The sequence below is a fragment of the Tauraco erythrolophus genome, chromosome Z (genome assembly GCF_009769465.1).
Source record: "Tauraco erythrolophus isolate bTauEry1 chromosome Z, bTauEry1.pri, whole genome shotgun sequence".
NCBI classification, from domain to species: Eukaryota; Metazoa; Chordata; class Aves; order Musophagiformes; family Musophagidae; genus Tauraco; species Tauraco erythrolophus.
Genome location: NC_141496.1, coordinates 77074844 through 77201760, shown reverse-complemented (window position 1 = coordinate 77201760; position 126917 = coordinate 77074844). Strand labels below are relative to the sequence as shown.

The 126917-nt window shown below is 42.5% G+C and overlaps 1 protein-coding gene across 1 annotated transcript; it reads right to left on the bottom strand.

Annotated features, from left to right (window-relative positions):
• Window positions 1-45502: 45502 nt before the first annotated feature.
• PTCH1 (patched 1) lies at window positions 45503-111133 on the bottom strand. The gene is made up of 24 exons (XM_086628999.1): window positions 110933-111133; window positions 109114-109306; window positions 88161-88350; window positions 86817-86886; window positions 86612-86703; window positions 84944-85142; window positions 84194-84315; window positions 82764-82911; window positions 81836-81967; window positions 81376-81531; window positions 80647-80745; window positions 79204-79329; window positions 71577-71695; window positions 69304-69703; window positions 68490-68799; window positions 63104-63246; window positions 60868-61051; window positions 59085-59365; window positions 57419-57556; window positions 53852-53994; window positions 50778-50877; window positions 49138-49392; window positions 47554-48082; window positions 45503-45876 (listed from the first exon to the last, which is right to left on the bottom strand). Exons 1-23 carry the CDS (start codon window positions 111131-111133, stop codon window positions 47555-47557), a joined length of 4329 nt encoding a protein of 1442 aa, XP_086485125.1. The 3' UTR covers window positions 45503-45876; window position 47554.
• Window positions 111134-126917: the final 15784 nt, after the last annotated feature.

The following is a 126917-nucleotide window of genomic DNA, read 5'->3' as shown; positions in this document are numbered from 1 at the left end:
CATTAGTTTTAAGTGCAAAAAGAGTATTCTCCTTAAAGGAAACTAATAAATTTAGTATTTCAGCTTTGGTTTTGTTATTATACAAAGGAGAGGGAAGAAATATGACCACATGCAGCTTTACATATAACTCAGTTCTGAACAAAAGCTATACCATATATAATGTATATCCAATGGCACACTTTGCTGTAAAAAGTGGGTGTTTGAGAGATGAGCATTATTGCCAAGCAAGAATGTTAAAATCCAACCAAATTTCCCCAGTAAAAGACACTAAAAAAAAAAAAAAAACAACAACTCACATTTTTTTCTGCTCTGCTATTATACTTTTCGTTGGCAGAAGGACAGAGAATAGCACAGCAGGCACTACACCAACCTTTAAATCTCTCTGACAGAAACACCTCATAGGCTGAAAGAGCAAACGAACTCTTGCAGCCATTCAGTCATTGTTCTTTCTGTCAAGACTGTAAAGACAACTGTCAATTAACACAAATGTGGTGGCAGTTTTCAGAAATGAACTGTCGTCCACTTGCAGACAAATTCAGACACTCACAGAAGCAACAGAAATCAGTGAACCTTTCTAAGCTACAGACATGGAGCTACAGACCAAAAAAATAAACCTCACTCTGAGCAGCAGCCCTGCAAATCAAACTTGTTTTCTACAGCTAACCCTCACGATCACAACACTTACACAGCACGCTAATCTGAACCAGACAAAAATCTGAAGAACATTAATAAACTTGCTTAATTTCTACAAGTAATAAATAAATAAATACCCCATAGTGAATCACAACTATTATTAGACTTTGGATCCTGTCCACTTAAAAAAAGTAAGGTAAAAGCTGTTGGCTTGCCAGAGTTCAATGCCTATTTGCCCTAAACATGTTCAAAGCAATGTAAGCAAAGCCAATGCTCTTGTGTTCTTTACGACACTCTCGTTTCTACCTGCAACTGTTGCTGTCAGCAGAACTCTCAACAGACCTGTGCAGTGCTGAGATCTTGGTGATCTTCTATGAGTATCAAAAACAGGCTATGAGACTTCATCGCCGTAGCTCTCTGAAGTGACATAGGCCAAACACCCAGCAGCAATTAGCCACCAAACACTCTTATCATCACAGGGACATAATAAAGACTTTAAGAAGAAATTAAAGCCAGGAACTGAATTTACACATTTAAGTAAATTAATAAGCCTGTTTGGTGTTCTCAGGTAAGATTAACCCTCCTGAATAACTGAAAAGTAGGTCCCCTAACAAAAAGACTCCTAAAACTTTAAGAAAAACAAAACAATTAAAAAAAAAAAAGCGAAAGAAGAAACAAGAAAAACAAAAACAAAACAAAAAACCACAGATGCTCCAGCATTTTGGGGCCAGTCATGTGAGTTGACTACATAACGACAGAGCATCCAAGGTAAGAAAACCAAGCAGGCTTATCTTCTACACCACGTATCTGTAACTACTATTTCAGTATGCAGAACAGTACAGCCGTCACAGGGTGAGAGGATGGTCTTTCTCCAGAAGTCTGAAATCTCAGCTCCACAATAAGAAAGGTGTTTTATCTCCTTTCTTTAATACAGCTAAATAAACTGGACTGCTGGTCCAGACAGGCGCCTTTGCAACTTCTTGGCTGGTCCAGAGTCATTGCCTTATTGAAAAAAACTGTACATTCTTTTTTTTTTAAAAAAAATAAAAAATCAGAAGGGAGAACGTCAGCACAAATCACAAGAGAAAGGAAATTTTAAAAGTATAGCTATTCTATACACTGCTAACTGCAAGTGTGCATTTTCCACAGTTTCTGATAGTTAACTCCCTTAGAGTACCTGTCCTGAGTATCTTGGCTATGGGAAAAGTACTGTCCCATCAACAGAATTGTACTAGTCATAAACCTGTCTTTCCCTCACCAAGAAAACAAAGTAGTTCTGTGTTCAGTGCCATTCAAAATACTCACCTGAAATGCAGCATATTTTCCACAGTTGTCTTGTTGTATGAAAACATAAGCAAAGGACTTGCATAAAAAAAAACTTACTATACATTCTAGAGTTCAGAGCCTATCTGCAGAGGGTCAATCCTGAACTTGCTCCTTTCACAACATTTTCTCATGAAACAGAAGCAGATTTCTGTTTCTAAAACAGAGTTCAGAAATTTTAGCTGCAATCTAATGCTCATTCATGGACCAGTTTATGGGCAAAAATGGAAGAGTCAGTTTTTGGTCCCATTTCTGAAGTGTGGATTAAGGGACAAATAAATGTATTTTTCTATGCAACTAATTTTCTGAAACTGCTCAAAATACTATAACATCAGAAATAAGGAGCAAGTGTCATACTGTTAAGCATATTCCTGAAGTCTTTTGCAGATTCATCTCCACTCACTTCAGTTAGTAGGGACTCCTTTCAATTCCGCTGCCAAAAATCAAAATCTGCTTCTTATTTATGACTATTTACTCCACAATTCAGAAATCCAGAAGTTGGATTTACTGTGAATAGCCTTAAAATAGCCTTTGCTTCTAGAAAGAAGGAGAAGAAATACCCTTTAGTCCTCCTCTCGCAGAACTCCCAGTCAAACCCTCCTGGTCTTGTACTTTCAAGCACGGGGAACCCTGCGGAGCTCAGGCATGAGAGTACTTGTTATATCTTTCACAAGCTGAAGGCAGCATTTCTAACAAGGAATGGATTAGCTTTATTCTGTCAAGTGAGCTATCTGGATTAGTGTCTGAAATGTAACACTTTAGTCGGTAACTTTTGTTACCAGATCTTGAGGCAAAGCCCTACAGTATAGGGGAGCACTCCATTTAACAGCAGAGTTACTGTTGCATCCTCCGGAACACACACATTCAAACACCACACCCTCAGCCTTCCACGTTAAGACATGCACAGGAACACTATCCACCTGTGACAGACTATTTGGGAACTATTTGCCAGGGTAGAAAAGACACCAATAAAGTTTTCACAAAACTTCTCACAACTATCTCCTTATCTATAGGCTGAAAACGAAATATTTGTGCATTCAGCATGTAAGGTAGTAAAAGAATGAAGATTTTTTTTTTCTCTAGAACTGTAGAAATAAAACATTTCTAAGTAAAACCATAGAAAGTGAAAGCAAACTAGCTTCTTAACTATTACAAATTCTGAAACTTGGGACTCAGCTATGATAAAAAGGGAGAGTGTGGTTGCTGAAATATTACAGCTCCTTCAGAAAGAATTTCTGCCAATCATAGAAAATGCAGTAACAAACTTTCATAGCTTTCAATGTCCCCAAATCTGGCTTTAATAGATTCCCCAGAATTACTACTAAACTTTCACTTCTTAGTTTGTCTTTAATCTTGTAAATTCAGCTGTTGTTTTTAAATAAATAAAAGCATTTCAAGTAGAGGGATCTTTTGAGATATCATTAAGGCACAATATTGCCTTACGTCACGCCATTCCAAACAAGTGTGACAGAATCTTGTGTTCAGGGTATAAAGCTCTCATGTGTGTGCTTTTCCTTGAACCTGTGGTAAGCAGCCCTACACTCCAAACGAACACTTCACTTTCCATTGCTCCATCTCTCTCTCAAATCTTGCCCATCAGCAACCACAGCTTGTGAGGAAAAAACAAAAGAAGAAAACAGTTAAAATACTTATATGATGTCAAGGTCCAAAGGCCTCAGGCAGAACAGGTCACCCTTGAGCTAAAGGAACACATAAACGTACATTCCAAATTCTAAATTATTATTACGATTGTTAACACAAAAGCAGTAGAATAGTCCTTTTGTGCATGTTTATTACTCTAATAGATACCAGGAGACTAATACTGGGAATTAAGAGACTAGATATGAGGTAAGCACTCTAGTATATTGCATAATCAAAAGATACCACGATTTTGGCTCCTTAACCTTCCAATTATGATACAGTGCAGCTGACACACTAACAGAGCAGAAGACTGTTAACTTACTGCTTCCATGTTTCAAAGACGATGATTATCATGTCACAAACTTATTGTCTAATGGATGATATTTTGAGGTTATGGCCAAAAGAAAAAAAAGTAGCAGTTATCCAGAACATAGATATTATTTTCTCATTTATTACTTCTCTACGTAAAATGTCTATTAGGTTCTTTCACCCTGTTCCCAGAGTATATTTTTCATCTTCACCTTGACAAGTCTCCTTTTACTTGCCAAACCAAAACGGAATACATCGATAGCATCGATAGTAAGATCAAACATGATTTATTTCCTACTTCAAAGGAAACTTATTAATAGCCCCGCAAAAATAAATTCAGAAAAAGTTTATTAGGAAAAAATGTGAATAATTTTTTAGAAACTTCAGAAAGGCCCAAGACTATTAAAAATATATATTTGTTCCTGTCATTTTTCACAGTGTCCCTTATTGAGAAACTAGGTTCATAGGCTGGTTTATAGGCTGGTATTAAATCTAATCTACATCCACTGGCAGTCCAGCAGTCAAAAACAATCTAGAGAACAATTTCCATCTTGATTCTGGACAGTGTGCTTACATCCAGCGTTGATCAGTGTTGATTTTTCATTTAATAACTTTTCAGATAAGAGCAGGTTTGCCTATTCCCCTTTGTGCCTACATCCACTGACACTTTACAGCAAGAACAAACTACTATTATAGAAAACTGCCCATCTATATGCAGGCTTTAATTAATTTAATTAAAACAAATTGCATGCAAATATATCTTCTTCTGGAAATAAAATCAAAGAACAGTGTTTTGCCAAAAGAAAGGAACCAACATTGGCTAACCAGTGTGCAAAATCTGGTAAAATAAATAGCTGTCAAGCAGATGAGTGGCATTATCATTCAACATTGAGAGTAACAATTCTAGAGAAAGTAATTAACTCCTCTATTTTGCTCCTCTGTATTTGTTTCCTCTATTTACTCTGATAATTAATATTTTAATAGTCCTCAGACCTGCCTTCTGAATTACATTATCAGGTCTCACTGGAAGTAAGGGACTGTGGCCACTAACTGGGCTACTTTCATGGACAGCATACATATCAAACCTCTTGCACAACTTCAACCTGAGTAACATCGCAAACAGCAAAGTGATGTTTCCAGTTGCATTCGGCTGTCCTGCAGGGACTGGAGAAGGCTCAATGCCTTGCAGCAGCATGCATTGCTGGGAGTCATAAAAGATCTCCCTTTCAAGAACACTCTTTTCAGATTGTTGCATTACATCTCCCTCTCCCCTCAAAAGGACTATATGATCATTACAAAGCCTTCTCCTTCCCATTCATCAGGCTATGAGCTTCACGATCAAAAAAAAATATTATTTATTAGCCTTCCCTGATAACAATAACTTCACACAAAAATTAATTTTAAAACTTTCTGGTTCTAATGGCAGGCTTGTCTTGCAGCAGCAGATGTTCCTTCTGACCTGCCCCACTTGAAGAGGCTAATAATAAAACCTTCTTTAATGGGAAAGGCAGAAATAATATCTCAGCACATCCATCTAACTCTTATCAAGGGAACAGTGAAAGATGTGAAAGACATTTAGAAGTGATACGGCTGAATTTTACAGATGTTATTTGTTACCTTTCCATAATGAATCTTAACAGGACAACAAGGCAATTAATTATCACTTCCATACACAAAAGATGCAATTACCAGCCCACAGAATGAATTACTATCTTTTTAGGCACAAACTGAATACAAAGTCTGATCGCAAACCACTGGAAGTCACTCCTGCAAGAACCGCACCAAGTTATTAAGACTCCAACACCACAAGTATTTTTTTTTTAAAAAAAAAAGTTAAATTTAAGAGGAGAAAACAGACAATGAGGTAAAATACCTTTACATCTCTGGCAGAAGGCTCTACACAACTCAGCAAAGTACCAAACCAGATGATGTCCTAATTTAAAAGAATTTCAATGGACTAGCCAGATCAAAATCCAGCAAGGCCCACATAAAGCTGTCCATACCACTAGGCAGGGAATCAGAGGCACATACAAAATGGAAATTTGTTTCAAGGCAATAACGCAAATCCCGGATTTGACCGGTGCACACTGATGTTAAGCAGATCACTCAGCCCAGTTCAGTTTCAGCTGACTTGCTGACTTCTGTGACAACAGCTGCAATAAAGGCCACAAAAACAAAAATGCAGCTAAGAAGACAATGCAAACAAATAATAAATGCAACTCTGGAAAGAGGCATTAGGTCTGATTCAGCCTCTGAACTACAGGAGGCAGAACTGCTTCTGAAGAATATCTGGTAACATAGAAATAAAAGTAACATATTTTCACTTTGCAAAAAGTCCAGTCACTGCTAACACCAGTTGAGCTTCATTATGGCTAGTGACATCACACATCAATTGTGCATGGAGCTCCAATATCAGCAGTCTAAACACCACATAAAGTAGATCTTCATTTGCAGGTTACATGAAACGGAACAAAATTCTGATCCTGTTTACATCAGCAGCAAAATTCTTGTTAGTCTCAATGGAGCCTAAATTTCACATGGCACATTCAAGACACTGTGAAACTTACACACGTAAGAGCTCACCAAATCACTACACCGGAAAAGTTAGACCCATTAGCAACAATGGCAAACTCTTGTTAGATGTAATTTATTGTTTGTACCCCTTCTCCTATACCCGATCTGACAGCTAATGCATCATCCAGCATCTTGTGGGTTGTCTGACATGAACTTTGACTATAAAGCTTTCGTTCCCCTCTTCTGGCAAATATTTTGCTCTCACATAGTTTCATGTGAGCCAAAGCAAAGATATGAATGAATTATAATCACCTAGAAACAGAGTCATTTTTGTACCAAATACAAATTGTACTTTCTCAGTTAAACTTCGTCTGTGTAGCAGGATGCTCTGCCTGAAAAGGGGAGTGAGAGAGCAACTTCACCCTCCTCAAATAAAACTGGAAATTCATTCTGCCTTACATACAACCGCCAGATGTGGTAGAAGGTAATGCTGACTTCAGTGTTGGAAAACACTACTGATTCAGCATCCACAACCACAAGAATAAACAACCAGTGTTGCAGGGGAGGAAGTGAATCCAGATGTTTCCAAAGAGGAATCGAAGACAAGGTAAGAGTTTGCTGAGCCAAACAGCTTACTTTAGCAACAAATGACTGACAGTCAATCACTTGATACTATAAAAACCCAGTCCCATCTTTAGAGGACAGAGATCCTAATACACCTCTCCAAGAAGTGTGTCTGGGATTTCTCCTTTGAGTGGGAGATCTATCCACCATTGCTGTTGTGAAACATCAAACTCTGTAACATTATTACTTCTTAAGCTAGCTTTGTACTATTATTCAACATATTGAATATCGATTTAGTAGCGAGCACTTTGAGTATTTGAATATTGATTTAATGCTATAGCTGTTGTAGTAAATATTCTAGTTAATGTCTTTTAGCCTGAAATATGTTGCTATCAATTATAACAAACTTTTCACTTTACATGTATATTAATTATCAATTACAATAAACATTTGCACAATATACAAATATATATATATAATATATATATATAAAATCTAGTCTGCCATCCTCAACTCTGTGGGACAATTACCACTAAAATCTCCATATCTAATCCCTAGTCATGAACCATTGACCAAGTCTGGGACTAAGTCTGGATCTAGCCACATCTACACTCCTCTCTGAGAAGTTTACACAGCAAGGTGGTCCATTCTGAACCTTGTGACTCAACAGAAGGGTCTTCCTCATCTTTTCTCTAATCCCTGTGCAAATCATTCCAGCACTGTTGCTAGCTTTTTTAACAGCAACTCTCTAAGTACCTAAATCACTTCGAGTCGCCACGACAGTCTGGTTATCACTGTCTCCTCCAGCTAAATTCACTATTAGACATTTTTACTGTAACTTCACATGCCTAAAGGCTTTCTTCAACCTCTTCTCTACAGAGCAGCACTTTTTCAGAAGAAAAATGATCTGGGAGTGCTGGCTGACAGCAGGCTGAGTGTGAGTCAGCAGTGTGCCCTGGCAGCCAAGGCGGCAAACCCCATCCTGGGATACAGCGTAACCAGCCAGTCAAAAGGGGTGATTATCCCGCTGTAGTCAGCATTGGTGCAGCCTCATCCTAAGCACTGTGTGCAGTTCTGGGTCCCACAATTTAAGAAGGATGTTCAGGTCCTCAAATGCGTCCAGAGGAGAGGAACAAACTGGTGAAAGGGCTGGAAGGCATAGAATCATAGAATGGTTTGGGTTGGAAGGGACCTTAAAGATCATCTAGTTCCAACCCCCCTGCCATGAGCAGGGAAACCCTCCACTACACCAGGTTGCTCATCCAACCTGGCCTTGAACGCTTCCAGGGATGGGGCATCCACAACTTCTCTGGGCAATCTGTTCCAGTACACCCTCTGAGTGAAAAATTTCTTCCTTATCTCTAATATAAATCTCCCGTCTTTCAGTTTAAATCCATTGCCCCTTGTCCTATCACTACACGCCCTTGTAACAAAAGTCCCTCTCCAGCTTTCTTGTAGGCCCCCTTTAAGTCCTGTGAGGATGGGCTAAGGACTCTCGATTTGTCTGGTTTGGAGAGAAGGAGGCTGAGGGGCGACCTCATTGCTTTCTACAGCTTCCTGAGGAGGGAAATTGGAAAGCGAGGTGCTGATCTTTTCTCCCAGGGATACAGCAGCAGAATGTGTGGCAATGATTCAAAGCTGCACCAGGGGATATTAGGAAGCATTTCTTTACCAAGAGGGTGGTCAAATGCTGGAACAGGCTTCCTAGAGAGGTGGTCGATGCCTCTCAGTGTCGGTGGACAATGCCATGCTTTAATTTGGTCACCCCTGAATTGGTCAGACAGTTGGACTAGATGATCGTTGTAGGTCCATTGCAACAGAAATTGTCTGGTCTATTCTATTCTGATCCAAAGATAAACAAAACCAATCATCCAAGCCTCTCTCATCATTGAACCTCCTCTCTGTAAATAAAAATGCTGCTTAAGTGCAATATAGAGATATTTATTTCCTTAAAACTCAGTTCCTCTGAAAAAAAACCAAAACTTTAACTAGAGATCAATTCAAAGTAACTTAATTTCTCTCTCAATTTCTCTCTTTCCAGAGTTACAACAATTCAAGCAACCAGTGAGTGGGAGCTGCATATACATCAATCTTTGGCACTTTTTTTTTTGCTTTTTAGATGTTTCACTTTGAGTTCTGCAATTAACAAACATGCAGTAATTCCCTAGTTTCCAAATATAAGAACATAGATTAACTGTACACAGCAAGTTAGAACCTTTAGTCCTCTCTTCAGAGGAGTCATATACAACCTCTAATATAAAAGAAAAAAATTTATTGCTCTGTATTAGTATATCAAGGAACAGCATTCGCTTCTACCTGTACATACTAAAATTACAAGGAAGCGGGGAGAAAGATTAAAAAAGTTCCTGCCAGAACATCATCATGCTCCAACCAAGCTGTGGAGAAGATTCTGCAAATGGGTAGCCTGGTCCAAAAATATTCACCTGTGTTTCACCATTAAAAAAAAAAAAAAAAAGTAAAAAAGGAAGAGAAGGGGACAGGGCAGGGAGAGGGATACAATCAGCTTAGACGTAGAGAAGAATGACTAGCCTTTTTCTCTTCAATTAAATTGTAAGTTAACACTGAAGGCCTTCATATTTCCAACAACTACACTTCTTTAACAGCCATGCAACTTTGCTGAATTCAAGCTTTACACCTGACTTACATAGATATAAGATGATATACATGGTCCAAACTCTTTATGGCAAGTATTTGAAATTCAGTTAAAATCCTGCCTAAGGTATTGATATCCAGAGCTATTCATAGTGTATAGTCTTGCTTATACTAAGTGAATTCCTTTTCTCCAAAAATCTCTGGAACTGTTTTTGGTTTTTTTAAAGAATCTGTAATATGCACTATAGCAAGACAGACATACCTTGTATTTTCATTCTTCAGCTCTACAGAGTTAAAGCCTCTTCTACATAAGCACAGGGAAACAGAGGCACAAATTGAAAATGACTTGTCCAAAGTCAATGAGGAAACAAATGACAGAAAGAGATAAAAGACACAAATCTTGTATGTTCTAGCTCGTTAGACAATACTGCTTCTCAAGGATTTCCTCAAAGATAATCTATTTATTACTCAGCCTAAGCTCCTCAAGCATGACATGATGGTTGGTGCAATGGTGAAGGGCAATACTCGACCGAAAAGAAAATGACCACACAACAACCATGGGAAACTATTTTCTTTCCAAATTTTATTACACATACTTACTTTTGTATGAACTCTAGTGACAGCATAATAAGTGTAAGTAAAAATGACACATATTTATTCTAACACCAGTTGAGGCTACTGCAATTCTGTAAAAAGCATTCACATAGTCCACATACAACACAAGCAAGTTTGCAAATGAAAGAAGGCATTTCTCCTCCCTGACTACAGCATAAAATCTTCTGAATAAAGATGTATTTATGGCATTAAGTACACCTGACAGAAAAAGAAAAATGTATTCTTCAGAAGAATAACTTAATGACATCCACATCAACATTTACACCTTTTTGTTGTACATTATTTTAGCACGCTCCCACAGACACTTGTCCCTGGAGTCCATTGACAAGGTTTCATGCTGTTCAGAGGCATTAAATCAGGCTATTCATCCTTTGCAAACAAGAGGAAATAAGTTTCCTCCGAAACATCTACAGCAAAGGCTTTCAGTGACTCACTCAAACTCGTACTACAGCAACGATCAGCTACGTGGGCATTTAGACTGGAGACAGGCACTGACATTCAAAGCGATGAGGCATTGATTTGGGGAATTCTCATCAGACGATTGCTCCTGTATATTCTACGCACATGTACTTTTTAATGTGCTGACAGTGAATCCTGTGATTTGCCAGTAAGATTTTTGTCGCCTCTGTTCATGAAAAGCCCACAATTTAGCAATGCCACCCTTGGCATGAAATTAAAGCTATACAGGTCTGGAATTCCACGGGAAGGGAGTTCCTTACGAATTTGGGTCAGTTGATGATAGATGAAAACTCTTCATGTAAAACATAGGAAAACAGTATTAGCTAGTGGTATGTCTCTTGGCCTCCTCTCCTTGGACACTCATATATGTCAATGTAGTTGTATATCAAGATACTTTATTACAGTCACTGTTTGGAATATTTCAATACTGTCACATAGTTAATCAAGATTTTTAAAATAAACATGTCCAGTGAATCTACTAGTAGGGAGGAAGGACAGCCTTGCAGTTTGGCTCCAGGAGTCAGCAGTCTAAGAGTCTGATTCTCACTTCTGATAGATCTCACACATGACACTGAAGAAGTCATTTAAGTTTCCAAAGCCTGTTCTACTTCATCTCTACAGCAGTCTGCTTAGTATGGCTCTAATAGTACAGACTACTTTTTTTACTTTTTTTTTTTTAATTGAACTAAAAATACACGTCTGGTAACATCGCATTTGCTCCATCTGCAAGTAAAAAGAATTTACAAAGTTCCTTGTGCTATAGTAGCCTGGTGGACTTTATCTCCCCAGAGTACCACAACTGATGTTGTGCAGATTACATCTGAGCAAGTTATCTGTCTTTAGATTGTGTCCAATAATATCTGTATCATTCACAACTATTAAGCAATGCCACGAGTTATATTTCCATAAACTTACCTACAGAATTTCCATGCAAAGTTAAAAACGCATGCAAAAGTTGTACGCTAGAACCCTGCAACCACATGCAAGGCTGACAGTTAAAAAAAATAACAGAAAACTCTTGCAAATAGCGTAAGTCTGACAGGAATTCAACCTCTACCGTTACATAATCAAAGCTTTCTTGAACAGATGTTAAAGAAGCTGTAACTAAAAATTCCCAAATTCAGAAGATTTAAATTATAATTGTCAAATCGAAATAGATTCTCTTTGTGATTTATTTAGGATTAATTTATATTTACGTTTAATTAGTTTACAATCAATTTCACGTTAATAAAGAGGTTTTTTGTATTAGAGATATTCAACACCAAATCATGACACACCATTTGTCGTAGCCATCTAAAATCAGTATTATTTCTACAGTAAAATGCACAGCTAAGTCTTACTAATTTTTAAATACTTTTGCAATACCCATAAAGTTATTGGCCCTCACCGAGAAAATATTTAACATATTCTACACTCCTATAACTTCCAAAGTAGACTAACCATGTGGTCCTAAAATGGATTCAGAAGTTGGTGGGCTGTGCCACCAAGTTTCAAGACACAAAGGATTTTCTGTATCGAAAGCTACATCAAAGAAAATACAAATTTTTAATTAGCATTACCATTGTCTTCATTTTAGCAACATTAATAATAATGACAGTCATTTATGATAACATTAACTGGAAAATTCAGCCTGGGAATAACCTTCTCGGTGAAAGCTAAATTGTTTAATTCAAGATTTGACTTGATTTTTGACAGCTGTTCTACTGTTTATACACGTAATAAGATCTTTACAACCTGGCATACTTTTGCGCATTTTTTTAGGTCAAGTTGGCACAAAACGTTGTATTCATAAAAAAAAAAACAAAACAAAACAAAACTAAAATCATCTGATAAGTCAAAGACTGAAGATTTTTATTTGGTATTAATCTCATGCAATATACACATCTTCCTGCAACTGCGAAAAACTATTCCATGTATATCAAAGGACTCTTAACATTTTCTGAATTACTGTTTCAGGAAAAAAATGTTTCACCCATCCTTCACCCTTTACAAGATCTTTTACCCATTTTTTGAGAGACATCTTTGCCAAAAACAGCACCTTCACAACTGTAGGTCAGTAGACTGAAAGATACAGCTCAGGGACAAAGAAAAAAAGAAATTATGGTTTCAACCAACACCAAGTGCACAAGGATGGTCCATTAACAGAGTAACTGTGTCTAGTACCTTCAAGTGAGTACTCCTTGCTACCTTAACTCGCTGTAACATCACCCTCAAACACCTCAACTGGTGTCCCTTATGACACTTTCACCCATGAGATTCTATGGTTAATTTCATGTGCATACCGTCCAGCTGGCCCTTATGCATGTGCTGACTAGATGGAGGACTACTGCCAAACAAAACGTGGAACAACAGTCTCTCTCTTTGACCCTGCCTTCCAATTTTTAGAAAACATATAGGAGTAAAATTGTTTTCAAACCTTTAGCCTGTTTTCAAACTTGGTTAAAATTGACTAACCTGTTCAGTTCTTAGTGGACAACGACACGAAGATGTGGAACCACGCAGATCTCATTTCCCAAGGAAACCAAGATAAAAAGCACAGAAATTACTACCAAAACTTGATCTGTGCCTGTACGTGAAAAGGTAACCTTCAGGATCTATTCCCGACTCACACTTTCCCACTGCCGTGTTCTCTAGAGACAAGTCTCCACTGAAGGACAAGTATACCAGGTTTACATTCTCCTGACAAACCAACCACTAAGAGGACAACCACCATGAATGCTCAGCAGCCCTGCTGCTAGTCAAGAGATGGCAGCAGTGAACAAAGAGCCACAGAGACTAGAGGAAGAGAGACTGCAACAGGGTGCAAAAAACGATAAATAAGAGGGCTTTCCAGCAATGCCAAAATTCAAGGGACAGAAGATTTTCATAGACCTGTCAGTAGCTCACAACATACTTTGATAAATATCTCAATTTCTGCTTCAAATGTCAATGATGATGAATTCTTATGGCACAGTTTTTGAACCTTGAGCGAAGAGGGGAAGATGAACATAAAAACAAGTAACACAGTAAAAAAATCCATCTAACAGAAAATAAATTGAATGTTACTTGGTTTAACGGCTGCAGACAAGAAAGCTTTTCTTTTACAAAAAAGATTCATGGAGTTTGCACTGGGGAGGAGGGAAAAAAAACAAAACAGAAGAGCCTCAGATCCTTGTAATTACATATTGGAAAAAAATCCCCAATTCTTAAGGTTCTCCTGGTTTTCAAAGGCTCATCACCAGAATGTTATGTCCCACAAATTTTAACTAAACGATTCTTCACTGTGATATAGCGCATTAACCATTACCCCAATTTAGTTATTCTTCCACATTGAAAATGGCTATTTGGAAACTTTTTGAGAGGAGTGGAAGGCAGTGGATTAATTATGTGCATTCGTGAACCAAAACCAAAAATAAAAATGGCACCTTCTCCCAGCACTTAGGAGTTGTTGGTCTTCCCTATTCCTTAGTTTTAGTAAGAGGCCAACGACACTACCTGACAACAGTACACTGTAAAAACATACTGTCCTGGAGCTCCTCCACTAGAGCAGAGGTCGGCAAGTGTCGGATCACGCAGCACAACAGCTGGCACGCCTGCTAAATCAGGAACAAACCTGTATGCTCCCTACTCCCTCTCTCTGAAAACCATATCTACGTGTTACAGCTGCACCGATCTCGTACAGGTATCGCAAAACAGCATTCTATCGCTCCATTTCCCCAGTGTCTGGAACGAAGGAGAAAAGCGAACTGCAGGCAGCACGGATGTGGAAGTCTCTCTCTCTTCAAACGTTCTCAGTGCCAGACGACATCGACCAACTACCAGCGGTCAGCCGGGACAAGCGTGCGGCCCCACCTATTTCTCTCCTTCGCCACACGCCATTCCCGCCTCCGACAGCCCACAGCCTAGCCGGCCTTCCCCCTGAGAAGCTCAGCCCTTGCCTGAGGAGGCGTTAACGCAATGACCTGCCCGCTCCCTGCCTTAAGGCAAGAACGAGGCACGACATACCCAACCACGGCCCCACGAGTGAGGCGGCAGCAGCCGCGGAGAGCCGCGGGCCGAGACGCTCGGTACGCAGCTGACGGGACGTGCAGCACCGGCCTCAGCGCCACAGCCACCTCCCTCTGCCAGAGCAGAAAGCTCCGGGGAGGGCCGGGGCCATTCGCCTCGACCCCTCGGTGCCGATGTCGGGCCCCCCCGGCCGGTTCCTCGCCGCCGGCTCCCGCACCGCGGGCGCGAAGCCCGGCGGAGGGCCCGCACGACCGCGCGCTCCCCTCCCCACAGCCCCCGACCCGCGCTGGCGCAACGGCGCATGCGCTGACTCTCCTCTCCCCTCCGCGGGGTGCCCGCGACCACCGCGGCCAGGCCGGCGGGGGCGGGGCGGAAAACGCCGCTCCCCTGTCGGTCAGTGGGACGGCCCCCGCCGCCACGACGAGGCCGGCGGCCGCCCCCTAGCCCGTCGCTGCGAGCAGAGGGGTGGGGGGAGCCGCACCCCCTCCCCCGCCGCCGCACCGGCTCGGCGCGCGCGGCCCCCGCCCCTCGGCCCCGGCCCCGGCCCCGCCCCCTCCCGAGCGGCTTACCGCGCGCGCGGCCCGGCTCGCGCCGCCGGTTTGGAATTTTCGCGCGCTCTGCCTCCACGGCGGCCGGCAGCGCGCGTGCGCGGGGGGCGGAGCTGGCGGCTGGGCGGCCGCGCCGGGGGCGGCCCCGGGCCGGCGGGGAGCGGACGGGGTGGTGTCTCCGCGGGGAGCTGCTAGCCGGCGGTTCTCCGCTTCGGTCCGCCCGGCGCGGCGGCTCGTCCCTCCCCACGCGCTGATGGCTTCCCCTTCCCAACACGGGACCCCAGCGCGAGCTGGAGCAAACGCCTCATCGGTCTTCCAGGTCCGGTGGGCTCAAAGGGCTCCCAGTGACTGGAAACCGGGATGCTTGTGTTACCTGCCTATCCAGAAGTTTACCCCTGAGACAGCGAGATGCGAAAAGCCTGGTGTGATCCTGTGGGTGCCGCTAAGGTAACGACTCCGCGGAGAAATTAAAATTACCCTTGGTCAGGGTCGTGGTGAGTCTGCCAGGGACCCTCCAGTGGTGATGTCCAAGCGGAGGCACCTGCCTGTGACACGGTGCCCTGATCTCTGACCATGAATTAGGAAAATCCTTCGGTTTTTGCCCTTCTGGTGTGACGAAGCACAAAACCCGTTCGAACTTCTGCTTGTGTTCAGTTCTGTCCACATCAACAGGCCTTTCCACCCGTGTGAGAAAATGCCAACGACACGAGTACGCACATACAGCAGACAAGGAACTTTGCTTTGAATAAACTTGTGGGTTTAAAAAATACCTGATTTCCTTATCGAGGCCGTATTTATTCTGTCACTTAGGCACCGCTGAGTTATGCTGGTCCTCGAGAAAATCCTGCTGGAAATACTGACACTACACAATCTGGCTACTTCCTGCAGTTTTTGCTCATTGCTTCCTAGCTCACTTACATGCTCATACTTTATTCACCTTCCTGCCATTCTTCCTCTTTCGCTCATCTGCTCAACTCCTCCTATTCACCCTGGTAGTTTTTCCACTCCTCACTAGTTTTATCTCCACACTTGCAATCAAGAGCTGGTGGGAAATTGCTTCAATACTTCCACCTGTCTTTTTGAGAAGCCATCAGCATTTAAAATTTCTTTCCTGGCATCTTTCTCCTCCCAAATGCTTATGCTTACACTACTCTGTCTTTACTTCCTCCTTGAACAGACTGTGGATAATGAAGCACTCATTGCAATCCCACCTAAAAAAAAAAAACCCAAAACAAAACAAAGCAAATTATTTGAAAGAAAAAAGTAACTTAAGGAAAATGCTTTCTCTCTTGAACCTAGGTTGGATGCCGTCCTTTGAGATAGGTTTTAAATTAAATTCCACTGACATCATCAGTCTGAATTAACAGGCTACTTTTTATTAGATTTGTATTCAAGATCTGTACTTTCCATAAAAGTAGGACCGCCACTGCTGCTGAAGCTGAAGTTGCTGGTTTTGTCTTCACAATTTAGCTAGTTCAGCTGATGTCCAAACTCCTTATTCTCATTCAGTTTTCATATTCCTCTGTTCAGATCTTGTGCAGTGTGTCATCTTTTTTGATGACCAGTGCTTTCAGTTTCCTGTAAAACGAGACAAAATCCCCTTCAGTACAAAGGCAAATTCAACCTACCCTGTATAGTGAAATCCTCATGCGTGAATACTTAAATTAGTTTTGTTCATTTCATCCTATCAAATCAGCAACACCTGATAAATTAAAGGCTTGTCTGTGGAAGTTGCAAAGTACTTTCTTGGGAAACAGCAATTGCTCACCAGGCAACCCACCAAGACAAACTGGCAGGGATGTTTCCCACACATCCATCACATCTGCAGAGCACAGCTCAGAGCTTTGGGTGTAATGCCCGTATTCGCACTGTGAGTCCAGTTCATAACTCATTCAAGTCTTTAATCATTCTACTCCTTCTCTTTCTTGTCAAATGAAAACACAGGAGAATTTATATTTGTTTTCTACTGTCAGTTGTGTTAACACTTCCTTAGATGTCAGAATTATTAATTATTTCATTTCTGAAGTGTGTAACTGTTCTGGTATGGTGCAGTAAGCTTGAGTGCAAGAAGTTTGATAACATCATTTTTCATGTTTCTGATTTAACATATTGCATTGTTGTCCAATGTCTGTTTCTATCGCGTAGTCACAGAGTAGCAAAAAGCTGCCTTTGTTAGTCAGCTTGATGTTTATACCATCAGCAGAGCCAGTTTTCTTTTCTTTTGCTATGCAAGAAGCCATATCTCTGTTCTCATGCACACCCAGACATATGGCCAAAGATCACTGTAATATACCAGAAGCTGCAAAAAATAAACCCAGGAATTAGGAAAAAAAAAACCCAAACATTCAAGAAAGTCATGGGAAAGGGTACAGTACGCAGATGTATAAAAATAGGAATAAATATAACAGCAAAGATGAAAGCAAATGACTAATATGCATAAATTCCAGTGGGTGGAAAGAACACTCGGTAGTATTACCTTCAAATGACCCTCATTTTATATAGTCACAAAATAAGTGGCAATGATATGAATAATGAATTAGGTAGTACAAATCAACTGAACGCCAATACAAATGTTATGTTGCTTCAGACATTGTGTACACAGTTTGCCACTCTCCTACATTTTAATAAACACAAAACATCTGAGTGTTAAAAAAATGTTATTGGGACTATTTTTTGTAGCCTTGATCTTTAATAGCAGGTACTACTACACATAGAGCTAATCCAGCTGCCTAGTCTCAAACAGAGAATTACCAATAGTAAACCTTTGAAGCTTCAAAAAAATATTTGAAGCTGTTAAAAGTCACCAGAAATAGTGCTGCTATATATAAGAATGCCATGACTTCAAATCCTGAATATTTACAAATGGATCTTCCAAATACTGGAGGTGCTGTCTGCTCCCTGAGAGCCCTAGCAATCTCCTCTTCCCCAAGGTATGTTGCAAAAGCCCCTTGTTCAACTTTGCACTTTGACAAGATAGATACAGCAGATACTACTACACTTTGGTTCAGGGCAAAATATCACCATTTTGTCTTTTGGCCAGTATTAATTTGGTAAGAAAAAATCCCCTATTGGCGAAAAGGAAGGAAATATACCTTTAACAGGTTTGGGGGAAAAAAATAAAATAAAATAAATTTTTTAAAAAGTCCCAGCTGTTTGAAGCTGCTCAGAGGTTTGGAATGTTAGAATAAATAGTGGAGGAGATAGATTGATGGGACGAACTGCAGGTGAGGCACACAAAGGTGCATGGTAAATGTAATTTATCAGTGCACATGGCCACCACATATGTAATATATTTTATGCACATTATAGTGATTAGCTAGAGACCAAGAGCTTCTACTTAAACAAACAAATGCACAGTACCAAGCAAAATGCCCTCGGACCCCTTAGCTGAAGCGAACGTGATACCTACCTTCATATGGGTCTGTGACCAGTTCAAAATGGTTACTGCCAGACAACACAGAGCTTATGCAGCCACAGTGTACGTATTGTTGTCCTTTATGGATGGAACTGGAACTGCCCGAGTATTAGAGTGGCAAGCAAAGCATCAGTAACATTTGAGAGGTTTCTGGTCCTTCCAGAGAAGACCACAGTATGTAACAATTCACCAACATGTTTCAGTTTACTGCTGTTTGCTTGCCTCATGGGGGGTTGTCCAAATAGGCAGATGTGTCATTTCTAGCTGCTGGTTATGTCATTGAAAATCTCCCTGCTAAAATACTATATTTTGGGTGGCTATTAGTATAATAGCTGGGCATACGAACATCCTTGAGTTCCAGGTGTTCATTCTCTGTCGTATCTGCCATTATAATTTCACGGCTCAGTATTGCTTATGCTTTCTCCGCTGCTCTATGAAAGAAACAAAGAACCATCTTCAGTAAGGAGAATCTTGGAGGCACCAGGCTCTGGAAATCTGGTTGAGGGTCTTTGTGAGCGGTGCCTGTCACAGTCTTTACGTTGGCACTGGAATAATTTTTTCTCTTCTTTTGATTGCTGATTTTAACATCTTTATCAATGACCTGGATGAGGGGATTGAATGTACCCTCAGTAAGTTTGCGGACGACGCCAAGCTGGGAGGCTGTGTCGATCTGCTTGAGGGTAGGGAGGCCCTTCAGAGGGATTTGAACAGTCTGGATTGTTGGGCTGAGGCCAATGGCATGAGCTTTAATAAGGCCAAGTGCAGAGTCCTTCACTTGGGGTGTAAAAACCCCAAGCATCGCTATAGGCTCGGGGAAGAGTGGCTGGAGAGCTGCCTGGCGGAGAAGGACCTGGGGGTCTTGGTTGACTACCGGCTTGATATGAGCCAGCAGTGTGCCCAGGTGGCCAAGAAGGCCAATGGGATACTGACGTGTATCAAGAATAGTGTGACCAGCAGGAACAGGGAAGTGATCCTGCCCCTGTACTCAGCACTGGTGAGGCTGCACCTGGAATATTGTGTCCAGTGTTGGGCCCCTCGCTTTAAGAGAGACATTGAGCTCCTGGAGCGAGTCCAAAGAAGGGCGACTAAACTGATCAAGGGGCTGGAAAATAAAACTTATGAAGAGCAGCTGAGGGAACTGGGGCTCTTTAGCCTGGAGAAGAGGAGGCTGAGGGGAGACCTGATTACAGCCTACAAGTACTTGAGAAGGGATGGTGGGGAGGTGGGGGAAGGGCTCTTTACATTAGTGATGGGTGATAGGACAAGAGGAAATGGGTATAAGCCTAGTCAGGGGAGGTTCAGGTTGGATGTTAGAAAGAATTTCTTCTCTGAAAGGGTTGTCAGCCACTGGAATAGGCTGCCCAGGGAGGTGGTTGAGTCCCCATCCCTGGATGTGTTTAAGAAAAGGGTGGATGAACTGCTTAGGGACATGGTTTAATGGGGCATTAGGGACGGTTGGACTGGATCATCTCTAAGGTCTTTTCCAACTTAGAAATTCTATGATTCTATGATTTGCTCGTTGTTCGTTTTGATTTGACATCCTGGGGAGGTTTACTTGCTCCTAAGAAGGGCAGGAACATTTGCTGTGTTCTGTGTCTCCAGTGACAGATGACTGTGTTTGGTTTCTTCTTAATGCAAATACTATCAAGTCTTTAGCTGGGGAGCCTCTGTGAGGTTCTAAAGAATTGGGCCTGAACAGGTCAATGGTATTTAATGCTCCTTGAACCAGACATTAGGAGTTCCCCAAGTATCTATTGAAGCTGTGCCCTTGGTATTTCTCAGTCTTGTATAAAATGTATGTCCACAAGGATAAAATGAAGAAATTATACCATATGTCAATCAGTTAGCTAAACTTGACACAGTCAAGATTTTAATAATTTGTCTTGTTGCATATCTTTCCAATATGTGCATTGTTAGAGAGGCTGAAGTATTTAGCTTGGTTATTATGTTTTGATCTATAATTTATAAACTTCTTCATGGAAAATAATCCCGAAAATAATTTCCTTTCCCTGTACCTATATTCACTCTCAGCACATGCTGTGGAAAAACATGAGTGAAGTCAATCATTCCCAAGACATTGAGACAGCAAAGATAAAAAAATTTTCCATGATGTCCTGTTGCTGTTGTGAGATGTGGAACACTTCGTGAATACTGGAGAGCGATTCTGAAGCTTGGTCCGCATGAACTAAGGACAGTGTGTAGGAGCAGAGAGCTTACTCATTTCCCTGGTATTCCCTGTTGATACTCTGAAAGGTTCCTATGGCATATATGGAAGGAGCATAAAAGACTTGCTACGGAATGGAAAGTTAATGACTTTGCCTTGACCTATTCTCTTACTGACAGCTGTTAACAATATGAAATACTTTAGTGAGAATTCCAGTTTCATGTGTCTCACTGTATAACCTCTCCTTAACTGTAAGAGGTATTTACACATTCTAGAACCTGAAAAGTTTTAGCAAAATTTAAGATAATAAAAAGGGAAATGCTGATTTTACTGGCAGCAAGCAGGAGCCAAAATAACAAATCAACAAAATGTGATAAAGATCACGCTTGAAACAATTTACAGAGGTTTAGAGGTGTGGGAAACTGCCTGTAGAGAATCAGAATGCAGCTACAAAACTTTATTATTCTTTCATGACTTACATCATTATTCAAACTTGTGTCAAGTTATGATGCATTAAATCTTAGAAAATGAACTTAGCATCATAATTTAAAGTACATCAGTGAACTCAAAGGCACCACACACTGGATTTTTGCAACATGATTATTTTGCAACTTGATTATTACAAGCAAGATTTTCAAATTAAGACATTAAATCTCAATAAATTTCTTTTTCTTTGCAGTTTAAAACTATGAGAAAGCTGATCGCTAGTTGAAACTGAAATTTCAAACAACCCACAATACTGTAAAATATTGCAAGTAACCCAGTTTATAAGTTCTTACTCTATTAAATACAGAAATTTTGAAATAAAAGGCAAAATTCACACACACAAAGGTTACGCCTCATCTTTTCTTGGTGTGATACAAATCATAAACTGAGGTAAAAACAGAATGTTACCTTATAACATCCCACTGTAGTAAAAATCCAGCAAAACAGTCACTGTCCATGGAGATGACAAGTGGGAGAATACAAGGAGAAAATCTAAGCATGTAAGTGCATAAATTTCTCTTACAACTGGCTTTTATCATCTGCATTAAATGCTTTTATTAAGGATGGAAGCAGAGTTGCCAAACAGACAGTCTCGTTTGAAACACGAGACTGCCTTTTCGTCTATAAGGCTTCCCAAGCATATATATCAATAACACCAAACAACTCCAACATGTAAACAAATACTATCCATCAGATGAAAAATGAAGAAACGACCAATGTTTACTCAATGCACAAACTTCCACCCGTTAACAACAATAGTCCTAACGCTGACTTCTGTGGTGCATATAAAAAAAAAGTAAAAATAACATATTAAAAAGCCATAGAAGACAGGAAAAGATTGGATGGAGAGACAGTGAGAAGATACCTCTCCTTGGTTTTAACCCAATCTCATGCAGGCATCTTCAGCTAACTGGTTTGAGAAGTCGTCTCCATGATCTGCATTTTTCATGCTGGAGGGAAGGCATGCCATCCAGAGGGACCTTGACAGGCTGGAGAGGTTGGTCTGTGAGAACCTCATGAAGTTCAACAAGGCCAAGTGTAAGGTCCTGCACGTGGGTCGGGGCAATGCCAAGCACAAGTACAGGCTGGGCGGAGAATGGTTTGAGAGCAGCCCTGAGGAGAAGGACTTGGGAGTGCTGGTGGATGAGAAGCTCAACATGAGCCGGCAATGTGCACTGGCAGCCCAGAAAGCCAACCATATCCTGGGCTGTATCAAAAGGAGTGTGGGCAGCAGGTCGGGGGAAGTGATTCTGCCCCTCTGCTCTGTTCTCGTGAGACCCCACCTGGAATACTGCGTTCAGCTCTGGAGTCCCCAACACAAGAAGGACATGGAGCTACTGGAGCGAGTCCAGAGGAGGGCCACAAAGATGGTCTGAGAGCTGGAGCACCTCTGCTATGAAGACAGGCTGAGAGAGTTGGGGCTTTTCAGCCTGGAGAAGAGAAGGCTCCGGGGTGATCTTATAGCAGCTTTCCAGTACCTAAAGGGGGCCTACAGGAAAGCTGGGGAGGGACTTTTTACAAGGGCGTGTAGTGACAGGACAAGGGGCAATGGATTTAAACTGAAAGAGGGCAGATTTCGATTAGATATAAGGAAGAAATTTTTTACATTGAGGGTGGTGAGGCACTGGAACAAGTTGCCCAGAGAAGTTGTGGCTGCCCCATCCCTGGAAGCATTCAAGGCCAGGTTGGATGAGGCTTTGGGCAACCTGGTGTAGTGGATAATTTCTCTGCCCATGACAGGGGGGGTTGGAACTAGATGATCTTTAAGGTCCCTTCCAACCCTAACCATTCTATGATTCTATGATTCTATGATTTTCAACATTTGCTGAATGTTGTGTAAGATCCTTTGTTCGCAGTAAGACAGGCCAGTCTGCTAGTGTAACTTTCTTGCCGTTGCAAATTACGTATTTTTTCAGTGTTGCAGACCCCTCCCTCCCTCCCTAAGTAGGGATTCCCTTCAAAATGGAAAAGATCTCCACTGACTGAGTATTAATGCAGCTACCAAAATAGTATGTAGCAAGCCTGTAGAATTACAGTCCTTCCAGTGTTAGTCAAAACAAGGCTGAAACAATACAGCTCCAGGGCAGAAAACAGGAACTGCAATTCGTGGATTGCCAACTTTGCACCCACGTTCTTTACTGAAAACCTCCTGTTTCTCATTCCTTCCTTTAGTTTATTGGACACTACAATATGGTGCTTCTTTGACCTCCCAAAGGAAATATAACTCCAATATTCCAGTGCCTTCACTGCTTCTTTAAACAGTTTGTCATCCACACTCCTTTGCCTGCAATACTCATGGTTGCAAATCTGTGGAATGCACTCTCATAAATCTCCTCTTGGTTGTTTTAGCAATCATTCTTCCTTTATTGGTATTAACCTTTCTTTAACCTTGTCTATCTTCAGACTCAGTCCCTTCCTGGTGACATCCCAGACAAAATATCAATTTGTTTTCCATCATTCTCTCATTAAAACAGTGTTCCTTTGTTTCCTTAATTTCCTTGCTGCGTTAACTGAATATTTACATTGGATCACCTTTAAATGGTCTATAATTTAATATGGTGAATCCGATTCACAACTGATAATTATTTACACGCATATAATGCATACAGTTCAAATGTGCTTTATACAGCTTTGTACAGACCATGTAAAGCCTGGTTTAAAGGCACTGTTTCGGAAATCTCTATAAATGAAATACGTATATGCAAATGCATGACACATGATAAAATAGCAAAGACAAATATTGTGTTATGGTGCACATAAGGTTGAGAATGTCTGTCTCTAAATTACAAGAAATTTGTGTTGAATTAAAACCCAAATCTGAGCATCACAATGCCAAGATATTAAGGTCACATAAAAAAATAAATTTCAATGTATTAAGAAGCGTAAAGTAAGAGCCAAAAATCTCGTGAGGCTGTTTGTGTAATAATCATAAGTTTAAGATATAGAGTTTGTTGTCTCACACAATATTTTATTAATTTTGGAAATAATTGCCTGCCCCGTTTCTCTCGTACCCCTAATATCATACCCTTTATTTTCTCTCAGTGGTGTCCTTGGAATCTTGCTCGAGAGCTTTAGCTCAAACCTAGAATTTAACTGTGCTTTTTCTTACATTTATGTACTTTCATTTCATAGGACATAAAATAACTCAGGGGGCAGCTACTACGTCATGAGATTTTCTTTCGTATTTGATGCTACAGAACAGGTTTTGTCATGAAATAATATGATATCAAATAAGAATATGAAGCTGAGTCCCCTCCCTACTAAGTACTACCATGTGGAGGTCATAGTGACCTGAAAATAAGTGCAAGCAAGCAACCTTCTTGCCTATTAAACTCTTACCTGAAATTCACTCATCTGGACAAAACATCAAATACAGGAATTGTGCAGGGAGCCCCCCTATATTAAGTTCTGATGTGTCCATCACACCACCTTCTGCTGCTTCTCAGTTGTCTTGTGTCAGCCCCCAGCTGTGAGGGCAGGACTGTACGAGGGAGCCTTTTAGTTACTGATACCTGAGCTGGCATAAAACTGCAGAATCTGCTGTGGGCAATAAAACTAGTGTAAGCAATTCTGCAACCATGTGTAGCAGCTCAGACTTACATATCTATGGACTACTACTGCAGACAGATAAACTAGCTTTCTATGCCTGCGACCCAATCCACTACAGTGATTTCTTTGCTCCTAAACTGCAGTTCATACCAATGAGAACAAAGATTAATTAATAATTCCAATCTTAAAATTTAACCATTTAGAAACAATAGCTATTCTCGATTCCTTAAATATCAGGAGTTCTAAAAATTTCTCAGTAACTAGGCTCTTAGTTCAAACGAGCAAATTGTACAAATTGATGAAATGGCCAGTGACGTTTGGAAAAACTCAAGAAATAGGTAGTATTTGACTGTAAGAGAACCGAAGGTACACCCTGTTTCCCCAGGAACTCTACCTACGCCTGCATGTAAAATGTGTCCAGCCTGACATCACCAAAAAGCTAACGACCTGAGCATCCATTTCTATCCTATCTAGAAGTGTTACTCTTTGTCCTTGAAGTCCCAGTGCCTTGTGTACAAGCATCTCTTCGGCAATAAAATGATATTCAAAATGAACCTAGTAGGCAATGAATTTTGAGGAGAGTGCACTGGACAAACTATGAGTCTTCTGCATGACTGAAAGCATTTTATTTCCTTCCTCCAAGTGGCAATTTTTCCCCATCTGGTAGACGACCAGAATGATACTGGCATTGTAAAATGCTCTAGGAATGATGACTAATGAACATGACGCAAAAAGTAAGTCTAATATTTATTGTAGAAGAAAAAAGACATTCAAACATTCAAGAAACCTGGTTCCTCAGAGCCTTCATTCATTGGCTTTATGATTTCCAGGAAGTCATCAACCTTTGCCTTTTCTTTGTACTAACTAAAGACTATAAGTTAGTACTCATGGCAATCCCAGGCACAAATACAGACTGGGCGGAGAATGGATCGTGAGCAGCCCTGAGGAGAAGGACTTGGGAGTACTGGTGGACGAGAAGCTCAATATGAGCCGGCAATGTGCTCTTGCGGCCCAGAAGGCCAACCGCGTCCTGGGCTGCATCAAGAGGAGCGTGGCCAGCAGGTCAAGGGAGGTGATTCTCCCCCTCTACTCTGCCCTCGTGAGACCTCACTTGGAGTATTGCGTCCAGTTCTGGAGTCCCCAACATAAGAAGGACATGGACCAGTTGGAGAGGGTCCAGAGGAGGGCCACAAAGATGATAAGAGGGCTGGAGCACCTTTCCTATGAGGACAGGCTGAAAGAGTTGGGGCTGTTCAGCCTGGAGAAGAGGAGGCTCCGGGGTGACCTTATAGCGGTCTTCCAGTACCTCAAGGGGGCCTACAAGAAAGATGGGGAGAGGCTGTTCAGGAGGGCCTGTTGTGATAGGACAAGGGGTAATGGTTTTAAAATAGAGGGAGGTAGATTCAGGTTGGATATTAGGAAAAAATTTTTTACCATGAGAGTTGTAGAACACTGGAACAGGTTGCCCAGAGAGGTGGTGGATGCTCCATCCCTGGAGACGTTCAAGGCCAGGTTGGATGAGGCCCTGAGCAACCTGATCTAGTTGGAGATATCCCTGTTCCTTGCAGGGGGGTTGGACTAGATGACCTTTGAAGGTCCCTTCCAGCCCTAACGATTCTATGATTCTATGATTCTATGATTCTATAAGGCCATAATTAAAACTAAAAAAAAACCAAAAAAAACAAAAAAAAAACCATTAAACGTCAGTAGCTTTAGTAACTCCGTAGAAAAGTTAAAGTGTCACTGGGAAAGTATCTAGAATGCAGAAAGGCTTCTGAGTGGTTTCCCAGTGAGTATATTCACTGGGAACATATGGGATACAGCAGTGAAATGTTCTAAACACAATAATGATAAACATATGAAATGCTGCAAACAAGTAACCAAATTAGTTAGGGAGATATTATCTATCTTCAGTGGTTCCAACTTCCTCAATACTCAAAGCCTCTGTAGGGGCTGCAGCATTACTTATCACCTCCCAAACCCCTTCTCCATGCCATGGGGTGAGAGCCAAGCTGTTTATGGGAAGAGATGGCCAAAAGGACGAGGAGACAGGGAGCTTGAACCCCGTCTGGAATTTTTCTCAGGCTGTAACAAGGGCTGAGTAAAAACTCCACCAGCAAGACCTTGTGCCTCGGTTGTCAGAGCTGCCCTTGTGCTGCTGCTGCTGCTGTCTTGATGCTTCACGCTTGACAGGCACCCTGTTTAGTGATGGCTGCTCTGTAGTTCCAAGAGGAATCAAAAATGGAACACAATTAAATGCAGCTTCGAGTTCTGCCTGTGCATTAATGGGAATGGAAAAGACATGTGAAGACTGATCTGTAACTGAATAATGGTGTGATACTCATTTGTCATGGGATAAAGAAAGCGTAATTAAGAAACAGCAGGGAGAAGACACCAAGAGGTCTGTGAAGAAAGTCTGCAACCACTGAAAAAAAGGTTTTAAAATGTCATTTTGCTAGCTTCAGCAGCACTCTATTTCAAATTATAGTAAAACATATTAGAACTTGTTCAGAGAACTTGTAACCATGTTAGACCTAGAAGAGTCATAGTAGGCCAGTTACAAATGATGATATGATTAAAAAGATCACTGCTGTGAAATATTCTCTGTCAGAAAAACACTATTTTTTTCTGTCGGCTGTGGATTTGAGCTTGTGAAATCTCTGGTAGCTTTATGCTCATCTCCAGTTTTCATTCCTATCCATATGATAAAATTCCTTAACCAACATGTGTCAAAAGTAATCTATCATCTTATATTTAGCCCTGTTACAAATCTGTAGTATCAGTCTCCTGTCATTCACAATTCTAAAACAGGCAGTTTTAAAAGTGGCTTGTTACGAATCCATTTCAGGAAGCAGAAACTGTGTTTCTATAGTGCAGCTGTATGTCTTGCCGGACCACTTCACTGATAGTCCGTCAAAGCCCTTGGTCCTGTGCTTAAGGTTAGGCAGAACGTTGCGGCAGGGGACAGTGCACTCTGTTAAACACAAGCTCGCATGGTTTCTCAGCACCAGGGCTGACTTCCTCAGCACCTCACTAGTGCTCGTGGTTGAATGGAAAATAGTGGCCTGAACACACCCCTGTCGAGCACATTGGTGGCACAGAGTAAGCCAGAAAATCTGGCTTTCAGCTGCATGATTCCTCTCGTTTACCAGTCATGGGGTCTGTCTCTTCATCCTTCAGATTACTAACATCTCTGTGGATGTTCTTGAAGACACGGCAGAAATCAAGGCTTCTTTTGCCTGGCTTGTCCCTTTCAGTAATCAAATGTTCTCCTCCTAAGTTCCCTGCAGCATGCAGCCATTGGCTGTACTGCCTTAGATGTTGTTACCTATACAGTAAGACTTAACCACAAACTACCTATGTGAGCATAATTTTTTTTTTTTTTTTTTTTTGTATGTTGGAGCTCTGGTGGCAGACATTTGCAGACTTTTGACGTTTCCTCACAAGCTTGGTAAATGTCCGCAAAATTCTGATCCTTTTGGCCAACAACCAGGGCTAGAAGAGGGTAATGCTAATGGTTCTCTAGTCTATAGCCAGAAACACCAGCAGTGGGCAATGAGACAACCTGAAGGGTGCCTAATTTCTCAGAGACATACTGATAATATGCATCTTCTTAGCCCTGTCTGTTATTAAATAGGCTATTTTCCCAGCAACAATCATCTTTGCTTACTTTTTTGCAGAACCCTTGGCTTGTAAATATTTTGGAGTCTTTTCTGAAGGAAGGTACTATGTGCATTTAATAATAATAATATTTTCTCTGCTAACAGCTATTTACAGTTAGGTTGTCATGCCATTAAGCAGTAATAATCAAAGAACAGAGCATTTCCTAGGAATTAATGGCTGGCTGGGCAGAGTTTAAAGCCTGAGGTACAGCCAGAGGCTATTAACTCCAGCTGGTCATTAAAAATCCTTCGGAAATACCTTGCTCTAAGGTCAGTATTACTGTTAAAACAAATGTAGGCAGATGGATTTATTTCATGGGTTGCATTTTCAGTTGGTATGTACAGGGCTTTTCTGGAGAATTTACACCCTCTTAACATTAACCAGCCAATTACTTGAGTCACCTCTCAGGATTCCAGTCACACAGTTTTAATTATACTTATTATGAAAAATGGATGCAGAGCACTCTGACAACTTTTAGAACAGTTTATCTGATTATCATTTCAGATCTGCTGGCAGATAAGGGATGTTTTTTGTCCACAGAACAAAGAAACAAAACCCCTGAAATGTGCATATATTCACCCAGGAGTAAGTGCACCATCTTCTTCTCCTCATTATCTAGTATGTTTGCACAAAGACATGATCATTCAGGATAACAGCTGGCCAACAGGCCAAAATGAAAATTTAACACAGGCAGGATTTTATAGGCTTTAACAAGAGCCTATAAATAATAAATAATTCCATTTAAAACATCTTCTGCGGAGACAGTGCAGTAGCAAAAGAAGAATTCAAGAAAATACATTTTGAATCAATTTGCTGGAACGGAAAAGGAGCATTCGGTGGAAGTGTTCTTGCTCCAAAGTGGAGATGGGCACAGTTCTGAATGAAACAGGAATTGATTTAAGCTCTACAAACTACTGAATAAATCTTAAAACTTATGTGTCTAATAGGTCAGTTATCTTCCAGAACAGCCATCCACACATGGCTTTATATTTTTGTAATATTCTGATTTCAAAAAACAAAACCAAACCACAGTAAAAACATTGTCATTGAAATATTTCCATTGCTACTGCGGGAAAAAATAAGATTCTGGAAGTTTAGTAGAAAACATTATTTTTTACTGTTTTATGTGTTTATACTGTGATAACACAAATAAGCCCAGTTACGGATAAAGCTGAAGCCTCTCACTCTGCCAATTCTCTGAGTCTTATCTCACTATTGATTTTCAGACTAAAAGTCAGATGACTTACCTGAAGGTTCTGAGCTTGATTGGTGCATAAAACCAGTTCTGCTCGTGTCAAATGACAGATTTTTATTTCACTAGATTTTAACTCCCTGCATTATTACCTTTAGGGGGAGGTGGCAAGGCTTCGGCATTTGACTTCACCACTTTCAATAAGGTGAAGGTAAGTACAGTACCCTCTCAGCTACTGTTAGAATCACTGTCAGTAAATGGGGAAGTTTCTAGAGCCAGTTGTCCTACTGGGCAAACTATGTTTCAGCAGTGAAAGTAATTATTTTCTTAAAGTACTCATAACTGTAGAGCAAAAGATGATTCCAACAATCCTGCCAATGTCCTGTTTTGCTACGAAGTGTTGTATCACTTCTGCTGAAATACTTGTGTAGCTTTTTGCTTGCTTTCCATACACATACGCATACACTAATGTCTATTCCTTCCTACTTTAAGATTATTTCCACTGACACGTGAGTTTCTTCTATTTTCCTTTCAAAAATGTTTCAACTCCTCAACAACGTGCATACGTGTTACCTTAAGGCTTCTGAATATCCCAAAGCCAACTTCCATTGAGCTTTATACGATACAGAGCAAGTCCTAAGGCACAAATCCTGCAGTTACATGTCTGCTTAATTTTACAGACTTAAGAGTCCTCAGAGAGTTAAGCACTTTAGTAAACATTTGCAGGATTGAAGCTTAAGTATTTTTTATTGTAATATTTTATTAAGCATGTAGGAATATGCTTATATCCAAGGACTGTGCTATCTGTTCAAATGTAAATTTTTCCCCTGAGCCACCAAACTCTGATAGCATAGCTCCGAATGCAATCCATGAAGTCAGACTCCCAACTTGAATTCAAGGCACTCTAAGAAATGCAGGTTTCTCCAACAAAGAAACGGTGCTTTCCCAGTTTAGGCTGAAATAGTTGCAAATGCTGCCTGTGGCTAGGCATGAATTATGGACTTTTATACACTGTTTGAAAATCTGTGCTTTTAGTGTAAGAGACAGTGTGTATAAAACCAAATTTTCTCCTTCTAAATGTGCTTTCGAGATGAAACATCCACCCCTCCGACATTAACTGGATAAGTTGCAGCAGTTAGAGTGAAAGGATGCCAAGACTAAACTATTTATTTAAAAGATTCCAATTTGTCCAAGCACCAAATGGTTTAGTTCTCTCAACCAGACAATTAATATTAAAACCACCATTCCAGAATACAATTTAGCACCCCAGATATGTACCCGAGTTTAGTAGTATCTGACTATCCAACATGTTGCACATTGCTCTGAACAAAAATTTCTCACCAAATAGATAGCTTCAGTCCTGAAACCCGTATCAGATGTTCAAGAGGCAAAAGATTTAAATGCCTCTAGGTTTTAAACTGCAGCTTATCTTCCTGTGGACAAATACTGGAAAAAAAAACCCTTTGAAATTATTTTTGTTTTTACTGCGGTATTCCAAGAACCAACATTTCTTCATATTCATCAGGTTTTAGGCAAAATTCTTTCCTTGTGAGGATAGCTAAATGTCACTAGGCTAGGTAGAAACTGTATTTTTCCTGAACTGAACAGGCTGCATCAAAATAAAAGGAAACCTTCTTGCTGCACTACACCTTATCATTTATTATTTCTGCGTTACCTGACACCTATTTAGAGGGCCAAACTCAGATGTCTCAGTTTTTTATGTGGCCAGAAGAGGGAAGTCAGGGCAAACACAAGTAAAAATCCAAGTGAAAAACATAAGTGAACATATATAAGCAATATGGGGGTCCAAAACAGAATGCTGGAAATCAGTAGCAGACATAAATTTCTGTATTTTGATAAAAGAGAGAGAGCCACTGCAGAAACTTTCAGAAGTCACAAACCTTAATAAGCAACATCCACCGAATTCAGTTCACAATTCCAAAGTCAAGCCAATCAAAAAGGTAGATGGTCACATAATAATGTGGTTAGATTCCATGAAGGATTAAACTAGTCTATGCCCAAAGTTCCTAGGTTTTACTGCAATGCCAAAACCACTAACGATGATGCCCAGAATAACAATTTGGATGCACACCTACTAGAAAGATGAGTTATTGAAGGTAGTATACACATTTTGGAGTCACAGCATTTCATGGGGAAACCAATACATCCTCTATAATAGGTTTCCAGGTATACTGTTACTGATTCCTAGGGTCTTCCTCAGATCCATCTTTTTATTTGATGTCATGTTCCACAAAGATATTAGACAGAGGTGCTTTTGCGTAGACTCCTCGAATGTGTATAAATTGTTATATATGACAGCATACAAAGTTGTTTTGAATTTTATATGCTCTGGAGTGCTGTACGTCATTGTCCCCTAGTTACAACAGCTATGAAGCTATGGACTGCTTAGATGGGCATGTACCTAGAGATACCATTTTTATCAGAAGGCATGGGAAGGAGGACCAGAATTGTGTTTATCTTTATGCTGATTTAGTGAATGCCGTTTTTCAGCAACATGTTTTGCAACACATATGAAGCTCGGGACGTAAGTGCCTGACCAGTCTACATGATCTAAAGACTTTGCATAAGCATAAATCCTGCTAATCCAGAAAAGTCCTTCGTTAGTGCCTCCTCCTGAGCTACTAAAGAAATGGAAATTTCCTTCTATGGAAAAGCGCAGGAGAATTAAAACCCTGATAAAGATACAAAAGAGAGTTTAAATCAAGTTTAATTGTATGAAGCTGGGAGTCACTCATTTTTTTATTAGTCTAAAAGATTATGCTGCTGGTCCCTCTATCAATTTTCTCCTTACAGGACTGCTCGAAATCCGTTTGTATTCAACAAGCAATAGGCCATTCAGAAAAACGTGATGATAACGAGTTAATCTCTGAAACCACTGAGGTAACTAATCGAATACTGATAGTACAGTTTTTTGTTTAATATCCTGTAAGGGACAGATCACAAATCTATGTTTTCCATTAGAGTGGCAGAACAGATCTTAATAAAAAGGCCTCATTATGAAATATGCTTCAGCTCAAAACTCTCTGGAGAAAATGCTCTGACCCTATAGTGTCATTTAAGAAGATCATATTGGATCAAAGGCCCACTGGGATATGAAGTGTCTGTGGTGGATGAAAGGCTTAGCTTTTATCAGTTATTGTACTATATAATCATAAAAGAATGGGAAAGGATTCATGGCTCACAGTAAATAAGATGTGCAGCCACTTTTAATTTTAAAATGAAGATTAAAGAACTCTTCAATATCAGTTATTTTATGTAAATTACTAATATCTATTATGATTTTAATATGGTTTCAAGTAACAATACAGCTACCTCTGTTCTCCCGACAACACAGCACTGGGTGAGAGCCTGAAAACACAGAGCAGCAGTTAAACAGATGAACAAGTATCAAATTTAAGCCATGATTTACAACGGTATGATTTACAACGGTGAATGTTTCCAGAACCCGCTTCCTTTGGAACAAAGTGTAGCAAGAAAAAAAAAGAGAAAAAAGCTTTGATAGTTCTTTCCTACCTCTAGGGTGGAACAAAGGGGCCAGCATCCAACAGAGAAACCATAGCTGAGTTCTCAGTGCTCCTGAAAGTTTGGTGACCTATTCTGGTGCCTAAATAAAATTGCATGATCCCAAAGAGGGCCACAGGATAAACCAAAGCCAGAAGGGACTTGTAGGAAGGCAGAATTCCCCATCAGCTTGTCAGAGTTCCACAGTGTCATTTCTTTCTATTGTGGCTCATTACTGCTCTTTTTTAAGTGATTTGTTCTCCCAGCTTTGGAGAAACAAATCTTCAAGGTGCAAACTCATTTAGAAGTGTTCTTTGACAGCAGATGTGCATCTGTGAATTGGCAAGCAGAATTTCTGAAGTTAATGAATATCTTCATCTGGGTATTCTAGCAAGTTTACACTCTTACTGATAGCCTATCACAAAATCCCATTTGCCTTGTAAGTCCTTCTTTATAAAAAAGCTAAAAATTACAAATTTGCGCTTGAAAAAAGAACTTGCTTGTAGCCAAAATGAGGGTGGGGGGATGGGGGTAAGCATTCTTCCCTGTTGATTTTAGTGTAGGAGAATTTTGAAAGAAAACAATCTAGGACAACACTGGCCTCGCTTATATTTTCGACTTTTGTCATTGAGAAGTATGAAAAAAATGACAGCAAAATGGTCAAGCGTCAACTGAAGCATATTTATAAGAGGATATAGCCTCCAGTTTGCCGAGACTCCTTCTCTCAGTTCTATGAACTGCAAGTGCATTACTTACCCCTGTGATGGTGGTGCCTCCAAACAATGTCCTCATCATGTGCAGTACTTTTTATTATTACTATTGTAAGGTAGGACTCTTAAATATAATATTTGGACTGAACAGATTGTAACTATTCCATGCATTTAATGAGTGTTTTACAAGGACTGATTTCTTGTGATGAAAATATAACTATTTTGATGATGTATTATATTTTAATTACAATTGCATTGTTTTCTGTCTGTTTTCTGCAGTATTTCATTGGTCTGTCACAAAGTTCTACAAATAGTTTAAGTTTTTTAATACTTTAAAGTGCAGAAGCTGGATTTATTCCTCAGCTCTGTGGGTTTCATTCACTTTTCTGCACATTTTCATTGAAAAAAATCCTCATTTCGCAAACTGATCCCAAGTTCTTGCTCTCTCCAAGCCCGTGCTCTCATCTCAGAAGTCCCCTGCTCCTTCTAACCCATCCTCTCCTGGCTCAAGCCCCTTTTACCCTTCCGCAGCCAAATCCCCAGCTTCCCAGCGCCTCCCAAATCTTCCTTGTCACTGCCTGAACACAAAGATGGGCTTTCTTCCCCAGCTCCCGTGGCTGTTCAAAGGAACACTGCCGCTGCTGTCCACAATGCAGATCCAGACAATGCCCTTTCTGGCACTTTTCTCCCCATCTGCCACCCTGTTACTGACTTTTATGGCTGGCCAAGTCCATTCGCCCTTTCATTTCTCTTTGACCAGACTGCAGGGATTGAAAAACACACACCGAGACGCACACATTGCAGATCCCCACAGAAAAGCCAGGAAAAGCCAGCACGACAGCCAGACTCCCAGCTGTCCCATAAGAGATGGCTTCCTATATGCCTCTACTGCAATGCTCCTTCACGATGGCTTCCAGAGACTTTGCTTTTTCACATACTTAGCCTGTTAGGTGGCATGCGAGGAATAATACGGTGGTTATTAGGGGAATGTGTGTTCTCTGGAACAGGAAAAAAGTGTCTGCTGGGCCACAGCCCACTTCTGGGTCTGACACACAACTTCAATGGGAAAAAAATCAAGTGTTAGTCCAAGTATCCATGCAAAGAAGACCTTAAAGGGAAAGGTACTCTGAGGCCAGAGAAAATAATTTTAAATGACACAGTGGATTGTCTTCAATTCAAAGCCTTTTTCTTCTATTACATGTACATTAAGGAACCTAACAAGACCATTTCCAGTAAGTCAGTACCCTTCCATTCTACTTAATCTTACTTGCACTCTGGAGAGACAAATTAAAACAACAGGAGTGTGGAAAGGAGGTCTAGAGACTCCCGTAGTCCGTAGGACAGTGCAGAAGAAAATTATTTAGGAAGAGTGAATGAAGCCAGCCCCTAGATAAAGAAAAAGCACTTGTCTGGAGCCCCTTCTTCTAAGCTTCCCTTGAGAAGTTTGCCAAACAACAAAAATTAAAGCAGAAGCAGAAAATGAAGCGATGTGCACCAGGAATGTCAGCCCCAAGAAAATTGTGAAACCCCAGGTGCAACTTCCTGCATTTTGGAAGACTTTTCAAACATTTCAGGACAAAAAAGCACATGCAAAAATATAAGCCTACCTGGTATTTATCTTGGAATCAGTGCTAGAATAACTTGCCAGTAGCAAATTCCACACACTGAAACCACAGTTCTTACTACACACTTGCGTGTTTCCCATCATACACACACACACACATAGACACACACACGTTGCATAGGAAAACATTCAAAAAGCCAGCATCAACATTATAAAAAAATATCCCCCAAAGCAAGTTATCACCTCCCCTATGAGTAGGAACACTGGGCTCTTATGCTCAGCATCCAGGCACAGCCAAGCCCCGCCTTGTCCAGCAGAATGACACCCCTACTTATTTTACACAAACTTCAAATTCACCTTTTAAAGAAACTTTTGTGAGTCTTCCCACACAGGCTCAGGTGTAGTTCTCTCTCATTTCTTTTTATCTTTCCTTTCACTTTCTACTGTGCTGTTCACTGGCTTTTTTTGCTTCTTTGTGTCTCAGCATCCCTTCACCCTGCAGCTATGAGGCAAGCAAACAGGCAGCACAGCACACGTGTGTGTACTACTGCATGCAGAATATCCGAGTCCGGTGTTGCCATGCTGAACCAAGTCTCATCATCATTAGTAGTAAAACTCAAACTTTCTTTGATGTATTTTTATCAGTTGCAGCACTCACATCCCATTTCTGCAATCCCATTCCCACCTGGAATACTACATTCAGCTCTGGAGTCCCCAACACAAGAAGGACATGTAGCTACTGAAGCGAGTCCAAAGGAGGGCCACAAAGATGATCAGAGGGCTGGAGCACCTCTCCTATGAAGACAGGCTGAGAGAGTTGGGGCTGTTCAGCCTGGAGAAGAGAAGGCTCCGGGGTGATCTTATAGCAGCCTTCCAGTACTTAAAGGGAGCCTACAGGAAAGCTGGAGAGGGACTTTTTACAAGGGCATGTAGTGATAGGACAAGGGGCAATGGATTTAAACTGAAAGAGGAGAGATTTAGATTAGATATAAGGAAGAAATTTTTCACTCTGAGGGTGGTGAGGCACTGGAACAGGTTGCCCAGAGAAGTTGTAGATGCCCCATCCCTGGAAGTGTTCAAGGCCAGGTTGGATGAGGCTTTGGGCAACCTGGTGTAGTGGAGGTTGTCCCTGCCCATGGCAGGGGGGGTTGGAACTAGATGATCTTTGAGGTCCCTTCCAACCCAAACCATTCTGTGATTCTATGATTCCATGAACTACTTTAGTAGTTATTTAATTTTTCTGTTTTGAATAGTCCCAGCTACTCACTGTGACTGTGAAACAAAGGACTTAAACATTCAAAGGATCAGAGCCCATGTTGCTTTCTGTTAGGAGCATCTCGAGTTTTCTGTAATAGCATTTTTACTGCGAAACATGTCTGATATAAATGACTTGGCTTTCACAAATGTAGAACTCGCCATTAGAATCGTGCAAAACCTGAACTGTAAAACAATTTGTGAAACATATCCACAGAGCAGAAAAATAAAAAAAAAAGCAAAAGAAATGCAGGTAATCATTTCCCAGGGAACATACTCCGAGAGGATTCTTAGAGAGATTTCTTTTTTGGGATTCCTCAGGCCTGCCCAGCCCCAAATGTGTGCTATCCTACTAGTGCACAAGAGACCTTGTACTTCTGCAGCAGCTCTTTTCATTGGCTTTTGGAACAACTCCATTCAAATTGCATCCCACAGATACCATAGCTGCCTTCACCAGATAACTGTGAGCCATGCTGGATGCCACACTGACATCTTCATGAGGATGAGCAAGGGGGAAAGCAAGGAAGAGGAAGGGCAAAGAGAGGAAGAAGTCTTGTAGTTGCAAGTAAAATCATATTGAAAATGAAAAAAAAAAAAAAAGCCATTTCCCTGCAGAGATCCAGTTCCACAGAGGTAAAGGGTAGGATACAGCAATTCTCTTGACTTAAAAGGTTTTGTAAGATTTAAACAAAAGAAGAATAAAAAGGCAATAACTCAATACAGAATGGCCAAAACAGAACACTATTATAAAATAATGAGAGACAGACTGGACATAATGGCAATGACTGGAGGCCTAGGTTTAAAGTTCTCAAGCATCATATTCCAGCATAGCTCTTCTGCACGTCTCAGATGGGTATGAGACAGGTCACTTCCACAAACAAAACCCTCTGCTTGTTGGTTCTCCTTGTGCAACATTCGGTTCCAGACGCAGCAGAAAAAAGGCTCCTGAAGTACACTGTAGACTCTATGGAGCAAACCATGCAAAGATTAATACAAATGCAGACTTACCTGTGAATAATCCCACCAAAGAAAATGTAAAAGCAGTATTTGCTTAAGGCTCTTAAACACCCTTGCTGACTCATGGCTTATTCCCATTGGATTTGGCAGGAATTTCCATACTCCATGTATGCGTATTTCAGTAACAAAACACTGAAAAGTTCTGAATAGACTAGATTAGACTGAAATATTTTCAGTTGGAAGGGACCTACAACGATCATCTAGTCCATCTACCTGACCACCTCAGGGCTGACCAAAAGTTAAAGGATATTATGAAGGGCATTGTCCAAATACCTCTTTTTAAGGCACTGACAGGCTTGGGGCATCCACTGCCTCTAGGAAGCCTATTCAAGAGTTTGACCACCCTCTCAGTCAAGAAATGCTTTCCCATGTCCAGTCTAAACCTTCCCTGGTACAGCTTTGGACCATCCCCACATGTCCTGTCGCTGGATCCCAGGGAGAAGAGACCGGCATCTCCCTCTCCGCCTTCCCTCCTCAGGAAGCTGTAGAGAGTGATGAGGTCGCCCCTCAGCCTCCTTCCCTCCAAGCCAGATGAATCCAGAGTTCTCACCTGTTCCTCAGAGGACATGCCTTCCAGCCTCTTCAACAGTTTTGTTGCCCTCCTCTGCGTACATTTGAGGACCTGAACATCCTTCTTGAATGGTGGGGTTCCTAAGGAACCACAACCAGCCCTGATGTGTAAATCCTCATCAGTTCACGGGCTCCTGGTTCAGTTCTCTCCTGGTTAGAGAACATCCATTGAAATTTGGTTTAAATCCATGTACCTAATTAATTGGGAAATCTGTTTATGAAGGAGATGAAAACTCACAATGTGCTTAAAAAGCACTTTTTGCCCCCATACACTTTTCCTCAAAATTATGCTGAAATGCCTCACAACAGCATAGAGATACAAAGTGAAAAGTTGGAGCAATGTTAAGTAACTTAAACAGAGGAGCTGGACACCACAGTTTATGTATTGCTTATTAGTTTCACAAGTTATATGCATAATAATTAGTAATATTCATACTCAGATCTTTTTAGGGGCTAAAACCAACTCATCTTAATTTATAGTTCTGTTTTCTCACTTGATTCAATATGGGCCAGACTGAATGAAACTATAAATGCACAGCATTCACAGAGCTCATGCCATGGATACTTTTGTTCCATTCATCTAGTTTCACAGAAACTTTGTTGACAATTTTTTGCAAATTTTGAGAAAATACAAGTGAAAATAAAGAGCCTCCCCTCGCCCTTTTGCCAGGTAGAAAGCTCTATACTACTAACTCCAAAATGAAAAGTTTAGCTATCTGTTAGATGTCATCTGGCAACTTGCACAAGTACTACACTAAGGTGTGTGGTGCTGTACAGTAACATCCTCCCTTGGTCTTCACAGCCATTTAAAGTTGAACCCGATCGTCTGCTAAGATGTTGCAAAATGGTACAGGAGTGTATTGCATTGGCTACCAAAGTAAATGCTCTTAAGATAAATAGTCTAGTTTAAACGATTGCATAACAGGGAAGCAATAAAGAGAAAGAGAGTTTGAATTCTCTTACAGAAAATGCTAGTTATTCGGGGTGAAAGTTGTGAGTTTCCTATTTACTCCAGTTATTCTACTGAATCAAGGTACTGAAATCTTTTACCTTTATTAGTCTTAACAACTAATAAAATACCTGGTCCCTTGTTAAATGAGAAGAAATAACCCGTTTGGCTCAGAGAGGTAAACCTGTAATTACACAGATGGGTTGTATGCTTGATAACTAGGAAAGGGTCAATTGGCATTTTAACCCCAAAATTATTAGTTTAAATCCAGCCACCTCAAAGGTCATTTGTCACCCATGGTTGGTGACTTGCAGAGTCATATATACGTTCAATAAGGCCACTTTAGTACCGGAGCGGCACTCTGTGGCGACAGGCTCTCTCCTAAAGGAAGCTCCCCGCTTACAAGCCCTGCCAAGATCTGGCAGACCAGAGAGGTGCAACCTCTTGTCTTCTGGCCAAGACACACCATTTGTCACAAGGGAGAAAAAGAGGGAAGACTTCCTTTCGTCAAAGTAAGAAAAGCTGGAAAAAATAAGCATAATACTACTCGTCCTTTGAGTCCTTTCTAGTTACCAATTCTTGCTTAATTCCTCTCCCTTCCCTGCTTTCAAGAAGCTAGCCAGACATTCCTCCCTACAAGTCTATCCCCCAATGTAAACTTCAGAACAAAAAATCCAGGGTTGCTAAACTGGATGCAACCTGAAGCAGAAAAATCAGCCTTACCTAGGCTTTGAAATACATTTGCAACACTATTCTGGGTCTCCTAAATCAGATGGTGGAGCTCTCCCTCTTCCAGAGCACCCAGGGTCTCTCAGTTCTGCCATAAATCACTTTTCAAACACTTCAGTGGTCTTTCCCCCTCAACAGATGGGGAAACCCACCTAATTCACTCACCCGTGAATGAAGCCTGGCCTCTGCTTCCCACCCCTTCCCCTTCATCTGAGGCAGAGCCCTCCCTTGCCTGGGAAGCAGTTCCCAACCTCCAGCTTCCAACCCTCCCCCTTCCCAGCTGCCGCGGCTTTCAGCCTCGCTCCCCAGCAGACATCACAGGGCTGTGGTGTCTGTAGGCAGCTGGGGACCTGCAAAGTCAGCCCCACTGCAAAGGTCTGAGATCAAGGGATGGAAAGACCAAACGGAAAAGCTGTGAGGGTTTTGCACTCTGTTGTGCGGAAGCGTTATCTCCACCGTGTGAGGTCCGAATTCAAACATCCAGCAGCTCCTAACTGGCAGCTTGAGTAGAGCCTGGAGAGGAGGCTGGGAGGATGCTCTGATTAGCGAAACAAATTAAGATGCACACTGCGTGGTGTTCAGCAGCGTGCGCGATGGCGCGTTCACTAACCCGAGAGAGAGCGTTTTCTCCATTGCAGCCTTACCCTGCATCAGTAGCCAGCAGGAAAAGCTGCTGTGGCACTGTAAACACTGGTGATGCGTGCAGTTACAGCTGATAAAATGAGGGCGGAAGTGTTCCTAAGAAAAGCTGTTGTAGGGTGGTAAGGGGCCTGGATACCACTGCAGAAAACAAAAAGTCTGAGGCAGAGATTTCCTTTGCCTAAGTAGTATCCACAGAGGTGGAATGGTTTCTGCAGCACAATATATGTTAAACTTTTTTTTTTTTTTTTGTCAAAGCAGCAGTACTGCTTCATTTTTGTGTTTAATTAGCTTCAATTAACCATGTAAAGTTAAACTAGGCATGTATTTTTTTAAGCCACTCAGGCTGGGTAGTGCAGTTTCCTGGCATGCACCCTCTTCTAGCAGCAAGGTTCAACATGTCTGCAACGAAAAGGACAAGAATGATTAAATGAAGCAGGGAAGTAGTAATTGTTCTCATTACTTGCAGCAGCCATTAAAAGTAATTACAATTTGGCAACAGTGGTTTTCAGATATAAACAGTCGGTGTCTCAGATGCTCGTTGGGAGTAGAAGTTAACAAAAATGAAACACCTGTTCATACATCAGGGCTGCTGCAGTTTAGCAGTGTGCAGCATTCCTGAAGCTGTTAAATATACGCGTTATGCCAACAAAAATTTGGCCACATGTTTACTTAGGGCCTGAATAAATATGGCCGATCTCTGACAAAAATCTGATTAAGGTCTTACCTGAGGTTAATAAGACTGACAGCAAGAGGATCCATTTATAAGAAATCTAAACGTGACAAGAAATGCAAGGTAAATAGCTATTGTTGATGAGAAATGGAATTTTTAAAGAAAAATCCCATGTTCTGACTGGCAGAATGTATTAATTTATTCATATGGCTTCCAGTCCTGTAAATGGAGCTGCTCCCATGCACGGCTGGGACACGAAAGGCAAAGCCAGTGAGCTGAGCTAACTAAGACTTCAGCAAGCACTGCTCTCAAAGGCTGTGACCCACCAAGGCCAGATCTGCAACTTGATGCCGTCTGGCTAGTCCGGGGGATCTGCAGGAGAGTATTCTGAGTAGCAAAAACATACGTCTAGGAGTTTTCCAGTTCCAGTCCTTTACCTGTATTTTTCTCTTTTCTGGCTAAACTTCCAGAAAACACAAAATAAAAAGCTGTATTTGTATTTCCTCTGACCATCATAAATTACGTAATTATAAATTAGCCCGAGACATGTTTGGGGTTTTTGTTTACGAGAAATCCAGAAAACTCACGAAAAAAGCCACTCGGGGGTTCCAGAACAAAATGAAGGCTTGCTGGCTCTGTGGCGGTGTGGCAGACGCTCAGCTGAGCATCTTTGCACCGGACAAACCAAACTAAGGTTTATGGTGCGAGCGACTTCAGGCGGGTGCTGCTCCTCACAGCCTTCACCCCGCTGTCCGCAGCAGCCTCTCCCCAGTGCCCAAGCAGTGCCCGCGCGGGGCACGGGGACCGCGTCCCACAAGGAGTTGTGTCAAGAGCCCCCCTTCTCACAGAGCGGTGCAGTGTTCAGAACTCCACGTTTAATTATTTATTTTTTTGTTGCGCAAAGTAGGAAAGAGAGACTGTTTCTCTCATCCAATTTAGGGAGCGACCAGAGAGACGGAAAAAGACAAAGGATGTCCTCCTACTTCTAAGTAGAAACAACCTGTACATAAACTGCTTTACCCAAGGGTTCAAAGTCTACACGAAATGCTTCATTCAGAGTGGGAATGACAGGTATTATCCGGTCCTAAGCCTCTCCCCCCAGACACATAACAAGGGCAACAGAATCAACAGACAAGCACCAGGATGCCACAATTTAGACAGCATTCTAGAGTTGGCACCTGCTCCAGAACAGGCAAATCTGAATCTCCGAAACATCCCGAACACCGAAGCATCCCAGATTCATGCTCCTAAATCAGAATGATTGCATGGTTGTACCCGCACAGCTGACCAGTAGTACATAAAGAAGCATTCTATAAACAACCAAATCCGTAACCAATAAGTTATAATATTTTTTATTCATGTTAGAATTTCTATCAGTGTTTGAACATTAATATTTAGAGAGTTTGTACAATTTCCATTCGAAGTTTAAAAGGAGAACCACACTAGATCACAAATGGTAAATAAAACACAGTTCGTTTGAATATTGACACTCTCTTCTCTCTTAACACTGTTAAACACTTTCTTTTCTGCCAGGGGGTTTACAAGGAAAAGTGTGCACCGTAATCGAATCTCAGCAGTGTTCCAAAACATAATGGTATCATCATCATCATCATCATTACATATAAACTCTTTAAAAATATACTTCTGTCAAAAGACTTGATGACTACTATGTACACTACAAAAATAAATTTTCATATAAATAAATTATATGGCATAATTTTATCTTTGTAACTGAAATGACACAAACCCACTCCTACCAAAACAGGTAGGCAATGAGACCCAGTTTGAATATTTTTTTTTTCCTTTTAACTCCTTATGCTAAAAGCTACGACGAGTCCTTAATGTAAATGTTATATACTCTTTCCTATTTAACATTAGTAAGCACTCTATACAAATAAAAATCCATTAAACTGTAAAAACATAGCTGTAATAGTGTTTCCAATAGAAATAAAATCCCTGCATCTTGTTTGTTATAAACTGGCATGACAAATACTGTAAGAAAACATTCTTATGATACAAAAATATAAATATCACCCATGATTAAAAGAGTTAAAAAACAAAACCAAAACAAAACAATTGTTGCCAGCCACTGAGTTCTCCCCTTGCGTCCCAATGTGACCATCACAGAAGAAGGTCCACATTGTGCACGAAGCAGCAGACAGCTCACCCACACACAAGCACACAGAAGGACTCGGGCAGGGGCAGGTGGCCGACACTGCATTTCGCCCCGGCCCACTGCCCTCCCAAGGAAGAGAAGGGAGCGAGGCAGCAGCCCGCAGCAGCGGGGTGCCAGGGGGAGCCCTGCCGACCTCCGACATGACACGGGGCGCAGGCGCTTGGCGGCTGAAGGTGGCTTCCAATTAGTATCACACAGTTTTGTTGCAGAGTTTGTATGATCTGAGGTCACTATGCTGCTAGTGCTAAATCGGGGCCACTCGCCTTTTTGTCATCAAGAGTTTTCACGTTAGACAGTGAACTGGACCAGTAGGCAGTTGCGACATTAACCCTTAGTGTACATTGAACAGTAGCTTATGTATCACGGGAATGACACCAGGCTCTCGCCACCTGCTCTTCGAGCGTTCACATTGGAGATCTGTAAACAAGTGCCTCATATCAAAGTGTTTTCAAGTGAGCAAAAAAGGCATGGAAATTTGTGCATTCTAATTATCCCCATTCGTTATATGCTGGCAAGGTCTGTAGGCAAAGATAAGACTCCCTGAAGCCACTGGAGAAAAACACTTTCCCATCAAAGAATTGGCCGCTGCTGTTCAGGCATCGTACATAAAGAAAAGCCCTACCACTGCTGTGTTCAGAAACGGAATATTGGTTGAGTTTGTTTGGCTCTGAGTATACAACTGAACATCTACCTGCTCTAAAAAACAGCTTGGAGAAGGGTGGAAAAAAGATGAAGACAGAGGAAGACAGAGATAACGAAAACTTTTGTTCTATTATTTTAAATTAAGGTTCTCCATTCTTAGCGTTTGTTTCCAACTGGAACACAGATTGTAGTGTTTTTTCAGACCCTTCACCTGCAGCAATCCCCTTTCAGTTTAAAAATAATAATACAAAAAGCTAAATTAGTTTCACAGAGATCCCAGTTTAGCTGTTTTAATTAAAAGTGCCAATGCAGCATGGGAAAACACAAACAATAGAGAAAAGAACACCCCAGGCCTTACATGTCACTACAGTCCTGGACCCATTAGAAAGCCATTTATATATAAAAAGTGAAAATAGATTTTTTTTTTTTTATCCTTCCATTTGATTTTTATCACTTACTATTAACTTCCTTCCTGCCATGAAAATAAGGTGACCAAAGATACTGCTTTCAATGCTGTAAGGACACAGCTGAGCTGTGGCTCACCATCAAACAACCCAATTATCCAGCTTCTAATGCCACTCATAGTTAACAGTATCAATATTAAAATAAGGCATATGCTCATTGAATTTCTATAACCACCAACACCTCTCAATATCCAGCACCTTTGGAAGTGAAAAAATAATGGTTATAGGTTATAGGCAAAAGGTTTGCGCCTTTTGCAAAAAACAAGCAAAAATCAAAAGCACTACGAAGCACTACACGAACAGTAATTAAGCCTCACAACGTTCCTGGGAGGTAGGTAAGTGTAATTATACCCATTTTACAGAAAGAGAAACCGATGCATGGCACAGTTAAGTGACTTCACCAAAGTCCTGTGAACCAACTCATTAAGAGTGCGGGAAACTGAACCACAACCCCAAACCTCGACTCCCTGTCTTCTCTTCTATTTCAGTTGGGCCTTTGATGATGGCAGTCGATGGTATCACCAACACAGTTTTCACTAGTGCCTGCTAACAGGGAAAGCCAGACTCACACCAGCATCAGTGGGTTCATAAGCCCACTAAGTGTTACCATACAGTAAAAGAGAAACTACAGTACATCAGGAACATACAGACGAAAGCATGCAGACTTCCAGATGCACACATGGATAGACACAGCAAAACAAAACCTGCACACAGCTAAATCTATTTAAGCCTCCCAGATTAACTTGCTTTTCTTCATATCTGCTTATTTTAAAAATTATCACGCATAGCGTGTTTGAAAGTTAACAGAAACATTTCATACTACCACAGGGTCGTGATACGCAAATAAAAATATTTTAAACAGACATGTACCTTTAAAAAAAAAAATCCTATTACATAAGCAATATTTGCATAGAATTATACAAGTAAATTATACAATATTTAAGCAGCAGCAACTTATGCTGAAATTTAGAACTAGATTAAGCTTAGTTGTGGCACAGAGATCAAAGTACAAAAAGTACAAAGCGCACACAATATTGTCCCCATTCTATTGCCCAGAGGCAAATGACTCCAGATTATACTACTTTACATTGTTCTTTTGTATATTACATATGTGTACATCTTTTAAATACTTAAAGAAATATTTAACAAAATAATACAATAGGTTACAGTAACAGTGAACTGTTGTCCTGATGCAGCATGTCCCTTTCTACAACTTCAAGCAGTTCTTCTCTTCAAGCAGTTCTGGAAATACAGTTTTCCATCTTTGGCCTCTTCTTTGCTTCAGTTACTACCTTTTACAAATAAATAGAGAAGGAAAACAATCATTCATTAAAGTTCAAGAAAAACAAACAAAGCAAAGCAAATCCAAAACTCATTTCATGATTCCTGTGGTTACATTAAGCAATCAGGAAACGTGGGCTCTGCTTTCATCTCAGTCATTGATTTCCTGGTAAAGAAATACTGATGCCTATTTGAAAAACGCACATGCTTTAATTTCTGAGTTCACAGCTTTAGATACTTGCAACAAATTCAGTCAAAACCAATGCACACTCCAAGGAGAAATACGCTCCATGGAACACTGTGCACAGTTAAGAATCTCTCATTACAACGTGGTTCAGCTTGAAAGAGCTGAGCCCAAGTATTTCCTTATTCTGAAGACACTGTTACTTGCCATATTTCTAGACTGTGAGGCTAAAGGCATTCGCATGTATTCGCACTTCGAGATGTTTGGAGAGATGTTTTATAGATCAGAAGGTGAATTTATTATGAGTTATCAAAAAATTTCCATCAAAATTCTCCACGTGTGTGTGTGTGCCGCGCATGTGCATACACGTAAAATAGCTCTACAACCAAAATACAATGGCTTGCTCTGGTCAAACTGGTGTGTCACTGAAAAGCTCAGAAAGGCAAAGAGAGAAAACAGGGATGCACAGCTAAGTAACTTTACCACTTCCTCTTTCCCCCACACTTCCTCTTTCCCCCAAAAGAGCAAAACAGAGTTAAAATAGTGAGGAATGGTTTTTCAGGCAGAAGCCCCAGAAAGCGTTCAGGGTAAAAGCTCAACTGGTTTCTCCTCTTCAAAGTATTCCCTATAAAGGTAATGGAAAATTTTCAAGAACATGAACAGCTTAGCTTTATTCCTCCCCAAACATCTGCTAAAATATCTCGTCTGTTCTAAACAGCACTGTTTCCTGTCACCTTCTCTTGCCAGCCTGAAGACAGTCAACGATTCAGGGATCAACCCTCGGGTGCATCTATTGTTTCACCGGAACACACGGAATGCCCTCCTCAGTCAGCTCTATCTGCCCTACGCAAATCTGTAATAGCCACGGCAGCTGCCCCTCGCTGGGTGCATCTCTGAACGCCCCACAAAGCACAGGGGACACCCCACCACTCAGCAGTGCTCCAGGCATGGTGGGGCTTTCCCACCTCTCACTCAGCCCGTCTTCCAGAGGGATTCAGTCCTCACTGTATACTTCAAATTCTTTTCACAGCATTTTATTCAAGAGAAGAGAACTCTTAAAGTAGCTGGCGACTCTACACTCTTCTAGGCACCGTCGTTCTGTATGGAGTTTTAGAACGTGCCTGATTCAGGCATCAGAAGACAGGACCTACCAATAGTAAATGCAGTCACACAGCTTTGAAGACGTTACACAACATCTCTGCCTCATTTTCCTCATCTGGTAAGCGGGGATTGCATGATGTGCTTACTCGGTTTGCAAGGCTCTTGCAAGTAGTCCATGTCTGAACCCACTGTAACTTCTCAGTGTTGGAAAGTACTCTCTGATCCAACCTGATTTCTAGTGCAAAATGTACTATATTCACAGTCAGTAGATTGAAGATGATCAGGGACCAAAAGTAAACCTACCTGAAGGAAAGGCACCTCAGAAATTTTATCTTTCCCCTTTCTTTCGATCACATCATTGCCTGACACTGGCAAAGCTTGCAGCTACAGGAGATGGACCTACCTTACTGTGAGCTGTTGCCAGGCATCCTTTCCTCGCATTCAACATCTTGCAGTTCTATAACTTCTACTTTAGAATTTCTTCTTTCACACCGCACGTTAAAAGGCACATGGGGGTCCTCAAACGGCCCATGGTCAGCTTCATGGTATCCCTCGTAGGTCGGGAAGCTCCCTCCCCGAGAGCTGTGGCCGTGCACCGCGGGGTGGACAGCAACAGTCACTGAAGCCGAGGCGGTCACAGTAGTGATAGGCTGGCAGTACGCTGGTCCCGCGGCGCCCACCGCGCCGAACGCCGGGCTTCTCACGTTGTGAGAACGAGCCCTGTGGCCCAAGCGATCCCTATTGCTAGGTCCTGAATGCCCTTCAGTAGAAATTTCGAAAGCGTCCCTGCGAGGGCGGTACGGTGGCGGTCGTAGCCCTTCCCTCGCTTCCCGTTTGGGTTGTCTGCCCTGGCGCCACGCCTGCTGCGTGCCGGACTCTGGATTCAATGGTAGTCTGGGACTCGGCTGATGCCGTGTCTCCGGCTGAACCACCTGAAAGAGAGATGCATGGTTACGCCTCTGACACAGAGAGGCAAACAAATACGACGCTCTCTTATATTTTATGCTCAGAACAATTATAATAATGCTCTCTTGGCTCTAATTCTACAAAGGTAATGTTCTGGAGCCTGATAATTGTTGATTTTTCCAGATAGTTTTTGTCTGAAGTTATTAAAACCTGGAAAGCATACCTTCAGAAAAACACAGGATGACAGCTGAAAACATTCCTACATACTGGTCCACCTTTTCAAAGGGATGGTGACAAGCACTTGATCTTAACTCGTTCAACAAGCAGAATTGTAGGCATTTGGAAAGGGCTCTATTCCATGCAGGGTACATACACAGGATGTTAGTAGGGTAGTTTGTATAGACTGTAGGAATCTGTTTTCTGATTTCTGTAAAAAGCGTGAAGCGCAGCGGCCACATCAGTCAATAAACCGTGACCAACTTCAAATGTGGCTGTGCTTGTACCTATTTCTAGGCCTCTGCTGAACAAAAACAGATCCGCATTGCAGCTCAGCATGCAGCACCAGCAGGGGTAGGAGACAGAGCTTTTTCACTTTCCTTTGAAATCACAGTTATGCCAACCCAGTAGCAAGACGCAACAGGCTCAAAATTTGGTACAACCCTGAAACCGTTTTCTTCTGGCTCTATCAATCTTTCTCCCCAAAATGTGCTGTCAGAGAGAGGTACATGAGATGGCGATCCAGAAGGAGCTGTGTGGAAGAGGTCTGGTCTTTTAATCTCTCCCCATCCTTTTTTTGAGAACAGTCATTGAACAGACTGAGAGCTCTCTCTTGTGGCTGATGCCAATGATGGAACAGTAATTACACGTGCCAGACCTCTGCTTTTGTACCATCGTCTTACCCTCAACTTGATTCTAAAGGAGAGGACGAGGAAAGCCTTCACTTCCTGCTTACAAGTTTTGGCACAGTCACATAGCATAATCTGCCAGAAATATGAAAGAGTTTTCCACAAAAATAGATAGATTCAAATGAAAAAAAACCCCACATTCTCTTTTCTTGCCCGTCAATATGTGAGCTACTTACAGTGGATCTTGCAAAGACAGGATTCTCAGTGGCTTCCACTATTACTTGATGGACTGGTGCCCCAGAGCCTTGGGTGGCCTCATACTGATGAAGCTCTTCACTGATGCCAGACACTGTGGTTTGAGAGCTGTACTCCGAATCAGAGGAATCTGACCCGTTATTTGTGTGCCCGGGTGGCAGTGCAAACCTCACGATGCTGGGGGGCGGCTCAGGAGACGGTGTGGGCAATCTGTTCCGTCCATTGGCTGGAGAAACCTGATAACGACAACGCACTCAGTAACATTCAGTTAAGCGTTACCCTTTTAATCCTAAGTGCTTGACACACACGTTCTTCTGCCAAACACACCCTCCTGTGCCATGAGAACCTTAGCACCAGTTTTCAGATGAGCATTTATAATGAACTGAAAAAAAACACAATGAAAAAAAGAGAGATTTGATCTTCATCTGTGGATATGCGTGTAAATAGGATTACACAGGTTCTTCTGGGTATCATTGTCTCAAGCAGTGCATGTATGTGTGTGCACACACTTATAAATATAAAAATAATACGTGGGCTTCCCTTCCCCTTCAGCATACATTAACGGTCATTTCATAAAATAACTGCCAATGCGTATATGCAGCATAGTTCAGTGTCTATTTGCAAAAAGAGATGGGGACACACATAACAACAATTATGTGGTCATAACATATGCACATATATATTGGTTGAGTAAGGGACAGGTCATGTATGCTGTTAGGAATACAAGAGACTACACACTCTTGTCAAAACTCTTCCCAATCCTAAAAAAATAAATACTTCTGAGGTATAACTAGTACTGTATACATACCTTGTCTTTTATTCTTGTACACACATGTATATAGACACGTGAAGCATAGCACACTGATTTGATTCATGTGTGAAAAAGAGAGCCCTAGGTAACACAGTAATTGTGTTAACTACAGAGCAGGTAAAGAATAACGAATAATCAACCACCAAATACAAATGTGGTGTCTATGAATCCTTTTCTGCCAGACTTGGGCTTTATACTGCAACATCATCAACATCTAAGTGAAGCCTTTCACCCATCAAAGTGTTGCTTGAGCCAAATGCATACTCCAGGGAGGGGTGACTGGACAGGGGGGGACCTTCTGGCAGACCGGCCATGGTTATCAAGGTGTGGTCTGTGGACCACCACTGGTGTATGTTGGTCCACACAGGCCTTCCTGGTGGTCTGCTCAGTTAAATATTTTGAGGAAAGGAACAGAGGCAGTGAGGTAGGAAAGAAGGAAGTATGTGTACAAAACAAACTGTCTTCTGCAAAATATTGGGGAAAATCCTTATTTTACAGACTAGTTTGCATATCACATTATGCTTTTAAAAGCATAAACAATCCTACATTTTTATCAAGTTTGCTGATTGTAACCTCTAAAACAATATTTATTAAAAAAACCTTTAAAAATATAAGTAGAAAAGTACCAACTAAATAACAAAGAGCATGCTTAATAAAGATTAAAAAAACCTAGAGGAATAAACTTAAAAACTAAAAAAAACCCCTCCAAGTAATTTTAAAAATAAATAGTTTCTAAAACAGAGGAGTGATATGGAGGGCAGGGGTGCAGAGAGAGTATTATTTCTTCTGTTCACCACTAATTTCACTGACCTCAGGGTATGGTCCAAAGAATGAAAGAAGAACAGGAAGCAGCACTAATCCATTGAGAACTCCCAGAATGGTTAAGATTGCCAAAACAGCGAAGAAATACCTGAAGTAGGGTTTAAGGGGTTTGGGTGAGGAAACAGTCACAAATATTGTTAGAAATTACTCCTAAATATGTTAAAATAATACATATACTAAATTAAATCTAAAGTATTACTAACGTTGTACTAAATGATTATATCACTTCACATAAATAGATATAGTTTCTTTTACCTTTTGGATTAGAGGAGCTACATTCCACAACCCAAAGTGTTAGTTGATAAAGGAAAGAAAAAAATTACATTTGTTAATTTCCCAGAATCTAGAAGCATGTAATGTTATTTATGAATGTGTTACACAAACACAAAAATATGGAATGTGCAGTGAATAGCTGAATGGATTGAAAGCACAAATACAATGAAAAGGGGCCCCCATTAGTGAAAACCCAGCAGAAGCAAACAAATGAAGTGAAGGGTGTAGAATTTAAACAATTTAGCCTAGAAGGAAAAGAAGCCCTCTTCTCCCAGCAGCTAATCCACTGTGAAATGCTTCTGCATCTTACAGCAGAATCTCTAATTAAATCTCCAGTGTATCAGGTAAGGGTTTCCCTTGCTGTTCATTAATCACAACTTTCCGCCTAGAATTCTGTGAGTTCCAGTTTTACCAAATAGCTCGAATTGCAACCTTTTTACAACACAGGAACCCGCTTTCTGCAAAGAAAATGCTGCCCATTCTATAGCAAGCTCCAGCATTGTACTGAGTAAGAGCACTCCACAATGGCAGAGCTGCATTGCAGGCTAATCTTTTGTTGAACAATTTAGCATCTCTGAATACTCTTGTTTTGCGTCAGCCAATTCAAACATAAAGGCTGAAGCACTATGGAAGAAGAGGAAAGTGCACAAGTGGTTGTCCTTTCCCACCACCGAGGGCTAAGGTCTGGGATCCTTCATGAATACCAAGGTAAACCTGTCAGTAAAAGGAAAGCCTTGCTAGTTGGTATTCGGCACAGCTGGGGCTCAGACTAAACTTAAGGCTGTGTTGTAACTAATGATTTCAAGGACTCAGTCTTGGTAAATTCCTGGAGGAGAAGGCAAAGGAGAAGAACGAATGGAGGGCAAGTTTGCTGCTAATGGGTCTGCTGATTACATTGTCTCGCTGGCAACAAACCTTACTGCCTCCCCCCACCCCCGTTTCCACATCTGATCAAATATATCAGACTCCTGTAAACGACAAATATCCTGCTATTGTAAACATGTGGGAATTTCTGATATGCATTAGCAAAAATCCACAAGCCAATCTACTCTACTAACATAAACCATCAGAACTTTATACTGGGACAGAGATCAACAACAGGCATTAAAAACATTTGCATCTCATCCATCTAAGGCTAGGATAAACAGGAGGATTATAGCTCTGACCACTTGGTGTATACAATGTCTGCTAATTTACTTAATCTTCCACATTGTTGGACTAATCTATCGCTTTCCGGAAGTTTGGGGTCTTCTTCACCCACTATAATAATGCTCATGTTCCCATAGTTTATTTTATTTTATTTTTTAAACAAGGCAAACTAAAGTCAGATTGTGCTAGAAAATGAGAAACTGATGGCCAAAAAAAGTAAAATAACAGAAGTTGAAAAGTTGAAAGGCTCATTTTATAAACTGAGAGGACATCCAATCCAAATTTGGTGTGAAGGGCTGCTACAATCTTCCATTTGCTATGACACAAAAATACGCTTGCCAAAATCTTGTCTGTTATGTAGGAACACCAAACGTACCCCTGTGAATTTAGGTTATATCTGAAAATAAGCTATATGTCAAAGTGTTCCAGCCCTTACAAGATCAGGTCCTAAAAGAATAATTCTGCCTTATTTCTTCCATACCAATAAAATAAAGCAAGAAAGAAAAAAAAAAAAAACAACTTGGATAAAAAAAAATTTCTACTTCAGGACATGTAATATCTGCATAGGAGTAAGCTTCACATAGGTTTTATGAGGTCTAACTGCAAACTGCCTGCTTTCTTCTAATCTCTTACACATATAAACAAAAAATCTTGATGAGATTTAGCAGCCATTCTTTCAGTTCCTGCCTCTGACATTTTGTTGTTCTTGTTGTCAAATGGATGTCAGCTAAGTCTAGTCATCTATCCAGCTTGTGTCTACCTAAGCAGTTAAGTCATCTGTCAGAGCATTTTTATTTGGCCCAGTTCTACCCCAGTTCCATTTTAGGGCTTGGATTATTTTGGGTTTTTGTGCTGCATTTTGCCACAAAGAACCTGTGTTACTTCTAAGATTAGCCATTTTGCAGAGCTCCCCAGGTTGTTTGGCATGGAATAGGATCTGTTTCACTGCACTTCTCAAATTCCCCTCAATGAAAAACTTGCTTTCCTCTCATACTTGACGAATTCACATTCTTAATTAAATTCACAAGAAACAGCCTGCCTGTAGTTCTAAACAGAAGGGCCTTCAGGCTTTGCTTCACAAAATTTTAATACGAAGTTCTGTGTTCATACTTATGGTTCCCCAGCTCCCAAACAGGGCTTTTTTCCCTCTGCCTGTTACACATGGCTATAAACCTCATGTAACGATAGAAGGAGAAGGCCCAGAGAGAGTAACTCACAGCCCAGTTACACCATGTTTGTAGGTCCACGTGTCCTTCGCACGCAAACTGTTGTGCATACAAGAAGCCTGGAGGACCTGAAGGTTAAAGGTCAAACCCAGCTAATACTGGAGAATATTAGATACTTTGAACGGACTCAGACCCAGAATTAGCAAGCTTTGCTAAAGAGGGACGTTTTTGTGTTCCTTCACGCTGGGTGTCAGATTTTCCTGGAGCAGATTTTAACACCAGCAATGGAAACACTACCACGTCTAGTGTGTAACAAGGAGTTAGTAACACAGAGGGGACACGGGACCATGAGCTAAGCATGCCTGACACGCCATGCATAGCTATAAAACGACAGATAAGCTGGAGTGACTGAAAATTAGAAGCACACTTATTTTTATTTTAAAAATAAAGTCGAGACACACGCAAGCGCTTTACCTGACAATAAAATCAAACTCTGATCCTGCGAGCATTAACACTCCGAGCAGAGTGGACACAGCCCCATCCAGCACCGGTGCAAACATGTGTTCCAATGCAAGGACAGCCCTATGGTTCCTGTCTCCTATGGCAGTTAAAAATGCCTGTAAAACAATGAAATCCACTTCATTAGACGGATGCATACAACCTTCCAAACAGCCTCTCTCATAGCACGCAGAGTTTTTCACCAGTAAATTACTTCAAACTACAGTTTATGAAAGCATCTCCACAGCGGGCTAACCTTCAAGAGAAGGTCTGATTCTGCAGTCGTACCACTCAGCTGCTGCTGAATTCACACGACCAGACTAGGCACTGGTTACAGAATCAGACCATACTAATAATTTTGGAAGCAATGCCTGCTTGCATCAGTAGGCTTTTGTCTCCAGCTTTGCTTATCTCCACTTGCAAAATTCGTTTCATGGTGAAAGAATTTTCAGGCGTCAAAATGACAGGGCTGCTCCTCTCACTCTTGTGGGGCCACGGCTTCCATGACTATCATGGGAAGTTTGCTGCAAAAACAGCCAGTACTGATGCAGACTTTCCTGCGCGTTTGCCACAGATCAAGGACCAGCAGCTTCAGTTCAGGTATGCGGTGACACTCACACATCAGATCCTTCCATCCCTTTACACAGAAGTGTCCATCGGGACAGTGCGTTTCTTCTCACTGGCCTGAGGCTCCAGATCGTCAGACGTTACAGACAGTAAGCGCCCAACTGATGAAAGTTGTCAGCACACTCAACAGGACTGGTATGAAGCAACACTCGACTGTGTGCTGCCTTTTTTTTTTAAAAAAAAAAAAAACACTTCTATTTCACCCAAAATAAAAGTTTTTGCAACTTGTACTGCTTCAAAGCTCGCAGGCCTATACGTGTAAAATTGCCTTAGGAACAGTGCTCAACACAGTAGTGCCTGAGCAACAACACGACTAGTGAGATGTTTTTCCCTCTCTTCCACTCCTTAGTGAACAAGGTGTATCGAGAACACGCAAATGTTTTGTATGAATTTGTCTTCTCTGTCTATGACTTAACGGTTTAAGAAGACAAGAAACTGGATGATCATCTTCCTGTGATTTATAAGGGCTCTCTCTCTTCGGTTAATTCTCTACTGCCTATTAAGATATGAGTTCAAGCAGCTATCTTCTTCTTGGTCCGTGAATTTAAGTCCATCTTCTCTAGTGGCTTATTTTCACTATCTGACAAATTTGGGGTGAAATAAGGGAACATATTAAAAAGTTATTTGGTAGGACAAGCAGGCCAAAAGTGGGTACATGTGGAGTAAGATTCTCAACCCTCACTTTCATAGGGAGCTAAACCATGTAATATTAATCTTTAATATTGGATTAAAAGTGGTCTATGGAAAGTTTATGTATCCAGGACATTTTACATTTCCATACACACAAATAGATACAGAATTCCCCTCAGGGTAAAGGCAGCTGTCAATGTGACGACTCACATGAATGGGAGCTATTGGATATCACCCACAAACATATTCAGTTATAAAAGCATATGTATATGTGTGTAATTAAAGGACGTATAATATCAGAGTCCACTATCGAGTCAGAATTTACTTGTGGAATTAAAAAAATGAGGTCACAATTTACAAGTGATAGCAGAGAACTGAGCTATAAGTGGATTGTGAACGACTCTTAAACATGTTCAATGAAGTTCTGTATCGACAGTTCCAGCATTGCCTTTTTTGTTTATGCAACACTGGTTTGACTGTTTATATGAAGGAAGTTTTGTGAAGGTCAGTACTGCTGCCATTGTCTGAAGTCTACTAGGCGTTCTTTTATTTAAAGCCTGCATTTGAAAGTTTTTGACTCCAGAGTCAATGTGAAAAAATGGTTTCTAGTTTGCTTGGCATTTTACCTTCAGCCACAGGTGACTTTTACTTTTCATATATATGCGTGTATATATATATACACACACACACAAGTTCTACAATTAGATTAGTTTCTTCTCATTTAGAAACAAGTGGGTTTTTTTCTTTTTTTATTCCAGTTTTCCTGTTTAAATCTTCAATTCTAAGAAACTGTCATTTCTTTCTTTCTCTTGTATACCATTAGTTTCTGACACTTCCCAAACTATTGCAAGTCCTAGCAAACAAGTTTACCTCCAAAAGCCTAACAATCCATAGCAGCAGGGGAAAACTTTAGGGAACCACTTGTCACCACTTTAGGGAACCAGTTGCTCCTCTTTAACCTCACCCTACTTCCCCTACGATTTTTCTTAAAATTATTCTTTCCATCCTGCCACTTTACGTGCCCCAATTCTGTACATCATCTAAAACATGTTCGTAGTATTTGGCCATCTTCAGTGTGCTAAGACCCCCACTAGTTTTCCTCTCTTTTTCACTGCCTCCAGTTAGCAGTCTACCAGTTCTCCTTTTGAGACTAAAAGGCCAACTGCATTCCCATCCAATTTCACCACCACTTTCCAGCTCCCTCCCTTGACTTCTTTTTGGATTGCTACAGTACTAATACACTAGACGTTACAGTAGACTACAAGCACCTCCTCCCTGAAATTACATTATATTGATCATTCCTCTTTTCCTGAAGACAATGATATTCTTAAACTATCCTGAAATATCGACTAGAGTAGCCTTATAGGAAAATGACTCATGCTGAGCGTGCAGAATACTGGAAGGATTAGCACTGACACTGTCAAATGTGAACACAGAAAAACAGCCCTTTATTCTGCTCTTTGAAAAATAGCCCTTTACTCTGCTCTTTGTCACCAAATACAGCAAGATGAAGTCTGCATATGTTGAACACCCACAACTGTCCCTTTGCAAACGCAGTCTTTTCTATGCACTTTTGCACATCCATACATTTTCGACTAAGCAGGGTGGGACCTAAATCCAGGTCCACTGTGGATTTGGACACTTAACCTTGAAAATGTTGAAAATCTTTATATAAAGCATACTTTTTTTCCCGCTCTCTGCTCTTCCTCATCACATCGGAAACCTATTCTCCTGCAGGCTACATGTTTGTGCCCACTATTAATAGCTGAAAAGAAGGTGCAGATTTTTCAAGTGTAAAATGAATCCAAATACTTTCAAATTTTAGTGGTCCAGAGAGATTAAATGATACTGTATGTGATTTTGAAAATCTCCTTTAAAGGCTTCTCTTCCACCAGATACAGAATCTACATGTAAGAGGGAACAAACAGCTACATAGCACTGAGGCAACAACACTCAGGCTGCATACAAGGACTGGGAGAGCCTGGACTCAAGTAAGGTGTATTGAGAGCTTTGCTTTGTCTATGTATTTGCATCACTCAGACAATGAGATTTCACAGGTAATGTATCCCCCCCTTATCTCCTGGGAGACTGACTCAATAGTGAGGGACTATTTCATCAAGATTGACTCTGCTCTATCAAGACAAATCGAATGGTACACAAAACTGTGACCAATTTCCTTTTGAGAATCATGTCACTGACTTAGAAGACTAAGTAAGGATTTGTGATCCTAACATTGCCACCATTTTATCTTAAAATATTTTGAAAATGGTTCTGGATTTTACATACCAAAGCAACGTGAACAGTGAATTCCACACCAATGCCAACAGAAGCAATCAGGATAACCACAGGCACTGCACTCAGCTTTATTCCAATTAGACCCATCATGCCAAACAGCTCCACAGTCATCAGAGCCAGCACCACCACCTAGATGATTTCAAACAGCTGTTAGTAACTTCTTATACTCCAGACAAATGAAGATATTTCAAAGTAACATGGTGACTACAAAATGTACTCCTCAAAGCCATCCTGTTTTCCCGAAGACAAACTGCTCTTCCTTGTTTCATTGTGCTCAATGGCAACAGCTTGCCAAACAGCCAGTTTAAATTACACTCCCAAGAACCAGTTAAGAGATCAAGCACCAATTTTGTATTGGTTACAATTTATCATTGACCTGAAATCATTCTTCCTTATCATCGATACCCCCAAAACATAGATTTTCTCTTTTCCACCTGTTTCTCGGGAAAATCCTTCCAGAAAAGTAACTTTCAGCTACCTGTATTTGAATTCTTTTTGTAGCACTGCAAATGTAAGTGAGGATGACTTTTGAGTAGGTTTAAGGCCCACAAGAAAGCGAACGCCATCATCAGCTGATGAGTCTCAGGTTACAGAGGGGCTCTGAGCTTTTAAGGTACTTGGAGGGATTGACACGGACAAAGTGAACAGTTAAATCTAAGGGAAAGCTTTTATTTTTCTTTCATCTGCCTTGTAAAAAAAAATTGAGGAAAAGGGAGGGGAGGAAATCTGTAGAATCAACTTTAAAAGTTGCAAAAGCCAAGCAGGAAAAAAAAAGATAGACATAAAAGCTATGGTAGGCTCTGAAAAGAAATGCCTTTTCCAAGGGAAAAAAGTATGCACTACAATAAATGATTTTATAAGCTAATGAATCAAGAGTAATAACATAAATTGCTTGATGAAGTGCTATGAAAAATATTCTAGACTAAACATTTACCTTTTAACATACCTGTCGTATAAACGTACATTACAAAAACTAGTAACTGTTTTACGCTTTTCTTCTTCTGGCCTTCTATAAACCATAGGATAGTTTATGGAATTTAAACACAGGAACATCATCATTCAATTTAACTTGAATGTTTACTGAGAGGCTTACAGTGCCTTGCAGAAAGCATGGAGGAGTATTCTCTTCAGTTTATAATTTTATGGCTCTTTCTCCTCAATAGCTCAGTTACACTCTTTCCACAGCATGTACCATACAACCTAACCACTTCAGTTTTTCCAGAAAGACTGCATTCAGAAATCAATGGGAAAAATTTACGGGCAAGTTAGTCACAAGCAACTGCCTTGAAAAATAACTATGTCTGATAAAAGGGAGAAGGAATAAATAATTAGAAATAACTTCAATATTTAATAACACTCTTTAATTTTCCTCTGTGTGTCTATTTCTCATGTTAGCAAGCATCTGAGCAAGGGCAAAAGTTTATGCACCTTTCTAAGAAACCTTTAAAGCTGCAAAAAAGGTGGCCAAAGGATTAAGGTTATTAAGGCTTGTACCTTTAGCATGAACCCTACCCCCTCAAGTTGAATAAATATATAATGAATGATGCAATATACATACTCCACCAGAGGCCCAGACATAAACAAAACCTTCCCGACTACAGCAAGAGCTATGCTGAAAGGAATTTGACTTCAACAAAGACCCTTATAATAAACTTACAATGATCCCCGCCGTCCAGGGGTTTAGGAGGAAGAGGGCACACACCAGAAACGTGCAAGCCAAAACCACGCTAATGGATAAGAGGAGCCAGTGACGAAGTCCAATGTACTGCTCCCAAAACAGAAATGGGTACCCGTTTGGGTAGCTGGCGATCCCCAGGCTGCTGTAGTTACTACAGATAGCTCTCACTTTTTCAATAGCCTCCACAAAGTCAGAAGTTTCACGCAATCCGTTGAGGTAGAAAGGAAACTGAGCGTATTCTATGGGCTCAGCTGCTGGAACTAGGAAAAGGACAGCAGTGTTAAAATGGGTGTTTGGAAAGAAGATGCACAGAGAGGACAATTAACAAACACTTTGTTCTCCACAACAAAATGCTTAAAGGTGTTGAATTTGAATTTTACTTCTTTGGAGTAAGTGACATTTTAAAAACTCTCCAGTAAATTGAAAGCTGAAGCAGTACAGAGGAGTACTCTATTTTATCATGCAGTGCAACGGGATGAACAGAGTCTACATCAAGTCCCCAAACACTTCTACATAATTTAAAAGATAGATTCAATACATGTATCTAATCCTCATCAGTGCTATAGCAGTTTTTACTGAATACCTGGTGAAAAATCCCTAACTGCAATATAAAGCAGAAGATCACGTCATCTTAAACATTTTATCCCAATGGTCTTCTTTTACGCAAGTGCAGTTCCTTTGAAATCACAGGTTATTTCCCTGAGACACAAAACTACAGAAAAATTATGCTCAGTCAGGCTGGTTGGTTTTTAAGATTTCCATTGAATATGTTGAAAGTCAAGATTCACAAATCCATGTTCTGTTACTGATGCAAATGACTGGGAAAAAAACCCTAATACAAAAGTAATGGTTGACTGAGGAAATACATAACTTTTTATCCGTTAATAATTTGACAAACCACTATTCTCCATACTGCTTTTTGAGTGTAATGCTAAGTCTACTGTATGAGAAGGGAAAAAAAAAAAAAAAAAGCTTCCACAACAAGCATTTTGTTACTGCCGTTGTGTGTTCCAGACCCTGCAGGGTCATTCAGTTGACTTGCTAAACATGATTCGCCCTATTATAATCTCAACTATAAATTTTCATTAAGACAAGACTTGGCTCACTGCCACAAAGCTCTAGGGTTCAGATACACTGAAGCATGGCTAGTTGGTTATCCAATCGCATTTCCAAGCACAGCAGTCCTCCCCTGTATGCCCTCTCCCCTTCCACACTGGTGTCCAACCAGCCATCCTCCCAATAAACTGAAAGCTGAACGAAAGCAATGCGAAGTGGCACTGCTGCTCAGGAAAACACCGAATGGCACAGAACGGGACTGCTCCCCTACCTAAGTAGCTCTTGTACCATACCAATGTCGGCAGCTTAGCGTATGAGCTAACTTGATAAAAATCCCTCAGGTATCAAGAACTGAAGATAATCTCAGTAATGAAATTTCAGAATGGCATAGGCAGGATTTGCATGCAATCTCCAGGTTTCTCTCACAGACAGAACTATCAGGTGACACTAAAAAGAATGCTAGCTAAAGTTTTTAGAGCTTTGAACTGTTACAATATTAATTTTTCAACTTGACAAAACCCTGCAGTGGTGCCACATTTGCAAAAGTGCCTGGGTCTCCCAAGGCTACGGAGTAACGCAATATATTGTCCTGTTTACGCTTCCGAGCCCTGTGCAGCATCAGCCAACTACAGGGTTACTGGGTCTTGAAGGGAGGAGTGGGGGCACTTGCACAAACCATAAGACATGAAGATGAAACGCTACTCACTTCTCAGCCTTGTTTCTGGCATATAGTCTGCTTTGTCATGGACCCACTCCGGGCGGTGGGGCCGGATGTTGGCTTGTGAGGCAGCATAGGCCACAGGGTCATTGCTAACCCAGGCTGTCAGGTAGATGTAGAAAGCATTGGGGTTAATGATTCCATCTGCATCCACCAGACGCTGTTTAGTCAACTGCAAAAGGGAAGAAATCAGAAGCCTTTCAGAACGAGTTTTGCTTTCAGAGCTCTGGCCGTACGGCTTTCAACAAATGGCCTGGAGATGCAACACACATATAGGAGGGGAAAAGCAGAAGAATATGAATCTTCACTGGAAGTGACTTATCAGTAAACTATTGTTTGACAATGAAAAATATCTAGAAAACTACACTGACAGTAGAAAGCGGTTATTTATAAATCAGTACTCATATAATATTTACAATAGCCACTTAATCAGCGGATGGTTGAATAGACTGAACCAATTAAATCCAAATTCTGAAAGCCTGCAGCCAAAAGTGAAAAACAACCGAGTTGGAGAAACATATTTAAAGAAAGGGAAAGAAAATCTGGCAAGAGTCCCTATACACGTCTGTGTGCAGTTAACCTCTGTTGTTAACACTGAAGGAAATGCCACCCAGTAAATGGAGGAGAGCTATAAAAATAAAACAACATCTGTATAAATTTTGCTAACACTTGCCTCCTATGACCTGTGTATTCAGAAAAATGCCCAGCGTCAAGAAAGCAGACGAGTGCCTTGTGTTATTTGGGTCACTGTGGGCAATCGTATCTGTGGGGTAAACAGCAGTGGTGCACTTCTAGGGTTCTGTAGCTAAATCCTGCACAGCTAGAGCCCTGACAGAGCACTCTGTGGGTGAAAAGTATTACTGGGGTTTTTTGTTTTGTTTATTTAAAATTCTGGCCTGGCTCCAGTTTCAGGTCTTTTTAATGCAATGAAAAACAACAGTGACAGCAGTTAAAAAAAAAAAAAGCTGGATTCCAAGGATCTGGATTCAATTAGTCCACAGGATATGCAACAACTGTATGTCTTCAAGCTGTCTCTGGAACTGCACAGTACAGCGCTTGGCCCCTGTGGGTGCACCGCACTTTTCTCCCTCCCAGGCACAGGAAATTATATCAGCAGCTGCAGTCCAATCGCATTTGTTCCACAGCGTACCTGGTACACTCTGCGAAACAAAAATCTCTTCAATTCCCTTTCTTTGCTTAATTCATAGCTGGAGCTTCATTCAGACCTGACAGCATGCTGCATGTTGCTATACAGCAGTGTGTTTTACACACCATAGTAACTTTGAACAATGTACTCTGTAAATCTGTCACCTTTAATGCCAGGAGAAAAAGAAAGACAACAAGCAGATCTGCCAAGAAGCTCATTAGAAAGACTATTTTTCTGCCTGAAAGCACAGCAAGTCACTGATGACTCCAGAAGAGGAGAAGTTAGGTTATTGCAGAGTTTCTTCTTAGAGGTTCGAAATATAATTTTAGCGTTAAGGAGTCAAACCTAACGTGTTTCCACCTTTCAATGACTACAGCACACGCAGTCATATGCTGTGATAATCTTGCAAAAGAACCTCAGACGTATTTTATTTAGGCAGCTCAAACAACTGCCATCCTTAGTGCTACAACAGTATAGTTGTATTCAGTGATGATGGTGCAAGAATACAATACGGTATGTAATGATTTCAGCATCCTTCCGCTATCATTCATCAACGTCTTTTTTTAAAAGTTACCTTTTGCATAAATTGGTAGGATCCAACCAAGTAATTGCAAATGCTAGATTGGAAGCCACAGCAGAAAGCTGAGCAAAGGTCAACCCTCTAAGGCAGTCTGATTCAAATGAGGAACAATGCCACTAAGGGCTAACAAGGCTAACATCGGCTGTGCCTGGCATAGGACCAGACTCCATCTACCTATGGATGCAGCAAAGCATTTTTCACAGCAATTTCAGTGGAAACTGAGTGTGCCTCACACAGGAGCAGCACCAAACACACACCAACCAGGAATAATCATGGGCAGGCGTTCCCAGGGTTAATTTTGAACACCTTGCAACACAGGCTGGACTGCAGCTAACAAGTGGCCTCAGCAAAGCCAGTAAGGCCATGTAGTACAGTGTAACTCAGGCATTCAATTCATCAAGATGAAAAAGGAGACTATAACACGCTCTTTGCATCTCCCCCCACTCCTGATGACTTGTGTATTCCTGTATAAAACAGTATGGGCTCTGATACACTACCTGGCTGATGTCAATAGGCTTTGCTCGGTTGCCTGTTTGTACCAAGAGTTTGTAAGCCAAAACAGCATCATCAGATCCATTTTTATAATTGTTGTACGTGATCTTCCCAGTTTCCCAGTCGCTGTCAAACGCATCCTGAAGTCCTGAAGAGTTAGGGGAGGCAAGGGGAAGACAGAACAAGCACGTAAGAAATCGTTCTTGGAAACAAATTTCAACAGGGAGAAAGAATACTGACTCTTTCTCATAGCTGAATCAGGAAGAAAATTATTCACCTGCTGCCTCCTAAATTTGGGGCTCCTCATTCACTGTCAGTGTGTGGGAAGGCAGAAGAACCAATTGCATCTCCAGTATTTCACCTGAACAAAGGCAGGGGAAGCAACTGGAAAGTGCAAGGGAGGAGCTTCAAGAGTCTTCCCATGTCGTGCAGACCAGCAAACTCGAGCTAGCAAGCTGCAGACGCAATGTGCTTTGGTGTAAACCAGCTTCCCCTCAAGGCAAGAGGAGACCTTGGATGAGATTAGGACCCTCCGGTACCGTGTCGTTCTCAGAGCCTTCAAGAGCAACCTAGTGCTCTGCTTGGAGAACTACATCAGGAAGAGTTAAGACTGTCTAGAACAAAAAGTGGTTTACCTGGTGAACCACAATTCCTGAATCATTACGCTCAAAACTCCATAAGTGTATTTGTATTTGTCACCTCTTTCACACAGACCCTCCTCAAAACAAAGCTGAAGTCTTGCCCTGACCTGGATGGTGCCAGAACAGAAAAAGGCTGAGTTCAGCCCTGATTCAACTTCACCACCTACTGTGGAGTTAAAACCAAAAGAGGCGTTTAGTCCATTATCTAGAAGGGAAACACTCTCCATACTCCCCTCTGCCTCACCAAAACCCTGGCTGAGTGCTCTGAGCCACAGAGGAGGATACACACTGCTCTCATTAACTGTTTTGGGCTACTGCAGAGTGCTGAGGCAATAGCTTCTACGATATAACCAGAAATTTCACTACAAGGGGAAAAAAAAAACACACTCAAACTTTCAACTTCAAACAGCAACTCAGCTGCTCCTCGAGCACAGCGTGAGTGAACACGATTTTGTCAATTTGTTCCATCTGTTCAACTTCTGCAGCTAATACAAGTCGTGGGATCTGCTGCCAGCACATGTAAAGATCACAGCCAACACCTATTCACTCTCAACTGTTATTTTCCTCTTTGCCACCCTTCAAGGGGGAGGGAATACCTCACAGCACAAATTTGGATCAGATTTAGTACAGGAAGCCACAGCCCAGTACAAGGAGGCTCTGTGCAAGCAGATGACAAACCGCATGTCCAGGGAAGGGAAGGAAAAGGCCGGGGGAATGGAGGTGGAGGAAATCGCCGACCCACCTCGCAGCTGTGCTGAGGAGCCGTGATGAAAACCGTCATTACAGATCGGATGGGTTAGCTACAGCTGTACCGAGATAAGAGCGCTGGAAGAGAAAACGCACCGGCCGACACAGCCTGCAGGCCAGAGTACCCACTCCCATTCACAAACTCATCCCCTCTCCCTTAGGAAACTGTCTCCCATGTTGTCCTGCAAAATCGTGCCCTCTCGTGAAGCCTGTGGGCTGAGAACTGAGTGATGACAGAAGCCTGCCAGATCTCCACGTGAGCCCTCCAGCACCTGCCCAGGAGAAGGACAATTTGCCATCAGGTTTTCTGGCAAATCGTTGTTTGCTGGTGCCCTCGGAAAGGGGAAAACATTGCTTAGGACATGCAAAAATGCCAATCCATCCCTTCTGTGCCAAGTTCAGCTCCATGTCAGCCTCTCAGAAAGTGGCCGGGTGAGAGCATTTGCGCTGTTGTATCAGGCATGTGAAAGATGACTTTGGGAGGGTAAGAGGAGGCTGTCAAAAAAGTACGTGGGAAAGAAGGAGACCACCAAAGAACAGCTTAACTCACAGTAAAAATGGCTCCCTTCAGTAGGAGGAGCGCACAAATTGCTACGACAGGCAGCACGCAGGGGCAGAGCTTTCAGACTAGCATCCAGCCCCTCTCACAGGGCTCCACAGACACACAATTTAACAAATACATCCATCAGCATGTGACATTACCCATCTGTGGTTGCAAGGTATGTCAAAAAAGAGTATGTCCATTTAACATTACGGCAGCGGGTGAAAACTCAGCTCTCTTGCATCCTCCCGCCCTGTTCTCACAAGTTTGGTCACCCCTCAAACCCTGCTCCCTTTTATAACATTATTCCTCAGCTGGCTTAACCACTTTATGCTCCGGGTTATTTTATTACTGACTTTGCTGAAACTGAAAATCTGTGGAAAGAATACCAAGAAACCACTATCAGTCGTGCTTAATTTCTCAAGAATTTCAAATTTCAGTAATTAAAATTTCCCATAACACTCGGAAATTAATAGCAGAATTGCTGCTTTCAAAGCAAACAATACTTGTTATATACTGTTCATACCAATGATTTTAAAAGACATTTAATCTCTTATAAATCAGATTAATTAAATGTTTCTGGGCAGAAACATAATAGTAAGTTGTTCACCCCTTTCTGAAAAAAAAACTTATAAAAACTAAGGGAATTTAAAAAATCTTATAAATGGGATTTTTTCATATCAGCAGTCACTTTTGCTTAGTGCTTCAGAAGAAAGTGAAATCCTCCAAAATTACGTGGGGTGCAGGAATGGGGGTGAGGAAGGAATTCCTACTGACTCATGTGAACAGCTGGCACCAGGAAACACCAGTTAAGATTACCCTTTGCAAAACAAGCCTAATTACAAGCCACCAGGGAATTCAAGCTACCCCATTTACATTTGGTCACTTACAAATAGAATGTTAACATTTCCAGATTAAATGAATGATTAGTGTTAACTCTTCTTCTGTTGCATTTTCAGTAACAGAAAATATGCTAACATGATATGACACCAGAAAGCAAAATACAAGGGAACTGCTGAAAAAAAGTGAGTTAGGTTGGAGGCACTCCGCTGCTAGTAAACGAGGAGAAATGTACAGCTAAGACCAAGGATGCCTTCTTGATAAAAAATGCTTTTGTTCACATGCTGTTGCTCCCCTCATTCTGCCAGACAAATGTGCCCGTGTCAGAAGGCCATCTTGAGCCATTAATCTCTAGCACCGAATTCCCAGTCAAGTCGGCAGGAATCAGCCATGAAGTTCAAAGTTGCCCCTACTTTGATTATCCTGCTCTTCCAGCATGTAAAAAATGCACCAGTAGAACTGTTCCCACCTCACAGAGGATACTCCCTGAATTCAGCCTAAAACTGTACCTTGTTTGTGCATTTACAAAGCAGCTGGTTTGCATTAACTGTGCCCCTCTCAAGGAAGGTGGGGAGGAAGGGTAAGGACACAGTCCTAAATGCTACTTAGTAATCGTAATGATTAATTCTAAAGCGGTGGGTGACCAAGAGGCCAAGCAATGCGCCTTCTGTTGCAGGGCTGGCACATCCACTTGAACAACACCAGAAGTCACTGCTGCCTGGGAGTGTCCCTGACCGTTCCAGTATAACATTTTAGCTCCATGCAAGGTATCAGTAATACTCACAGCTCCTCTAGACGAAGAAATGCAGAGGACGAGGAAGAAGAATGGGCGGGCTAAAGTGGGCTGGAAGGAGAAATGTAACTATGGGTAATAAGAAGAGAACAGGAACACCCTTAAGAGAAGAGCAGACCTAGAAAGGTCACGTATGAACATGGACATAGAGCAAAGGAGATGCGCAGGCACTTGGCCAGGGCCTCCGAAACAGTCCCTAGCACAAGGAGGACAGGGAGGCATCCAAAGCAGAAGAGGTTCAGGAAAGTAGGTGGTAGGCCTGAGACAGGGGGAATGGGAATGTGAGCACTCCTGGGAGCAACACCAAGTGGCCTAGCCTCCAGCCTTTCACTCCGAGAAGTCAGCAAGGGAGCAGATCCAAGGGCACCTCTTCCCGACTTCACTGTTGGCAGACTATGGTGAGGCTCCGCACTAATATGCGACGATCCTGAACACAACCTCAGATTTCTGTCTCCCTCACAGGTTTGGGGGCAGGTGGAAAAACACACATTTTTTCCTACTTTTTTGGAACAACAAAAGAAAATACCCACAAAAGAAATAACATAAACAGCAGAGGTGATCCTTGCTTAGAAATCTAGAAAGTAATGTCCCAGTTCAGCAAAACATCTAAGCTATGTTGAATTTTCTTCCTGCCAGTAATACCTTCTCTTGCAGCTCAATATGCTTATGTGAGCAAAATATTTTAAGTAAAACTTCTAGTAAGTAGACTGTAATGAATGGATCCAATATATTTAAAAACCAAAGCTAATAGCTGAACTACTGCTTTGTGTGATTTATCAGTGCATTAAACACACGAGAAACTCGATCACTTTGTTTAGACGGGTCACATAGATTCATCTGCTTTCCTAATTCTGCCCAACGTATTTTCAGAAAGAACAAAAAGTCCCCAATACTGGCAGTTACCTACATGTTCTCTAAGAATCATTGGCTGCACTGGTCATCCGTAAACAGTTAAGGTTAAAATTTACAGTCTCACTAGGTCAGCACAATTTATTTTTCTGTTGGCAAAAGCCTCCTGGAGATTCTCCCAATAGAAAGACAGAGGTAGGACAGAAGAACTCCTGGGCAAAATGTGTTTGTTCACATCAGAGAGCTGTTAAATTTTCTGAGATGTAACAGTACTATTTATTTTAAATACAAAACAGTTATTTGTCTCAACATGTGTAATTACAGTATCTTTAATAAGCTGACTTCAATACAATTATCATCACAGTACCTGAAAGGCCATGCCTTCTCTTGTCTTCCCCTGCCTCATTACAATTCAGCACAGAAAAAGCAGCACCATAGAAAGAGTGAGGATACTCAACTGGAAATCTAAAACATATAGTAAGTTCCAAATCCAGTAAAACACGTGAGCCACAATGACTTTTCTTCATGCCAGCAGTCCCAGTTGAAGCCAACAGGATCACTCATGTGCTGAAAGTCAAGCCTGTGCCAAAATCGCCGGACGCGGACTTTTCATATACTATTCCCGAAACACTCAGCAAACATTTATTTTCCCAAGACAGTGGGCCATATTGGGCCATTAATTACAAAGCAGAACTCCTCATTAGCTGCTTAGAAATTAACAGCATGAGATAGCCTCTCATGGATATAATCTCCTAAAGCTTTGAAATGTCTTATTGGGGAGTAAACTCAACCACAAAGAATTTAAGTGACCTGTTGGAGGAACGGCGAGTCAACGTGTGAGTTGAGATCAGCACCTGGGTGTTCTCTCTCCCGCTCACAGTCTTTAACCACATGACCAAATTTGAACAGGGGAGCATTACCAGCAGGAATGAGTTATTAATACCGTAGAATTAGGAAAAGTTCACGCAACTCTCTCTTACCTTGCAGCCAGTCTCGAAAGTAGTGCAACCACATTTTGGGAAGCTGTCTATCCTCTTCCAACAAAACGTATGTCACATTGCTGAAACTTCTGTGAAGCTCATAAAGTAAGTGCTGGACATTTGGATAGTCTGCTTTCTGTGTCACAATGTACATGTTGTAGAACGAAAAGTATTTGAACTGTGCGGCAATAAAGTCATATTCCCGTGTCTCCCGTGGTACAATGTCTGTGAGATCTAGTCCGTCTCTCACCCGGGTAGTTCCATAAAGGCTGAGCCCAAGTAAACCCAGAAAAAGAAAAATAACCACAATCTGCAATAGAAAATGGAAATGCATTTGGTTTCAGGTTTCTAAAGAAACTAACAATTCACAATGGCACACTACAAAGCCAGGTTCAAAATCAACACCCATTGGTCTACTTTAAAGTAATCTTCTTTCTTCTTTTTTTTTTTTTCCGTACACATACACGCTACAAGACTAAGCTAATTTGTGCTTTACTGAAGGGGCTTTGCATCACAGATGAGAAATTTATATCATAATGATGTTTAAAAGCGGCTTTAGTTTCACTGTTAACAAGCTTATGTTACTGAAAGTCACCAAAACCTTCACTCGTAACTTGTATTTGAAACGTACGTCTCTATAGCACTCACAAGATAAAACTTTTGAAGTATGAAATTAGTTGTAAAATTATTCAGAATTGTTATTCCAAAATAATTCTATTTATTCCTTATATTTAATACCACTGCCAGGACAATTTCATTACTGGGCAAGGTAGAAGTCTGTTTTTGAAAAACGGGTAAATAGATCCCTGATTACCTTAGCTTTCGGTTTTAGGAGGAACGGAGCATAATGCTTTTCTGCAAAAGATGAGAGTGTCCACTTCGTGCAGGGTGGTTCAAGGCAATGCATACTGGAGTCTGAGAATTGGGAAAGCAAATCCCTCGTCGAGCTTGTGCTTTCTGGGCTCTGGCAGCTAAGATTATCTTGCGTCACTGTCACTGGCTGCACAGATATTTCTGAGCGGGGCTCTGCTGTGGTGTAGTACACCTGCGTGTGAGGATCGTATTCTGTGCGCAACTGCACTGTAGACTGCATTGTAATCTGAGTTTCATGTGCGAAACTGTGACTGCTGTATGGTGGTGGAGGACTGTAGCAAGTATTGTCGTTTTCTGCATATGCTTGAGGCTCAATCTGAATCACTCTAGTGACACACGGACTGTAAGAGAAGAGAAAAACATCTGTTCACATTTAGATAGATATTTATTTCCATCAGACTAGATAGTGTAACCTGCTTCTTTCTGAGACTGCTTCTACTACTATTAGATGGTTTATATTAAGTGACAGGAATATATATACACACATACATATACACACTTTGATGTGAACTTTACTCTGCACCTTTAGGAAACCTTTCTCAGACATGGTTTGAAGTGCAGGCCTCTGAGAATAAGTGCACATTTCTTGTGCTCAGGAAAGAAGGAACCAGCATCTCTCTGAAGACACTGACATCTACCCACATCACTCCATTAATTACACATGCTAATCAGGTCAATACCTAGGCAGATGCACACAGTCTGAATGCACAATGTAAGTGTGAGTTTGCATCTCGGTCCATGCTGAGAATTAAGCTATTTTGATCAAAATGTAAACACACGACATACTGAGTTCTTCTGTTTAGAACTATTAAAGTAACTGTTAAATAATATTTGGGCCTTCTGGATAAGATCTCAGACTTTTGGGAGGCAAGTTGAAACCACTTGCCATACACTGACTGAATGTTTTAAAAATTAAGTAAACACACGCAAGGATTAAATCCCATGAAGGATGGGCACCATGAAGAGTCAAATTTACAGAAGTAATTGAAGCATTCGCTTTACTCTACTCTACGCAAGACCCTAACAGATACCTAAATTATATAAAAAAACAATTATCGGAGACAAACCTCTTCCTGTAAATGAGAAATGGCATATTGATCACAGAAAACAGTATCAGAGATTTTTCACCAAGTGGACAAATCACACAAAACCGAGAAATTCAGAACGTTACCTACCTAAACAAAGCAAGCTCTCATCAACTGCATTTCTTCATATGTAAGTGGGCCTGAATTCCGACACACATTTGGTGCAACTTTAGGTAAGGGAATAAATGGAAGGTCTGACTGCCCTGCACTTCTGAGAATCAGGGCTCCAAAATTCAAGCATATTAGGCCATCCACTGAAACTATGAGTCAATCAGAAATAGAAAGTAGGAGTCCTGGCTTTGGATCAACACCCTGTTCTAACCACTCCCTCAAAAACTAATTTAGGAAAGTGCTTTTTCTCTTTGACATTAAAATTAAAATGTCAAACTATGTCAGCTCCTAGGTGGGTGTAAAAGGCTAAGACAACACAAAGTGGATTCTTCACATCCTGGCTACGACAGTAAGAGCACACGTGTAGAAACGCAGCTGATCCTCTTCATTGCAGGCAAAGGCGAAAACTAAGGTATAAAACAAGTACTACCATTCTAAATTACTGGTGCAGCCACAACAGAAACTTTATCAAGCATCATCCTGTAATGGTACTGATCATCCTGCATTCCTCACAGTCCTATGAAAAATTTGTCTAAGGGAAAGTAATTTTACAGTTTATACATTATGTATTTAAGTTTAAAGGCATAAAAAGCATAAAAATTGGCACATAATGATTAATTGTAAGGCTTCTCAGTACCCTGAGTTATGTACAGCCTTCCAAGATTACCCAATACTAGCAACTGGATACCTTGCGGTACTCCATAACATTCTAAAAATACTTGAAGATATTCCTAAAGCACAGACCTTTGAATGAAGGGAAAAGAGACAGTGTGTGTGCGTGTGTGTTTGTGACTGCGTGCATGAGTGAAGAAGAGAGAGAAAGACAGACATGTCTTAACTTCTCCCCTCAGTCAAGTAAAAAGCAAGGTAGCAAATGTACGTCAGTCACTAGCGATGAAATCACAACACTAACGCACTGACTCTGCTGCAATGAAGAACACTGACAAGGGTATGGTAGCACTGACTGGCGACCACAAAAACGATGCACCTCGTACATCCATCTATCACACGTTCTCACCTTGTAAAACAGCAGAATATATCCAGTCTCCTGTCTTCCCGACGATAAAGGTCCATGCTCAGGATAGCAGGAAAAATCAGCAGAACCATAGCAAAGTTGAATACCACCACAACTGCTGCCTAGAGATCAAACACAGGAGAAGCGACATCATTACTGAGCTTCATGTAGGGCATCAGCTTTACAAAGCATAAAACTTCCTTTCAGTTCTTATCCGTTGACACATTTATCATGTCAACCTGTCAAATGCTTTCAAGCCTTTCCCTGAGGAAAGTGGAAGAGGGACTTTTACACTGCCATTTCATTATGGTAGGCCTATTGTAGTTCATGAATTTCTTTTAATAATAAACTTCATATTATTTTAATACATCTGTGCCTGGAGACATGGTGATGATTTTTTAAGTGGAAAAACAGAGTCAACAAGTCACACTTCTGCATGAGATTCTGCCATATTTTGAGTCTCACAGTAAAAAGAGACGGAAGCAAAGGCAAACCTGGAATTAGAACAGAAGTTCTCACATTTGTAATCTGAAGTAATTTAAGCATCACAGTAACATTAAAGCACATTATTAAATCAGAAATGAAATAAAGGTCTAAGGAAATTTTAATGAAACTTTTATTTAGTAAAATATTATGCACTTGATGTACTTCAAAGTCTAGCCAAAAAGAGCAACATTTTAGGTGTACCAGAGATTATTTTTAAAGAAGAATCAAAATTAATCCAATACCACACAGTAAATCTACATATTAATATACCTGTGTTCAACAGAACTTGACTAATGAGCCAATCTACAAAAATGAGTCTTAAATTGGAACAAGAATATTTTATTTAATTTGCGAAGTGAACATTACATAATGGAAAAAAAAAACACAAAAAAACTTTCCCGCCCACCCCCTTTCAAATTGTACTTCAAACTCTTTCCCACACACAGATTCCCAGAGAATCTCCATAAACATATGTGGTGCAGCATCTATCATTATTATTAATAGCATTTATTTGTAATGCTGAATTGTTAGGAGCACTAGTCATCACAAAGGGAAGGCTTGGGCACAGATGGCACTGGACGATGGTTATAGGAGTAGGAGAGACACTGGGAAAAAAACAGGTTGAGCCATCAACAGGTGAAAAAAACCCTTGAAATCCTTATATTTAACCCATTAGGTAAGCAGTAGGCATCTCAATAGTAGCCCAGTTTCATGCTAAGGAAATCATATAAATTATCAAGTGCCTCCACCTGTAACTTCTGAAGTAACAACTGCTTGGATTAAAACAGTCACAAAATGGAACAAAAGTTGGGCTACAAAAATGAAGTTGCTGACCTGTTATAAATAGGCCTTCCTTTTTGCAAAATAAACAAATGGCTGCTTTTGATGTTGAAAAATCAGGCCTCAAAACTGGCAGCTCAAAAGATGGGCTATGTTTAAAATGTTCTATAAATTCTTCACTTACATGTCAAATAAATAGTACAAATTGCTTAAATAATGCAATTTTTGTTTTTGTGGCTCTTTATCTGTGAAAATCAATGTATGAACACACTGAATGATTTTTAGGGTTTTGAAGCTGTGAAAGTATAATAAAAAGACTAGATACTGTTTTTCCTTTCCTGAGAATGACAGAATCAACTAGTTACGTAAATACTTTCTAGTAATTTCAACCATAAACATAATGCATAAAAAAGTGTTTTTTATTGGCGTCTCTCTTTTGTTGTCTCCAGCCTGCTTGAAGTAAGATTTCAGTCCTGCTGTCTGTAGACATAACTACTAAAACAGGATTTACCTAGTACTTAAAGCCAAACTAGTATTTAGCCATCTTTGAGAGAAAAGATCCAACCACTATTTCATGATTTATAAGTATCCACACAGAGAAGTTTGTAAGGTCAAGGCCAAGACTTTAAAATTAAGTGATTTCCTTTTGATTCTCTCTACAATTAACTGAATCTGTCACAAAAACAAATTGTTTTGTTGCAAGCAAGCTGTTTGTTGGACTTAGTTTATATACCTGCTTGCTTTATAGCTGCTAAACCAGTGAAGGTCAAATCACCCATTTAACATGAATAATTAGTTGTGTCTAAGCAAGATCTTCTATCAAGTATCAGCTAAGATTTATTGAGATTTGGAAAAAAACAGCTGAGGCCTGACTCAGTAATTCTTACTTCTCCCAGCATGGCTGAAGAACTAACACAAGCCCTCTGCTCCTGCTCCATAAACTGCAAATACTTCATGCCTTATCAGTTCCCTTTGTAGACCCCAGCATCCTTGAATCTCAAATGCTGCTAAACCTGAAAACTAATACTTGAGTGTATGGTAGACATACCATTAAAGTTAGTTATTTGATTTTTCAAGAAGTATCAAAACTAATCCAACAACATGTAGTAAATCTGCTTATTAACATGACATCTCTTTTTAGAACAACTAGACTTTCCATTGTGCCATGCTGGTGGTGATGTACTAACTCTACAAGTAAAATATTTTTAAACAATCCTCTGTGTTCTGAATTGTATTTAAACAGATTCCTAGAGCTTAACACCACACTTCCTATATATTTCACACTGCCTCTCCCTCACCCACCTCCCCAGCTTTTCAAGGATGTAACAGTTCTCAGTTTTCACAACTAAATACAGAAAATACTGTTCTTGTAGCAATTCTGATTCTTTTGTCCCATAGAAAAAACACCCTGTGACTTGATATGGAGAGGGAAAGAAGAATTGCTGAAGGGTGACTCAGTCTTTGACCTGATGCATCAGCCACTGCCTCCTCTCCCAACACCATTTGCACATCTGGTGTAACACATCCAGCGGTTGGGAATGGGGACATATGAGGAACGTGATCACAACAATACCTGCTACCTCTAACAATTACATTGAGTGGAAAAGCACCAACAAAAAATGGAGGTAGCAGCACTTCCAGAGTACAGGCAATCATAGAATCATAGAATGGTTAGGGTTGGAAGGGACCTCAAAGATCATCTAGTTCCAACCCCCCTGTCATGGGCAGAGAAATCCTCCACTACACCAGGTTGCCCAAAGCCTCATCTAACCTGGCCTTGAACACTTCCAGGGATGGGGCATCCACAACTTCTCTGGGCAACCTGTTCCACTGCCTCACCACCCTCAATGTAAAAAAATTTTTCCTTATATCTGATCGAAATCTGCCCTGTTTCAGTTTGAATCCATTGCCCCTTGTCCTATCACTAGACGCCCTTGTAAAAAGTCCCTCCCCAGCTTTCCTGTAGGCCCCCTTTAAGTACTGGAAAGCTGCTATAAAGATCACCCTGGAGCCTTCTCTTCTGTTAGCGGCATCCAAGCTGAGAGCATGCTTAGGATTTTTTGGAGACAGGGCATCTTCTCTCACCCTTTCAGAGACAAAATGTTCAAACGGGAGAGGAAAGGGCCTCAGACCTTTTCCTTGAGAAATCAACAAACGTAAGGTTAGTCCTAGAGGGATAACATAGGCCCTACTCAGGGGTGTAAAATGAAGGCATTCAGTAAAATGAGATCAGAGAGTAGTAAAAAAATTCCATTAATCAGAAAAAAAAAATCTTGGTCACTTTCTGAGAAGCAGGCTCCGCTTTTTGCACCTTTTCATAATGCACAGCCTAAAAATATTACTGCCGCTGCAACTGTTAACGGAGACAGAAGAATGGCAGTCTGTGCTGGAGGCAGCGAGGGAGACGGGAGTCAGGCTGGCAGGCTGGGGCCCCGCCGAAGGTATGTGCTGCTATGTGCCATTCCTGGCAGCCCACCCAAGGAGAACGGGTGTGCTGTATAGCCAGAGGTGATGAACAGACGAGGAGGTCTGTCAGGGAAACTCCCACCCTACTGCTGCCTATCTGCAGCTCCCTCCTGACAGTGTACAGACTCAGATCACCCCCCCTTACCCCCGCCTCTTTTCCCTCAGGCTTCAATTTTGCTTGTTAAACTCTCCTGTCAGGAGCAGGGAAAGGTAAATGACATGGCTAAAAGAAGGGAGACAAACCACTTCAGCAGAGTAAGATAATTGAATGAGCTTAAAAAGTTACGTTCTCTCTCTCCACAAACTCACCACCACCTGGTAATGCACTTTTACATTTAGGAAAAAAACCTGTCATTCCTACAGTGAGGGAAAAAGTTACTGCTAAGATTTACTGAGAAAAGTTCCACCACTGCTCATTAGTGAACCCATACCACTCCTCTGCTGTTAGTGAAGGAAGTTTCTAGTGCAAGCAAGAAGAGTCAGATGAATTTTTGTGAAGCTGTCCTGTCTCTTTCCCGGGCAGAATTTATTCCGTAACAGTGTCTGAATAGTCTGGCTAAGGAAAGAATTCAGCCCAGCAGTAGTTAAGACTCTGCCCTGCCTTCCTTCATTTATGCTCAAAACAAAGGGTTATGTTTAAAGACAGTCCTACTGCAAACTTCAAAAACTTTCAGGGGATTTCTCTGATAACCTCCTCCTCCGCCGCCACAATTTTAAGAAACAAAACACATCTCAAAACTCAGGACCTGCTCCTTCAAAGTCCTGAGCACTCCTACAGGTGATTCTTGTGACTGAGTATTTGGGACGTGCAGCACCTCAAATCCCTAAAACTGCTTAAGTAAGGGGCTAATAAGATCAACAAATGAAAAATTTAAAACAGTGAAAAAGCTAAAACAGTCCCTAAGACAGCAGGAGACTTGCAGTGTTTGAGTTCCATTAAGTAAATTAACAGCTCAGAGGTATCAATGAAATGCTTTAGCTGGCAGAAGAGAAGCTGAAAGCATTGATATGCAAAATGTGAGTTTTTAGCTAAAAGCTGGGCTTGCAGATCCAGGAAACCGTTTATCCTCCCCTCAGCAGCTGGGTTATTTTACAGATACTGGGCCTCAAAAGTTATGGAAACTTTGACAATTATCTTGCAATGTCTTAAGAAAAGTGAATGAAGAGCAACACAAGATCGAGTGATCCTTTTTTTGAGCCCATCTGTTAAAAATTCACTACTTAGATGAGAAGAAGGCAGCATCTGTAAAAAGTAAATGCAGTATTTCATTGCTTTCTAAGTCTTGATACGAAGCTACCAAAGACAGAAAGGACTTCTTGTTTAAACAAGCCTGAGTAAGAGGTAGAGGGAGGAAGAATGTAAATGAAGAAATCCGTATATAAATTACAGACCACCCACCAAAATCTGCCATGGTTATCTGATTCTGAATGCTATGATTAATGTATCACCTGATTTTGATTCTACCTGGTGAAGCGAGGCAAAGCAAGTAGTAGATGTTCCTTTCTAACAACAAAGGATGTTCCTTCAGTGGTTCCTAACTTATATACGTTATCAGTTGTATGTATTGCTCTAGCACCAATAAGTCCTCATTACAGGTCTCCAGCTGCCCTTTTTTCTTCACATTTTTCCATCTCTTACATATATATAAGGGGTGTGCAAGCAAACACAAAGTACAGATGCATGTGAGAAAACACTGAGCAACTCAAACACTAATTTCTGGATACCCTAATGTTACGTAGGGTACACGTAGATTCCATATTAATCACTGCCTGAAAAAGGACCTTGATCATGGTGTTTTTATTCTGAATATCAACATGTTCATACATGAGTATGTTGAAATCTCACTGGAAACTTTTTGTTTGTCATTTTGCTATGCAGACTTCATTTTCTGAACTCTCAGTGACTCAGTTTACAGCGCAGCAGCGGGCAAAAAGAAAAGACTTTAGAAAAGGTATATTTAACTCATACTCAGATCACAGTAACAATTACAGCTGTTGTCTCCATATACGTTCCAAAGGCAACCTGTCATGTTCTGATGTGAAGAGTGAGAACAGAGACAGGCTGAGCAAAATTTGATCAGATAAGAAAGAACTAATTTTGGGAGGCTCCCACTCAACAGCTTAGCAGTGCGATTAGGACGAAATGGTCCGTCTCTGTTGAGTAGTTCTTACGAGATGCATTTAGGCTGAAGTATCTTCTGCAAAGCACAGGTACTACCTAAGCCTGACAAAACAACCCTTCTCTGATTCCTAGTGAATGAAGATCTCCAGTATCCTGTTAGCTGCTTTAGGTACACGTTGAACGTTTGAAATCGGGCCACAGATTTAGGAGACAAGAAGTGGTGTTACACTTCAAAAAATATTTCACACATTGACACTGGTCTTTGCCATAAAACAAAACAATTCACTGACACATCACCTGTAGGGGAAGGGCTCTTTACATTAGTGTTGGGTGATAGAACAAGAGGAAATGGGCATAAGCTTAGTCAGGGGAGATTCAGGTTGGATGTTAGGAAGTATTTCTTCTCTGAAAGGGTTGTCAGCCACTGGAATAAGCTGCCCAGGGAGGTGGTTGAGTCCCCATCCCTGGATGTGTTTAAGAATAGGGTGGATGAGCTACTTGAGGATATGGTTTAATGGGGATTAGGGATGGTTGGACTCGATGATCTCTAAGGTCTTTTCCAACCTAGAAATCTATGAATCTATGAATCTAGGTTTTGGCAAATGAGCAGAGCTAATTCGCTAACCATTCAGAACTAAGGATCTAGTTTTAGTTGCCACAGGTATCTGCTAAACAATGCAGAAAACCAGAGAGGTCTTTTCTTTATTATTCACTACCAAATTGCCTATTGAGAAGAAAATGTAAACAAATTATTAACACTTATTGGTAACACAACTGTAATCGCAAACAGTTTACCACTTTACAGCTTAATGCAGGCATTCTTAAATCTCTCAAAAGAGCAATAATTGCCACGTGTTAAGAAAAACTGCAGCCCTTGCTTTCTCTGAGTAGTCAAGGGCTCAAGGAGAATGAAAAATGGTTGGAGAACCAGTCTACGGCAGAAGAAAAATAACTACTGAAAAAAGTACAGTTTGCCTGCTCTGCACCGAGATCCCAGAGTGCTATAAACTGCTTGTGTATTAAAGCAGAATCAGGAGAAATTCCCAAAGCATTCGTCAAAGAGCCCTTGCTTTTAGAAGAAAGCTTTCTCCAGCATCCTTAATATTTCATATTCCTGAACGTATATTATCACAAACAAATACATGAAGACAAAGAGAGAAGGGAAGAGAGAGCAACACATGGTTCAGCATATAAAATTCACATTTTCTCTCAAAGCAGTTGGAACGTCAAATTCCTTAAGTTTTCTCCAAGTTTCCTAAAATTACACTGGGAGCAAGACAGTACAAACTGCCGCAGTAATAATTAATATGGCAAATGCATATTTGCTGCTATCACTGCACTTTGGTTACAGTTTTATTTAAGAGCAGCAAATTGGGCAAACGTGAATGAAAGGATTACATTCCTACTGAGGAATGTTCCAGTACACACTACAGCACAGTATACTCCTCTTGAGTGCAGAATGCAAATCTTTCTGGAGACTTGCTTCTGCTTAGTTGCATACATCTTGGTTTCTGCACTCAAAATAGCTGTGACAGGGCAGAGTATTCTTCCACCCGCTAACGGGATGCGAGAGACTGCAGGCAGGAGAAATGGGAGGAGCAGAATCATGGCCAGAAGGCAGTTGTTATTACCCAGGTCTATGGTAAACAGTGATCTCATACAGGTTCAGTAAACTGCAGCAGCACCGGACAAAGACTTTACCACTAACAGGTACCATCATTGGTCTTCCACGATGGGACCATGCAGAAGAGCTAACAAAACAGCATGTAAACTTACTTGGAGTGAAAATGCTCGTAAAGCAGGAATAGGGATTAAGGCAGCCATAAAGAAAGCAGTAACATTGCTGATAGATGTAAGGGCTACACTTGCTCCTGTTCGCTTCAAACATTCACCTGTTCTGTCCTGAAAAACAAATGTTGTATCTTAAAAGTCAAATGAATAAGGTGACGTCCTGCAAATAAAGTGGTCATTCTACAGATATAACACAGTAACAATGAAAAATTATTGCAATGAAATTCTTACTACAAGCGTGCATTTGAGAGTATGTAAGAATAAACAATATACTAAGCATACTGTCCGGCAGAAAAGCAGATGACACATGAAGTGATCTTGCTTTTTGAGGGTAGAAAAACATTATCAAAGAAGATTGTAGCTTCAGAACAGGAAACTAAATGGGTATTGACATGGTATCAAATACATCTCTAATTAAGTAGGATGTATTTTCTAGCAGGGGAGTCACTTGGTGTTCTCATTTTTCAGACAAAATTAGCATGTTTTAGCTGCACAGAGGCATAACATAGCTACACATCTTGGAAAAAATACGTCACAAAACAAAAAAACAACCCAAAAAACAGGGACCACACACAAAAACCACAGAGAAATCAAGATAAACACATGACCCTTTCCCAACTCAACAGGCTATTCTGAAGCATATGGAGATTATAGCAGAGTGAGGTTGTAGTGCCTGCATATCAAAGCAGCTGGAAAGAGCACATGGAAGACATTGCTTGTACAAAACAGAAAGGGTAAATATACATTGCTTTTAAACAGCTTGTACTTTGGATATGAAACTTTGGACTGAGAGTTAAAAGGTCAATAAAATGAAAGGATCATATAAGTAATGGCATCTTAGATTTCATAACATTAGTATGTTATGCTTTGAAATGTCATGGTCAATTATAAACATCAGAAAACAGAAAAAAATATACAAAATAATTTAAGGCCATAACAAATAAGAAAAGGCAACATTTGATACAAATAAAAAGAAATGTTTGGTTTCTAGGCTGTTCTCCTTCTCTTTTTTTTCACCTTAATATTTTTGTGTTCTTACATTCAAAGCATTCTACCATGTAATTGTCAGACTCGCATTTTGAGTTTGTTCCTAAATTTACATTGACTTCCACTGAAATTTTAGGTAGAAGTTGGATTATGTAAATTAGCCTTTATATGACAGCTATAAAATAATTTTTCAAGACAAAATAAACCTAATACACTATTAAAAAAAAAAAGAATATGAACATTCCAAAACATTGTAGGATCACATGTATTGCCATCATTTCCTATTTTGACAGAAATAAGAATTTCCAGACCCTCGGAAAAGCTAGTGAGAAAAAAACCTTGGGTTTTTTTAATCACTACTACTTAATTCTGGATACAGTTATATTTTCCTATATGAAGCCTTTTGTTTTATTTTCCCCCAAATCCCCATTTTGTCATTACCTCAAATGGAATTCTCTTATTCTGCCCTGTTTCACTAAATGCATGTGCCAGAAGGAAAACATCATCTACACCAACTCCAAGAGCAAGAAAAGGCAAAACCTTGGGGGAGAAACAAAACAAACAAAACCCAAGACAGTTGTTTTATGATCTGCCATGCAACTAGCCATTAAATGGCTAATTAAAGCAACTTTTGCATTACACCTTGCACAAATCCAAGAGTAAAACGCAAATCAAAAGGATGCAATACAGCTATTAACTTTTATTTTGGAATACTACTGAGGAACTTGTAGCATACCATTTACAGGTACAAAATCTCACCAAAAGTAATTCAAGTTTTGGGTAGACAAAGAGTATCTGACAGTAATTCAAGTTACATTAAGAGCATTTTTAGAATTTGAACATCCTGATATATTCAGATGTAACAACAAAACCTGCAACTTCTTATTTACAACCAGCTGCCTCCACTCGAATTGGAACACAGAAAAGTCAAATAACCCAGAATCTAGTAATTATACAAACTACACAATACCTGCCTTTAATGTCATTTGGCAGCACGATCACTTAATTTCTCATAGCATAAACTACGAGACAGGAGAAAGGCACAAGTAAAAATCTAGAGCCAAAATACTTTTGCAGCTTCGCCTCCCCCCCCCCCCCCAAAGATTCAGCTGTGTTAATTTACGAACAGACTACTTATAATTTAACAGCAGACTTGTGTCTCCTAAATACCTGAGTTGTGGCAGCATTAAAGGAAATTCCAATCAATGAGCACAGGCCCAATCCTGCAGCCACTGAGAGTGCAACCAACAAGACTCCTGCCAGCCCCACGGCACCCTGAGACTTGGCACAGTCCCACCGCAGCATTGTTAAACAGGCGTAGGCAAGCTAAAGCAAGTGGGGGGGGAGAAGGAGTTGGGGGAGAAAAAGTAAAATATTAGAATGGATCCTTTTCTAACAGCGCGCTCTCCCCACCCAAAACACACATCATTACAAACATTTTTAAACAGAATAGACACATCACAGATGTTACAAGGAGGAACAGGCAACGAGCCTGAGGCAAAAGTCCACAAACTATAGTTTTTATTTTAAATATGCCTAAAACATTCTGGACTAGTGACTGGTAACAATAAAGCAGATATTTAAGCCCTGCTCTACTACCAGAGAAAATTAAATAAATTTATTTTATTACCATTAGTAAGTAGCCACTAGCTACTCTGATAACACTGACATCAGAAAATGACTTCAGGATGTCATCCAAGGTGGTCGTGGTAAAGGAAAGCACCTTCTGAGTAGAATTTTGTGCAACACTTTGATGAACAACCTACAGAAAAAAAAATAAAACTCAGTGTGACTAAATAAAAGATTCATTACCATCCTCCACAGCACACATCTGAAATCAACACCTTCTGCTTTAACGTTCCTGTGAAAGCCCACATCCTACACAGACATTATGCTGATGCTACACAAACGTGTTTGGTAATTATTTCTTGCAAGCTACTGATTATCAGACAAGAATTTGCATCCTTCAGGAAAGGCTACTGCATTCCCAGCCCATTTCAAACATTTAACTTGAACCCTCTTCCCGTAACTCCACTGTGGATTTGCTGCAGTATGAGTTTTGCCTTTAACTCAAGGCCAGCAATCTCTTCGGGGTGCTCCTCTTTCCCCCTGCCTGGCCATTCGCAGAGGTCAGAAGCAGCACAGCAGAGGTCGGAGCTTGGGACACAGAGGCCAGGCACTGTCACATAGCCTCCTCACCCGGGATGCCACTGGAAGAAGAGCCCATGGCTGGCTAATGTTTTCCAGACACCTTTAGAATAACCACGTCAACCAAAAGCTTTTAAATTCCAGCTAGCTCTTCGGCTCCTTCTCAGCCCCAGCAAAGCAACAGTCCCAGACAGCAAAGAGCAAAACCTTCATGGCTTCTCATATGTGAATAACCAAGGAGCTTCTTAATTGGCAGGGGGGAAGAATAAATCAGCTTTAAAACTGGGAGGCAATGACTCAGTTCCGGATTAAGCACCTTCCTTGAAGAAATACTCTAAAACACCATGACAGAAGGCAGTGGATCTTAGCAGGACTTCATAGTATGGTATCTAGGTTATTTTTAGCTTTACCTCAACATACATCCTCTGCCAGGCTTCCAGAATTGCTGCTGCCTTATCCTCGTTCCAGTTGATATGTGAAACATATTCATAACCCTTGAAGTGCTCATACATTTGCTTAGGAGTCATTAACTGAAACATGGTTTGCAAAGCCTGGGCACTGTGACATGGAGAGAAGGGAGAGGAGGAGGAGGAGGAACAAAATGAGCATTTTCAGGAAATTTATTTTCATGGCATCAAGTCCCAAATGAGACCCTAATGGAGTTCCTGATTTTATAGGGCACATGTTCATATTAAAATTGAACAGAGTATAATTATTCTACTGTGCATCCGGTGCAGCTCTATTGGTCCATGCAGTACTGAGGCTAAATCTAGTTTCACTGAAGTTAGTGATAGTTTTGCCATTATTTTCAATAGGATCAGTTTCAGAAGCAAAGAATGTAACCCTACAAATCACTTATAAAGATCATGACTGATAGACAGATTACTCTGAGGATGCCACAGGAACAGTTAATTCTACAAGATCTTCTCAATGCTGTTGGCAATTTGTCATTTGAAGACCTTGGTCTTTTTCGTCCCTTGGAGAGAAAGGCCAGATTAAATTCCTGATGACTGACAAGCTGCGAGGAGTACAATGGCAATAACTACCCATCTTGAATTTCCACAGCGTGTAACTGTATCTAACAATTTCAGAAGCTTGTGGATCTATTTTATTTTTCACTAAAAATACATTCTTTGGCTACTTCTTGAAAGACTTATCTGTGCTTAGTGTGAATGTAAAAAATGGAAAAATTCATTATTTAAAGTTAGTTACTAAGAGTTCTCTGTATTAAATACAGAAGAATTATGCTTCATTTAGTTTAGTACGGCCTACGTTTTTCAGAACAGTTCTATTTCACAGGATTTTCCCCCACGGCAGTCCAGTGTTCCATGACTTCTTCAAGAAGTCAGAAACAAATTTTTTATCACTCAAAACTGTATTCAAGATGTAGAGACATTAAAAATAGACTTTTCTCTATATTGATACACAGAAGTTGAGTGATTGTGGAGTTCTGAGAGATGTCAAATGCGCAAGCACATTATCCAAATTGCTTATTTCCCCTTTTTCCTTTGATTGTATTTCAAAACACAATCAAAGGTGTTCAGTGCTTTAAACACAGTTCAACGCTTTATACATATGTTCTAAACAGCAAAGTTGCCAGGAAAAAGCTTCTTTCTGAGCGACGTACACTAACATTCTGAGCTTGGAAGCAGGAAGCAATGACACCTCCTTAAATTTAAACTGACTAATCACTCTTTTAGATTCTGTTCTCTTGGGGCATGTCCTCCCAAACTGGGGTTCATAATACACATGAATGGCAGCAGATTTTGCACGATCCTCTCCCTGTACCACAAACTCTAATGAAGAAAAACTTTGACATTTTCTTTAAACATTTGTTTACCTGACAAGTTTACCAGAACTGTTCTTGACTGTACCACCTATAATCAACTCCTCCTGCCAATGCATGTATTTTCTTGACAGTCCGTAGCATCCACCACTCAAAACGAGGGCTACATCAAGAGGCTAGGAAGAGTTACAAAGAAGCAATTAATCAGTTTCATAACTTCAGACAAACTAATACCCTAATTCAACACTGAATGTACTAGAATGAAAGACAATCTAGGAGGTCTACAGAGAGGAATGTGTTCAACAAATCAAGTTGAACAAATCAGCAGGACACTTGTTAACTAGACGGTAATTTCTCCAAAGCCTGATGTGATTGATAAAGGGATATGTAAAATTGGGGCTCATGACTTCAAATTCTTCACAAACATCAACAAAACTGGTGCTACTTGAAGGATGGCTTTGCTGTGTGGTGTGAGTGTAGAGCAGCAGCTGTATTCCAGCAGTGGCTACGTCTGCCTGAGGCATCAGATTTGCTGAAATGCCACATCACTGCATTGCCAGACCCAGCCAGTAGCTGACAACTGACTCTCACTATAAATAATGCAGGATTAAGCACTACATCACCGAATGAGGGAAAGTTATACTGTGGGCTAACGGCATATAATAGCAACACAAAAATGACATCACTCAAGAATACAAAGTATATATTGCTTGGAAGAAAACGGTACCTTCTTCTCCCCTCTCTGACCTCCCCCCTCACCTCAGCCTCCCTTTAAAAGATATGCACAAGGACAGGCAAACTTACTTTGGTGGAATTTTTATTGGGAGCTGTGATTGGGCAATCGGGATCAGCAGGATTCAGGCAGGGTCGATCCATATAACCATGACCAACCTCTGCTTTATTCAGCATTTCTTCCCAGCTCTCCACTTGGTAGTTTATTTTCTTTAACTCTTCCAAGAATTCTAAGGGGTCAAAGTTGATCCACTGCAAAGGAGGTTTCCCTCTGCAAGAGAAACCAGGAGAAAATGACACGCACACAAAAGACAAAAGGAGTACTGAAACAAACATACTTTCAAAATCCGTATTCGCACAAATAAATGAGTTATCTTCTGTTACAAGTTAAAATTTTTTCTGGTAAGGTTGTTTCATAAAATGTAAGGCATATTTTAATTACATTTGTTTATGAACTTTTCTTGCAGCCTAGTTGTAACCTTAACAAAAATACTTACAAAGTTATTGTATAAAAGAGAATATTCACAAGTTAAAAATACTTCCATTTACAAGCAAAGAAAAACAAATCATCAAGCACCTAAATAACAAAAAAAGCAGCCAACTGCTGCTTCAAAGAATTAGGAGGGGGGGAGGGGAGAGGGAAGGAAGAGGGGTCTGAGGAAAGCAAGCCTTTCTCATAGTATCAGATTACTTCTTACTAGCCTAATAATCATCTTGCAAATGTAATCAATCAATATAGTTGATCTTTGTTTATCTATAACAATACTGCGCTCCTTGAAATGCCCTGGCAGCTCGACTATCAACCATCAAGCTTTCCTGCTACCATGCTTGTCACCACTATCACTGTCACGTCTCCCACCCCCCACTTCTGAGTTTGTGATGTTGACAGACTAGAAAGGCTTTTGGCTGGCTTATTCTATGGTCCAAACCACACTGTATCTGCTTAACCAGGCTTAAGTCATTATTCTGAATCTCCCAACCAGAAAACACAAACCCTCTTACTTCCCCATCTAAAACTGTACACTAAAGGTTAGGAGATGGCCATTGCGAATTGCTTTTACAGAGACATGCAAACCAGGACAGAAACAATAACTCAAATGCTAACTCTTGCATAATTAGCAGAAAATGCCTGCACAGATTAACAATTAACTCTTTAAAGGATTCAGGGGGTATAATATCACACTTGTAAACTGTGAGAAACCACACATAAAAGATACTATATGGTTTCTTTAATGATCTCATAAGCAAAGGATTTGATCCTTACTCCTTAGGAAGACTTGAGATTTAGCCCAAGACATTTTCTTAGGAATAAAATTCCCAAACAATCAATGTTTTTGTATTTTAAGAGGAGGGAAAAAAAAAAAAGGAAAAAAAAAAGAAAACAACAACAACAACAAAACAACACCACACCAGAAACAAGTTTCTTCTAGGAGGAAAAAAAAAAAAAAGGCATAAAATTCTTAAAGCTTGGATTTGGAACTTACATTTTATTTTGCATGCTGATAGAACAGGAAAAATTACATAGGATTTTAACTGGTGCTTACAAATCATCTCTTAGAAACTGGAAAACCTTTTCAATTAAAACAATCCATGCATATTTTCTGTGGAGACACTACAGCTTATCTTTTATTTTTCTGTTAAACTAGAATCTGAATAAACAATGGAAATGCAACCGAAAAATCATACACAGTTATACAACCAAAATTAATAAGACCAGAAACTTATAAAACCCATGCTTACAACAGATAGGCAGTTCCTGACTGTAGCTTTGCTCCTTCCCAGAAGCAGTCCAAAGGAGTGATAATTAAGCAAGGATAAAGATACTCTATAATCTGTCAAAATCAGAAACGAGAAAAAACACAGTTATATTAAGATACAACCAATGCAGCACAAGCTGAATCATGAGAGTACACAAATCTTCCAACAAAACGCCTGCAACACATACCTGGTCCATGTAACCTGCTTCTGTGATGAGTTCTCCCGATTTATAACACAAATGTTCCAATTTCCACTGTCTGTAAGAAATATACAAACCAATTTTTTTCTCTTGCACAATTACTGAAAAGCTATTTTTAAAATGTAACAGATGTTTAAAATTGCAACTTACATACACATATTAGCCTCAAGCAGCAAATCATTGAGAAAGGCAAATGTTATTCAGCATAGATATACTACACAAAAAAAAGCCAAGGCCTTTCTTTTTGTAGTTACAGACTAGACATTTGCTTCAGTTATTCTCACATTCTCTGTAAAACTCATTAAAAACGATGGCGCTGTTTTTGGATGCACAGGCTAGTCAACACTCGTTAAAGGGACAGAAATCCAGCTTTGTGACTTAAGATACCACTCCGTGACACAAGCCAGAGAGTAGCCAGCTCCAGCTCATAAGGCTAGAATATTCCCAGCTGACCCACACATGCACAGGAAAAGAAACGATTAGGATTTCTGCCTTACTTTTTCAGTTATGTTACAACTTCCACTGCCATGACTTCTAATACCTCAGACATGGCAGGAGCTGGGTGAAAGGTAATTCGAGCCTCGGCATTAGTTCACTGAAGCATCTGTTGGATGTGCTGAAAAGATGTGGTGAAAGACAGGGAGGCTTTAAGCCTCACAAGCAGCACCCCTAGACGCATCATCGTAAGTACTAACCCTGGAAGAACGACTTTTCAGGGAGGCATCTCCCCAGTCTAAAGCTGGTACCTTCCTAAGGTGCACCTTTACTACTTTTTTGTTGGACAACACACAACTCCCAACCTTCGGTATGTGCACACAGACACTCTGAAGACCAACTCTATTCTGTCTATGTTATTAAGCAGCTATTATTCCACCCATTACTGTTTCTCACTCGTCTGCATTTCCCCTTATACCCAAACTACTGGAAGGATAGTAACCTGTGCCACTGTTCAGTCACTGTGTATCTCATGATGGTGTCAGTGAGTGAATTCAACTCCAGTACGGAAGGATGTTCAACAATAAGGGTCCCATCCATAAGGTCCTATGTTTAAGAGCACAGGGATCACTCCTTTACAAAGATAAATGCTGGATCCTGTAGCACTGCTCAGAATCTCTTCCAACACCACTTACCCCATCTTATTTGTTAAAAGCCAACTTGTCACTTCTATCATGCCACAATGTCAAGTATCAGAAACCAGTGACATTCAAATCGGAACACAGTCTCAAGGGAAAGGCTCTGAAGTGCTAACCATTTAAAAATACACAGAGGGAAGTGTGCGCCCATTTTTTATCTGTTACAGACGACCAAGAAAACTTTTGCTTTTGCTCTTACCTGTTGTACATATAGACATGCACTCTGCTGGCCTGAAGTGCAGAGTCAAGGTGCTGTCGGAGTGCTTCTGTTGTTAGTACGTTGGCACCATCTTCCTGTGGAGTCTGGATCATGAGCTGGGGGTTAAACATGGCCTCTTCTCCAATCTTCTGCCGTGTGTAATTCAACTCCTGACTCACTCGTCCACCAACTGATAGATAAAATATCAACAGCTTTGTATTAGCCAATAACTGCTTATTCTGGATTCACCTGATGAGCACTCTCCAGTCAGAAAAACTGGACCGCGTGCAAGGACTATTCTGTCTCAACTGATCACAGCGTAATGTTAAAACTAGAAGTAACTCTGCCAAAAACCTATATTTCTCATTAAAATACTGTTGCCTCTACTGCACTGAAAAATCGATGCATAAACTGGAGCCTCAAACAGTTGTTTCTACATTACAACCAATATCCCACATGTAATAATTAAAAAAGAAAAAATAAAAACCTTTTCCTTGCAGACCAGACCAAATACTATGTTACAATTTCTTACACTTGTATAAACAGTCTGCTCCAAAAGCACATTTCAAGATAAATGGCTTTAATTTACACTCCTCTCCTAAATAATTTGGCAAAGGCAGAAGGAGAATGTTTCTCTTCAGTTAAAAAATGGGAGGAGGGAAAGAGTAAGTAAGCATGAGTACTTCTTTCAGCCTCAAATAAAAAAAGCAAAAATACCAAGTTCTCATAAAGAGATGCAGTTTCAAGCGCAGCAGAAAGCACTGTCTACAGCTAATCCACCCCAGTGGTCCAATACCTGCATAACATGCGGTGATGAAGGAGATCATTCGTACACAACATCTGTTTTTAAACCCACATGAGCTGAACGGTGCGCTCCGTAACAAAACACGGTGGAGGAAAAAAAAAAAAAAAAAGGAAAAAGGCAGAGGGAGACTGCAAAGTCAACAGGCTCTAGAGGGAGCCATATTCAATTTGCCTTGCCAGAAAATATTATGTAAGAATGGAAAATTATCTTCCCTCTTACAAAAAAAGCATTCAGCTACAGTTCATATCCTCTATATAACCTCCCCTGTAGTCTTTCTAGCAAACGCACGTGGGAGGCTGGGTCAATTAATTCAGCCCATTAGCTGAATCGAGACCACATCCAGATGAGGAGGACAAGAATACCACCAACATGTTGTTTCCATCCCTCACAATTTATTACCTTTATTGCTCGGCTAAGTCCAAACTAACAGACCTGGTCTAATTTGTTGCATTTTTTTCAGTCCTAGTCAGCTTGGCACTGGAGATCTGAATTACTGCCAAAGTTTAGTTCTGCAACAGTGTGAACAGAAATTAGGCATGTACATCTCTCTCTTCCTAGGCTGCATAACGGAAGACTGATCCGTAACCAGTTGCCAATGGGGGAGATGACATTCCCAAGCCTGAACAGGGACATACTTTTTCAATCACTTGGGCCCTCAACCCACCCGTAACCGCCCTGGGGCTAAAAGGACCACCAGGCAAGAAGCTAGGCCCCTGCATGGATAAAGCTGTCAGAATGAGACCCTCAACAATTAAACCATACACTCATTCTGGCACGAAGCGTTGCTTAATTTCTAGCTCAAGAATTCTGTGAAGAAATAAAGTGTTTCCACAACACGCCCCATTTTTTCAGCCTGTCACATGTGGCATTACCTCCTTCACACCAAGTTAACAGTAACCAGCTCACAGTAAGAAAAAAAAAAAATCAAAGTACAACTTCCTTACCTAGAGTCCCTTTAAAATGTTTTAACATCCCTCTTATTACAGTGAGAGAACATAAAACCACTGAGACTGCATACGCATGGTAACAAAAAGCTATTCACCAAGAATTAAACCCTAAAAATACTTTCACGCATCAGGCTCATGTTTGTGCTCACTGCTGTCTCTCCACCAACCAGTAGTCTATGCTATGCTAATAAATTTTGCTTCATCTTACAGGAATATGGGGTGGGGGTAAGGGAGCAGAGTTATCCTAACCCGTATGCCTTGGAACCAGAGCTTTCTTTCGCAGTGCTTTACACTGCAAGTGCTTCCAAAGATAAAACTTCCCTCTCCCTCTTTTGTGTCTCAACGCCAACTAAGACATTAGAGCCTCAGAATTATGAGAACTGTGGAGTCTACCCTAAACTTCTACTCCTGGTGCTATATTCTCTCTCCCATTCCACCCACCCTTCCCTTTTGAATTTAACCAGGACTTGAACCAACAAATCATACTTCATGCAAGACAAAGGGCGGCATTCCTATCTCTGCTGAAAGTGACCAACTGTTTACTATCAACAGAAATGATTGCTTCCTAATCAAGGTCCTGTCAAACCACATTAACTTCACTGAACAAGGCAGATTTAGCTAATCAAAATTGCATCACACGAGTCAGTCATCAGAATAGAAGCTGTTTTTTTCCCCTTTTAACATTCAAAACAGGAATAGCAAAACCACCCAAGAAGGCGGGCACATGTTCCAGAACTCAGCAGCAGATTAGCTCCACATTATTCTTACGGCAGTATACTATTTAATTATTTGTTTGATGGGTCTGTTATGCACATTTCTTCAGCCAAACAGAGTAAAGATAACTCCACAGGCAAATGTAAATTATACCACATAACACTCTAGTACACAGAAATTACGAATATCAAAAGTAATAAAGAGCAAAAGGGAAGGAAAAAAAAAAACTCAACTAAAAAGTTTCTACTGGTTATGTTTTCATTAATTTTAATTGAAAGTTTGCAAAGATCACTGAAGACTGGCACACCCAGAGATCTTAAGCCTCCACAATCAGCTGAATATGCACTTTTTAAAAATCAAGCGCTCTTGTTACTCTCCCCCTCTCCCCCTCCAGACAATCCACAGCTGGTGCAAAAACCTAGGAGAGAAACCACTAAAAACGTCATTGAAACGTACCTGAAGCCTCTGGCTTCACTGTGCTGAAGGTACACAATACTACACTCAACACTTGCACATTCTGCAGTAAGTCATTCCTTACACTTGCAAGAAAAAAAAAAACCACACACATATTATAGTAATCATAGGATTTCCACACTACAGGACAAATGATGTAATGGAAAATACAACCAATGAACAAAACGCTAGTGTTTCATGGTTTTCCTCTATGGACTCTGCCTATTATTTGGTGACAACATTTTACACTGAAAATGGTACTGCCTTAAAATTCTATGTATGGCATACAGTATCAATCCCATTTTATTCCACATCAAAGACAGACAGAACTATTTCACTTTAATAACCTGGTGACAAAATCCGTACATGACGCTCCTTTTTCAATGTATCAAAAGCCACTTGATGGCATTTGAGCCCTATATGACATGACTCCTTACGATTTAGTGCCTAGACGGCTGAGTGAGTAGCACAAATCCCCACAAGCCAAAATACCAATTTAACTAACAGATCGGTTCATTGTCTCATGGTCAGAGGTAACACAATGCAGCAGTTTGTCCACTGTCTTTGCAGCAGTGTCATCAGATTCTGGGTGTCTGTCTACTAGAAATGAGACCCTATGCCATCTGTATAATTTAGCTAACAAATTAAAAAAAAAAAGAAAATGGAAAAAAAAATACAACAAAGTAGGAACACCTGTGTCCTGGCACCATTTCTCATTAAATATATCAGTTTCTAATTCTCAAGAATATGTTTGAAGGCCAGTGTTCAACATGAGACAGTTTTGCTGACAGCATCTTTGTTGCTGAGTATTAGCTCTTGTTAAAAACCTGTTTTTTCCAGAGAAGAGGAAAGTGTTTTCCCCTTCTCCCCCTCCCGATATCCACAGGCTTCTCTCTTACCTCTTTGCCAGAACACATGAGATTTGCCGTGAGCAAGTCAGCATGTCGTTCCAGGAAACACGCTGCTGCTCCTCCTCATGAACCTCCCCACCAACTTGAATGGAAGCTGGTCAAGGTACTCAATTCTTTGCCCTTCTGAAGGGCCTGATGAGAGTAGTAATTGTCAGTATGGACACTGGCTTGCTAAAAACTGCGTAAGGACCACCGTGTCTCCCTCCCCCAAGGGCAATGACAGCTGTCAGGTGGTAACGAGTTTTAGTCATCCTTAACTTGAGGCAGACCTGAACCCATGACCTACAGGTGAAAGGCTCTAGATCCCATTACCAAGCACGGGGGTCACAGTCCCAGTGTTTCAGTCATCGCCCATTAAAATGCTTCGGTGCATCTTAAATGAGAAGCACCCAGAAAAACAAAACTGCTTGCCTCTAGTGTACATTTGCACAACACTGATGTACCTTCCAACAACATAAGAGTGAAACCATATTTGTTTTTACTGGCACAGTTTCTGACAGATTTCCTTCCATTGACTTAGTAACAATTTCAAAGTGATTGGGTCATTCAGCTGATGTGCTGGGAATGTCACTGTCTTACCTACACCTTTCTCACAATTAGCATTCAAAATTTACGTGGTGTTACATTAACATGCTTATACAGAACTCTGTAATCCCATCCCTAGGAACTGCAGTCCCTTCCATACTGTGTAGTATCAGGAGTAAGCTTAACCTTTTCTACACTGAGAGACTGATTCTAAATCAAGAAATTTGTGATAGGCAAAAATCACTGCTTGTTCATTTACCGTCCACATGCTCAAAAGGCATGAAATACTTATTTTTCAGAGTATCTCACGAAGTTCTATTTCCGGTTACTGGAACTGCGCCGCCTGAGGTTTTGGGGTTTTTTCCGAACATGAACACTATCTCTATTAACCATTCAATAGCTACCTTGTGCACAACTGTACAACACGTAGCTTAGCAGAGAGCAAGCTCTCTCTAAAAAAGAACATTTCTGAGAGCCAAACGCTTTGGATAAAAATGTTTGCCTACCAACGTGGAGGACAGACTTCTAGAAACCAAAGCTAAGATTTCCAGAAATACCTACTGGTTTTAGAGTCTAAGTTCTTCTGTGACAAGCTTGAGGTGCGTGAACGAAGCAAAATTTTCTGGAGAACTGCTCTTCTGCAGACTACAGACCTTAAGGTGTTCCCAGCTGAGCACTTGCTAAGGGCGGCAGTGGGGCAGACACACTTCCGCTTTGTTTGAGCAACACCATCTTTTTCAGTTTTCCAGGATGGTAAATGTGTAGCATTAAAGCAATCCAGCCCAATCTTTAGACAGTGACAACTCAAAGCAATAAAATCATACCTCTAATAGTCATGGACACCCCACACAATGTTTTCACTTCATCCCAACAATAGATGCTGACCCTTTTTGATAAATCAGATGTGCAGGTCAGTATCCCTTAGAATGCTTACATTATGGTCTGATCAACAGCCAATGCAGGCAACCTCTGCCATTTGCAATACCTGTTATCACCACAGCAGGAACCAAAGAGAAGTAGAAAATAAAAACCCTTCATGACTCAACAACCATACAAAAACAAAGACTGAGAATAACATCCTAACGTGTTCGCCTGAGACTCAACCTTCACCAACCAACCCAAAAAGCAGCAGTGTGCGGAGAAAGACAAGAACAACCCAGACTTGCCAGGAGACCAGACAGCCCCCCACTACATGATGCACTCCATCTGGCCAAGTGCCGGGGAAAGCTGCAGGGGGATTGCCTTCTCTCCCTTCGGCACCCTCTCCCTGCCAGGATGGAAACCAAGAAGGGTCTTCATCTTCACACCTCTCTCCCTGGCATCCTACATAGCCTATCTCCCTCAGCTGTGACTGCTGTTACGGGCTTCCTGCTACTCCACTTCCTCATGTAGTCTCTCCTCGGGCACACTCTTCCCATGTGCATCTCTATTACATGCGCATACAGGTGTGAGTCAAAAACTAGAAAATGAAACTAGTTTCAGCCCATTACGGTGGTATGCAGAGAAGCCACCCAGCCACAGCTTTGCCTCGCTGCCCTAACTGAATCCCGGGGTGAGAAGTGTTCACACCTGCCTCACAGCAAAAGGCAGCACCTAATGACACCAATGGCAATTTCCATTTTTACTGACAAAGGAGCACAGACCTCATAACAACAAAACACAGTGGCCAAGTACTACTCACACAGGATCGAAACCTCCTATAAAGAAACTGAGATAAAGAGCTGAAGTTCTCTGGCAGATATGAAGATTACCCTGCCTCTTACTGGGCACCTAAAAATAATGGCCTTTTGATTTAAAGCTTCCTGTTGCTCTCTAGGGAGTTCTGTCTTCGCGTTCTCTCGGATGTTTGAGCTTGTCTGTGCTGCTCTTTGTCAGCAACAGAATATAGTTTTTCTGCACGCAGACAGTATTAGTTAGCATCCTGACAGAAGAGCAAGGAAGACAGCACTTTCCTCGGAATTATCATTCTCTAGGCCTGACTGGCAGAGCACAGGAGTAAAACTGTTTGCTGGGAGAAAGTGCAAAATACGTTCCTTGAAACTGAAGTTCAGTCAGTACAAAAATGGACTAGTTGGCATGTCCACTTCTTTAAACTTTTAAAATGCTGTGTACTTGTAGAGTCAGAACTGCTCTTCGTTTACATCAGCTCATCTCTGAACGTATTAACTACTGAGTGTAAGACATCATTTATTTGATGTATCTGATATTCTAATGATGCTAAGGACAGCTCTCATAAACCCATCAGTATTACATCATAAAAAAAGTTCTGGCTAGCTGCAATGATTTTTTTTTCTTGCTCATTTATTTAACTATGCAAAATAAAGACTTCATAAGGAGTGACTGAGATTGAGCTACCAAAAAAAAAAAAATCCGCTGAGAAATGATAAGCTTACAAGAGCTAGAACACAGTGGTAAGCAATCAGCGTCTTTTAAAGAGATTACATGGTCACTCAATGAGCTGTGCAGCAGCTCAATGAAAAATTATCATCTTTATCATGTAATTAGACATGATCTATGCCAGCACTGGACTACAGGCAGTCAGAAATTCCATGCTGTGTCTAGGTTTTCTTGAAAGGCATTTACTCTTCTGAATACGCATATCTGTGTTTGTATAGCTCGCACAGAATAGCAACAGTTGTGCCTGCCCAGGTTAAGGCAGCCTGCTCCCTACCAGCTCCCTTCTCCCAATGCCCAGGTGGACACTCTACACTTCCCTTTCTCTCCCATTATCATGCCCAACAAAAGGACACCATCTGCCTAGAACATCATCACATCCCATATGGAGACTTAACCAACTTCAATCTCCCTATAACACCACTGACATCTAGGAAAATCTAGAAGCAATGTGACCACCTCAACCATTTATGTCACACTGAAAATTAGATAACACCAAGTTCTTCGGGTTTGCTTAAGAAAGAAAAATGAAAGATAAAAGACTGCGGCCTACAAACGCAAAAGTGTCACAGCAAACTGCCAAAACAACAAAGCACTTCAAAAGGCTGCTTTTTATCTCCCAAGCCATCATATGATATGAGTTAAGTTTCTCCTCACACATGCTGTGGACGACTCCAGTGTTGCTGTTACAAATTTCATTAATGCTGACAAGATTATGAATAGCAAAAATAAAAACACACATCAAAGGCAGCTTTTCATTCTGTCACAGTTTGACAAAGTTTAGAGCTGTGACAAGGACACAAAGCTGTCTGCATACTTAGGAAGACAGCCCAACAACAGCTGCCTTTGCTTGTAGTGAGAAACCTTCCCTGCAATTTTAGGAGCTAAAGTCTTTTCTTTCTAAAAGTCAAAGAAAAGCTGATTTTACCTGTATGCATCTGTATTGCCTTTAGGCAAAAAATACTATCTCTGACTGAGCAAAATAGACAGATTGTTAAAAAAATTAGACATTTTTGGATGCAATTCTTGCTTGGTGCCCTGCTGGGCTGAGAAACTGGAAAAGTGCAGTGAAAAAAAAATACATGGACCAAAATGAACAAATTGAACAGCACAACCTGAAAAAAAACCATGCAAGCAGGTCTGAAATGTACAATAATATACAAAACTGGTACCCGCAATTCAAACTTTCCAATTAAACATAAAACGCAGTAGCTGCTTACTGAGCTGCGACACATGTCCTTGGTAACAGGATACGAGCTGTTCACCTCTGGGTCACTGGATCTAATCCAGCCCGGAACAATAGTGACCACAAGTTGTTTACCATCTGACAGCTGTTTGCTAGCTTATGTGAAATGAGTTGGTGGTCTCCGTCCATTTCCTAGTGGGCAGGTGTCCGTATTATAGAAAACCACCGTCACAATTGGCATCCTTGTTGACCATCCCAACAAAGAGACTGAGGAATGAATGGGGATAGAGAGTGAACTATCCTTTCTTCCAAAGACATGGTCCGTTCAGGCCAGAGCTAAGCCACAGCTTTTGGAGAAGAAGCCCAACTATTGAATTTTCTGGCCGAAGTAGCAAAGGACTAAAGGGCTCTAGACTCCGCTTTCTCCTAGAAATAAGGGAGATGGCCTACAGTGAGGATAGGTAGACTGTCACAACTCTCCAACCGTTTATGGTCATGTAACAGTTTACACCTACTGAGGAGCAAAGCTGAATTTTTATTTTTCAGTAATTTAAGAAAACATTTGAGCACATTTCGTAACAAGCCCAAATCCTCAAAAGTACGTGAAAGTGTCCAAGTTTCCAGGAGTTCTGCTGAGAAGGGTATGTAAGGGGCTTCAAGGTCTAAACCTAAGGATTTCAAAGCAGCTGAATATAATTGTTTTAAGTTAGTTTAACTTGAATAAGAGCTTCTGCTGGGTAACATGCTAAAAACAATTTGCTGTGTTGTTCCACAGCAGTCAGCTTTCCTCTAGGCCCAACTTTTCATTTAACCTCTCAGTGCCCTTTCCTCAAATATGTAATTGTTTTCCTGTGTGGTTAAAAGCAGCATTTTTAAGTCTTTTCATGTGCACTCCTGGGACTGCACAAATTTCATCTGTATATGGAGTAGCACAAAAATTTGACTGCAATTTTTTTAAAGGAGCAGCAAACAACAACGAAAAAATTCTTCATCCAGAACCTTTTAGGGGACGTCGTTTCCTACATAGTGCTTTTAGGAGAGGGCAAAACTAACATATAGAAAAATGAAAGGAATGAACATGTGATGAAACAGGGTACAGTTTCTTTCAAGTATTCCCTACCAGCTGCTTGCTGTACCATCTGTTGTTGCCTAAGCAGCCTCCTTCTGAATGGCTTTGCAGTGAAGCAGAACTGCTCTCACTGTTGGACACAATCAGGTCAGGTCAGCACTCCCCCCAGCACCGAACCTGCTGCCTGTCACAGCTCCCCCCACCTCGATATTTCTTACTGGCCACCAGCTCCCAAGACAGTGCTGCATCTGTCAGGAGGCCCATTTTTCATAGTTTGCTCGCTATTCACACCGAGCAGTGAAGAGCGCGCTTCGTTTTGTGCAGGATGCAATCAGAGATTCCCGTCAGATACTCCGAGAGCGTGACCATATGGCCAAGTTTACTCTGAAGCGGAAAGGACTGGGAAAGAAACATAAAACAAATGACCAAACACACCCCACGACACAGCCTTCGGTTTCTACTTCCCATTCCTCGGGGCCGGGAAGGAGCAGTCGCGCCAAAGCATTTCCAACACTGCTCCTTCCCGCTGCATCTGTGCAGGGAAACGCACATCGCTGGGAGCCACTTTCATGATTTTGTTGCGAGCGGGATTAGCTGGATTAGGGGCTGATTCATAAGGACCCCCTGCAGCCGCGAGGAAGTTTCATCACAAGGTCAGTGTGGTGTGAACTATATTCTGTCAACACCACCACTCCTTATAGCCGACTACAAAAAAAAAAAGTACAAAAAGGGGGGGTGGGGACAAAAAATTGCAAGTGAAATATATGAATGAACAGTTTACGGAAACAAAGAGATTTACAGATTTCCCCCATCAGCTGTTCGGAAAGATGTGTACCCTTCAATGCTGCAGGGCTGCTTTAAAACAAGAAACCTGTATTAGTCATTTTTAATTTATAAAGAATTTAGTGGTTTAGGAGGTGGGAGGCACCTGGGGAATAAATGTAGTAACCCACACACAAAACCACAGAGGAACTTCTGGCACTTAGTCTAAAACCAGTCATGCAGCTCCAAGATTATTGTGCTGTTGAGATTTTACTACATATAACGCTGTCACCTTCAAGACTATTTAATTCTTAGCCCCCAAGTGCAGTAAGTAACAGAGACATTAAAAAAAAAAAAAAAAAAGTAGGCTGGAACGCAGAAAGAAAAAGGTGAACTGAAGTTTTTTGTTTGTTTTTGCTCCTTAAAGCATAATTACCAACCCCCCCCCCACCACCCCCCAAGATTTCCCTCACCCCATCATAATGACATTGCTCAAAGACAGCAATGCTTTTGTAGCCGGCACGATGAAAAATAAAATCTATAGTGAGAGGGGGACTTTTGTTTTGCATGTGTGCGTGTAGTTTTTTGGGGGTTTGGGTTTTTTTCTTTTAGGGGGTTATTTTTTTTAAGAGCAGTCCCTCTTGCACAGAACCAGGCTGTTCCATCAAAGCCTTATCTGTTATATTTCTGTCCGTCTTTCTCTTCTGTTTAGTGCATTCACCAACAAGAGAAAAGGGGGTAAAGCAATGGAGGCTTTGACCTGCAGCTGTAACACAATACTTTCGCACAGCCCTGTCGACCCCTGACATAAATTTTACACCGCAGCTGGCATTTACACACTTAACATTACCATATGTATAGCCTACTCTGTGCTAATTATGCTAATCACCTGTCTAACTCTCTGCTGCGAAAAATGGTTGTATTTAGCAGTCCACTGCCTACCAATACAGCTTACTGTGTGGCTGAAATGTACATTCAGACGGCTCTGAATGGCAAGATTTTTCCACGTTGCTGGCTTCATTCAGACCACAGAAAAATTTATTCAAGTCAACTGGTTTCGGTCCGCAACAAAAAAGTTACGAGAAAAAAGTGAGTGTGTTCCTGCCCTAACATTCTAAGTCTGCTTGCAAGCAAAATGATAAATCAATTGGTGTGGGAAACAAAAAGGGAGAAAGATTTCTTTTGCAAGCCATGTGAAACTGTAGCCTATTAAAAAAAAAAAAGGAGGAAAAAAAAAAGAAAAAAAGAATAAAAAAGGTCATCCTATTTCCCCAAATCTCTAGAAAGAGCAGTTAATAGATGTTTACGCCTGATCACAATTCTCTCAAGTTGCTAGCTTTTATCTACAGTTGGAAGTCATATTAAACATGTTTTAGTTTTGTTTCTTGATCTTAATAATTCACACTGGAATATCATTTTCTATTATCCACCACTTCAACAGCATCAGCTTCTAAACAGCAAGGGCTTCTTTTCTGAGTACCGCAAACCCCTCAAGAAGTCACTAAAGTAAGACTGGTGTAAATTAAATCAGAATCAGGCCCATGTCGAAGGACAAATAAGATAACTGGACAGGAAAACTCACCAGGAAAACTAGTGAAAGAAAGTGTCACCTTTAAGTACCTGTATACTTTTTTTACCATTACAGAAAAGGTAATTTAGGAAGAAAAATCTAAAGTTGTAATGGATAGGGTTTTTTTTTTTAATGGTATCATAGTATCAGCAGGAAGGCAGAGGTTTAAATGAGTTCCTAAAGGTTATTTTTCTTCCGGGTATCTCACTGAGGAGATTACACCGAGATCTGCACTGGGATTACATTCCTGCAGCTATTTAAACGCAGTTTATCACATACAAATAAGTTCCTATAACCCCCTTCCCCTCTGCACACACCCAAGGAAGCTATGGCAATTCACAGATTTGCCAGATAACCCAAACGTAAATCTGATTACTGCATCACCCTTGGCAATTTCCTTTCAGGTCAGGTTTGTGGCATCTCCTTTCAACTAGTTTTAAATGTTTTGAAATGACATGTTCACACGCAAAATGGAAAAATGTGCAAATAAGCCTCCTATACCCACCACCGCATCTGAAGATGATAAGCACACAGGAAGGTAAGTCACTGTTAATATACAGCAAAGAGTATTTAATTAAAAACAAGAACAGCTCATCAACGTTTATAATCAGAAGGTGCAGTAACACACCCACTCCTTTCATTACACAGCATGAGGTCGAGAAGAATCCTATGCCTCTGCTTTCCCTACTTCCCATCCTTTGTGCACTCTGCTTCCATGTGCACGAGACTGCTGTTCACAATGAGGTGAAGTAACAGGTTTTGCCTGTCAGCAACGGCCTTTACTTTAGTATTTTCCTTCTTACATGACTGTTTGACTAAATTAAGCAGCCTCAGCCAAGACACATCTTGCTTTCTAGCATCTGTTTCAGTTATTATTATCTGCCAGTCCAAAGCACTAATTTATCTGTGTTCTTTCGGATCCAAAATACTGGTTGTGCAGCCAAAAACACAAATAACACTACAACTACTGTGCTCATTTCAGAGCGTGTGGATTTTTCCTTTTTCTTCTATATTTTTTTTTTTAACTAGGAGATGGACCACCCTGCTCTCATGGCACAGAGCACTATTTACATTGCAATACTTGACTGTGTAATACATCTGGCATTTTTGGGCAGGATTCCTGAGCTAGGGGCCAGAAGCCCTTAAGCAATGATTTAAGGGCGGAAAAAAATCATACAACTTGACTTAACAGTGCTCATTTCTAGTTTGCTGCACTTAGCTTTTGGTTACTGACTGAAAAGCAGAAATCCATCAGACTGGTAAACAAGACAAGGCTGTTTCTCTTAATTTATCTCATTGTTAGTAAACGAAGACTGTATTACAGTTTAACAGCTCAGTTTCACCTTCAGGTATGTGGGTGTACAACACCACACATGTGCCTCAAAAATATCAGTTTTTCCTGCACGTGAGCAGAATACAGATGTTTCAAATATACAATGATTACTTGTATATTTGAAGCTGGAATTAAGTTCAGTACAATTCTCTAAAGGAGCAGCACCTTTGCAGAAAGAGTCAGGTTATGGTTCTGCTCATTCCCTTACCTCTTATATATTTTGTTCAAGCACTGAAATAACTAAGTTTTCCAAAACGAAGCAGAAGTTAAAGCCAAGACATTCATTCTAAAAACCAAAATTAAAATTCTCCATACATCAAAACGTCTATATGGTCAGCGGTTTCCCTAATTGTACCTCACGAAACTGCTACTTCTCCAAATTTGGATGTTTACAGCAACTGAGGTGATGCTGAATGAAAATAACAGAGAAAACACAATACTGAGTAAACTGTATTTACAGGTATTAAACTAAGCTTACACAGCAAAAAACAAATCAAGAAAATAGATTTTATTTTTGAATCCTGAATTCAAAGTACTCCTTGCAACTCCACTCAATCTATTTCTAGTGCCATGTACAATGAAAAATTATTCCAAGTCAAAGTCATTCAATTAACAGCAAGGACGAACACAGCTTATTGTATCCGATATTCATCTGTCACATTTAGCACACCGCACGTGGATAACAAAATAGCACAGATCATTTAAAACATGAGCAAAATTTCCTGTTCTCCGTGATTCATGGGCACAGAAATAAAGTGTCCATTATAAGATAGCATGTTTTTGCAGTCCACAAACCATACTTTATAAAGTGCTGAGTTTTCTGCCATGAGGCACCATCTTGGGGATCTGCTGCCCCAGTAGAGCATCAACAGCAGAAAGACATACAGCTTCTGGAAGTAATAATGCAAGTAGTGTTATCTTTATCTTTCTGAACTCTGACAGGTGACTACATGTCTTACTGTAGATCTGTCACTTGCCCCGTAAGAAGTTTTACTGATTTCTTCAGGTTTTCTCCAGGTAGAGTAACTCACCAACACAAACAGGGAAAGACCTCCTGCACAGTACCAGGCAGGAGATATTAGAGAAATGAAATGAACCAAAGGCGTACCAAAAACAAATAAGAATGACTGACAAAATACATCTAACTGTACAGCAGACACAAAGAAAAATTAAATTCTGCACTCCAGCTCCTGCTGAACTTCAAGAAGAGCAGCTAAAACCATGCGTATCTACACCATCATCTGCAGAGAGAAAAAGCACTGTGCAAAGCCTGGAAGACTGAACTTCATTCTATATACAGCAGAAAATGCCTGACAAGGAACAGCCCCACAAGGTCTATAACCAAAACACTGTTTTAACCAATCAGAACATTCTTAAAAAGCTAGCTGTGGGGCAGAAAACTTGACAAGCACAGCTTTACCTGAGTGTTCATGGGCTGAAGCGAGTAATTCACTGTTAAAAGGACTGTACATAAAAGTCCATGAGTGTCAAAATGAGAACATGTTCCATTAGACACCAAAAGGAAACCAGTTGCAGACACATTAAAACTAGCATCCTAGTGGACACAGCTCCAACAGGTCATAGGGAGGTCAGCTTTGAAGGAGAAATCCAAATGAAATATAAACATGGCATTGTGGAAACCAGACAAATCTCCCATAGCTTTGTCCAGCCAGCACTAATCTAGGCATCAGCTGTGGTGCATAATCTAAACAAAGGGATCAGTCGGTTCATACATCTGGAAGCTGTCATATTTTGGAGCCTCCTAACAGTTACATGTAACTGAAACATTCACTTGCATGTAACAGCCTTTAAATTTGTTGAGCGGTCAAGAACTGTTACATGCATATACTATGTAGTATTACTACTTTCTGGGGAACTACCACAAATACTATTTAATAACAGGGCTTGGACCATCTCTTCCCAAGTTAAAAATAAATCATGAAAATGGATGAAGTCAGGGTGAGGAGCTAGAGTTTTCCTTAATGCATTCTCTGTTGGAAGTGAGTTTGAGTACCCATGGCTTTTAAGAGTTCATTCTTGTCTGAACTCAGTGTCTGCTAAGGAATAATGAGAAAGGAAGGCCTGTTCTCTACAGAAAAAAAAAAAAAATAAAGACAGTCCACTTAGCAGGTAACAGGAGCTGGTAGTAGACCTCAAACCACTCACCACCACCTCTACATAGCATCACAACTCCAGCAGCAGCCAGCCCTACAGCTGAGCTAGCCCTTCTGCTCACCTACCTTCTCCCCAGGGTGCCAGATGACACTCAAAGCTCAGAAGAGAGGAAGAAGGGAATGGTGCAGCCAAGGCACTGCCCTGTTTAAATACACGTCTCAACAGAAAAAGAAGCAGAACCTTCCAAACAAGGATCTGTAGGGTGCCTGCTGGCATGGACATTCGTGACAGTGTGTTAAGTATGGCAATAATAACGAAGATTAATCTTATGCAGCCTTGAGTAAATTAAACGCCTCTTAGGTCTGCAAGGCAGAAGGAATCGTGCAACCATGCACTTACAGCTTAGGAGGGTGCCAGTGCTACAGGAGGAGATGCCCCTCTTGCCCTGCCCAGAGGAGGCAGAATGGAGGCACACAGCCTGCTGTGGCTTTGCACGTGGGCCTGGGTACACTAAAGTCATTCCATGTTCTGCCACTATATTCACTGAGTTCAGAATTTCACCCTTTACCTTCTCAAGGACCGCAGGATGGTCACATGCAATACCTTCATTAAAACTCTTACAGATGAAAGAGGAATTTCAAATGCTGAAGCTGGTTGGTTTTGGGTTTTTTTTGATGTATGTGCTTTTCACCAAGGAGCACCAACTCTGAGCAGTGATGTGGACACCTGTCAAGATGGAACTTTACAGAGACCCCCAGTTCTTTTGAATTTAATAGCAGGCCCTTGAAAGATGACAATCAAACATCCATATAACTAAAACTTTCAAACACCTTAACAACTTTCAACATAGGGAAACAGAAAGATTTCATCTTCACAAGAATGTGACTCCCGCTGTCCTGATGTTTTTAACCACAAACATCATATAAAGCTTAAACATTAGAGTTTGATGTTATTTTTCAAAACAGAAGCATGGACTGAAATACTATTCCATTTTGACCAGGAAACACTAAAAAGAGCATGTTGCCCAGATGCCCATCCTTCAGTCATCACATGGAAACATCACTGCCACTTCCCCATTTGAGAATAATAAATAATTATACTTAATTCAAACACAACAATGGAATTGGAAATTTTCCAGATAAACACCTTTCAATGAACTTTCAATACCCTCTGAGGGACACAACACAGCACAAGTACTCAAAGTAAGCTCTTATGTCACCTGATCCGTATGAAACTAATAGATTTGGTGATGTCATCAGACACAACCCCCAGACTGTCACATAGCCTACCAACACCACACCTCAGTCGCGAGCAGAGTAACCCGGTTAATTGCAATTCTGCTATCTACTGCGTCGATGTGGCAATGCAGGCACAAGCATATCTAGAACAGTACCACTCCACCGCTGCGCACAAACGTGCATGTCTGTGGGAGAACTGAATTATACCCAACTGGGTCAATTCCTGCTAAATGTACTCCAATCAAACATTATTCCAGGCCACTCACATAAATTTGTCTCCTTGAAACAACAAATTCACACAGATCTGTTCCTTATTTGTTACTGTTACTACTCTTATTTGTTTCTGCAAAGAACACTAGTGTAAAATTAACTGATGCCTTGGGCAGAACTTAACTTTCTTCTCCACCTGCACTTGCTCTTGCTCCGTTAAGCAAACTGAGAATCTACAGAAATAATACTGGTTCCCGCATCACTCATACGCTTCCCTCGTTTTCACCTCATTCTTACGTTGCATGGGTAGACCGACGTATTTTAAGACGGGTCAGCCCTAAATACTACAGTAGAGTAACTCGATTTTCGCCCCTTTGGCATGAAAGGAAACAATACTACACATGGGTCGAATCTTCACTTACAAACTGTTTCTGCTGCACGCGCTCAGTTCGAATTCACTTCCAATTAGAACACATTCACTTGGTTCCAAGTACCAAAGCTGAACTACGTGGCTACTGAGGCATTTTGTTTTCCCCGCAGGATATCCTATCCCTACCTGTATCACCCACCCTTTTCCTTCAAGCTGGCTTGAAGAAGGGGCTCTGCATGTCAGAGCTTGGTTAGCTTTGTGAAGAGGGCTACTTAAAGAGAGAAAGGTTCGACTGACCTACAGTTAATGCAAAAAGCGCAGAAAGCAAGGAAGGAAGGAAGGCGAGAATACCATCATCTTCAGTCTCTTAAAGAAGAAAAAGTAGTGAAGAAAGTGAAGGGCAATAAATCCCAAAATAATGGTGATGTGAAATTAATTATCAAGGAACAAGATTAGATCATCTCTGCCCCTAGGAGCTGCTCCAATTAACGCCACTGAAGGCACTGCAGTAGCCAAATTTCAAGCTCCACTTAACAGAACCATCTCTGGAACCACAAAACTACCTTCTTTCAGAAGCAGAGGCTGTGAATTTATATGTGTGACTCCTGTTCACACACAGGGTCTTAAGAGCATCTATCAGAGTGGTAGCAAAAAACATAAGCAGCTACGGGCATGATTTCTTTTCCATCCACAGTATTTTCTACTTATGAATGGATGTTTCAAAAAGTACATCTGTGTCCAACAAAATTCAGCCACAGAGGAAATCAATGCAAAGTCCTTTTTGTTCTCTCAAGGGCGTAGGATGTATAAAGATGCTAAACAGTCTCCACAACTCCAGTACGCATGGACACCCACATACAGCAGTTCGACTAAAGCTCAACGGCTGTGGGTAACAGAATAGCCATTAAAATGACAGTCTAGAATTTGTTTGCCGAAGTAACTAAAACAGGCATCCTCCTGTATGCAGTAGCAAGGTATGCACACGTGGACGACAGACCTGCTGATGGGCTGAGGGGAAACAGGTATGTGTCCCAGTCAAAGATGTCAGAAAGGCAGACTACGAGACAGCAGGATGGATTGAGAGCACACTGTGGGACACACAGTAATAACTGAAGTGCTCTGAACAGCAGCCAGAGGAGAACTGTGTTTAAAAAGAAAAAAAAAAAAAAAAAAAAAAAAAAAGCTTCTCTACAACATGTAGTGCCAAGAAACAAGCTGAGAGGAAAGCCACTTTGGTATCAGGAGGCTCAGAGAAGGCCAAGAGTGCTGGCACAAATTCTGATGGAGGAAGACTACTACGGGAAAACTGAAAGAATGATGTTTTGGAGATCTGTTTTTCTTTTTCTCTCTTTGAAAGTTTGCCTACCAGGTGGGTTTCTAAACTTCTTATGTAAACATTTCAGCCATAATAGCTTCAGGCTCAGACGACTAATCATTTATCTTGGAATGTGCATGGTCTTAAAACTCATTCAAACTTCATTTCCCCATTTTTAATTAATTGTGTTACGGTTTTAAAGCAATTGTTCACTTCCAGCAAACTTCAGTGCTGTATTATGTTCCATGCTCCATGGTATTCAGAAATACACCATACAAAATCAGTCTCTTTACATATACTGCCAATTTATTCAGCAGTAGTAACTGTAAAGAGCTTCAGTAGCAAATCAAAGCTGTTACTTGAATATATTTCAAGAGGTTGACCATATTTGGCCAACATTGCCCAGTTCATTCAAGCTCTCGGTAAACAAAAGGTAAAGGCAAAAATAAGACAGCTATTTTACTGAACAGGGCAATTCAGCCACAGCTTCTACTACAAGAAACCTTGATCTGAAGGGTCTCTTAGTATAATAACCACCATGGAGCGTACTTTAAAGCTGTTTGTTAGGACCAGGCGCATACAAGCACAGAAAAATGAGTTTGGTCACTGCTTTCTACTTCTGCATAGGAAGAACAGTACTTTCTGCGCTATGTCTTTCTATACCTATTCCACCTCAAATTCTCAATCTGTACTTCCAGCTGTTGTTTAGCAACAAAAATAAGTGCTTGCTATTTGTTAGGTTTATTTGTATAACACCCTCCTTCACGAATGGAACATCTACAGAGTCTTGACCAAGAAAGCACATTTTAGCAAGCCCTTTTGTGTAAATGGTCACATAGTTCTAGAACTGGAAGATTAGAAGTTAAACTAAATCCATAATATTTAATTTCATCTTAATCAGCTAGCCTTTTTTTTCAATCTAGAAACGCAAAGGTTTCTAAAACTCTAGAGAGTTTTAATACTTTTTTTACATTATTTAATTCTGACATGAAAACTAATTTGAATAGATGTGACATTACATAGGTCAACTCTGTACACCCAGCTGCATTATGAATTTATCTTGGCCGTAAAAACCTCAGAGATCAATTTCAATTAGATTTTATACCAGGACTTTTGCCCCTCCATGAAGCAATAAAGGCATGAGAAAAGGTCGGCGCAGCAACTGAACCAAGTGGCTCTTTTGCAATCCTATTTTATCCTTGAGAATGGCATTGTTACTGCTGGGCCAGTCACACGGGTACCATCAGCAAGTAGTTTCTTGGTGTTACATTGTTCCAAAAAGCAGGTGGCATTAGTGAGATGGGATCACTCTTCGAAATAAACCCCCAGTAGTATCAGGGTGGTAAGTGTCAGGAAAAGGTGCTGGATAGAACAGCAACCAAACACTTAAAGAAAAGCAGAGACAAAACACATGCGAGCAGAAATTGACAAAAGAAACTTTGCCAGAACAACCTCACCAGGACTTAAAAAAAAGAGTGGAGGAAAAAAAAGTATGTTCACAAATCGTTTTCTTTAGTATTTAAGGTACACAGGACCTAGCGACCAGCACAAACTCTGAATGTGCATCTTTGCCTATGGATGGGATCCTGCAATGCCTGCTCTGTTTCTCGGGGCTGCTGGCAGCAGATATCATATTTTGGGCTCCTTTGGACACGGACCAAAAAAAGTTTAGTCGGTAACACATCATTTTCCAAAACCGAAAAAACAATCCTCACTAAACGACCTGTGAACCTCACCCTGAGCCTAATATGGCTGTCATCTGCAAGGATGGAACCTGGTCCTATATGCTCTAATTCACCCACAGGGCAGGACGGACCACCTAATTTTGTTTGCACTCAGCACCAGCTTTTCCACACACGCACATACAGAGAGCTATTTAGCAACGATTATTTATGCAGCCCTCCATATTAACTTTTATAAGCCAAATTCCGCTGCAAGCGACTTGGACATAAACCCAGAGTAACTACTGCAGTCAAGGAACTCTGTTTTCACGTCAACCCAGCTAACCGGGGAACGTGATGCTAAGCAAATAATATTTTCCCCTAAGAAACAAAACAAAACAAAACACCACGGCAGCCGGGAGCCGTGCCTCTCAGAGCCGGGTAGCCCGCCCGGGCCGGCTACCCCGCTCCTGGGGGGACACAGGGGGCCTGCGCGGAGGGTGATGGCGACACCGCCCCCCCCGCGTTGTCGTCCGGGGCGGAGGGAGGCGTCTGTTCGAACGGCGGCACACGGACCCCGAGACCGCCGGGACCGCTCCTCTCCGTTAGCGAGCCCGCCTTACGGCGCCGGCGCCTTCGGGCTGCGCCTGGAGGACGGCGCTCCCCGCCCCGGGCGCTGCCCGCGGCCACCCCGCGCCCGGCGGCCGCCGCCAGCCCGGCCCGGCCTCGCCTCCGCAGACTTTTGGGTTTTTTCGGTCCGCTCCCTCCTCTTTTTTAAAATTTTCCTCCCCCACTTTTTTTTTTTTTTTTAACCCGAAGACTAACGCTCCCCCCCGCAGTTGAAAGCTGTCCAAAACAGGACCACACACAGACACCCGCCCCGCCGCGCCGCGCTCCTCGCCGCCCGCCCCCTCCCCCCGCCGCGGGCGCACGCACTCCCAAAATGGCGGAGGGGCGCCTCCCGTCCGCGCAGCCGCCTCCCGCCGCCGGCGGAGACCGCGGAGACCCGTCGCCCGCCGCCCCGCCGCCCGGGAAGACGGGCCGGGGACGGAGGCGCGGAGTGGCGGGGGGCAGCCTGGCCCGCCTCCCCCCGCGGAGCGCACGGCCCGCTGCCGCGGCCCCCCGCGGGCGGGGAAGTGGTACGCGCCGCGCCCCGGCCCCAGGCCCACCGCCCGCCTCCCGCCTCGACAACCGCCCGCCCGCCCAGCCGCCCCGCGCTGCGCCGGCTCCGCCGCCGGCAGCCCGGCCCCCGCGGCGGCGACCCTTCCCCGGCGTGCCCCGTACACAAAGGTACTCACGCACGCACGGCGGCCTCCGCCGCTCGGGCTGATGTACCCGGCCGGCCGGGCGGGGAGGGACGGACCCCCGGACTTACCTTCCACCCAGAGCTCCTCCACGTTGGTTTCGAGATTAGCTGCCCGTAATCCTACAGCGAAAGCCCCAAATATCAGGAGGCCGACCACCAAAAACTTCCCGCAGTTTTTCTGAATGTAACAGCCCAGTTTAAATAACAGTCTCTGAAACTTCGCTCGCAGCCACAGCGGCGCTTTCCGTCCCGTCGCCTTCCCCTGCAAGGCAAGAAGAGGTCAGTAGCCGGGGGGCTGCGCCAGGCCGCCCGACGCGCGCCTCCTCGCCCCGGGGCAGGCGGCGAGGCGCCCCCCGGCGCTCCCACAAGCAGGACAGCTCGTGGCCCTCGGCGCCCACTCCCACGCAGTGTCCCTGGGCGTAAAGGCGGAGCGGCTCGAGCGGGCGTCCTTCCAGCAGGGCCCTCGCTGAGCAGCGCGCGAACAGGCCGAAATGAACCTGCCGGTAGCCATCCTCGCCCCAAACCGACAGGCAGCTTTGGGGTGACGCCGCCACAGGAGACCTCTGCGCCCTCACCTATGCTGCCCGCCGCGCTCTTCTGGCGCCCAAGGCGCTGCTCGCAGCTCGGGCTGCAGAGCATCCGCGCTGCCAAGACCCGCAGCTCCCGGGCAGAACTAACCACTGCCGATGAACCTCAACAGCCACAAGAAAGAAAAGAAAAAAAAAAGCCCCCTTTTCCTGTTCTTCTTAGACCTCTGAAGGGCTGGGGGGGGGAGGGGGGGGGCGGTAAGTGATGACCGAAAGCTAGGCAGTAGCAGTTTGCTGCCGTTCCCCCCATTCCCAGCGGCTAGCAGGGGTTTGGTGCTGAGGCAGGACCCACGTGGCGAGCAGCGCCGTAAGATCAGAAGTAATTCATTTCCATAGAGTTTGGAGACGCTGTGTGATCTGAATTAGGAAGTAGAGCAGCCATCTGTAAGTTACGACAATATTTGTGAACGGAAGAGGGCAGCCACATGGATTTTTTTTTTCCCCCTGCTCCTTTCCCCCTTCTTACAAAGCCTAGAAAGCCGCTTCCTGAAGCGAAACCATCCCTGCAGCAAAGCAGCGTCTCGAGCTTGTTTACTTTGAACATTTTTTGGCCGGCGGAGATTGGCGGCCGGAGCCGTCCCTCCGCCCCGCGCGGGCCGGGCCGGGCCGGGCTTGCGGGGCGCTCCGGCACCTCCAGCCCTCCCCCGCCAAGAATACCGCCGCCGCTCCGCGGGGACCGGTGCGACCTCCGCGGCAGAGTTAAGGTGCCAATCTGCTTACGGCCTTCGCTTCCCCTCCGAGCGCAGGGGGAAGAAAACCGCTGCAAGATTTCTCTGCTGGGAGACCCCCCTCTCCGAAGGCAGTCGCCGTGTCGGCGCTCGGCGGAGAACTTCACAAAAGCACAACTTCTGCCAAGAAAGCGGCCGCCCGCCTTCTCCCTCGTCCCGGCCGGGAGCGGGTGTTGCCGAAGTGGCTGGGCGCTACGAGGAGAGGCGGAAAGGAAGCGGAGGGGGAGAGGGGGAGCGGGAGAGCGGGCCGGGGGCTAGCCGGGAGGAGGCCGGGAGCGAGCGGAGGCTGTCTCGGGAAATTTAGGCAGAGCAGTGCTCCGCAGCGCAAGCACGCACCCGGGCAGGCACGGTTGAGAAGGACGGGAAGGAGGGCACTCTCTCCCGCACTGAAGAGTCACAGACGTCCCTCTCTTTTTTCCCAGCATTTTATTGGTGGCTGTTCCATCTCCTCCTTCCACCCCCGCGAGAAAACACACCACCTCCCTCCTCCCCCGCCGAAAACCAGCACTAGCACTAACGTGTATCTCTGGGGAAAAAAAAAAAAAAAAAAAAAGAGTGAGAGATTGAATGCACCTTTGAGATCTGCTCCAAGGCGAAAGCCGCATCGCAGTAGCTTGGCCGCTGCAGATACTCCCGGTCGGGCGCGGCGGCGCGCCGATTCCCTCCGGTCCTTCGCCGCCTCCCGCCGCCGCTTCTCGCCGCCCGGCCGGGGTGGCCGCCGCCGCCCGCACTGCTGCTGGTCTCCGGCTCCGAGGCGTTACCGGCCGAGGCCATGTTGCCGCCGCCGCCGCCGGCGGGACGGAGGAGCTGCCGCTGCCGCCGCCGCGGCGGAGCCCGGGGGCCCGGGGGCGCGGCGGGGCCGCGGGGGGCTGGCGGCGCTGCGGGCCGCGGGCTGCTGCTGCTGCTGCGGGGGCTGCCGCCGCTGCTGCCGGGGCTGCTTCGGCGCGGCCGCCTCACGCGGGGCGCGGGGCGGCGGCTGCCGCCGCAGCCGCTCCGGCCGAGTCGCTCCCCGCGCCTCCCATTGCCACATCGCGCGCGGACCCCGAGCTGCAGGCGGCCGCTCCCCGCGCCCGGCGAGGGCGGGCGGGCGGGCGCGACCCCCGGGCCTCCCCGGCTGCCGCCGCGCTTTCCTCCGCTCCCGTTGAAATCGCCTCCTCCGGCCGCCGCTGCCTCCAGGAAGCCGCTGTCCGCGGCGGCGCTCAGCGACGGCGGCGCGGCGGCGGCGCGGCGGGCCGCGGCGGCTGCTGCTGCTGCGCTGCCTCGCCGCGCTGCACCATCCTGCCTCAGCGCCGGGGTGCTTCCCGCGGGCCGCGGGGCCGGCGGGGTTCCGCGGTCGGCCCCGCCGCGGCGGCGGGCGGCCGGCTGCCTGGCGCTTTCCCCCGGCGTGTGCGCAGCAGCACCGAGCTGCAGCCCCTCGGCTCCAGAGATGAGATGAAGAAGAAAAAAAGGACTCTCTCCATTTGGATAAAGAGGAGGAGGGGTGGAAGGGGGGGGGGGGGGGGGGAGTATGAGAGGAGAGAGAGCGAGAGAGGGAGAGGGAGGAAAAAAAAAAAAAAAAAAAAAAAGAGCTGAAAGCCCGCCCCCGGGGCTGTCAGATGGCTTGGGTTTCTGCGAGGCGATTGGCTCGGGGAGGGCAGAAATTACTCAGCAAACATGACTATTATTAGCTGCTTAGCAACAGCTCACCAAAGTAGAGAGACCACCCAGGCCGGCTACCCTTGTGTGTGCATCTCCAGCTTCAGGGGGAGCCTTAAAGAGATCCAGCCTTCCTTGCATGCAATACTTCCATTAAGGAATGCCTTCCCCCCCCTCCCGCCCCGTCCTCCCCTTTCTTCTTCGTTTTCTTTTCAAGAAAGTTTTCTCCTTTTTTTTTTTTTTTTTCCCCCGTCCGGGATGCTTGCAGACAAATACACGTGCGGAACTTTCTCGCCGTCGATAGACAGAAATATATTTTTACCTTTTAAAAAAGAGAGAGAAACGGGGGAAAAGCAGCATTAAACGATTTCTAAAGCCCTTAAAAGAAAATCCTTTTAGAGGCACCTTGGCCTCAAGCTGCAACAAATACTGGGAGGTCCGAGCTGAATTCCCAGGCTTACAGAAATAATGACAGGGTGGTGGATACTGCGGTAGAAAGTGCCAGATTTTTCTCCCTCTCTCTTTCTTTTTTAACTAAAGAGGAGACTTAGTTCCTTGCAGGAAAACCACTCCGTCCAGTTAGAAAAACACAATGAAAACTTAACACTTGAGGGATTTAAAGCCGCGCGGTAGCTAGCCTGTTTCAACTTAGGGCTCATTCTTTAACTGAAACCTGAGGAAAGCCAATTTTAATATGTTTTTAGTGCAAAAGTCCATGAAACGCAGTCTGCCTGGCCGCCCTAAACACTTCTTGGAACTATACGCGATTGTTTACTTTTTTGGCACCGCTTCTCCCCGTCTCTGTTCATTGAGAATCAGCCATTAATCGCTGCCGTTACAGCTGCGTGCATTCCCCCCACCCCCGGGGCTACGCGCCCCCGGCCCCCAACGCGGCTCCCCGCGGAGGCTCCGCGCTCCGGCGGACCGCCCGGCTCACGGGCGCGGAGGGCAGCGGGAAACCCGCCCCCGCCGCTCCGCACCCGGCCCGGGGAGGCGTTTTTCGGAGGGGCTGTAGCCCAGAAGGGCGGCTGCTGCGCGCCCGCTGTGCCTCCATTGGGGGGAGGAAAGAAATGTAGAGAAAAAGGACCGTGGGGACCCGAGGTGCGTGGGGGAGCCCGGGCAGCCCCCTGCCCGGTGCAGTGTCCCGCCCGCCAAGCCCGCGGGCACCGCGCACCTCTCCCTTCAGCCCGCCACGCGTGTGCCCGGGGCAGCGGCCGTGGGCAAAGCCTGCGAGCGCCTGGGCACTGCCAGCGTCCTCCTCCCCTCGGCGGGGCTGGCGTGCGCCAGCGGCGGGGCGGCCACGGCCGGGCTGCCAGACGCGCAGCCCCGGCGCCGGCAGCGGGGGCGGGCAGCGCCCCGGGAGCCGGGGCCGCCGGCGGGAGCGGGCTGCGCCCCGCCCCGCCAGTGCGGTGGCTCGCTTCGTGTAACTACCTGGAGGCATCCACGGACAGGGGCTTGCCACAGCCGCTCGGGGCGGGGGGCGGGGGGGGGGGAAGGGGGTCCCTTTTCCTTCCCTCTCCGTCCCACCTCCGTTTTTCCCACACTGGGAAACCTGCCTCCCTGGAGGCCCGGCCCCGTGCTCCGCGCGGGGCTGTCTCCAGGAAAGCTACTGGGAGCAGCAAGCTGCCGCGCATACACACGTAGGTGCATAAATACGAGAGGAGGGAATCTAAAGGGGTTGGAGCTGGAGGCTGTTTTGTGTTGGAGGCTTAAACGCGCACCTGGGATGCAGTCGGCCACCTCTAATTCAAGTTTCCGCTCGGAAAGCGACCGTTCATCTCCCTAGGAACTGATGTGCCACTGCTCCTGCCCCCGCTCAACCTCACCGGCTCTGGTGGGGCGGCAGGGCTGGGGTATGGAGGAGGAAAGGATGGGTGGAGAGGCGTTTTGGTTCAGTTTCCCAGCAGGCTCCAAAACCGGAGAAGAGTGTCCCTTCGGCCACCTCGAGCCCCTAGAGCTGCCCTGCCTGCCTCCTGCCTGCTTGGCCACACACAATAGCCCAGTGCCTGTCAGTCCTCGCTCCTGGTTCCAAAACTCAGTCTGAAGACTCAAATTTAACAAGCGCTATCTTAATCTCCCCTAGCTCTCCCTGTGGTCTGGATGGATTCTTTTGTTTGTTTGTTTGTTGTTGTTGTTGTTTTTTTAAAAAAAAGCATACACAAGAGATGAATTACTGCAGGGATCTAATTGGCCTTGTTTCTGGTTGGTTTTTTTGTTTGTTTGTTTGTTTTTGGGTTTGTTTTGTTTTGTTTTTTTCCTTAAGGAAGAAGTGTCAGTGTAAAAGTCTCCACTTGGGTGGTCAGAGCAGTGGCTGCCCCGAATTTGCCTCATAGCTGATGGCTGTGTGCTACATTCCTGGCGATAATGTTCTTCCTAATCAATCTGCCCTTATTTACATTTGTAAGCACTGCTGGCTGTGATATGCATGCCCTGTGTGTGCAACTGCTTCTCCACACCAAGGGCTTTTTCCATCTTCAGCAACTCGCAGGGACCCTTATCTTGGACTCGCTTTGTGGTGAAGGCCTGGGAAGGTATCTCCTTGCCTAAAGTGGCTGCAGTCTGCAACCTTTTATACCTGATCCTCCCGAGTCCTGGACAGCCAAGGCTGGCGCACAGGAATCTCAGGGCTTTGGTTGTCGTGGCTTCATTTTGTAATGCTCTGACTCTTACTTAGGTCATCTGTGTGCTCATAACCTCGAATACCGCGGAGCTTCAAGCTTCCCCCAGCCAGATGAGGGATCAAATCCAATAGAGGTTAACAATGGGTAACAGGTATTTCCACTCATGTTACTTCAGCACATTTTCCCGGGCTGTTCATCGCCTGTGGACACAGCACCAAGAGCATTGCACTGCTGGAGCATCTGATTTCCTTAATAAAGAAACAATGCAGAAATGAAGCACCGGCCCCTTTGGCTGCCTTTTGTAGGGGCTGCAAGAGACTTGACCATGGCAGAAGAAGGACTTGCGGGAAAATAACCTGATTTTGTCTATTTCTTCCAATCTTTGCCTCTCACATACCTTTTCGTGGCACTAGGGCGAAGGTCTGCCCTGGCCCCGAGCTCCACACACACGCCTGACACTTGCTTTGACATCAGATAAGACCACAGGGCAGCACCTTCACTGGGTTTCCCAGAGCAGCCTGAGCCTCTCCATTTCTACCCATGGTGCCCAGTTTGCCACCGGGCAGGCGGGGATTGCAGCCCGGGGTCGGCAGCGCGCAGCCGCTCCGCGGGGCAGCGCCTCCGCTCAGCGCCCGTGCCTGGGGAAGGAGGCGGCGGCACGAAGTGAGCCCTCTCCCCCTCCTCAGCCCTGGGAGAAAGGGAACTGCTCGAGCCAACTTGTCAAAATAATGCGGCTAATTACCCCTGATCTCCTTTAATGGAAAGCTGCTCTGCACGCCACAAAGGAGCAAATGAGGGATCTGCAGCACCAACCCAGGAGCGCTGGCATTTTCTTTCCGCGGAGGGCTGGGGGGAAATGTGCCTCCAGAGGAGCCTCCGAAGTTGCTGTGCTCCACCAGCACAGCAGCGGACTCCCGGGGGGAGGACCGGAGCGCCCGGGGAGCTGCGGAGGACAGTGGCGGGAGCAGCAGCCCTCTCCCTCCGAAAAGCTGGAGGACATCCCAGCCCTAGCAGACCCGGAGGACATCCCCCACCCCCCCGCGAGGGGCTTCAGCTCTATAAGTCGTCTCCAAAACAGATTCTTTTCCTGGCAAAACGCCCTGCCACTCGCAGGACTTTAACGTGCATAGAGCGGGGAAAGTTACACTGAACATTTTTTGAGCCAGTCCGGACAACACGGGGTCTGTGTAACGGTATAGGTAAAGTCTCCCATTTGGCATTCATTTTCATGATCTCTGCCATCGGGTCTTGCAGAAAAAAAAGCTGAGCGACACGATCTCTTTGACCCACTGCTGGAGCAACAAATTTATTAGAGATATAGGCGTGAGAAATGAAAAGGAAGTAAAACAATTCAGGCTCATTGTATGTCTTTCTTTCATACTGCTAATCCGGTTTACACATCACGCCTACATGTCTCAATAGGGCTTTATACACTGTGGCAAAGGCAGAACAAAATAAAAGGTGTGTGTGTGTGAGTGTGTGCGTGCGTGCATGTGCATGTGAGTGTGAAATAAGGATAAAACCAGAGAAGCCCAAGACATTTTAATTCAGAGTGGATCGCCAGTTTTATATCTACCAGCTCTTGAAAGCAAATAGATTTTAAAGGATTCCTCCTCCTCCCCCTCCCTCCTCAACCCTAGCATTTCTCAACAATACTACCTCCTGTCCAGATACAGTGTCGGATTATAATCCAGACACACAGACCCTAACCAGAAATCAGACGCCCCTATCAGACTGGTGCCGAAACAAGGTGAGAGACCCTCTAACCAGAACTGGTACTTGCTATGTGGCCAAGACACCCACCTTGGCTCCAATGTTTCTTTTAAAACAGCTGGATGACACTAGACGTCTCCCCCGTTCCCCTCCCCTCTTTTGCTCCCCTAGATCTACCTCCCATAGTGGCGCTAAGGCGGCAGCCAGAGGGAGATGTGTCACTGGACATCCTCTGGCCTCCAGCCCCTGGGAGCTGTGGGACAACACGAGCAAGACGGATGACAGCAGCGCGGTACCGGTCCCGAAGGTGCCAGCAACCAGCCACATGCAGAGTCTGATACTGGAGCCGGAGGCTGAAGCCACTATTCAGCTTAACCTAAGGCACACCACGTATTTCACGCTGTAGTTAGGGAGTGACTGTTCCCCCTTCCCCAGACAACTGTACGTTTTCAGCAGCTTCCACTGACTGCGGGCATTCAGTCTGAGTTGCAAAGAGAGGGAAAGGGCTTCTCTTTTAAGTGCACCTCGTTGAAGAAGCCCGGTCTAACTTTCCCGAGCAGAAAGACGACGCAAACTGCATCCTCTCTGCGGCCTCTCTCCTACGGAGCCCGTCCCGAGAGAGGCTTCTGCCGCCCGCACGGCAGGTTGTTCGGACCACAGCTCACACAGGTGCCGCGATGCTGAGACCGGGGACCCCTTTGCAGCCCTCTGCGGGACTCACCGCAGGAGCGACTTCCTACCAGAGCCGAGTTCCCCCGCGCCTCCCCACCAGGAGCTCCGAGCCACAGCACCGCCAAGGCGCAGGGGGCCGGCCGGGCGACGGGCAGAGTAGCTCCCGGTCCGGGGGAGCCCCGCCGCCCTCTGCCCGCCGCCGGCGGGGACCGCACCGAGACCCCGTCCCACGCCGCCCGGCCGTGCCCCACGCTGCCGTCCCCGCTCGGGCTGGACCCGGCGGGCGGGAGCCGCAGCCCCCGGTCCCCTGGCACGCCGGAGGCCTCGGGTCCCCGGCGCAGCCCCGGCGGCTGGAGGGAAGCGGCCCACGCCCCCTCCGCCAGCCCCGGGCCGCAGTCGCCGGCGGACCCGGCGAGAGCCCGCGCAGCCCCTCCAACACCGTCCCGGCCCCTGGCCCGCGCCCGGGCCCTGCCCGCTGGATCCCGCCGCCTCCGGCCCCGCTCCCGGCCCGCCGTGGCCCCCCCGGGGCTGCACCTACCATCGCTGCCCTCGCCGGAGCCGCTCCTGGGGAGCCGTGCTGGAGGGCTGGGTGCGCCCTCATTCACTGGCACGGACGGCTTTAATGGGACATCTGTTTTCTTCCTCCGTTTTTTTTTTCTCTTTTCTCTTTTCTTTTCTTTTCTTTTCTTTTCTTTTCTTTTCTTTTCTTTTCTTTTCTTTTCTTTTCTTTTCTTTTCTTTTCTTTTCTTTTCTTTTCTTTTCTTTTCTCTTCTCTTCTCTTCTCTTCTCTTCTCTTCTCTTCTCTTCTCTTCTCTTCTCTTCTCTTTTCTTTTCCTCTTTCTCCTTTTAGTTCCTTCCTTCCTTCCTTCCTTCCTTCCTTCCTTCCTTCCTTCCTTCCTTCCTTCCTTCCTTCCTTCCTTCCTTCCTTCCTTCCTTCCTTCCTTCCTTCCTTCCTTCCTTCCTTCCTTCCTTCCTTCCTTCCTTCCTTCCTCCCTCCCTTCCTGCCTTCCTTCTTTCCTGCCTTCCTCCCTCCCTTCCTTTCTTCCTTCCCTCTTTTCTCCTTCTCCTCTCCTCCTCCTTCTTTTTTTTTTTTCTTTTCTTTACCCTAAAGAAACTGAAAGTGTAAAAAAATAACCCTCCTAGGTTGCAGGCATTCTGCAGAGTGCTGGAAAGCCTCACAATTACATGCCTGTTTCTATTAAGCAGCTCCATCGTCCTCCATGTGGGTGGTCTGGCTCTCAATAGGCAGGACCTGTCAGCGTCACGTGACGAACCCGCGAACGTTACCCCTTTACAATAAACTTTAGGGAAAAAAGCAAAGGAAGGGAGAGCCCCGTGCCGCCGGCCCGCACCGCTGCCCCGGCCCCGCTGCGCCGGCCCCGCTGCTCCCCCCGCAGCACAGCGGAGCGCACAGGTCTCGTTCAACCTCTGCCTTCGCTCTCTTCTCCCACCTTGGGTGTCAAGAGGAGAGAGGGTGTGAAAGGTGCCAGGTGGTGGACTGCGGTTTCCTTGTCAAAGGAAATATACAGCTGGATGTGCAGGGAGAGGGGAGAAGCAGAGTTTTCTTCTGGCTGCTGAGTGCCCTACACTGCACCTGAGTTAGTATGTGTGGTTCTGAAAGGTTTATGCCTGTCCTGCTCGTTTGTGCTAGAGGTCACTAGAAAGTCAGCTTTCAGGTGGTGAAGCAACGCAAAGCAAGAAAGCTAGCTCCAGTGAGTAATACCTGAACATTACGGGGGAAGGGCACAGTGATTTTCTTCTTTAAAAGCAACGCTTTCTTCAATAGTGAAAATCGTTTGAAAATTCTTCTTCAAACAGGATATAAACACTGAAGAAATTTGCTACTACCTTTTTATGATCTTATGGTGGCTGAGTATCATTACAGGATCTGAGAGAAGTGATTTCAAGCACTGCTTCTGTGTTAGGGCGCACTGCAAGGAATAAACAGTGTGTCTTGGAAAGACATGTCACCGATTGCTTATGGAAAATCCTTTTCCTCTAGTCAGTCACATTTGATTTCCAATCAGTTTTGGTATATCAATGTATTTTGAGAGTAAAATCTATTCCATATTGCCGCAGTTCAAGTTGCCCAGATACTTCTGTTTGTGATACGTTTAGAAAACGTGCTTCATGGTTGGGTTCAGTGGTTTCACACGACTTCTTTGGATATCCTTTAGCCATGCTTTATCACTATTGCTCCTGTTAGAGAATTCCAGTAATAGAAAATAATGTATGTCTTGCAGTCGTATGTTCACTATCAAGAATATAAAAACATTATATAAGAAAAACTGTTAGGAAACATCTCACGATCAGACTGCATTGAACAGCTTAACTCCACACATATTCTTATCTGCACAAAACCAGGCTAGGCATCAAAATAATGAGCAAGAAAGACATTTTGCCTACAAATTATTTTTACATGACAGAGGGGCTTGTGTCAATGATAAAGAGTTGGAAGAGCATGGGAAAAGACATTTTGCAGGATTTTTAAAGGGTACATGAAAAACATATATCACTTTTTATGGCCTCACTGATCGATCACAGAGTTAGATTACTGAAGTGAAAGACAGACAGCAGGGATGGAGGGTGCATAGATGTCATGTTGTAATCCTCCAGCCTCCTCTCCCACCCAACACGTTAAATCTTAAATTTTCCAGAGAAAGTCATCATAACTCCTGATAATAAGTTCCAGTGATTTCTGGCTCCACATATTGGTCAGTATAGTGTCCACAGTGCATAACCTAACCATGCCATGTAGTCACAGTACTGTTATTTAAGACAGGTAGAATAGCAGAATACTCACATGAAGAATCAGGAATTATCCTGCTAGGGAAGAAAAGCGGGATAAAGCAATTCATTATGTAAGTGTGCAGTTTTATGGGTGTGCAGTACAGACAAAGAATTAGAAACAATGAAAGAACAGGGATGTTAGTGCAAGTCAGGAAGTATCAGAGAAAAGAACCTAAGAAATATAAGACTCTGCACTTGTTCAACATCAGAAGTACCTCAGTGGTAAATATCATAGCTTTCATTGCCTCTTTCTTTTGCCAGTCTAATTCCTCCAATTGCTTCAGTACTACTGAGTAAACCTGAGCCTTCAGCACCCCACGGCACTAAAGTGCCTAGTGTGTTTGGAAAAAATAGCATAATCGGATGTGAACTGTCCAGACAAGTGACACAAAGTAAACAAAAAAAGAGGCATGTATGAGGATCACCCAGAACATTTCAGAAGAGAGGGCAGAGGTAACAGTGCCAGCTTCTTCATTCTGCAATGCAGCTATTTAAACAAAGATACTGCACATAGCTGGAAGATTAAACCAGGGAATTACTTCATAACCATCTTGTTTCTGTGCTATTTCCTAAACACCTCCTACTAGACTCTATTAGAGGCAGCATGCTGATCAGGCTGGGGCTTCACATAACAGTGTTTTTAATGATGGTTTTATCTAGCAAATAGTTTGGTATTTTGTCTGTAAATTCATTAAATTATTATTTGCTAATAGTGGTTATTACTAAGTGGTAAGTAGCCATTTACATCTGTATCTATACATCTAGCAGAATTCCTGGAGAAAAAAATAGATTGGCTACTGTGCAACGTATACATAACGTAATTATTATAGTCCATTGACAGGAATTTTTGAAAATGATGAAGAGCAAAATTCATTGCCTGGGAAACATGAATCATCATTCTGTCCTGAATAAGTAGGAATGACTGTGTGCGCTCCCATCTGCAGATTTAATTGTCAGGAAGTGATTACTCAAGCGTGAAAGTTCAGAGGCTTCTGGTAGGTAGTTCCCAATGGCATCTCTCATGCAGCTTCCTAGCACAGACAGGTAACCCTACAGTGGCCAGTGCTGCCACATTTACTCTACTGATAATTACAAATAATAATCTGGAATCTCAGTCTCGTTCTGCTTGGATTTCAGTGCTTTACAAGGGAAGGGAAAGGAAGAGAAAGGAAAAGAAGGGAAGAGAAGAGAAGGGAAAGGAAGGGAAGGAAGGGAAAGTGAGAAAACTAAGTCAAAGCCAACTTCACTGCTGAAGACCAGACATCTTTTCTCTAAGAAGCATCATGCTGCAGGATCTTGCCCTATGTTATTCTGCTTTGCTTATATATTAATAAACACCATATTTCAATCTAATTCTGTACTTTCCTTCTGAAGCCACTGTTGAGGGTCTTCAGCTCAAGCTATCTTGGTTGTAACTACAGGTGATGCTGCCAGGAAAACCATGCTGAACATGTGACAAGGCCACAGTGTCAATGACCATGTGTCACACCTCCATTGGAGACATAATCAAGGCAGAGAGCTAACTAAGATTAAGACAGCTGTTTCCTAGTCTTGCATATTCAGGGCAGCCTCATGCCTGGACGACTGAATCTGGTACCAAGTACCTAAAGTTTTGATGCTGAAGTGAAGCAAGTTTCCATCTTTTTTTTTTTTTTTTAATTGAAAAGAATGCCTTATTACTTCAATGCTGAATTTCACTATCAAGAAAATGAGCGTGGAGTCCTCATCACCCAGAACAGGGTTTTCAGCCCTGAGTGTGTTCATCTCTGAAGCAGAAAAAGCAGAAAAGAGAGACGGAAAAGGAAGACACTGGCTGCTTTGCTTTCATTTGTTATAGAGAGGGGAAGCACAGCTGAGGATTTAAGTCTGGTGGTCCTTTGTGACTTGTGTCCTAAGTATCTTGCAGACAGCTGGTGATTTAAGAAAGCCTAGGAAAAGAGATGTTCCTCATGATGCTCCACAGCTGGTTCAAGTGGTGTGGAATCAAGGTTCATGCACAGACCCTAGCGTGTAGTCCAAAAATCAATCAGGGTAGGAGCTCAGCTTCTGGGAATTACCAAGTCTTTCATAAGCTATCAACAGCATATGATTTACATCGCTAACTTATTGACTAACTAAAACTGACAGTTTAGTTTCAGAATGTCACATGAAGTCTGCAAGACCCAATGTCATACCAAGGATTCCCACCATACTAACAGAAATGTAGAACTGATGGAAGCTCTTTGCAGAAAACATGTTAAGTGGTCTCCAGGCTGCACTCTCAGGCCATCCCTGGCTTCATATTGGCTCAATAAACTTGAGAAATGCCTTAGGTCATCCCTGGCCTAATGTACACCCCTGGCCTAAGGGGTTTCTCAGGTTTATTGGAGTAATTAATCTAGCACATAACATTTCTGGTGTGTTGAGGCAGGAAATATGGAGGACTCTCAGAAAGAACGCAAGTGACAGAAGACAAGAGAGGCAGATTTTCTGCATGATCTCTTTTTTTCCATCAGCCTCAAAGCTGGAGCTGTGAAGTTTTGTATGTGTTTACAAGTGTACGTGGACTTTTGCTAATCCTACACATCAGCCTAAAGATATGGTGCAAACCATCTCTGTGAGACCAAAGATTTCATGTGATACAGAAAAGCAACAGAAGCAGCACCCTGAATCCAAATGGTTGTTACAAATTTTTCTGGATCCAAGAAGTGGATTCACACCTTGTACTTGCTGAAACCAGGTGATAAATGAGACTTTTGGATGTATGATTAGGAGGACATGTTAAAGAGAGTGTTAGTCTGTGAACGTCCTGTTTCTACTGCAACATTTTCCAGATCCATACCTCTCCATGGAAGAGGGAGGGACCCTTCTTCCAAGAAGGACTTGAAATTTGGTGAACAATCCCCTGGGAACAGTAGCAGCCTTGATAAGTCATGGGACTCTGCTAGGGTTTTGCTGACAGGTCACTCCTACCTGTCTGTCACATGAAGTGTTATGGAAGGGCTAAAAAATCTGCTCTTCTCCTGCGGTACTTCTTAGGACACTGGTAGCCATCAGGGGATTTCCTGTGCCATCAATTGCTATTACCTGTACTTTACATTCGAAATAGAGGGATGGCGGTGTTGGGGTGTTGGGGTCACACGTGGTAAAGATAGACCCAAGGGTGGTTTTGTAAGTAGTGGTGATTTTTTTAATTGGAACAAGTGAAATAGTTGGGAATATAGGCAAACTCATGGGTACACAAGCCTTTCTTCATCTCTGAACGAACTGCAGTGAAGTTACGTGCAAGTTATGAACAGTGTCTGTGAATCTAATTATGCTGAGTTTAATTAGAAACGAGAGGAAAGGTATTTGGGCCTCTGGAGCAGAGAGGTGTTAAGAAGTGTTATCTCCTAAGATAGCTAAGAAATGGGTAATTTATTGCCTAGGGAACACACAGGTTTTTGGAGGGAGCTGGAGGAGAAAACGGAAGAGGGGAAACATGCCCTAAAACCGCTAATGAATCCAGGATTTCTAGTGTCTGCTGTGGTTATGAGTTGCAGTTCCCAGGTGCATCTTTTGAAGGGAGTTTTTAATTACAGAAGGGTTTGTGTGCCCAAAAGCTATCCTTTTGCCTCCAGCTGTACAAGTTGGATTAATAAAAGATATTATCTCTACCTACACATCTTCTCATTTGAACAAACTGGCAGCTCAGCTACAAAAAAGTCCAGCATGTCTGAATGCCAGACTGCTGGGAAGAAAGCCTAACTTTCCTCTCATCTTGGGATTTTCAGTTGTTCAACTATAGATGGCAGGACAGAAATCTGCTTTGTCCCTTGCTGGTGCGTTTAGGCCCGGAAGCATAAGAACTGAAAGACTGCTCTTGGCATTTCATCCCAGCTAAGTTAGCTGTAGAGTTTTTCTCCCCAGATAGGTGCCAGCTATTTGCCTCAGTAACATCATGAAATTGTGTTTTGCATGTTTTTTTTGCCTTTTCATTCTGTCAAGTACTTTCTTGTTCCAGTGGGGGGAAGAGCAGCCAGTTAGTCTTCTCTACAATATTTAATGACTCTTGGGTAAAAATACTGTATTATAAATTGTAACCCAAGACACTCTTGTGGTAGCGTGTTTCCTTTTAAATAACAATGGAAAAAATTTGCCTTTTATTTTGTAAAGTAGGGAAGGAATGCACAGAGCAACTCTCTCCCGCTTCCCCCAAGAATTGTTCATCACAATACACTTTCTACATTTATTTTGGCAGTTTCATTTTCCTTATTAATGATATTATTTAATCTACTAGCAAATGAGTAAATGAAGTCTTAGCACTCATTATGCTATTACACTAATACAAAAGTACATTGTAACATTCTGCTACTGAATCTTCGGTAAATGTGAAACTTAAGGAAGTATCCATATTAGTGAAGTTCAGTAACATATGCTACTGAGCATTCTGTACTCATCTGTAACAAGTTGTCTGGACAAACAGGCTAAGATTCGCTACTCAAAGGCACATGCATAAATGTCTATGAATCTATTTTTAATGTTTACTCATGTTTCCATATCTCATCATTATTGCTACCATTGCAATTGAGCTTTGTCTGGAAAAAAGTTATTTTCTTCTCCGGACAGGTGGCTAGATAGGCATTTTGCAAACGGCTATTTTCAGCCTGCACTGGTAGTAGTGATAGTGGTTAGCTTGTTGCTGATCTATGATTTTTATGTTTTTTTGCACACTGCGTTCTTGGTTTTGGGAAGCATTTAATTTCCTCCACTTTGGAGGCAGCCAAGAGCCCCTCTGCAAACAAACGAGATTCTGCTTAAAAACCTGAGACTTCACATGGCAAAGGTGAATGCTCACATCCCGGTAAAATTCATGCTTCTAAAAGACCTGTGGTGGCACCTTTTTGAGTAATAATTTGGCTGCAAGCTGAAGCTACATGGTATCTGGATGGAAGAGCTTAGAAAAATGCAGCCTTTTAGAACCATGGGCTTATTTCCAGCTGCGCTGACTTCACTGAGCATTAATTGCTCTTGAATGAAGTAGTGCTGTTGATTTACTCAGCAGAACTCTTCCATCTGCTTGAGTGCTAGTATTATGAGCTAGTTAAAGAGTTCATTGCTATTTTCAAAACCAGTAAAGCTGCTCATTTTGACCTGCTCATGGGTTATATAAGAAATGGTCTCAGTTCAGAATCTGTGAACACTCAGAAATGTCTTTGTTTTTTCCTTCTGTTCTTTACAAAAAGTATTTTTGCAAGCCAGGTGCCTGTATGTTACCAATAGAAGATATTTGCCTCGAGTGAAGATTCATGAAACACAGCAAATAAAGGAGAGCAATATTTTCAAATCTCCAGCTAGCAGCCATTCTAGCCTTTTATATTTATTTTGAATATACTATATAAAAACTATGTGGGCTGAGTGACACAAGGTTAAACTTTAAGCCACTATACAAGGAATTGTAGTGAACTGTACTTTGAAACTGTTCTTGTCTGCTGACCTACATAGTATCATTAAAGCTTTTAACCCATATTTTTGTGGTGTATTACTTCAAAAGAACGCATTAAAACATGAATTGCTTCAGATAATGAAAGAGAAATGAAATTGCCTTTTGGCATACTGCCATGGAGTACGGCTTTGGTTTCAGGAAATAAATTCCATTCTCAGAATTGTCATTTTTTATTATTGCTGCTATTGATTTGACAATGCCATGGCCTAGAGCAGGCACCACAGAAAGTCTGACAAAATTAGAGAACATAAAGAAATGCCTCTTGCAGTGTGACACCAAGAGGAAAACGTAACCTTTGGTTAAGGTTGTAATTATCAGCACCATTGAGCTTTATAGGTGAGGATGACTGTGACAGTAGAAATGGGGGAATCAGACTCGTCAGGTGTAATGAAACCTGTACAGTCCTATGGGTGCTAAGCGTCTTTTTATTACAACAGCTTGATATCAAAGTCTGTGCAGCTGCTGTAGGTTCAAAAAACAAACAGCCCCCTCCTCGACTTTGTCATTAGGAAATACCTCTGGAGAGCAAACAAAAGAATGGTGTCTCATTAGTGGTAGATGTCAGGGAACCACATTTTCTTTGGTTTTCTTGACACATTGCTTTCTGAAAAGCAATCACCCTCAGTTATAATGGATTACTCCACCAGGAGGAAAACTAATCCTCCTCTTCAGCTGCCAATCAGGGCCGAAGAGTGTTCCAAGAATTCCACAAGATGACACTCTTAGCAAAATAAGAGTAGTTTGGGAAAATGCTTTGCCTTGGTTGCCTTGTGAGGGAGTCGTGATTTACAGGGGTTTCACATTGCTCTGAAACTGTTAGCAGCATTTCAGCACCTGTATCATAACAGCAACTCTGCTTTTTTCTTCTTTCATTAAAGAATCCGCTGTTGACCTACAAACCTAGCAAAACTGTTGTGGAAGTTATATATGTATCACTAGGGAGTAATTGTTAACTCTTGCTATGTGATAAATGTCTTTTTAGAACAGGCTTTTCTTATATGAAAAGAAAAGTAGGAAATACACCAAGTAAAAATGCATTCAAATCTGGAATTCCTAATACTTCATTTTCAGCGACCACAGAAGGTAGACTCCCCCTTGGCAGGTTGAATCAACCTGATATTTGTATGAGACAAAAAGGAAGCTGTTCTGAACTTGGGTTTTCTGGTGTTAGTTGGATATAAAGCAAGAAACCCCAAATGAAACAACCCCAAAACCACAAATACATAATAACACATATTTTTTATTTCACAGTACCTGAGAAACATGGATACCACAATACGTAGACCCAATCATACGAAGAAAACTTTGGGGATCACAACTTGTTACCCAAGCTGTAGAATCAAAGTTTTTACATCCCTTCCTCTTCGAAGTATAAGCAGGTTAAGGGCAGGATATTATCATCTTCTCTCACAGAAAACCCTGGAAATACTGAATTTACTGGAGCAATTCACAGAACAGGGTCCTCCTTTAGCCCCCAGTGAAAACTCAAATTTAAAAATCGAGGGCTGCTTTGGTTGCTGTAGTTTGGGATTTGAACACTAAGGGTAACAGGATCCTGTTTTGAACTGACAGGCATAGGTGGGAGACGGGGCAGGAGATCTTAACAACAGTTTTGTCACTGAAGCCAGCACCTTTTGAAATTATCATGGGTATCCTCCAGGCG

Excerpts from the sequence above, each read along its gene's own strand:
- PTCH1 (XM_086628999.1), bottom strand. The coding sequence starts at position 111,133 with ATGGCCTCGGCCGGTAACGCCTCGGAGCCGGAGACCAGCAGCAGTGCG. Across the intron at positions 88,351-109,113 it reads GGAGGAGCTCTGGGTGGAAG|TTGGTGGACGAGTGAGTCAG; the intron begins GTAAGTCCGGGG and ends TTTATCTATCAG. Across the intron at positions 71,696-79,203 it reads TACGAGCATTTTCACTCCAA|GCAGCAGTTGTGGTGGTATT; the intron begins GTAAGTTTACAT and ends TTTGATCTCTAG.